Consider the following 120,411-nt stretch of genomic DNA (forward strand, 5'->3'; position numbering starts at 1 on the left):
TTTTGTTTTGTTTTAAATCCTGGCTTCCAAAGCCCCTGCAGCGAGGTGCGTGGTAAGCCCCGGCCTTCGGTGCGCTCCTTAGGGCAGGGGGAATTTCTAGGTGTCGATTTGGGAGGTAAAAAGGGAGAGTTTAAAAAAAAAAAAAGAAAAATTTGATAAAATTTCAGTCTAGGACTGAAGCTCTTAATTGATTACGAGCTGTAAACGAACCAAACCGGGGGAATTTCGCAGGCAGCAGGGGCGAGTGAAACCCTGGTTGGATTTACAGCTCTTGATCGGAGTTTTAAACCGGAGCAGCTGCCTGTGTGACTGCTGGGGTCTGCCCTGTGGCTTTCGGCTGTAAAATTCAGCAGAGCGGCTCAGGAAAGGGAATTTTGGCTGAGCCGAAGGCCGGGAGCCTGGCTAGTATCTAGAATCCCGATTAACAAACTTTCCAGCCCTGTTTTCCAGCCGTTACCATTTTGGGACTGCCTCCGGGCTCCGTTTACATTCCTGGCCGTCCTTCCCAGCGCCGGTGAACGTGTTAACACCGTTTTTCTCTTTTTTTTGCCTCCAGCTTGTTGGCGTCCTGTAAACATTGATTTGGCGGTGCCTCCCGGAGCAGCGCGGCGGCCGTGGCTGGTGCTGGGCGCGAGCAAGGCTGTAGCGCCGGGGCGTTGGGGGTCTCTGAGGGAGGTGGGGCTGGGGTCTTCTTAGAGGCTCAGAGGTCAACCCAAATGAAATGGGGGAAGGCAGCTGGGAACCGGAGGAATTGGGTTTTTATGGGTTAGTTAAAATGGCATCTTTCCGCAGCAGCAGAATGAGCGCGATGCCTGTTGGCAGCGAGGGAAGCCTGAAGTCATCCCATGGCTTTATTCTGTGCTGTGATGGAAACCAGCAGAAGATGAGCAGAGCCGTCGCAGGAACCCACCACGGGGCCCGTATGCACTAGGGAGCAGCCGGGTGGGCAAGCAGCTTTATTTCCCCAGACATTTGAGTGGCCCAAGCAAAGGAGGGATTGCTCCAAGACTTGGGGGCCTGGAGCTACCCTGATGTTTCAGAAGACGCCTCCAGGTCTACACCTTCTCCACCATGCCCTGAAAGCCTTCCGCAAGGTGGGAAGACCAAGAGCGGAGGCTCTGCAGGCGGCTTGCTCTTCAGCCAGGCTGCTGTAATCATAGAGTCGTAGAATAGTATCACAGAGCCATTAAGGTTGGAAAAGACCTCTGAGATCATCAAGTCCAACCACCAACCCAACACCACCATGCCCACTAAACCATGTCCCCAAGTGCCACGTCCACACATTTTTTGAACACCTCCAGTGATGGTGACTGCACCACCTCCCTGGGCAGCCTGTTCCAATGCCTGACCACCCTCTCGGTGAAGACATTTTTCCTAATCTCCAATCTAAACCTCCCCTGGTGCAACTTCAGGCCATTTCCTCTCGTCCTGTCACTGGTTACTTGGGAGAAGACACCAACCCCCACCTCACCACAACCCCCTTTCAGGTAGCTGTAGAGAGCGATGAGGGCTCCCCTCAGCTTCCTCTTCTCCAGACTGAACAACCCCAGTTCCCTCAGCCGCTCCTCATCAGACTTGTGCTCCAGACCCCTCACCAGCCTCGTTGCCCTTCTCTGGACACGCTCCAGCATCTCAACATCCTTCTTGGAGTGAGGGGCCCAAAACTGAACACAGGATCGTCCAGCGCCGGCTCCAGGGGCGCAACCTGCTGTGTTCGGGTCTGTGAAAGGGATGCTACGTACCCAGCTGGCTGTAGGACGGCTGCTTCACACCCCACCTGCGGGTAAGAGCCCTGGGACCTGCCTGTCCAACGACGTGGGGGAGAGGAGGGGTGCAGGGCTGGACAGGGAGGAGGTCCATCTCCAGCAGGCTTAAGAGGAGGCTTAAAATTAGCAGAAAGCGCAGGCTCCTCCGTAAGCTTCAGCGCTCAGGCTGCTTTCAACGGTTGCGCCGGGCGCCTGCAGGAGCGAGTTGCTGGACCTTTGCTTTCCCTGGGTGAGTTTTGGGGAGCACCCCCCCCCAGCATGATAAAACAGGGGGGCAGGGGGTCCCTGCAGGCTGTTTCACCCCGGTCTGAGCCTGGATCCAGCACCCATCCCTCCCTTCTCTCCCATTTTTGGGGAGAAAGAGGGCATTTTGGCTTTGAGAGGGGCAGGCAGTGCCTTGATGCTCCCCAGATGGCTGTTGTCCTTCTGAACCTGCCCTGGGGTGGTGGCATCTGCCGGTCCCCAGTCTGGGATTGACGCCAGAAGGGGATGTGAAGGATCAGGGTGGCTGGGGGGTGCTGTGTCCTGGGTGTCCCTGAGGGGACAGGTGCTGTGGGTGGGGGTGCTGCATGGCATGGGGTCCCCGAGGGGATGGGTGCTGTGGGTGGGGGCTGCTGTGTGCTGAGGGTCCCTGAGGGGATGGGTGCTGTGGGTGGGGGCTGCTGTGTGCTGAGGGTCCCTGAGGGGATGGGTGCTGTGAGTGGGGGTGTAATATGCCATGGGGCCCCTGAGAGTATATGGGTGCTGCATGCTAGTGGGTCCCCAAGGGGATGGGTGCTGTGTGGGGGGGTACTGCATGGGAGGAGGTCCCCGAGGGGATGGGTGCTGTGGGTGCTGCGTGGCAGGGCGTCCCCAAGGGGATGGGTGCTGCATGCCAGGGGGTCCCCCAGGGGCCGGCGGTGCGGCCGGGGGGTCCCCGCGGGGCCGGGGGGCGCAGCGCGCTGGGGCAGCCGGCGGGGCGGGCCCGGGAGGTGTCCCGGGGCGGGGGGCGGTGCCGGGCGGAGCGCGGCGGGCGCGGCGTGGGGCCGAGCGGCGGCGCTGCCCCTCCTCCGCCTCCGCCTCTTCCCCCCGCCGAGGCTCCGGCGGTCGGGGCGGCCGCGGGGCTCCGCTCCCGCCACCCCGCTCCCGCCGCCCCCATGGGGCGCCCGACGGCGCGGCCAGCCCGGCGCGGGAGCTGAGCCCGGAGCCGCCGCCAGGTACCGCATCCCCCCCCCCCCCCCCCCCCCCCCCCTCCCCGGGACCGGGCACTCCCCCGGGGACCGTGCGTCCCCCTCTCAGGGACAAGGCACCCCTCCGGCCCCGGGCCGCGCACCCCCGCAGGGACAGTGCATCCCCCCCCCGCCCCGGGACCAGGCACCCCCCAGGGACTGGGCACCCCCCCCCCCGCAAAGACCAGGCACCCCACCGGGAGAGGGGGCCCGGTGCCGCTGCTGGGAGCAGCCGTTGTTGGGCAGGGGTCCCCTCGCCCCAGAGCCGAGGTGGGGGGGTGCGTGGGGGGCAACGGGAGGGAGCTTTATTTTGCCCCAGGAACACGAGCCCCGCAGCCTGGGCATGAGGTGGCCAAGCCCCGGCGCGGAGGGTTTATCCGCAGCCAGCGCCGCGCTTCGAGCCTCTCGAAAATAGCTGGGTGACTCGTTTCGAGGCCCAGCATCTGCCCCGCGGCGCCTTCCCAGTTCTTGCGCCCTTGGCAGTCCCTTTTCCTCTTGAGAAAGGGGATTTTCTCTCCGTCTTGCTGCCTGGAAGCCAGCCCCGCCGGAGGCTGACCCGGGCGGGGAGCCCAACGCGGCCGGTGCCGGCCGTGCCCGCTGCATCCGGAGTGCCCCAAAGCGAGTTTTGGGGTTTGCATCTCTTGTCTGCTTCCCTTATACCCCCAAAAGCCGTCCAGGGAGCGGGCTCTGAAACGGGGAGCTGCGGGATGGCTCCCTGCTGGAGGATGAAGATGGAGGAGGAAGAGGGGTGGATGTAACCTCGCTCTCGGGGGGCATCCCCTCCCGTTCGGGGAGCGTGGGAGGTGCAGGGATCCTGGGACCGCTCAGGTTTGCCGCTGGCACGTGCGCACAGGGTACGTCGCAGGGCCCGGTGGGCTACGGCGGGGGACGGGGTCGCCCTCCCTGCCGCGTCGCCCGGGAGGGGCCGGGGCGCGGGGGGTGTCCTAGGAGGACAAGGCTGGGTGCTCTCGCCGAGCTCCTGCTCGGCATCCCTAGCTGTTGGGGCCAAAAACTTCCCAGAAGCCATGTCCGGGCTGCGTTTCCTATGACTGCCGGACTTTTCTGGACACTTTCCTCTACCCTTTCCCCGGCGCATCACTCCTCGTAGCGCCGGCGGGGTGAGCACCCCCTCTTCTCCCCGCAACGCTCGCGACCGCGGCGCTGGTGACGTCCCAAGCGGCGTCCTGGCTGTTAACCCCACCGGGATGGGGTGGGGTGGGGGGGCGGCAGGTTTTGGGGTGGCCGTGCCGGGAGCGTTGCAGGCATTGCCTGGGGAGGGAGCAGGCAGGCAGGCAGGCGTGCAGGCAGCGGTGGTGGGACATTTCCTTCCTGGAAGGCAGGAAGTGATTATGTCTTTGCACGAATGACACGGAGCCTAAAAATAACCGTCAGGTCTCCGTTGTGAGCAAACACCCTCTGGGATTTGCTTGATTTCACTGTATTTAAGAGAGCGGGGTGGGGGAGAAGAGAGCCCGGGCTCTCGAGCTCCGCGCGCCTCCCCGTGCAAAACCACCGGGCGCGCGACGGCGGGCGCGCATAAGGTGCTGCTTGTCTTGCCAAAGGTGTGGTCTGCAGCAAAAAAAGGCTTTGAAAAGCAGCTCCGTTGTAAACGGAGCCGTCCCGTTGCTCTGCCGGCCTCCGCCGTCGGGAGGGGAGCCGGCGGTGAGCTATGAATAGCCCAAAATCATAGCCCTCGCCTTCCCGAAACGCCCCGGCCGGGCTTCTCGTGGCGCTGAGCCTCCCGGCTTTGGGAGCGGGGTGCCGTGCCCGTGGGTGCCACCCACGGGGACGCCCACCCACGGGGACGCCCACCCGCTTGCCGGCCCGGCCCGGGGGGTCACGCCGCAAAACCTCCTGCGTGGAGGAGGTGGAAGTAACACGGGGTGGAAAATTTGGTGGAGCGGGTTGGGGCGTGGGGCCGTGGTGAGTCGGGGAGTATTTGGCGTGGGAGGAAAGCTCCTCCCCAGGACGGTCGTCTCTTTGGAGGTGCCCCCGGCCTTTATCTCCGTCCTTCATGGCTTTTTTTTTTTTTTTCTTTTCTTTTTTCTTTGCGCCGTGGAAAGGAAACTCTTCAGCAAGCACGCTCGCCAACCTCGAAGCCGCTGGCGGCGCAACCGGCAGCGCCGGCGAATTAGGGCTTTGTTCCTCTTGCCATCGACGCTCGTCGATCACAGCCCTCGCCTAAACCTCGGGCAGCCTGCACGTCTCCCGCGTGTCCGTGGAGCCGCCTCTCGGCCCCGTGGAGCCCGCCGGGGGTCTGTAAAAAGGGTAGCAGAAGGAGGTTTTTTTGGAGGGGAGAAGGCGCGCGTGGTAGCTCGCTCCTCCGAAGGGCATCCTGCGCCCGGGCTGCCGTTACAAGGTGGGCTCTGTGCGACCTGGAGGCGGCGCGAGCCAAAAAAGCCGTCTCCTGCCGCCGAGACGCGTTTACGTCGGCGCTCCTCCGGCGCGGGCCTTGCTCAGCGAGGAAGGTTTGAGACAACATTGAGATCAATAATTCGCCCTGAACCAGGGTTGGGAGCAAGGGCTGCAGCCCGGGTACCACTCCCAGTACCTCCCAGCGGGTACCAGCATCCCCGCTGGCGGCTGCCGCCTCGGTGGTGGGGTGCAGAGTCGCACCCGTATTTCTGGGGTGACGTGTCTGGGTGCCCTTCTTTTTTTTCCTTTTTGTTTTTTCCTCCCCTCTCCCTTTCCCTGCCTCAAAACAGCTTTCCCTGACTTTTAAATCAAGTCGCTGAAGGCGGGTTGGTCACGAGGAGGACGGGGATGTGGCGCTCGGTTTCCTGCCAAAAGGCAGGAGCGTGTCGGGGAAGGGGTGTGAAACGCCAGATCCTCGTTATCCCGGTGCTCCCGCTTGGATTTAGGGGGAAGGCATCCCGCTGATGCTTTCCCCTCCTCCCTGGCAGATGCCGGTGGTGGAGCACGGGGCGCGCAGGGAATCGGCAGCACCGGTCTTGGCCTGATTGAGAAATACCTCTGGACTTTCTAGGAAATGCTGCTTATTTAGTTATATTTTTGGCCGTCGGCGCTGGCTCTCCGAGGAGCCTGGAGCCTATGAGAATGGAGGGCAGTTGCTTTTACTTGTTTAAAAAAAAAAAACCAAAAAAACAATCAAGGCTTGTAAAATCAGAGCTGTCTGCTGCAAAGTTGGCTTTCCAGAGCTTTTTCCAGAGCCTTTTCCCCTCCCCGTTGCAAAGCGTGTTTGGGTTGGTTTAAGACGTTTTGGGTCGCGTTGCTTCCTTGCCTTATTTCACCCTTGCAGCTCGGTGGGTGGAGAAGGCGTTTCAAATAAGCCGTGGCTTAATAGGTTATTTCTCACCTTTTCCTTTTTTGCTTTATTATGGTTTTTTTAATAAGCCGAGCTGCTTCCTTCCGGCATCACCTGGAACAACGGGAGCCTGGTTCCCACGCAGCCTCTGCTCCGGGATATCTCCCGGAGATACTGAATTTCGGATAGCACCTGGGCTCTGCCGGCAAAGGACTTGCTGTTTGCGTGTTATTTTATTTTCACTGTGTTTTTTTTTTTCAAAAAAGAGGGTTAAAGAGCACGGTCGGGGCAGGGAGCTCGGCTCCGGCACTTCCTCCGGGATTCGGTGATGCCCCTCCGGCAGCGCCGGGGTTTCCTGCCGGCTGCTGCGGCGTTTCCTGCCTCCCTGCTTGGGTCGCCGGTGCCGGGTGCCCCCCGGTCCCTCGCGGATGCATCCGTGCCGGCTCGGTGCCGAAAAGCTGCTAGGGCTGCCCCGCACCCAGGGGAGAGATGGGCGCCTTGGGAAGATGCTGCAATTCCTGCTGCTTCCCAAAGGGCTTTGCATTTTATTAAAAAAAAACAAACAAACCCCCAAAACCCAAAAAACCCTATAAAATCACCTGGGGTTGTATGGAGGGAGATTTATTTGATTTATTTCCTGCTGACAATGAGGCGGCCGGGCAAGTGCACGCTTCCTCCTCATCGCGGCGGCCGGGGCAGATGCATCCTGCAGCTGCAGCCCGGCCGCCCCCCTCTATATTTAGTCCATTGTTTGCTCCGGCTTTGAGTCTTCGCCAGATTCCCGGCCACGGGAATGACCCCCCGTGCTGGGCGGCGGGGGAGAGGAGAGCCGGAAGGTCGGGGGGGGGGGGGCTGAGCACCGCACAACATCGTGACTTATGTGGGAGAGGCCGCGAGAAGCCCACGCGTCACGTCTCGGGATGCTCAAGCAGCGTCGCGGCGCAGTCCGGTGTTCCCCGGGCTGGGCGAGGGTCTGCGGGGGACGGGAAGCATCTATACGTTGGGCACCCATGGGTCCTGCTTTCTCGTTAGGCAGCAGGAGTAATTAACCGGTGGCCGCCGGAGCTTTGAATTTCGGGAAAACGCCTGGAGAAGCACCGAGCCGGTTTGTTGGGGTGGGATGCCCTCTCGCAGGGTGTCGGTCCTTCTCACGGCTGGGGAGAAAACAGGCTCTTGGGTAACGGGCGACGGTTTGTCTCGGGTTTGGCTTTTGGGTCCCTGGGATCAGGGCTGGGAGCGCCGGCGAGGGGATGGGATGGCTGGGCCCGTGATCCCGGGGCTTGATTCCGGGAGGAGACGCAGGCGGGAGGCAAGGATGCCGTCCTTGGCTGGCCTGCGACGGCGGCTCCGTCGCGCCGCGGCTCCGTCGCAGCGACGCTTGGGAGAGTTTTCAGGCGAGATCGGTTTATCTGGTTTCCCGGGAGAGGGTTTTGCCTCCCCGGCCATCCCGTTTCGTGTCCCAGCTTGCAGGTCGGGCACTGGGAAGGGTGTCTGCCCTCCGGCTCCCATCGGATGCAGCGGTACCAGTAAATAGCCGCTTCCGTACGGATAATACCAGCGCCTCCCTCTTCCCGTGGCTTTTTAGAGCAGTTCCCGTGGTTGCCCAGAGCACCCATTTTGGGTAATTTCGGTGCTTTTCTAGAAGATGCTTTTGCTCGCCCAGCCGAGGTGGGGGAAGAAGCTGAAATGTGATTTCCTCTCTCCGTTCATTATGTGGTTTGAAAGACCATTTCCAAATCTGCCCGGCATCTTTTATGTCTGTTGTTGTTGGGGGCGGGGGAAATAAAATAAAAAATTAAAAAAAAAAAAATCCCTGGGGGATTCACGGCGAAGGTGGGTGGCCGCGGCGGGGGGAGAGGGACGCGGGAAATACAGAAGCTGCCTGCGTCTGCCTGTAAGTTGGGGGGTGATGAGCCTCCAGCCCCCCGGCGTAGGGATGCTGGAGCGAAGCCAGGGGGATGGGTACAGCTCATCGGGCTGTGCCGGCTGCTTTTGGAAAGATGCAGCGATTCTGAGCGAAATAAAGGAAAAAAAAAAAAAAAAACACAACAAAAAACACAAACCCCAAACCCAAAGCATCCTGGCCAAACTTCCCCCTCCTGCGTGCTGGCTGAGCTCTCCAAAGCCACGAGCGCCTGCCCTGAAACACTTGAAACCCCCCCCCCCCCTCTTTTTTTCTTTATTTTTGCCCCTATTTTTTTTTTTCTTTATTTTTGCCCCAACAGCGTTTATGCGAAAGAAAAGCATAAAGGGACTTGGAGAAATGGCACCGGCCTGAAACAGCTGAGCTTTTTTTGTTCCCCCCCCCCCGCCGCTACCCTTCTCTGGCGTGTAAAAGAAACCAGGCTGCCTAACGGGGCAGAAAATTCATGGTGGAGCAACAAGTTTTCTGTGGAGAAGGAAGATGGGGAGGAGGAGGGGAAAAAAAAAAAAATCTGCGCCGGGGCACGGCCGTCTGGAAATAGCACATTTTCCGGAGGCTTTTTCCCCTTCCCCTGAAGCATTTGCAGCTGCCGGGGGCATCGTGTTGCCTGGGGTTGCCTCAAGGGCCCGATCCTGCGCCGCTGTGCGAGGCAGCAGGAGCAGCTGTCGAAGCATTTGTGGGGCCGGGTTAAAGCCGCCCCGCGTTTCCCGGCGCCGAGCAGGTACCGTCCCCGCTTCGGATGCTGCCAGGGTCGTTCCCCGCACGGCGTCGGTAGGATGGAGATTTTATTGGGGAGCGGCTCGGTAGGGCTGGGCAGAGGTTTTGTGGGTTTTTTCTTTTTCTTTTTTTTTCTTTTCTTTTTTTTGGGGGGGTGTGGGTTTTTTGTTTTTGTTTTGGTTTGGGGTTCTTTTTGGTTGGTTTTTGTTTTTTTTTTTTTGTTTGTTTGTTTTTTTTTTTTTTTTTTTTTTTTCCCCAGGCTACCCCCTTGCCATCCCTGGCTTCATTCGGTTACCGGGATCCGGCCCTGGCTGGCGCAGACAGTCGGCGCATTGTCCTGGACCGGTGGAGTGTGGCAGGATGCTCCCGGCCGCCGCCACCCACTCCCCAGCCCGGCCCGACCCTTGTCCTTTCATCCCTCCTTAGGGATGAGCTCCCTGGGGACGGGGGGGACGGCGCGTGGGTCTGCTTTCGGGGTCCCCCCCCGAAAAGCATCCCGCATGCCGCTGCCTCGAGGCTCCGGCTGCCTCCGCCGCGATCGAGGGGGTTTCTCGGCGCTGCGGGATTATTCCAAGGGGGGTGGGGTGGGTGGGGGCACCCCTCCTCCTTGCTGCCTCCCACAATTTCTGGGGCTGCAAAATCACGTACGACTCGCCCCGGAGGACGGGGTTAAGGGCTGTGCTGAGGCGAAGAGCCACCGGGTCCCTCCGCAGTGCCATCTGCTGACTCAGCAGATCTGAGGGGGGCGGATTCTGGGTCCGGACCCTCCCGGAGGGAGGGAGCCGCATGGCAGGCGGGAGCGGGAGGGAAAGGGCTGGCTTAGCGTTTCTTCCCAAATTGGCCTCTCCTCGCCGGCTGTCGGTGAATGGGGGGGGGGCTGCCCTGCGCCCGCCCGGGATTTTCCCTTCTTAACACGGGAGCAGCCGGGGAAAGAAAAAAAAAAAAAAAAAAAAAAAAAATTCCTCCTCCCTCTCCCTCCTTCCATGTTTTCCCCGTGGTCACTGCCGCCTCCCCGTCCCGGCGCAGCCGCCCGCGGATTATGGGTACGACCGCCAGCGCGGCGCAGCAGGCAGTCTCGGCATCCCCCCCGGAGAGCGGGGCGCCGGGCGACGGCAGCATGGAGGACCAGCGCTCCCTCAGCATCCACTCCTTCCAGACCCTGGGGCTCCACAACAGCAAGGCCAAGTCCATCATCACCAACAAAGTGGCGCCCGTGGTCATCACGTAAGTCCTTTGGCAGCCTCGTGCATCCCCGTGCTGCCGTCTCCAGACCTCTCGTTTTGCTGCACGATCTTCCCTAAATTGCGAAATTACCTAAAAATTGCCTTTTTTGGGGGGTTCGTTTTTGATCTTTACCTATGCCGTTATTTTTTTTTTTTTTTTTTTCCCCCTCCCTTTGCCCACCCGCACGCGGCTTTTGCAGGTACAACTGCAGGGAGGAGTTTCAGATCCACGACGACCTCTTGAAGGCCAACTACACGGTGGGACGCATTTCCGAGGCCACGCTGGAACACTACCTCGTGCAGGTGAGCGTCACCGCCGCCCCGGGCCAAACCCGTCTCAGCCTGGGGTTTGGGGACCCTGGGTTTTTTTTTTTTTTGGGGCGGGGGAGCTGATTTTGAAGGTCGCCAAGAAAAAGCCACTTTTCCTCCCAGCCGCCTTCAAGCCTCCTCGCTCCCATCCACTTATCCTCCACCGTCTCTCCGCCCGTCTTGTTTTGCAGGGGAAATATTTCATGGTCAGGGATGTATACGGCAAATTAGACGTCTTGAACACTACGGGCAGCTGCGGCGCTCCCAATTTCCGACAAGCCAGAGGAGGTTACGCCGTGTTCGGCATGGGGCAACCCAGCCTCAACGGCTTCAAGCTCGTGCTGCAGAAGCTGCAGAGAGAGGGCCACAAGGTTGGCGGGAGGGCGGACATCGGGGCGGAAAAAGGCAGGAGAGCTTTTGGGCAGCCTTTCCTCCCTCTCCGCAGGAGTGCGTCTTCTTCTGCGTCCGTGAGGAGCCCGTGGTCTTCCTGCGGTTGGAGGGGGACTTCGTGTCCTACACCCCACGGGGCAAGGAGAACCTGCACGAGAACCTCCAGCGCCCGCGGCGGGGGCTGCGGGCGGAGAGCCTGGAGCTGGCCATCCGCAAGGAGGTGAGGTGGGACGGGGCGGCGGCGGGTCGTCCCCTCGGCGGCGGCGGGGTGCCCGCGTCCCCCCGGCTCGGAGATGAGCAGGAAGGGGCCGTCGGAGGCGGCGGGCGCCCCGCGGGTTCCGACGGCGATCCCCCGTCTCCGCTAGATCCACGACTTCGCGCAGCTGAGCGAGAGCCGCTACTACGTCTACGATGACATCGAGCGCTTGCGGGACGAGCCCCACGCCGTGCGGGTGCGGCGCGAGGAGGACATCCAAGTGACGGAGGAGGTCTACCGCAGGCCCGTCTTCCTCCTGCCCTCCTACAGGTGCTGCCCTTCCTCCTCCTCCTCCTCCTCCTCCTCCTCACGCGTGGTCGGTGGCTTCGCTTTTGCAAGCTGGGCCGCCTTTCCTCTTGATACCCGCGTGCCCTCCGCCGAGGCGGGGACGAAGCCCCCCTCCCACGGCCCCGTCCTCCTAACGAGGGCCGTCCCCGTGCCCGGCAGGTACCACCGGCTGCCCCTGCCCGCCGAGGGAGCCCCTTTGGAGGAGCAGTTCGACGCTTTCATCCGCTTCCTCAGGGTGAGCCCAGCAAAAGCGCCCTGGTCCGCAGGGCCACGCCGGGTTGGGACGCGCTCCCGCGCCCGAGCGAAGGTGCCACGTCGGGAAGCGTCACTCCCTCGGGGCGCCTTCTCCCGCTTTTGGCTTGAGGATGCCCGCGCCTGCGGTTGCATCCCATTCCCATTGCTCTGGACCCCGCCGGAGGAGTCCGTGTTGTCCGGCTGCTCGTCCCTACCCCTGGCTGGAGGTGACGGTCCCTCGCCGCCTCCAGCATCCCTGCTGTGCAGGTGGCTCTTCCTGACACGGGTTTGGGAGAAATATCTGGATTTTTCCGTGACAGGGCTTCTCTTTATTTTTTTTTAATTTTTTTTTTTTAAGCCTGGGAGTTTTCATCTCGGCGGCTTGGGGACTGGTGGTGGGAACATCTCAAGGGGTGGACCGGCCAGGGTGTCACAGCAGCTGGGGAGGGCACAGGGACGCAGTGGACGGACCTCCGGCCGTGCTGCCCCGGTCCATCCGCACCGTCCCCTGAGCAAAGGGGAGATGCCACCCAGCCCTCCGTGCCTGGGCAGGGCCGTCGCCTCCACCCCGGCCATCGCGGTGGCAGATGCCCCTGTGGTCCCCACCTCCCTGTCCCCCCTCCTAGGAGAGCCCCAGCCTGCTGCTGCGGGACCCCGGCAGACCCCCGCCGGCGCTGCTCTTCGGCTGCCAGACCGGCGTGGGCAGGACCAACCTGGCCATGGCCATGGGCACACTCGTCCTCCACCACCACCGAGGAGCCGTCCAGAAGCCCGAGTAAGTGGGGCAGCCCCCGGGGCTGGGCCGGGGGGGTGTGCCCGTGCCCCCGGGACTGGTTTGATCTCCCTCTTCTCCCACCCCAGACTTCCCCACCCACCTAAAACATCTCCCAGGGACAGGCTTCGGGTCATCCAGACCTTCATCGAGATGGTCCCCAAAGGCCAGCAGATAGTTGAGGAGGTACGGGGGTGCCAGCAAAACCCCTGGGGAGGGGGTGGGCGAGAGGGAGCGAGGTCGGCGTCCCGTCCCCACCTCATCTGGGGCTGGCTTCTCCGTGGGCTCCTCGCCAGGTGGATGGTGCCGTCGCCTCCTGCTCGGAGATGCACGACATGAAGGAAGCCATCTACGAGTACAAGAAGAAGCTGGAAGGGATCGGGGAGGACTATCAGATCCAGGTACGTTAACGAGCGGATCGCTCCGATGCAAGCCGCCCCGCGCCGGGTAGTTTATTCGAGCTGTCTCGGCGCGGGGATGAGAAGAATGTAAATTCTGGAAATCTGAAGCTTCCTGTGAGCTGGAAAATTCCCAGGGATGTGAAACCTGGAAGGTTTCAGAGCTTCTCTCTTTTTTTTTTTTTTTCCCCCCCTCCTTTTTTTTTTTCTCCCCCCTCCCAGTTGTTTAAAGGCCATAAAATGGAGCAGGCTGGGATTTGGGGGAAAAGCTGGCTGTTTTGGGCTTCGCCACTGCTTCTGGTAGACGACCTCGGGGGCAACTAATATCCCCTGCCCTGGTTTCGTCAGCTCTAAAATTGGAAAATCCATACCAGCCTGGCTGGTAAAAGTCCTTGGGAGCTGGGAGCGATCGTTGTTTAGAGGTTTTCCTGCAAAATATAGTCACTCGAGGTCAAGCTTTCCCAGCTGTAGATTCTTTCTTTTTTTTTTTTTCCCCTCTCCCTTTGCTTTGAAAAGCCAGCGGGGAGGTATTCCACGCTGGAAAGCCGTGGTCTCCCCCGTCCGAACCGGGGGACGGATAGATGGCGAGAGAATGCTCCGGTGGAAACGCTGCCGCCATCCCGGCCTTTTCGGAGCTTAATTTTTCCCGTCTCCGTGCCGAATGCGGCGTGGAAGTGCCAGGGCTGGCTGGAAAGGGCAACCTGAAAAAAAAAAAAACCAAAAAACCAGGCGCTGTGCGGCCGAAGCGAATGGGCTGGAGCAGAAAAGCCCCACGAGAACGATTAAGTGAGGGCAAAACAAAGCGTTTGCTGGCACTTTTTTGGCGTTGGGTGGCAAACCCAATGTTTTACCTCCGTTTTGGGGTGCGTTCGGGTATGTTTGGTGCTGCTCTTTTGTATAGCGGGGGAAGCTTGGGCACGGGGCAGGGGATTGTCCTGCTGCCTCAGAGCCTTTCCCTGACTCTTTCCCCGCTGGGGAAGGCTGCTCCGTGTCATCCTCGACGCCGGGGAAACTAATGGCCGGGGGACCGCCGTAAATCGGCCACGAGGAGTGTTTATTTGAAGCCTGCGCGGAGCGAGAGCGGGTTTAAACAATGGCGAGGGGCCAGGAAAATGTGCTGGAGGGGGAGGACGAGGAGGGGAGAGGGGCTGATGCTCAGCCGTCAAAAAACCAGCCCGGGCTCGGTACGGCTGGAGGGGCTGCAGGTGGTATTGGGGGGGGCTTGGCCGGGTGAGCCGGCAGAGCCCCGCTTGCTTTTGGGGAGAGGAAGGGCTTTTCTGGGCACGGGGGAACGATCGTCACGCTGGGCTGTGTGTTTCCGCCCCGCGTTGGGGAGGGCGAAAGCGGAGATGTAAGCCCTCCGGCGCCGGTGATGCCGGCGTGGGATGCTGAGCCGCGGCCAGACCCCCGCGGTACCCAGCTCTCCGCGGCTGGCAGGCGAGCGGATCATCCCCCTTTTCGTCGAAAACTCTGTTTCTGGGGAATATTCAGAGGTTTGGGGTTTTTTTCCCCCCTGGGGGAGAGCGCAAGGCTGGTTTTTCACCGCAGGAACCCAAGCGCTCGGGGAGAAGTTGCTGCTCCGCTGGTGCCGCCGGCAAAGCCCCGGCACGGCTCCGTCCTCGCAGGCTTTGTTTTGAGTTTCCAGAGCAAAACCCTCTTGATAAATGACAGTGGGACGGATTTCTCTTGCAGAGAACAAGTAAATATTCGTGAGTCAAGCGAGTAACGTCGGGGATGCGCAAACCCTGCTCGCCAAGCCTGGCCCCGTACATACACGGCCCCATTTTCTAGGGTTTTCCATCCTATTTTGGGGGGGGGGTTGCCGAGGGGCTCTCCAGGGATGCTCGCGGACCCTGTGCTGGGTGCTCCGACGCCGGCGTCGTGGGTTGCTTTTTTCGCATGGGATGCTCAGAGGCGCAAACCCCCGCCCCGAGGCAGCGTGCGGCAGGTTTCTGAATTACGGAAAATCCGGAGGGTTCGGGCTTGTGCCTCCGGGAGGAGACGGGCAGGCGCCTGGTTCGGGTCGTGGTGAAGATGAGGAGGAGGAGAGCAGGCTTGAAGCCGCCTACGCGGGCATCGCGACGTTTCTGGGGATGAAGGGAAGGAGGAGACGCTTGGAAGCGGAGGATATTGCGGGGTGTGTGGCTTATGCCTCTAATTAACAAGCTCGTCTTGCCCTTAAGTTCGTCTAGCGTCACCCTCCGTTTTGGGGTCTGCCACCCCCCCAGGAGATACTGACCCTAGAGCGGGTCCTGGGGGTCCCGCTGGGCTCTGAAGGCAGACAGGGCGGGGGGGTGGTCCCCGAGGGGTCCCTGGCCGCTCCTCGCGTGACCCTACCTGCGGCATCGCCGGCGCGGGGGCCTCTCTCCCCAGGGATGGACCTGGCGTCAGCCAGCCCCCTCCCCTGGGGTTCCAGCCTGCCCTTGGCATCCGGACAGTCTATCTCCCCGGGACAGCCCCTTGGGTCCGGTTTGGAACCGCTCCCGGCGTGTCCTTGGGCGAAAGGGAAGTTTTTGCTTGAGCTGAACCGCGAATTTACGTCGTTGAGCATCATTTAGTATGGAAGACTTCAAACGTTTCCTTTTTAAGGAGAAAAAAAAAAAAAAAAAGGCATAAAACCCCCCCAATATTCCAGATTGGGCTTTGTACGAATCCCGACTCCCGAATCCCGCTTGCCTTTGCTTTCAGGGGAGCAGCACCAAAGAGTATTTCCTCCAGAGGACGTTGCAGAGCCTCGAACGCTATTTCTACCTGATCGCTTTCAACTACTACCTTCACGAGCAGGTAAAAAAAACAAACCCCAAACCTCACCGAGCCAAAACCCCCTCTTTGGCTCTTTTTTTGGTGGCGTTTCCCTGTGTCAGTGGGAGGGAAGGGGTCTCCGCCTCCGCGGTTCACAAGCAAGTGCAGGTTTCTTCCGTGGGGTCGTGGGTTGTGGGCGGGCAGGGGGTCTGAGCCCAGGCTGACGGCGCGTCCCCCCCCCGGCCCCCCGCCGGCAGTACCCCCTGGGCTTTGCCCTCAGCTTCAGCAGGTGGATGTGCCGGCACCCCGAGCTCTACCGGCTGCAGGCGGGGATGAACGCGTCGGAGCTCACTGTCACCGGGGATATCGTCATCAAGGGGACACGGGTGCTGGTGAGTCCCTGTCCCGGATGTGGGGATGGGGCCGGTGGCTCCTCCTTGTCCCCTGAGAACGGCACCTTGCTGGGATGCTCGCCCTCGAAGGGGTTTGGTGGGGTGGGAGAAGCGAGGGGTTTCCCTGCTATAGGGTAGGTGCTGGGTCTTGGGGTCTCTGGGTCCGTGTTGAGGTCTTGGGTCCGTGTTGAGGTCTTGGGTCTGTGTTGAGGTCTCTGGGTCCGTGTTGAGGTCTTGGGTCCGTGTTGAGGTCTTGGGTCAGTGTTGAGGTCTTGGGTCTGTGTTGAGGTCTCTGGGTCCGTGTTGAGGTCTTGGGTCCGTGTTGAGGTCTTGGGTCAGTGTTGAGGTCTTGGGTCTGTGTTGAGGTCTCTGGGTCCGTGTTGAGGTCTTGGGTCCGTGTTGAGGTCTTGGGTCAGTGTTGAGGTCTTGGGTCTGTGTTGAGGTCTCTGGGTCCGTGTTGAGGTCTTGGGTCAGTGTTGAGGTCTTGGGTCTGTGTTGAGGTCTCTGGGTCTGTGTTGAGGTCTCTGGGTCTGTGTTGAGGTCTTGGGTCCGTGTTGAGGTCTTGGGTCCGTGTTGAGGTCTCTGGGTCCGTGTTGAGGTCTCTGGGTCCATGTTGAGGTCTCTGGGTCCGTGTTGGGGTCTCCGGGTCTGCACTGGGGTCTCCGGGTCCATGTTGGGGTCTTGGGTCCATGTCCTACCTGCATCCTCAGCAAGGACGGGCGTGTGGCCAGAGAACCCCTGTGCACACGGATGTGTCCAGCCCCACAGACCCAGGGTACCGGGATGCTGGAGCTCCCCGGGACGCGAGCCTGGGTGTAGCTTCAACCTTTCTTGGTGCTCCTGGGCAGGGGTGGGGTGAAGGAGGCCAGAGCTGTTGGTGGCTTGCTGCTGCCTTGGCCCGGTCTCGCTGCAAGAGGAGCATCTCCCACCTTCGAAACGCAGCCGTGTGGCTTTGAGCCCCGGCTTGCCGGTGTTGGAAGGGTTTGGGGACTCCTCCTGAGCGGGGACCGTGGGTGAGAGGTTGTGGTGTGCTGGGACCCCGCACCCCGCAAAGCCCTGGGTGGGAGGGGGCGGCCGCAGTGCCGGGGGGTGCGCCCCTTGCCCAGGCTTTGCTCGGCTGCAGGTGGCGGATGAGCGCTTCTGCCCGGACGTGCTGAGCACCGCCAAGGAGATGAGCGTGGCCAACTTCCGACGGGTGCCCAAGATGCCCATCTACGGCACGGCGCAGCCCAGCTCCAAGGTGAGGGGCGCGCGCCCTGCGGCGGGCAGGGTGGCCCGCCACGGGCTCCCAGCCCTCCCGTCACCCGTGCCGCCCCTTCCCCCAGGCCTTGGGGAGCGTCCTGCGGTACCTGACGGACGCCAAGAGGAAGCACGCCCGCGTCGTTTGGATCAGCCTCCGGGAAGAAGCCGTCCTGGAGGGGAACGAGCAGATCTATACGCTGCGGGAGCCCGGGCACCTGGAGGAGCCCATCCCCGTGCCCGCCGCCTCCCCCCAGCAGCTGGAGGTCAGCTCCCGTGCGCCCGGCGAGGGCTGGACCGGGGGGGGACCCCCCCTCCCAGGAGCCCTCGTGTGCCGCGTCTGTGATAATCCCTCGTCCCCCCCTCCCCAGCCCCGGAGCTGCTTGTTTTGGGGTTTATTTCGCTCGGCGACGAGGTGGCAGGCGGCCGGCAGGCGGTCTGGGGTTTTGAGTTGGCTGCGGGGTGTTTGGGAGGGATGTCAGCCTGCATCTAAAAAAAGAAAAAAAAAAAAAAAAAAAAAAGATTGAAATCCTGAAAAAAAACCCGAAGAGGAGCAGGTCGAACAGTGGGGGTTTCTCCATCCCTCTGCAGAAACTGGAGGCTACCCTGAAGGGCGACCTGCTGAAGTGCCAGAAGTGGCTGGAGGTGTACCTGGAGGCGGAGAAGCAGATGAAGATGTTCAAGAGCTGCCTGACCACGCAGGAGATCTTCAGCCAGCAGAAGAACGCCTGCCAGGGGCTGACCTACCGCCGCATCCCCATCCCCGACTTCTGCGCTCCCAAGGAGCAGGTACCCGGGAGCGGGACGGCGCTGCCGCCGCCTCCTCAAGCCGTCCCGGGGTGCACGTCGCTTGGGTGCTGGGTGCCACGGCGGTGAGCTCCCAGGCTCGGCAGCCGGGGGTCCCCCGGGGAGATGCTGCGTGGAGACCCTGGGTGCCGGCCGGGGAGGGAGGGAGGCCCCCGGGCTGGACCCGGCGCGTGCGGCGGGGAGCCGGGGATTTTAGCCTGCGGGCTGCTGGAGAAGGGGGATCCCCCGGTGGGCTGCACCCATAACCCCCCGCCGCCGGCTTTGCTCCCGGTAGGACTTTGACCGGCTGCTGGAGGCGATGAAGGGCGCTCTGGCCGAGGACTCGCAGGCAGCCTTCGTGTTCAACTGTTCCAGCGGCCGGGGCAGGACCACCACGGCCATGGTCATTGCTGTCCTCACCCTCTGGCACTTCAACGTGGGTACCGGGGTCTGCGGCTCTCCCTGGGGGTCAGCCCGCAGCGGCCGTGGCGCCGCGGGAGGGCGAGAAAGGAGCCCGGGGAGGGCTGGGGCAGGTTGGCCTCTCGCCCCCAAGGAGCTCCGGGAGCAGCGCGGGTGGCTCCCCGGAGAGCCTTCACCCCGTTCCCAAAAGCTCCCACCGCCGGATGAAGGGTTAAGGGTGGGAGAGATGCAGCTCCCCCCTTGCGGAGCGCAGGGTGGGGGTGAAATTTTGGTCTTTGCTGCCCGGGCAGAGGGGAAGGTGGAGGACGCCGGGGGTCCTGGTGGGTTGAGTTTGGGGTCTGCATTTCTGCTCAGCTGTCGGGCAGCGGGGAGGGGGCCGTGCAGCCCCTCACGGCACGGTCCTCTCCGACCGCCCCAGGGCATCCCCGAGGTGAGCGAGGAGGAAATCGTGAGCGTGCCGGACGCCAAGTACACCAAAGGGGAGTTCGAGGTGAGCCCTTGGGTCTGACCCTGCTTCAGGATCCCCCGCCGACCCCGCTCCTCGCTACCTTAGCCACAGCTGCTTCCCCGGAGGGGCCGGGTCCCCTTCCAAGCGGAGACGGAGCAGCCGGGTCGAGGCGAGGAGGCAGCCGGTGAAGCCCCTGCCGCTTCTGCCCGCGCGCCAGGTGGTGATGAAGGTGGTCCAGCTCCTGCCCGACGGTCACCGGATGAAGAAGGAGGTGGACATGGCCCTGGACACCGTCAGCGAGACCATGACACCCATGCACTACCACCTCCGCGAAATCATCATCTGCACCTACCGGCAGGTGAGCGGCACCCGCGCGCCCGCTTCCCCGTCGGCTCGGGGCCGCCCGGCTCCGTCGCACCCCATCCCAGAGGGATCAGCCCGCTCTCCGGGACCAGCCCCGCTGAAGCTGGGTGGTTTCTTGGGCTGAAGCTTCCCGGCGTGGTGCCGGAGGGGTGCCAGGGCTCTTTTGGTGCCGCCCCACCTCCCACCGGTCTGGTGCGGTTCCGCATCCCACCCGGCATCCCGCATCCCACCCGACATCCCGCATCCCACCCGGCATCCCGCATCCCACCCGGTGCCATCCCACACCCTGCCTGTCCAGTGCCATCCCGCATCCCACCCGGCATCCCGCATCCCACTCGGCACCCCGCCGTCCCGCGTTCCAGCCGGCGTCCCTCCCGTCTGGCACCGTCCCGCATCCCGGCATCCGGTGCCGCGCAGCCGGCAGAGGGCAGGGCCGGTCCATCCCACTCCGCTCCCAAGCCCTGAAGGCTCCTCCAGCTCCTCCAAGCTCGGCTGGGGACCCGTCCTGGGTGGGGGGACCCGTCCTGGGTGGGGGGACATGTCCGTGCCCGTGCAGAAGCCATCCCGCAAACCAGCCGAGCTTGTGTGCCGCAGCCTGATTTTATGTGGGAGCTTCCGTGGAGCAGAAGAAGGGGAGAAAGGATAATTTTTATTAGGTTTTTTTGGGTGTTTTTTTTTTCTTTTTCCCTTTTTTTTTTTTCTTTATTAAGGTGTGCAACTATTTCGTGGGGCCTCGGAAGGGCTGAGCTCGGGGCTCGGCACCGTCCCTGCCCGGGCTGGTTCGAGCCGCGTCCCCGGCAGCGATGCTCTTGCCCGCAGCTGCCGCCGACCCACGTTTTCAATTAACGGCTGCGAACCCTTGACCGGGAGAGGAAAATCCGGAGCATTTAATCACCCAGTAACATCCACAGCTCCCTGGGTGTTTGCCTCCTGGGTTATGGGGTCCTCTGTGACTTTTTTTTTTTTTTTTTTAGTGCATTTTTTTTTGTTTGTTTGTTTTGGGGTTTTTTTTGTTGTTTTTGGTTTTTTTTTTGGAAGACCGTTCCCGTGACCTCCTTGCCCCGCTTCCCGGCGCTTGGCGGTCAGGACCGGGATCCTGTTTCCGGGCCGGCCGTATCCAACTCGCCCTGGTGGGAAGGTGAGATAAGGATGGAGTCATCCGCTTCCCCCCACACCCTCTGCCCCAGGAAGAGCCTTTTGTCGCCGCAAGCGACACCCGTCCCATTGGATTCGGCTGGGCTGGGGGGAGGCGTGTGCAGATGCTTTAAATCTTATTTATTTTAATTTTTTTTCCCTTGATGACGGGCAGCTTGAAGAAGAGAATTACGGGGATTGCATAGTCTAGGCACTGCCCTAATGGACTTTTAACGAAGCCGTGGTTTGTTATTGGAGAAACGTGGGGTTTGGGTGGACCGGCAGCGTCACGGGACGGACGCTGCGCGCCCGGGGCTGACGCTGCTTTGTAGTTTTTGGAGCTTGCCAGGAGACGGTTTGCAGGGTTAGGGCAAGCAGGAGGGAAGGAAAAGGTGCCCTGTACTTGCGTTGGTTTGGTCCTACCCCCTCCTACCCCTAACTGGGAGGAAAAAATGGGATAATATCAGAAAATAATAAATAAGAGGATAAAAGATAAATAATAGGATAATAAAGTGATCACTGACAGGACAACAACATAAAAAATAAACAGGATGAGATCATAAAATGATAAACAATAGGCCAATATAATAAAAAATTCACAAGATAATATAATAACATGATAAATAATAGGATAAGAGCATCTGCTCCCTGCAGGTACTGGCACATAGGTGCAGAGGAGATGCCTTTTCCGAGGACAGAACCGCTTGCCTGGTGCCAATGGCTTGAACAAACCCCGATTTATTTTTTTTTTTATTTTTTTTTTTTTTCAAAGCCCACGGGTGGAAACGTTTGCGTGCCAGGGCAGCGAGCAGCAGGGGAAGGAGCTAAGAGAAAGCGGAGCGGGCTTGTCCCGGAGGGCGGGTTGGTGCTGCCACCGGAGCGAGGAATTGCTGCTCTTCGGGATGGTTCGCAGCGGGGCTGAATGTGGGATCAGGGCTTTTATGCCAGCTGGCTGTTTATTCCTTGTTTATTATTTATTAATTCCTGGAAGGGGCATCACTGCAGGGCTCATCTATTGTTAAAATAACAGCTATAATAATAATAGTAATAATAATAATAATAATAATAACAACAACAACAAAACCAACAATATATTTTTATTGTATAGCTTATATTATATAAAATATATGAAAATACATATATAAGTATATAAAAATAATAACAAGAGGTGCGATGGCCGCCAATCTCAGAGTGGGGAGCTGGGTGGCTGCCGTGGCCTCTCCTCCTCCGGCAGCGGAGGCTGGATCCGACCGGGGGATGCTGGCAAGAGCCGTGTTTTGCCCCGAGGAAACGCTTCGCCCTCCAGGAGCTCATGGTTTTGGGTACGGTTCGCACCCGGGCATCCGTTCCTGGCTCCCGGGCACCCCCCCGGCGCGTCTCGCCTGGGGACGGAGAGCAGGACCGCGGGCGAGGAGCGGGCGCGGGAGCCGCCTCGCGGACGCTCTCCCGCGGCGGCTGCCGCCTCAGCCGCTTCCTTCGCTCCTGCCAGGGGAGGTCGGGCAAAGACGAGAAGGAGACGCGGGCGCTGCAGCTGAGGAGCCTGCAGTACCTGGAGCGCTACGTCTACCTGATCCTCTTCAACGCCTACCTGCATCTGGAGAAGAAGGGCTCCTGGCAGCGACCCTTCAGCCTCTGGATGTGCGAGGTGAGGCTTCCCCCGCCGAAGCCGCCAGCAGGACCTCGCCCCGCCTCGTATTTATAGGGCGCCGTGAAGCGGGACCCCGTCCCTTCGCTTTTCCTGTGGTGGTTGGGGGCATCGTATCCGGTCCCTTCGCTCCGGGCGAGCTCCCATCCCGCCGGACCAGCCTCTCAGGGAAAGCCGGGCGGGTCACCGGCGATGGGTGGCATCCCACCATGTGGACGGGGCGCTCGCCCCCGCCCCAAACCTGCCTTTTTCTCCTCTTTTTGAGTTGCCCGCGGTTTTATTTTCATCTGCCGGTTGCGCTTGCAGCGTCTGGGGCTGGGAGGCCGCCAGCCAAGCTCGCCGGGGCCCGGCTTGATTCGCTTGGCTGGCTCTCCTCGCACCCAAACCCGCGTCTGGTCTCTCTGCAGCGTGTTAAAAATACAATATCCCGGCCAAACGGGGCGGGAGAGTGCAAGGAAGGAATAATTAACAGCGGCCCCGCTTCGCCGTGCCCAGGGCGGGCGGCGCAGGGGACGGAGAGCCCGGGAGGACGGGGATGCTGGCGCTGGGCGTCCGAGAAAATCGGGAGCCAGCTGAACAAAACAGAATGGGGGTGGGTGAGAGACCCCAGATTTCCCGTATTCCCTACTTTTTAAAATATTCTTTAAATTTTTATTAGGCGGAGATTAGGTTTTTCTCTCCTCGAGTTTGCGCGGCGCGAAGCGGGCGGCGCCGGCCTTCGTGGGAAAAAAGCTCATCCCTTCGCTCGCCTCCGCCGGCGCCGCTAATTCGTATTGGCATGTTTGATCCGCCGGGCGGGAGATGAAAGCGGCGGCTGCCAGCTCCGCTCACCGTCCGCTTCCCTCCCCATCTCGCTGGAAGGGGCCGTGGCGAGGCCGGGGCTGTGGCGGTGCGGAGTCGCGGTTACGCCAGTGTTTGCGTTGCCCGGCGGTGCGGCAGAGGCAGCGGCTGGGGCTGGACCATTTTTTTAGTGGAGATGCGTGATGCTCGTTGTTGGCTGGATGCCGAGTGCCTGGCTTTAAATGCAGCGTCTTTAGTGCAGCGTCTTCAAATGCAGCGTCTTTTGAAGCAGCACCTTTAAATGCAGCATCTTAAATGTAGCATCTTTTGAAGCAGCATCTTTTGAAGCACCGTCTTTAAATGCAGCATCTCTTAAAGCAGCATCTCTTAAAGCAGCATCTCTTAAATGCAGCATCTCTTAAATGCAGCATCTTTTAAAGCAGCATCTCTTAAAGCAGCATCTCTTAAATGCAGCATCTCTTAAATGCAGCATCTTTAAATGCAGCATCTTTAAATGCAGCATCTCTTAAATGCAGCATCTCTAAATGCAGCATCTCTTAAATGCAGCATCTTTAAATGCAGCATCTCTTAAATGCAGCATCTCTTAAATGCAGCATCTCTTAAATGCAGCATCTCTAAATGCAGCATCTTTTAATGCAGCATCTTTTAATGCAGCATCTCTTAAATGCAGCATCTCTTAAATGCAGCATCTTTTAATGCAGCATCTTTTAATGCAGCATCTCTTAAATGCAGCATCTCTTAAATGCAGCATCTTTTAATGCAGCATCTCTTAAATGCAGCATCTCTTAAATGCAGCATCTTTAAACGCAGCATCTCTTAAACGCAGCATCTCTTAAATGCAGCATCTCTTAAATGCAGCATCTCTTAAATGCAGCATCTCTTAAATGCAGCATCTTTTAATGCAGCATCTCTTAAATGCAGCATCTCTTAAATGCAGCATCTTTTAATGCAGCATCTCTTAAATGCAGCATCTCTTAAATGCAGCATCTTTAAACGCAGCATCTCTTAAACGCAGCATCTCTTAAATGCAGCATCTCTTAAATGCAGCATCTTTAAATGCAGCATCTCTTAAACGCAGCATCTCTTAAATGCAGCATCTCTTAAATGCAGCATCTCTTAATGCAGCATCTCTTAAATGCAGCATCTCTTAAATGCAGCATCTTTTAATGAAGCATCTCTTAAACGCAGCATCTCTTAAATGCAGCACCTTTAATTCATGGGTTTACGTCTGCCCCCCGTTTGCTGGAGGGGTGGGAAATACCCCCACCCTGTGGCTAAAAGCAGCCTCTGACCCCAAAAGGCCCCTTCCCCCTGCACGATCTCGGCGTTTTTAGCAAAGAGAAGGCACCGTTCTAGCTTTGGTGGCCGGCGGCTGCCGAAGCCAGCCCAGCCCGCGAGGCTGCCCCCGCCAGCGGGGCAGCGGCTCCCAGGCGTATAAATCGCGGCCGGGCGGGGGCTGCGGGGGGCGGCTGGGTACCTGGGTGGGGGGAGATGCTGGGGCGGGGGGGTTCAATCTCTCTCCTCCCTCTGTTTGCAGGTGGCGGCGGTGGCCGGGGTCTACGAGGTCCTGAACCGGCTGGGTTTCCCCGAGCTGGAGAGCCGGGAGGGCGAGCCCCTCGGCACGCTGCGGGGCCGCTGGCCGGCGCAGGGGAGCACCTCCCGCCCGTTTCGGGGGGACTTCGTGTAGGGCCGGGGGGTGGGGGGGGTCACCCCCCCCCCCGCTACTTTCTCCCGGGGGGGTTGTAGAGGAAAAAGACTGTTTTCCCAAAAATTAGGGGGTTGGGGGGAGGGAGGGGCGAGCCCCGCGGCTGCCTTAAAACGGGAGAATTTCTTGGGGTTCTTTTGGACGCAATAAAAATAGTGTAAATTAAAAATCGAGCCTTTTTAGGTAGGCGCCGAATTGCGGGGGGGGGCGTGGGTGGGGGGGCGGTGGTTTGAAAAGCGGCTCCGAAATGCCGGGATGCCGTCGCCTGAATTGGCGTGTATTTATTGGCACAGATTTGTGTATATATATGCATAAATACACAGATGTATGTACACACTTATATATATGCATATATATATTAAAAAAACCCTATATATATGTGTGTATATACACACACGCAGAGAAATATGTATTTACGGCTCCGTGGGTGCATATATATGTATATATAGAGCCATAAACAGTTGTAGCCTGCATTAGGACTGCAGAGATCCCAGTCACTGCAGACCCGGGTATTTTTAAGTTTTGGGCATCTTCTTCCCAGCTTTTTCAGTCGCGGATGCGACTGGGGGAAAGGCAGCCACAGCAGCAGGCTCGGGGGTCCCTGCTGTCCCCCCCAGACCTGCCTTTGCACTGCCAGGGTGATGCTGGGGTCGGGGTTAAGCTGCTCAGCAAAGAGTAGACTTAAAAGCATAATTAATATAGGGATTTTTTTTTTTTTTTGCTGCTGATGTGGTAGGGCAGCCGACAGCTATTTGCAAAAAGCTGTTGATGCTATTTTTTTCCCTCCTGTTTTTAACAGGGCACGTGCTCTCCATCTTCCTGGCACAAGTACCACCCCGTTAATTTGCCTTACTGAAGAATTTACCTTACTGAAGGAAAAAGCTGCAGCCCCTTCTCCTGCCCCCAGCAGCAACCCTTGAAACTCCTGCCTAATAGCCCCGACTTAATTAGGCAGGGGTTTTAATTGCTTAGGAAATCCCAGCCCCTTGAATCTTGGTAACGAAGGCTGGAGCTTTGCATCACCTGGACCGGGGAGCTGAAAGGCTTCTTTCTTGCCTTCCCACCTTCCTGACAGGCGATTCCCAACGTGGGGCAAAAGCAATTGCCCCGGGGAAAAAAAAAAGAAAAAAAAAAAAAAGCCTTGGAGGTGGGAATGTGTTTGAACGTGAAAAATTAACTGTGCTGCATTTATTTCTTCCTTTTCCCCAGGGAGTGAAGGCAGCAGCCGAGCTCCCGCTCTCAGATAATAAGTTAAACCTGGCTCTGAAGGGGTTTTGGAGGGGTTTGCTCCAGCTGAAGGTCTCGGTGCGAGGCGGGGGGGAGCCCGGGGGGTCCCAAGGCGGCGGGGAACGGCTGGGAGATGGGGCGCAGCATCCGCCGGGGTGCTGGGCGAGCCGGTCCCCACCAATCCTGCCGTCCCGCCACGCCGCCGTGACTTGATTTTCTGCAAACTTGGGTGGTTTCGCTTCTCCCCGGCGTCGCACCCGGCCACGGGGCGTAACGCGGTGCCTTCGTGCTCTCCGCTGAGATATTCGGACCTCCTCGCCCGCCGCCTCCTCCGTGGGTTCGGCACGTCCCCTCCGAGCTACGGTTTCGCTGCCCGCCGCTGGCAAAAGGTTCGGGGGGTCTCCGGGGGATGCCGGGGGCCGCGCTTGCCCCGGCTCGGCCGCTCAGCCCTGCCGAAACCGCCGCTCCGAGGAAAAGGTCGGCGTTTTTGCAAACGTTCAGCCCGAGACAGAGCAAACAGGGGGTACAGCTATATCATATAGTACCTATATAAAATATAGAACAATTATAGGATGTATATTATATATTATCCTCTAATTATTATATATTGTACAATTGTGCTACATATTCATGTACAAAATAGAGTGTATGTATAATTATGCTACATATTCATGTATAAAATAGAGTGTATGTATAATTATGCTACATATTCATGTATAAAATATAGTATATGCTGCCGTATGTAGTATATGCTGCCGTATGTAGTATATGCTGCCATATGTAGTATATCCACAATGCATGATATATAGCATATATGATATGTAGTATATATGATACACAGTATATACTATAATTCTATACATAGTGTATAATATATATTCTAGATAACAAATATATAATATAAATCCTATATAAAAGATAAAGACGTATTGGAAAAAGCAGCTGGTATTAAGACGGGGTTAACGAGCTGACCGGGAGCAGCATTTCACCCCAGGGAGGCATCAGTGAGGGGGTCTGCGGGCAAAAATACTTACCAAAAAAGAAACTCAAAGGGTGTTTTTGTCTTAAAAAAAAGGGGCTATTTTCCATCGGCTGGATCTGCTAGCTGACCTTTTCCCTGGCAATCGCTTAACGTGAGGTTCAGGGAGTGAAACAAGCCTTTATTTGTTTCACTTCTGTATTTATTTCACCTCTTTATTACTCCTGACTCCCATTTACTCGTTTTTTTTTTCCGAGCCGGCTTTGCTCGGCCGAGGAAAGCCCTCGGCCGGAGCGCTCGTTGACTGATTTCATTGACTTTTCATGAAAACTGCTTTTCTACAGGTCTCTGACCCTCGGTTAACCACCTTATGCTCCTATTTCTCTGCTCTCCCCATCTTCTTGTTCTACCCCTATTTCTCCGCCTCTCCCCACCTTCAGGGCGTCGGGCGCGGGAATGCAGCCGAGGGGACCCGAGGGTGGTTGGGGGGCAGGTAAGTCGATATTTAAAATAAGTGATATTTTAATAAAACCCTCAAGGGTTGATTTCGGAGCAGGGAACGTGGCTCCCTGCCTGGTTTTCTGCTATACGGGCTCGATGGTATAGGATCCGTCCATATAGCAGATCAGGGTCGGCACCTCGTCTCCATGGGGGGACACGGGGCGTCCCCACAGCTCTTTGCCCATTTTTTTGGGGGGGGCGGGTGGGCTCTGTTTTATTTACCCTTTTCCCCAAACTCGCAGGCTCTCGGGGAAAGACAACAAAAAACCCCCCCCCAAACCCCCCAAACCAACCAAAAAAGCCAAACCAACACATTAAAAAAAACCAAAAAACCCCCAAAAACCAAAAAAAACCCAACCCACCCCCAAAATACCCACCCCTTATCATCCTATGGAGGAGGTTTTCGCGGAGTCGAAATTTTGTGGCAACAACCCTGACGGAGCCCGAAAGAGATGAGATGTGGGGCTGGAGCATTTTGAAAAGGCTTAGCAAATAGCGCTGCCTTTCTGCCTCCGCCAGGGAAAATAGGGCTGGTTTACATATATTTTTATATATGTATAGAGAGGGAGGGGATGCTGCAGGAGCGGATTTCGAGGCGGCCGCGCCACGCGCGCCAGGCTGGACCGTACCCTTTCCCCAGGGAAATCGGGGTGCTGCGTCCCCCGTGGGTGCCTCCCTCCCCGCTGGGCTGGGACCTGCCTCGCACCCCTCCCCGGCGGCTGGGACCCAAAGCTGGGGGCACGGGCACCCCCCCACCCCGCCCCGATTTCTGCCTGCAGAGCGTTTTCTCCCCACGCTGCTCGGGAAGCCTCGAGCACGGAGCAAAGGAGAGACGCTTGCTCCTGCCCGCCAAAATACCCTGGATGATCATCAAAGAGGATTTTTTTGGCCAGTTTGGGAGTCCAGCTCCATTGCCGTAAAAATAGTAATTTTATTTTATTTTAATTTTTTATTTTATTTTTATTTTACTTTTATTTTATTTTTTATTTTATTTTTATTTTACTTTTATTTTTTATTTTATTTTTAGTTTACTTTTATTTTTATTTTATTTTTACTTTTTATTTTATTTTTATTTTACTTTTATTTTTATTTTACTTTTACTTTTACTTTTTATTTTTATTTTATTTTTATTTTTATTTTTATTTTACTTTTATTTTTATTTTACTTTTACTTTTTATTTTTATTTTTTATTTTTATTTTTATTTTACTTTTATTTTACTTTTACTTTTTTATTATTTTTATTTTTTAATTTTAATTTATTTTTATTTTTATTTGATATTTTATTTTATTTTCTATTTTATTTTTATTTGATATTTTATTTTATTTTCTATTTTATTTTCTATATTATTTTATACTTTATCTTAATTTTCCCCCCTCCCTTCTGCCTGCAGCGTGGGGGTAAAATGGCAACGGCACCTTTTGTACCTGCGCTCTGCCACCGGCTAACGAGTTTATTTATTTATTTTTTTTAAAACGGATACGCTCGTAGTTATTAATGCTCCTATTTGCCTTCCCACCCCTGGGGGTTTGCTGCAGGCTGATACACCCTTTCCAGGTTTTTCTCTGCAGTAGGCGTGCCGCACGCGTGCTCTCGCCTCGTCTCAAAGGTATGGGTCCGATTAAAAAAACCCCCAAAACCCCAAAATCTCATGAGAGGTGATGAAGCTGTGGCCGTCGCCGGTGCCGAAGGGGATTCGCTATCCGTACAGGGATAAAAGGTGTCTCTTAAATCCCTCTTAAAACATATTTTCATACCAAACGCTCAGCCTTCGCCTTCGGACCGAGCTGCTTTGCTGGGGGGGAGGATTTTTAGCGGCGGGAGCCCAGTTTTCTGCCGGAGACCGTTTCCCGGCGGAATAATAATACCTATAATTAATATATGCAACAAATAAATGCATAAATTCACTGCGTGGCGGGGGGGACACCACCACATCCCCCCTCCCTCACCCCCCCTGTGAAAATCCCCCTGAATAAGCCAGCCTGGGAGCCCCCTCCCTCTTTTGTTAAGGTTATGGATAGGCTTGGGGTTTTTTTTGACTCAAAAATGTGCGAAAATATGCAAAAATGTGCAATAATGTGCGAAAATATGCAAAAATGTGCAAAAATGCAACAGTTCCTGGCCAGGTTCTCCCTTTCCGCATCTTTCCATCTTTCAGTGGGGGGCCCTGGCAAAGGGACCCCTCTTTGGGCTTAACAGAGGTAAAGGGGACGGTGCTGCTGTCCCTCGGCCAGGGTTTGCTGGCGAGTGGAAATCCTTGGGAGCTTAAATTCACGTGTCTCTGCTTTTTCATCCACCGAAAGGGGGAAAATCCGCCGAGGAGCCAATATTCCACTGGCACGTGGGACTGGAAGGGGAAACCCGCCGCAGCTATCGGGGACTTCAGGGCTGCGCTGTTGGATTGGGTTTTTTTGTGTTTTTTTTTTTAAAAAAACACTTTTTTTTTTTGTTTTTGTTCTTATTTTCCCTACCCAGCCGGGGCAGCTCCACTTTATATAAAATGTCGGATGTACCTGAGTCCCACGGCGTTTTTTTCAGGTACCGACTTGGGCGTATTCCCTAACCCAAGCCAAGCAAAAACAAAGCGTGTTTTGGGGCTGGGGGATGATATAATTTCTATTTATTGACGCAGGGGAGGGTGCACGGGGAGGGGCTGAGCTCAGGGGAGCTGTCAGCGGGCGAAAGCCGTGCCGGGGAGGCACGTGCTGGCGCCGGCCCACCCTGAATAGTTCTGACATAACAGCTCTTAAAATAGTAATAACAGCAATAATAATAATAATAATAATAATTATTATTATTATTTCCCTGTTTTCCTTTTGACACTGTACCGCTCCAGCGGAACCCCCCGACGACACTGTCAGACCTCGGCACAGGGAGCGCATCTGTCTTTCATTTCACAGTTTTCTTTTTCTTCCACGTTTTATTTTCATTTTGCCTTTTTTTCCCAAGCTCCAAAAATCGGGGGCATCACGCAAAGCGTCAAGGCCGGCTCTTTTTTTGCAGCCAAGCGTGTACAACCTGCGCTCCCCCAGGCTTGGAATGACTTTCCTCTTCTCTTTCTCACGTTTGACTTGTGAATATTGCAAGGGGGGGGGGGGAAAGAGATTTTTTTTTTCCCCCTCGGCCCCACGCAAATGAAAAATTAATTTTCCCCAGCTCAAGCTGAAAGCGCTGGAAGAGGAGACAGGACTCAATGAGATTCGATCGAAAGCCATGCCGGAATGACAACCGTTGGCCGCGGGGATGAGCGAGGCCCCGGGGAACTGGGAGATGCTCGGTGGCTAGCTGGAAGGGGGTGGGGGGGGGAAAATCCCAATAGATTTGGGTTTTACACTCCAGTAAGCTTAATTTTAGCAGGAGGATGATTAAAAATGAATAAGGTGGTCAATGGGTCGGGAGGGGAAGGCACGGCTGGAGGGAGGCTGGGCACGGCTAACCTGGCTTGTGTTGCGCCTCGACAGGGAAAATCGTGCTGTGAATAAAGGGGTGGATGTCTCCCACCACCCAGGGCTCCGGCGGGGGTGCGCGTTTTGGCAGGGACGGCGGTGCTGGTGGCATGCGGGCGTTGCCGGGGGTCAGCGTCCCGCCCGCCGGGTGGTCCGAGCCGCGGCCGCTCGCCGGCGCGCAGAGGCTTTAGCAGCCGTCTGGGGCCCGGGGATACGGTGTACGTGTTTCTCTCGGATGCCGCAGCGATCAGGCCCCTCGGCAGGCGCTCTGTTTTGGGGAAGGAGCGGTTGAACGGGTTTCCTCTCGTCGCGGTGGGGCGCCCCTCACCCAGGCGTCTGGGCTGGCCGGGCGGCTGGCTGATTTAAAGCGAGGGGGTGCCGACGCGCCTGCACTCCTCTGCGGTCCCGTTGACCCGGAGTTCGACCCCTCGCTGCAGCCGGGCTCCGCGTTGCATTAGGCTCGGAAAACAAGTTTTTTGGGGGATTTCTTTTTTTGCTTTCCGCGCTCGGCGGAGCACTCTCCGCAAACCCTGCGCTTCCTAGAAGGAGAGCAACTTTTTCCCTCCTCTTTTCCAAGCCCTCGCCGCTGACGGGAGGGGCTGGGAGCCATCCAAGGCTGTCGGTATAAATCTCGCTGACCTCGTCTCGCCATCCCCTAAATTGCAGTTCGGCATCTCCCGGCGGCCGGGGCTGGCCTCGACTTCCGCTTTCTGGCTCATTTATTCCCTTTTCAGCTTTACGGTTTCGTTTCCCAAGCTCGCCTCTTCATCCCTGGGTGGGCAGGGGGCTGAGGGGGGACTCTTGGCCCCTAAAAACCTCCCGGCTTTGTCTCCGCCACGGTGCCAAGGCAAATATCTTGCAGGAATTTGGAGACCGTAATCAAGATGCGCTTTTGGGCTGAGCCCGAGCCCGGCTCGCGAGAGAAGCGATGCCCGGAGGCACGGAGCGACGTAGTTAGGTGGGAATAGTGGGAGACGCTTCCCCCCCCTGGATCGAGCTGGCTGCAGGGCTCTGATCCCAGCGAACGCTGCCCGGCTGCGTCAGGAGGATGCGCACCCCGGTCGGGTCTGCGCTCCATCCCCGTCTTGGCGCGGGGCGGGTGTCCGTATGGGAATTTGTCGCTCTCCAGAGGATTCTTGCTGTTGTCCTTCATGGACCGTCCTCATCTTCCCGCGACAGCTTGCCGTCGCGTTGGCTGCAGGGGGAATGGCCTCACGCCACGCGCATGAGGGATGCTGGCCTCGCCGAGGACGCCAAGAGCCCGGCAGCCTCCGGAGACGTGGGCTGCAGGGGTGGCCGGCGATGGGAAGAGGGTAGGACCTAGGGAAGACGTAGGTAGAGCCCCACAGGAGTTCGCTGCAGTTTCCCATCCCGCTCGGTCTTGGAAAAGGACACGGCCCCTCTCAAAACCCCACAGCATCACGTGCCACTTGCTTCCTAGGTGCTAAATCCGTACGAAGAACTTGGTTTTCCACCTGCTGCCGAGTCTCGCCTGCAAAAGGTGGGATCATGCCAGCGTCTTCGGGGCCTCGTGGAAGAGCAGTGCCCGTCGCTGCCATTGCCACTTGGCTTGGTAATAGCATCCGTCGTCTTTGGTGCGGTGGCAGGGTGTATATATATATATACATCAGACGCGTATATCTGCATCGATATTCTTTCTCCCTGAGCGAAGCTCGCGGCTCCGAGTTTGTGCGCGAGTGTTGCGGGTGCTGGTGTGTGAGGGACCCAAGGGGTGCGCGAGGGACCCAAGGGGTGCGCGAGGCGGCTGGGCATGGCTTTGCTTTTGCAATTCTGGAGGAAAAGCCCAGCAGCCTTTAAGTCGTGTCCCCGGTCCTTTGCGGGGGAGCAGGATGGCTAATCGGATTTTATTCGGGGTGCCCCGCGAGCTCAGCGCCACAGCCAGGGAAAGCGCCGGCCTGAAGAAGGGAGAGGTCGGAGGAGATCGGGGAGGCTGCGGAGGGGCACGGCAGCTACCTTCGTGCGGGGAAAGGGCTGTAGGAACGGCAAGAAAATCCAAGCAAATGACACAAAAACTCCTGGGCGTAAGTAGCTGCAAGAAACAAACAGGAGGAAAAACTTCCCAGGATAACAAAAACAAGGCAGAGCAGAAAAAAAAAATTTAAAAAAGAGTTCTGGGGGCTCTTGGAGGCTCCCTCCAGCTTCAGAGGTCTCAAAGCAGGGAACAGGGAGAGGTCTGCCAGGAACCATCCCGCCTCGGGGCAGCGGGAGACCAGATGCGGTGCCTCCAAAAGCAGGGCTCGTGCTTCTCCCCCTCTGCTCCCGGATGAGCACGGCACCTCCGTGACCCTCCTCGGCGGTCTTCCGGCCGCGCGCCGAAAAATCCGCCTGGGAAAGGCCGAGGTGTTGGAAAAGGGATGCCTTGGGGAGTGAAGGGAAGATGCTCGGGGCGGGGGGTTTCTCCCCCGAGAGCCGGGCTCCCCTCCTGCCACCGGCGCCGCGGCGGTGACTGCGTTCCGGTTTTTAATCTCATGGCGGCTCCGCGTGTCTGAGGGATGAGGTCATGCTCGCTCACCCGCAGCCTTGCCCGCGCTTTTGCCCTCTCGTTTGGGGAATGGGGGGGCGTGGGGGGCTGGCACGCCCTGCAGAGGCGCTGGGGTCCCTGCGGCGAGGGGGTTTGGGCGGCTCCCGAAGCGCCAGGCGCTGCCGCAGACCTTCGCCCGTCTCTGTGCCTGGGTGTGCGTTGCACCGGGACGGGCACAGGCATCGGGTCAAAACCACGGCCGTCCCCCGCCGCCCGTCTTACCTGTGCCCGGGATGCTCCTCCGTCCCCCCCGGGATGCTCCTCCGTCCCCCCCGGGATGCTAAAACACCTCCCCTGGGATGCCAGCCCACCTCCCCCAGGGTGCTAATCCAGCTCTCCCAGGGCTCCTGCTCGCTGCTTTAAAAACACAAACCAATCGGCTGGAGAAATGCTTCCTTCCTCCTCCTCCTCCTCCTCTTTTTTTTTTTTTTAATTTTTTTTTTTTTTCCTCCTGCTTTTACCATTTCTCACCAGAAATCAGCCCATTGCCAGGCTTTAAATCTCTGGGAAGAAGAAATGTGGTGACTGATGGCTGGAAATACAGCGCTCGCTTCTCGCTCCGGTTGATCCCCAGCTCCTGGCTCCTAAACTCATGACATTATGGGTAGAAAAGCCGCTTTAGGTAATTGGTGGAGATTGCTATCATTTCATGGGACCTAATGCTCTCCCCTCCAGGAGGCTTGCACGGCTGAGCAAAACGACGAGTACCCATAAGACACAAAAAATAGACCCAATTAAGTAATTTTTAATTTTTTTTTTTTAAAGAAATCCTTCCAGCCTGGTGTGATGGTTTCCCTAGCCCCCAAATTCAGGATTAATTGCACTTAGGGACCGATGGCCGCATCTGCTGCCGGTGGGGAAGGGATCACCCCAGGCGGAGATTTGGGGCACGTCACCTGGGCTCGGGCTCCGGCTCCGGGTTGTACCTGGCCGGGGCGGGCAGAGCTTGGTCACACCATATCTCTCCAGGATGGGCAGAGCTTGGGTACCGCCAGGTAAACATCAGGCTTTGGGAATACACGCTGGAGTCTTCCGGAAGGAAAATAATCTGATTTGGGTTTTTAAAAGCAGGAAAGAGGAGGCTGGAAAGAAAAAAACACTGCTCCTCCCTGGACCTAGTAAAGGGGAATGTCCCCGAAAAGACGACACTGGCAAATCTCAGGGCTGTGAGGGAGGAGCACCTGTTGAAGCAGAAAGCAGAACTGCAAAGTGTATTATCGACGGAGGAAGTGGGGCCTCGAGACAAAATCGCATTCGAGGAGGGGAAAAAAAAAGGAAAAGGCTCCATTTGAACTCAAAAATGGAAAGGAAAAGGTTAAGCCTAAAGTCAAGGAGACGCGGCGTGGCGAATTAACATCTCAGCGTCTTGGAGCTCATGAGATCCGCTTAAGGGTCTTCTTGTCACCGCGCGTTGCGGGTCACAGGATCGGTGCCCTGCGCCGTTTCTTTATTGCCTTCGGCAGGGCCGTGCATGGGAGGAATTGCGTGCCAGCCCGTGGCCGCCGTCCTTCAGCCAGATTTAGGCTGCCGAAGCCGACGGTTTGGTAACGTCGGGGAAGTGTTAACGGTCTAGAGGGACCGAATGAGTTCCGGGATCTTGCGGATGAAGGAATAGCTTCTGCCTCTGCAAAAAAGTAATTAAATGATGTTTTGTGGAGCTGTTCTTCGCAACTAAAGTATGGTCTTTATTACGCGTTTTGTCATAAACCTGTTTAGTCATAATAAGGGCTTGTTCCAGCTTTAATGCTGTATCTGCCTAAATCACCTAAAATGCTTGGAGCACAAATTCTTTTTCTATCTTTCGTGGGAAGAATCTCTTACATATCACTTCTTGTGTTTAATTACACATGGCGCCGTGCAACAGAAGCACGCAGAGTTTTATTTCGGGAAGTGAAGTCTGGTCTTCCACCTTGACACTCCCTTCCTCTGGTTGAAGTAAGCTTATTCAGCTCTTTTCTGGAGGTATCTTAGAGCTTTACCTACTGGGTGGTTTTTTTGGTTGGCTTTTGATCCACGAGACCGCAGCCTCCCCTCCTCTCCCCAAACCCCAACCCAACCACCTAGTTGGAAAGCAAGGTTCTTCACCCCCGTCTGCAGCTCCAGAGTGCTGCTTCGGCAGCGTCCATCCTTGTAACACGACCGGGAGAGCGCCGGAGAACCGCTTCACCAGCAGCGGCCGCAGCAGGACCATCTCCAAGGGGTTCTCCATCCCCACATGTGGATACTTCCTCCGGCGCCCAGCAGTCCCACCATCCACTCCTGTCCAAAACCGTGGTAAGCAGGGCTTGCCAAAGCTGGCTCTTCTCAAACGGCGGTCTTCTCCTGCCGCTCCTGGCATCCTTGCGCTCGTGGGCTGGGAGCAAAGCTCCAACTGAGGGCCTACCAAGGAGATCCAAAATAACGATTCTACCTTTAGAGCTAATGTGAAGTTTGCAGCCTGGCACGTTGTTTTCTCGGCTCACCTTTCGCATCGCGCTCTGGCTGCCGCGGCGGCTTAGACGACACGGTCTTCAAGGCAGGGAGGTCTTGAAGAGGCAGGGAGGTCTTCAAACCTCTTAGGACAGGCTTTGCGTCGTCGCTGAGCGTAACCCAAACTGCCCCCGAGGCCCCAGGTAAATATAACCCAGGCACAACCAGCACAACTGGTATTACCAGTGCCGCAGCACAGCCCCCTCCCGGAGCTGGCCTTAGACTCCTCTCCAGAATGAGATTTGGAAGGGAAAAAAAAAAAAAAAAAAAAGAGCTGGTCCCAGCAAATGCAAACGGCAGCAGGAGACATGTTCCTGTGCGCTGACAGAGATCGGGGCTGGGCAAGAGGTGCTGAGAGGCCCCGGTCTAGAGGGTTCCGGGGGCTACCCGTCCTCTGCCCCGGTGCTTTAAACATTCAGGTGGTGGGTGTCTTCGGCAATGAAAATAAGCGATGAGAGAAACCCCTTTATTGTGGGGATTTGTCGAAATTCTGTTTATTTTTTAGGGGACTGCCTCATTTATTTGCGCCTGGTAAGGGTGGTGGACGAGGAGCCTGATGAAGCACGACCGTGTGGCGGCTCCCGGCCGCCAAGCTTTGGCCGTGCCCTTTGGAAAAGCCGAGCGGTGATCATCCTCGGCGAGCCGGCAACGCCGCATCCACAAACGAGACGCTGCTCTGGCACAAGCGCTTTCTCCCATCGTTATCTCTTCCTAAAACCAGAGGGGAGGAGTAAAAAAAAAAAAAATATATATAACTCATCCCAGATGGTTCTAAACAAGATGTTTACCTAACACCTCATGAGGCGGCAGCGGTTTAAGCGCTTGGGAGACCATTTGGCTTTCCCTATGGAAGTCCCCCGTGCGGGGTCTGGCTCCAGCGTGGGGCCTGGGGTGGGTTTTTTGGGGAGAACCCCCGGGGCAGGGGCGGGGGGGCTCCGGCGGCTGCCGGCGCGCCTCGCCTTTGTTCGGGCAGGGCTGGGGCCGAGCGGGAGGGAGGGAGAGAGGGGACGGCTGGCAGGCCGGAGCCGGCCGCCCGAAAAAGCTGCTTTTTTTAAAAAAAAAAAAAAAAAATCTCCAAGAAAAGAACCATCCAAACGCGACCCCAGAACTTTTTTTTTTTCACATACGAAAAACGTGAGAAAAAATTTAAAAATTTAAAAAATATAAAATATCAAGAAAAGTAATAATAAAAAAAAATAAAACAAACCCAAACCCAAACAACCCTAACTCCCACCCCTTCGCGCAGACCCTGCCCCCCGGCCCGCCCCACGCCGCTCACGGGGGCCGCGGGCGCGCAGCGCGGCGCCGCCCCCCCCCCCCCCCCCCTCCCCGGAGGCAGCGGCGGCGGCGGCGGGAGCGGCGGCGGCCCCGGCGGCGGCGGCGGCGGGGGGAGGCGGGCACCGGGCGCCGCCCGCCCCGCATCCCGCCCCGCAGCCCGCAGCCCGCCGCGCCGCCGGCCCCAAATGGATTATCTGCGGCTGGTGCTCTCCTGCCTCGTCCCGCTGCAGGGCTGCCTGGCCGCCGGCAGCGCCCCAGGTACGGCCCCGGGGGTCCCGGGGGGGGGGCGGGGGGCGTTTTGACAGCTGGCTTGCACCCCGGAGGACGGGGAGAAAGGAGAGGGCTGCGGGGAGAGCCGGGGGGGGGTGTGTGTGTGTGTTGGTTTCAATGGGAAATTGTTGGGGGGGGGGGTTGGAGCCTGGGTGAGAAATAGCTGGCGTGCTTGGCGTGCGAGGGGCACGTCAGCCCGAGTTTATTCTGCTACGTTTGACGCGCCCGGTTAAAACTACAAAGCGGAGTTACACGTTGGGAGGGGAAAAACCAGCTGTTGGGTTTATCGAGCTGCGGCGGGGCTCGCCAAAGCGGCTCCCCGAAGTTGGGGTGGCCACCGGCGCCCCGACGCGCGAGCGGGATGCTGCGCGCCCGTCGCCGAGCCCGTTCCCGCCGTCTTGTCTCCGCAGAGCTCCTCCTGTCCGGCAGACTCGGCGAGTATGGCGTGATCGTCCCCTTCAGCGCCGATTGCCGGGGTCGCTTCCTCTCGCACGTGGTGTCCGGCGAGGCGTCGGCGGGCGTCGGCGAAGCCGCCCGGCCGCCGGCCCCGCGCCCGGCCCGCCGCCGCGTCCCCCGCAGCCCCCTGGATGAGTCCCCCCAGCGCCGTGGGGCCGGCGGCCGCGTCCTCTACTTCAACGTCACGGTTTTTGGGAAGGAGCTGCACCTCCGGCTGAGGCCCAACCGGCGGCTGGTGCCGCCGGGCGCCGTGGCCGAATGGCAGGAGGATTTTGAGGTGCTATTCCGGGAACCCCTCCAGCAGCGGTGCCTTTTCACCGGCGACATCTCCGGCATGCCCGGAGCCACCGTGGCCATCAGCAACTGCGACGGACTGGTAAGCTCGAGGCCGGCGGGGCGCTTCGTGCGCGCTGCCCGTGTTTCGGTGTGGTTTTCTCTTAAGAGGTGGATCACGGCGTCCCGAAACCTGATTTTTTGGTGATGCCTTCGGTGTCTGCGCCTTTACCCGCTGCCGCGCGTTCCCTCGCCCCCACGTGGCTCGTGCCGTAAGCGGGGCAGGGTACGGCACGTGCGAGCGCGCCGTCCCGCCGCTATACGTGCAGCTGTATTTATTCAAAGGGGATGAAAAAATTGCCTGTCCCGTAGCTGGGCTGCCTCCCGCCCGGAGGTGGACCCTTGCCAGATGCCGTTGCGCCCGCGGGGCTCAGCCCTGCCGCCGCGGCGGGTACCCGCGCTGCCGGCGGTGCTGCTTCATCCTCGCTCACCCGTGTTTTACCTCGGGATCGCTTCAGGAACTTTTTCTCCGCGTTTCTCACCCCTCGAATGAGGCTGAGCGAGCTCCAGCATCTCCTGGAATCACTGCTAGCGTGCGGTTTTGCTCCCACTGAGCATCTTTTTTTTTTTTTTTTTTTTTAAAAATAATAGCTGACGTGCTCAGAGCCTTTTGGCTTCCCGAGAGCAGGGTGAGCGCCGTTCAGCATCGGTAACTTACTGCCGCAGCGCTTTAATTACTTAAATGGCTCCGTTACCTCCTTAGCCCCGGCGTCTGCTCTGCCCGTGGGTTTCCTACCTTTGATACATTTTGAGGAATTTCTTCGGGTTTTTTCATACCTTTGGCCCATTGCCCTTCAAATTTCCTTTCAGCCAATTTAATTCTTGTTTTAGGTGCCAGCTTTTGCTGTTTTCTCCTGGTGCCACTTACGTCCCTCCTGGGTTGGAATAAATGCCTTATTTTTGTGGCCCCCTCCCCCCCTCTTTTTTTATATTTCTTTTTTGGTTGTTTTATTCTGGGAGTTCCTTAGCCAATTTTGGCTGCTAGCACAAACAATTTGGCATTCCTTTCTTTTTATATGGCGCCTGGTGTTACTATACAAGCAGAAATGACAGAGCAGCGCAGCTAGAAATACACGTTGCGCCTCCGTATAGTAGTTTATTTTCTTTGCTGACAATTTTAGCACATAATCCACAACTTCTGAAGCATCCGATGAAGCTGTCAACTTGCAGATATTTCTCCGTGACACGGATCGCGCTGGGGCCGGCCGATTTGGGCGGGCGTGAAAACTTTGAAGATATTTCCCGTAACTCCAGCAAGCAACTAGAAGGGCTGCGTCTGGAGGGAAAACCTGTTTTTTAAGGGTGCAGCTTGCATTGCAGATAGAATTGCCGCTGGCGTCACGAGCGAAGGGATGCTGGAAGCTGCCGGCAGCCGAGTCCGTGTCCTGGGAAGCAGCGAGGACGATGTTAGCGGGTTTTCTCTTTCCCGGAGCCCGCTCTGCTGTTAGGGTCCAGCTCAAGCAGGCTTTAGTTTAACTTTTCCAGGCTTTAACCCCAAGCTCTCTCGTCTCAGCCCCTTGCACACCTCCTCAGGAGGGGGTTGTTAGTATTTTTGCCCTTGTTCCAGCCTTCCCTTGGCCGTAGGTAGGAGCAGCGACGCCGGTTTGGGATGCAGCTTGTCCCGCAGGATGCTTCTGCATCTGGATTTCTACAGCTGTGCCTCTCGCCGCGCGGTGCTACCCCGCTCTCAAGCTCACGTGGAGGAAGAAGCGGCTCTTTCCCCAGGAGCGGCACCTTCCTCCATCCCTTTTGCTGATGTGTTGTCTCGCCGATGTTTTATTTCTTCGTGTGGGACTCCAGCGGCACCGGGGAAGGGGAGGCAGGGGAGAAGAAAATCAAACACCTTTTTTTTTTTTTATTCTTCTTCTTCCTGCAATGTATTTATTGCTCCGTGGCCAACAAATAAGTGCCCTGGCCTCAAGCAGCAATTTCCCATCATCCGGCGAAGCACATGTGGCAATGGCAGGCTGGGGGAAGAGGTCAGGAGGACGGAGCCCGCGCGGGAGCTCTGCTCCTCCCCTGGTAAAGAGGATTTTGTGATACGGCCAACGTAGTGGATGGTTTCTCTCTTTCACGGGGGTTTCTGGCTGGCGTAGATTGCTGTATGGTCCTCTGGCTTAAGGAAATCTGGCAGCGTACATGTCCCCTCCGGTGGGGCTGTGAGAGCGAGAGGACACCCCCCCTCAAAAAAAAAAAACAACCCAAAAAACCCAAAAAAGCAGTAAAAAGAGCTGGATGTAGCAAACGGACCAAGAAACGGAAGCGTGGCGATGGGCGTGGATGAGAGGGGGAGATGATGTTTATGACCACGCCGCACCTCCAGCGTGACCCAACGGAGAAGCGTCGGAGCGTCGGGGAGGGACGTACCCGCTGGGGACTGTCGTGCCAGGTAGGGACTAACCCGAGGCGGGGACGCCGGCTGTAGGCAGCTTTGTTGCTCTCTCGGACGTGCACGTACCCTGGAATCGCCGCCGACTTTTTCCGGGAGCTTACCCAGGAGCCTTAAAAGGGGGTCGTGGCTTTTGCGTCTCAGCGGAGCATGCGTGGGAGGCGCGGGACCGCGCTTGGCCGCTCGTCTCGGGTCCAATGAAGCGTTCCGGGATGCTGCGGATGAAGGCTGTGTACACAAAGAGACGACGCTGTGTATAAACGGAGACTGAGATTATAAATAATGGGGGGGGAGGAAAAACCAGCCCAGTTCTTGAAAAAAAGAGTACACATTAAGTCCTTCCTAAATCCGTATTTAGCCATGGAAGTGAGCTGATTTTTTTTTTCCCCCAGATGCCAAACCCATGGCACCTTCCACGGCTGTTATTTGCTGCAGGCATCCACGCGTGAAAATCTGGCTTTTTTTAAATTTTTTTTTTTGGCAAGGGTGTCTCGTACCAGGGTGGGAAGATGCTGTCGGCCATAAAATAATTTCAAAGCTAATCCAAGCCACCAAATTCCTAACTGGTAAAGTAGCGTTAGTCAGAAATCTCCCCCGGCGGACGCATCTCGCGGCGGCAAAGGCATCCCGTCTTCTCCGCGCCGGCTTTAGCAGCGTGCGGTTGACCTCGCTGCCTTCGTGCTTTGCTGGTTGCAGGGACGGGCAAGGAATTATCGCCCGTGGGCACCGTATTTGCTTTCCGCGGCTGACTCGTCCCCTTCTGCTCTCCGGGGTTATTTGCACCGAACGCCGACGTGCCGCAAAGTGTAGAGCCAGCGTTTTCCGTCCCCGTTGCCCTGGCCTGCTTCGGCTGGGTGCCAGCTGATGAGCAGAGCAGAAAAGCCCTCAGGAGCGGTAATTAACGGGGAGCGAAGGGAGAAGCAGTGCCCGTAACGACACTCCGGTGCGGAAAGCCCGGCTTTGTCCGCCGGGATTTTCCCCGCGGCTCCCGAACCGTGGGGTTTATTTCGGGGAAGAAAAAAGGAGCCGGTTTAAATGCCCGGAGGGTGAGATGTCTGGAGATGTTGCTCTCAACGGGGATGGAGCAGAGGTGATGTTTTACCTCGCACCGTCGCCGGCGGAAAGCGCTCTCCGCGTCCTGCTTAGCGTCTTGCCCTTGCTAGACCGCGTGCCCGGTGAAGAGCGCGGGCTGAAACTCTCGGCGATTAATTATCCCGCTTAATTCCCTCTTCCCCCGTGATGCCAACGAGCTCGCAGATGGAGAGGTACCAACACGGCGAGCCGGCGCCTCCGGGCCGTCCCCGGCTGCCGCGCGCGCCGCTCCGGCTCCGGCTCTGGCTCCGCGCGGGTCCGACGCGTCCCTCCGGATGCCGCCGACGCCCTCGCCGGGCAGGCTCTGGGTGAGAGCAGAGCGGTGGGTAGCGGCGGTGCCCGCGCTCACGCAGCCCGGCTTTTTGGGACTTTTTGTCCGAATTAAGCGTGAATCGCGTAGGAAAAACACATACTGGGCACGCAGCTGGATTTCCCCCTCCTCGGCCCTGTTCGCCTCTCTGGCTCGAGCGGAGCGGCTTTATTCATTTTTCCACGTTTCAGCTGCGTTGAAGTGTCAGAATTTCCTAAATTCCTGTGGGAGTTGGAGCTTTTTTCCCCAGCGGTTGGCGGAGGAGCCGCTTACCTGGGGTCCCCCTTCGCGAGGCTGGTGCCGGGCCAGTTCGTCTCTCCCGTAGCCTGGGGAGACACAGGCGAGCCAGAAAGACTTCACCCTCCGCGAGCTGGCAGAAGGGAGTTCGGTGTTTTCCTTCAAAGAAAAAAAAAAAAAAGAAGTGTATTTTCCCTCTTTCCAGCGGAATTGTCCTCAAAGGGCTGGGAATTGCCTTCACCGAGAGCTGCAGGCGGCATCTCCTGTTAGAAATATCAGTAACGATAGCCCCGCCTTGCCAGATTCCATTCGATTTGGTATCGTTAAACCGAATAAAATTGGGGATTGGGAAGCATGTGGCAAAGGGATCGTTGAGGATGGGATCGATCTCCCGGCACGAGCCCAGGGAAAGCCTGTTGGGGCTCTCTTGCTGCCTCCCTACAGTTACAACCTCCCCAAAAGGCTGAAATACAACCCGAGCTGCGCCTTTTTGAGACCGAGCAGGTTCTTGCACGCCTCTTGCAACTTTTTGGGTTGGTTTGGGTTTTCTTGGTTGCTTCGGGAGAAAGCGCGGGCGAGAAAGCCTGGGCTGCTTTATTTCGTGAGCCGTATATAACGAATCACGAGCTGTAGAGCAGCGCGAACCCAAGTGGGCTGCGGCTCGGACCAGGCTCTTTCGTATTTTAATCCAGCCTTGCCCCGGCGCGGCGGCACGGCTTTCCTCCGGCCGCCTGACTCAGCAAGTCCCGGCTTTCGCCGTAAAACCATCAGCCGGCTTTGGGGTCCCTCGTCCCGGGTGAAACGCCCCGTGGCAGGGCTGCGAGGGGGTAGCGGTGTCCCAGGAGACACCTTCTTGCTTCTTCTGCCGCCAGCCTAAAGTAGGATGCTGGCAGGGGTGTCACGCTGGGGGATTTCGGGTAGCGGGAGTGCCACCCCAGCCCAAATTTGTAGCCATGTGCAAGGCGTAAATCACGTGGGCAAAATCCAAATGCGTTTGCCGTGCCTGCCCGGCGCTCTGCCCTCCTAGGTAACTCGTTTTTGCGTTGAGCAATGGGTGCCCACCTTCTCTTACCGTATAATAAAGAGCCGCGGCTTGGACCTGCCCCATCATCATGGACTCGCCCAACCGTCACTGGACCTGACCTGTGGGTTGACCCCCTGGCTTGATCTCTGCGTCATCACCAACCACCTTGCCTGGTGCTCCAGACCCTTGGTTGAACCCGGTTGTCATCCTCATCTCCTTGGTGGGACGAGCCCTGGCTGGAGAGGTCCTGCCCTGGTGACCTGAATGTCTCCTACCGGGAGGACCTGAGATACGTGTGTCAGGCCAGTTGATCCTAGCGCAACTGCCCGTACTTAGATTCCTCAGGAAGGAGGTGAAACAGAACCAGCCAAAAACCTGCTTTCCAGAGGAGCTAAGCAGCTAATAAAGCCCAAGTGGAGCAGGAAATTTGATGAAGTCTAACAGAGCCAGGTTGGCTGGTGCCACGATGAGCGCAACGGTACGTGAATGCGACGGGCATCCAATGACCCAGGCGGGCTCGGAAGAGCCCCAGCTTTGCCTGGCTGTTCACTGAGCCCAGCTCACGTCTTCTGGGCAAAATACATATATAAATATATAAATTTAATTTTATTTTATTTGATGAGAACGGTTCCGATACCCCAGCCCTGGGGACGACTCCAGTAGGTACATGCCGTCAAAGGCTTTGCTATAAGAAGAAGACCCATCTGTTCTGCCTGCGCAAACCATGTTTGCCCTCTCATTCGTCTTCCCCTTCTTTGAGAGGTGGAGTCACAACGCTCCCCAGCTTCTCCTCCGAAGGGATTCCCCTGCGTTAGTTCCCCAAGTGCTTCGTGGGGCAAAGGCGATGGTTTCTTGTTTCTTCCTCCTTGCCGCGATCGCCGGTCGTAGGCATGGGGATGGGGGAAGGCGGGGTGGCATGGGAGCAGCCTGTATCCCCCCCGACGCGCAGCGTTAGGCAGAAGAACCCGTCGCTGATCAGGAGGGACGGAGTTTCGTAGCCGTGTAAAGACGTAATTGGAATCGTGGCCAGTTTGTTTTTTTGTTTGGTTTTTTTGGTTTTTTTTTTTAACTTGGTGTGTCCCCTCCTTTTTTTATTTATTTATTTTTTCCACCTACAGAAGAAATCAAGGCTCATCGTGCATGAACGTGGTAACGGATCCATCCCAGTGCCATGCAGTAGCAACAGGACACCCGGTTTATTTGGGTGTATTATTACTTATCTTATTTTCCCCTTGCGTTTGTGCCTGCTCTGCGTCAACCTTCAATGACTCTGTTGAGTGTGTATGTACCTGTATGCCTACATAAAAACACACCTTTTTGTTTGTTTGTTTGTTTGTTTTCCCCTTTTCTGTATTTCTTCATGGAGTCCAGGCTGGCCTCATTCGGACAGACAGCAGCGAGTTCTTCATCGAGCCCCTGGAGAGGGGGCAGCAGGAGACGGAGGAGCACGGGAGGGCCCACGTGGTGTACCGTCGGTCGGCCATCCGGCAAGACGGCGCCGAGCCCCGCCAGGACCTCCACCCCAAAGGTAGGGGCTCCTCGAATCTAGGGTTTCCCAGCAATTTATAATAACTCTTTCTTGTGGGGGAACGATTCCTCCTTCTGCTTGCCCTCTGGGTCATAAGTCTAGCCCTATGGCTTTAGGCTGGCTTTAACTGCCCCTTGGGTCATCGGTGAGAAGAAAGGAAAGAGAACGTCGGGGTTTTGCTGGGAACTTTGAAATTCTTCCGAATTTGGTTAAAGTTGGATGAGTTCTGTACGAGTTATCCTTCCTCTTGAGGAGGAAGAATCTCCTAGACGGGTGTGATCAGGCGCATGGATGATCACGTCAGCCTTGGGATGGGAAGCAGGGTCAGGACTCGCGAGCGAAGGGGTCAGGAGGAGCCGGACTTGGTCTGCCTTGACCTCCAGCTGCAGCTCGGAGGCAGAGATGTAGGTGCTGCAGTCTTGTTTTAATCGCCTATACCTTGACTTCTATCACCTGTTAAAAAGGCAAATCGATGCCACATTTTACAAGGTCAATTAACCAGTTTTATACCATTCATAATTCCTTTCACTTTTCCGGTGCCTTGTCCTTTTTTTTTTTTTTTTTTCCCTCCTTCTTTGCGTCGAAGCAGAAAACGTGGCTTTTTTTACTAGCATCACGTAGCCGTGCGCTCGCCGCGCTCTACGCCCGTAAATCGCCTGCTGGCTCCCCCTCTCATCCGCCCAAAGCCGAGCGCGCCCCGAGGTCTTTACAAGCGTGGGGTCGACGTTGCGCAAAATCACTCTATAAACCTATTTCTATTTACTCGGAGGCGTTTGTTCACCTCTCGTGGCACCGTAATGGGCTCCCTGATTTTTAAAAGAATTTCAAAGTTTTCCAGGGCGTGCTCGTTGCTTTTGTAGCGTCGCTGATGGAATTGTGATTGAGAGCTTCATAGGGACCGCTGGGCGATGGGTGAAGGGTGGGACGAAGGGTGGGACGAAGGATGCTCTGGCTACGGCTCTCTACTCTCAAAGAGCAGCCCCCAGCTTTGCACGTGTCCTCCCCACCTCCCCAGGTGTCCCACCACCACCCACCGGACAGTGTAGGACCATCATCGCTGGTCGCTCCCAATTCAGAGCCCTTTCCCCACCGTACAGCAAGCTGGATCAGCAACCTGGTTGAAGTTAAATGTCCTATTTATTTTTCCTGCTTAATTTATGTTTTTTTTGGAGTGTCACCATGGCGTTGGGTCTCCTCACCAGCTGTTTCTCTTTCTGCCCTTCCATGCTTTGCTCAGCGCCCGGCGTGCGGGTGGGCGACCTCCCCAACTCCCTGGAGCTGATGACGGAGCGGCTGGGGGACGCGGAGCGCAAGAGGCGCCATGCCAGGAAGGACGACTACAACATCGAGGTCTTGCTGGCGGTGGACGACTCGGTCGTACGCTTCCACGGGAAGGAGCACGTCCAGAACTACGTCCTCACCCTCATGAACATAGTAAGGCTTGGCTTTGGCGGGGTGGCTGGGGCTCCCACCCCTCCCTTGGTTTACCGCTCGTCGGATGCTGCAAATCCGTTTTCCTGGAAAAAAAAATGGGCTCGGAGGGGGGAGAAGTGCTGCAGGAAGGGTTGCTCCTTCGCACAGCCAGCTCTGGTGTTTAATAGCTGCGGCAGCTGGAGCGAGGGAAGGTTCTGCTCATCTCCTACGTTCATCTCCTACGTTCATCTCCTACGTTCATCTCCTACGTTCATCTCCATCACGTTCCCCTGGCCAACGGCAGGGTCCGGCATGTTGGTTGCCATCACTTGTCTGTCACGCGAGTCCGAGAGCGTCTTCTGTTTCTCCTGGCCAAGACCGTGGCCGACATCTCAGCAAATGCTAGGGAGGAGAATGGCTGTTGATTATTGAGTTTGAAAGTATGATGCTTATTATTTCTCTGGTCATTAGGATGTTTGTTATTTATTTTGAATAATATTTGTTGATAGAGGGAAAGTTTATTTGTTGATAAACTTCGGTTTTCAGAAGTTTTTTCGCGTTCCTGGGAAAACCCGTGCACCTTGAGTATTAGTCAGATGTCTTTGAAGGAATTCATAGCGGCTTTACATCAGCCCTGCTTCTGCATCTCCCCTCGCCCGGGGCCGTGGGGCAGCCTGTGCTGATTCCCTACGCCGCTTTTCTTTCCTTTTTCAGTTAAAAATGTAAGTGTTCCCCAAGTCCAGCGAGCTGTGGAAGGATCAGTGTTTATTCAGCTGTTCATCTTGCAGGAGGTTTGCTCTGCCGGCACCTGAACGTCTGCAAATAGGGTCAGCCTTCAAAGATCTCTTCCGTGCGTTGTCCCAGTTTTTGTTCCCTTTTCCAGGCTTTACCCTCGCCTCTCTTTATTTATTTTTATCTAAGTACTCTTGCAAGGTGACGGGAAGCGTTCGAAAGGTGCGACCAGCTCAGGAAGAACCGAGCTAGAAAGATGCTTCTGCTTTTTTCTTGCGTGTTTTGTCGGTTCGGGCGTTATTTCTGCCCGATGCCGAGAGCGTCCTACCCCGGGCAGCGGGATAACGCGCCGGAGGATAAAATGTTGCCGTGAAGGCATTGGCTTTTTAGAATTTTAAATCCACTCTCTGAAAGCTTCTCCCCTCAGCTTATGAAACCCTTCTGCGAGGGGGAAGCCGCAGGGTTCCCCGTTCTGACCCGGGGCTCTTCCCACGTTGCGGGCGTCGGAGGTGATGTCATTTTTCCCTTTCCGATTTGGGGGGACGGGTGGTTTTTGAGCGCCTGGGGATTGCCAGCTCTGACCGAAAGGTTGGTTTTCACGGTTTATACCCCGCGGGCGGGACTTTTCAGGGAGCCAACGTGCGGGATGCTGTGCTGGGAGAAGGAGGGACCGCCGGCTTATTCAAGGAAAGGCAGCGCCGGAGACTAACGAATTAAATAACGAGGGGGGGGAAAAAAAGCAGCATCAATACAAGGGGGGAAAACCCCAGGATAATGCACACAACCACTACCTCCCCAAGTATTATTTCCTTCTATACAGCCTTCCCCCACCCTCTTCCCCTTCTTTCTTTCTGGTTTTTAGCGCGTTTTCTTTCCAGCTTTGCCGTGACCTCCGTCCACCTCCTCTTCCCTTGGCGCCGCCTCGTTTCCTTACCGGCTCGGATTGCCTTAAAATACCCGATTCAGCAGGAAAAAAAAAAAGAAGGAAAAAAAAAAAAAAGCTTTCTGGCCTGGATGGCAGAGGGAAAGAGAGAGGAGGGTGCCGGGGGTTGGCGGGGAGGAGCGTGCTGGGACCACACAGCCGAACACTAATCCCATTACTTGGAGGCGAGGGGAAGGAGGAGAGCCTTGGCCGGCGCTCTAACGAGGAAAAGGCTTAACGAGCTGGGCTGGAGTACGCCGGGGAGATGCTGCGTGGGAGCCAGCTGGGAAAGCCTCCAGGAGTTTTCTTATCAAGATCTATCCCAAGGGAAGGGGGCGACGAGCTTGGAAGTTGATAAGAAACTTTCCTGGCCCTTTTTGGGGTCTCCATTGGGTGGTGGGACACGTGGCCCTTCCCGGCGCTGCTGTAGGTAGGGTCTTGGGGCTCTCCCCGAGGCACAAACCCTTTTATTAGGAGCACTGTGTCGGCTGAAGCTCGACGATAAATGATTTGTCAGGGAGAACTCTTTTTTTTTTTTTAAAAAAAACCCAAAAAACCCAAACCCGACGCCTTATTTCGTTGCCAGAAACGTGGATGCCAGGCTTTTTGTTAAGCTGCGTCCGCGGCGGGAAGCTGACGACGGGATAACTGCTCCTTTTGTGCACCTAAGAGCTTCCCCGCAGGCTGCCGTCCCCGCTGGCGCCCGGCTCCCAGCCCGCCGATCCCTTCTGGGCTTGGAGCCGCGCACGAGGGTGTTGGGGCGAGGTGGGTCACAGGCTTGGGAAACGCATCCTGACCCCAATAAATTCTCACTTTCTCCTTTTTCCCCGGCGGTCTTTGGATAGCAGGCTTGACACGAGCTTGACCTTCTTTGCTCGGAGTCGTTTGCCGGCCTCCGCGCCAAAAATCAGAGGCTTGCCGTCGCCGCCGCGTGCTGCGCACGCTGGAGGAGGCAGCCGACCTCATGGCTCGGCGCCGAGGTGAGACCCCCCTCCCTGTTGCCGGGCTCTTGGGGTGAATGTCTGGCGGCGTGGCGGCCGGGGGGAAGCCGTTCCCCCGTCTCGCTTCCAGCCCGCCGCAGGGATCGCGACGCTACCCGGGCCAAATCGGCATCCCCCAGCCGCGGCGACCGCTGCGCGCGAGGGCTGGAGGGCGGGAGGTGGGTTGGGGACCCCGGGGTGGGGGGAAGAGGAGAGGAAAGGTTTTGTGTCCCGCTTTGCTTTGCAGCCTCTCGCCGCTCCGGTGGGGCTCCTCGGGAGGGGGTTGCCCAGTTCAGCTGGGGGCTGTGTTGGCTGTCCGAAAGCCCGGGGATGGTCTTCTCCCGCGGACTTGCCACCGGCCGCTCTCGGGGCAGGGTTTGCTGGGATTTCGTAGGAATTTGCCCGTGATTTGGTTAAGGATGCAAAGGTACTTGGTGTTTTCCCATTGTTTCGGGTTACTAGGGAAACCCCCGTGAGTCAGAACCCTCTCCAGGCTGGGACTTGCCGGATTATTATTCCCAGGGGCTGAGCGAGCGAGTGCCGCTGAGGCTCCGCGGAGGAGAGGGTTAGGGGGGGAAGAAAAATAATAAAGATCAGATCTCCGGCTTTATTCTTAACCTGGGATTCTCTGAAAAGCCAAGCTGGAGTGTGGATTGCTCGAGGCACTGATTTGCTGAGCGTGGTGCCGTTTTGGGATAATGGGCAAATTATAGTCCTTCTGGCATATATGTGGGGTTTTTTTTTGGGGGGGTAGGTTCATGAGCCATCTCCGTGCTGACTGATAATAACAAAAAATACCCCCGATGTCTCTCTCGCGCATGCACGCCCTTCTTCCTGCCCCCTCTAGAGACCCCCGTGTTTGCTGCGGCGTTTTTGGGGCGACGCGTGGTAAAATCGTGAGTGAACGCGGCTCAGCCCTCGCCGAGGCGCTGGCGGCGGCGTGCGTCCCTGCGGGGGGGATCCCCGGGATGCGGCCGGGGGGGGCTTCCGCCTCCGTCCCTACCCCCCTTCAGCCCCAGCAGGCGAGGGTCTTGAGGGGAGCGTTTCCCCGGGGAGGGGGGGGATGCAGGGGGTTTTCACGTTCCTTTTCGTTCGCCGTAAAGCTTCGCGTCGTCCCCTTGGCGTTGCGGGACCGGGGGCTTTGGAGTCGCTTGCGGGGGTCCTGCGGGCTGGTTGTTCTTGCTGGTTTGCCCTTGCCACGCAGCCGGCTTTAAGGGCTGGTCTTTTTTAGGAGGGGGGAAAAAAAGCTTCTTTTAAGTGAAATAGGAGAGCGTTTCTTGCCCGGTGACAGTGTTATACAGGCTGGGCAGCCGAGCGCGGGGGCGGGAGGGATAAGAAGATCTTTATCCCACCTACCTTCGGGGAGGTGGGGCCTTTTACCGGAGCCCTTTGCTGAGCAGGTATTTTTCCAGAGGGATTTTCTTCGAAGACGTTGACTCGCTTAGCGGCATCCGCAGAGGGCAGGGGCGTCGTGCCAAGCCTGCAAACTGCTCTCCGGGCCCGTTTCCATCCCCTCCGCCGACTCCAAACAGCTCCAGGGCGGGCTGACGGGCAGCAAGCGCCCAGCCCTTTTGAATTTTTATTTTTTCCTGTCAATTATTTGTCTCTGGCTATTAAGGGAAGTGGCCTTGGACAGTCTGGTTCCACATCTGCTTTCTAAATTAACCGTAAGGGTCGCTGCCGAGCTGGTATCTGTTAGGTACAGATCCCCGCCTAAATGCTGCCCGCCCCTAGATGAAAGAGGGGCTGGGGTTTAGGGTTGACCGTTCGGTTGAGAGGCTGGAGGGGTACCTAGTCCCTGCTAGCTGGGGGAGTGTGGGATTTAGCACTGCTTTAAAAGGAAGATTTGGGGGATTAAATCCCATCTTGGAATAATAGGGGGTTGTGGTGAGGTGGGGGTTGGTCTCTTCTCCCAAGTAACCAAGTGACAGGACAAGAGGAAATGGCCTCAAGTTGCACCCAGGGGAGGTTCAGGCTGGAGATTAGGAAAAATGTCTTCACCGAGAGGGTGGTCAGGCATTGGCACAGGCTGCCCAGGGAGGTGGTGGAGTCACCATCACTGGAGGTGTTCAAACAACGTGTGGACGTGGCACTTGGGGACACGGTTTAGTGGGCATGGTGGTGTTGCGTTGGTGGTTGGACTTGATGATCTCAGAGGTCTTTTCCAACCTGAACAATTCTGTGATACAACTTCTTGCATCTTAGTCCCTTAATGAGCCGTTTCCAAGCTGAGGAAGGGTGCGCGGTGCTGGGAGGGTGTTGATGAGTTTACTTGTCAGAGCCTGTGAAAAATATCGCTGTTCCCAAATTTTCTTTCTCCCAGGGTAGCTAATGTTGCCTGGGCGTGCGCGGCTCGGGGCAGGGCGCTGGTCTCGGACGTGGGGAACGTTTGCAGGCACTGCTGGTGGGAAGAGACAGGGCTGAGGGGTCGGTCAGCCGGCACGGAGCAAAGCTCTTGCCCCGACAGCTCCTCTGCTCGTGCTCCTTCCTCCCCTGGATGCGACCCTCCTCTTCCCCCGCTGGCCGGGGCCGCTGCGCGGCAGGTAGTCACGGAGCATCCTTTCCCGGTGCCCAGGGGCTCTGCTGAGCGCCTTGCCAAAACACCCGGTGCAGCCGGCTGGGGAGAGGTCCGCGCTTCTCCCTCGGGCGCTCCGAGTCACGGCGAGCTCAAGGCAGCGGCTCGGCCGGGAGCTCCGGCTGGCGGAGAGGTCGCTCAGGCGGGAGCCCGGAGCATCACCGCAGCGGATCGGGGGGTCCCCGGGCGCGGGGGGCACGCAGCTGAGGTGCCGACTGAAGCGCAGGCTTAACGGTGCTCCAGCTCCCGACGAGCGCCGGCGGTGAAGGAAAAGGCGCAAGGATTTCGGAAAGTGAAGGCAATGGGCGCGTTTTCCCCCGTGTTCCCCTGAACCGTCCCCCAGGTCCGGCTCTCCAGGGCCACGGCACATTTTTCGTTTCTCCCTCTCTCCCCCCTCAATTCTTGCCTTTTTGTATTACCTTTCGCATGACACGCATTAAGGCTGGAATATTTTTTTGTAAAGGCTCAAACTCCCGGGTGTGGGACTTCTCAGCTCCGCTAGCCTTTTCTCCGGGGTGCCAAAGCCTCCCACGTCCCAAAACGCGGGGCTGAGCGTCACCCCCCTGGGCTGTTGCAGCTCCTTGCTGGGACGGATGCTCCGTGCTTTGGTGGGACCGTGGGTACGAGGAACGTTTGCAAGCGGGACCTTCCTCCCATCTGTGCACAATCCCCCCCCGCCGCCAAAAAAGCGCTCGCGTCGGAAGAAAGCCATCACGTGCTCGTTTTTCGTACGAAATGCCTTCAAAAGGTACGGGCGCAGCCCGAAGGAGCATCCCGACCCCCATAAGCGGGGGTGAGCCGAGGATGGGTTATCTTTCCGCGCTGGTGAAGCGACGACCCCGCGGGGCGTACAGCCTGTGCATCCGAAGGGATGCAGCAGTGCACGAATGGGGATGGGCTGGTGATTTACTGATTGATGGATTGATTTTTATTTTTTTTTAAATTTATTTTTTTATTTTTAAATTGATTTTGCTGCATGCGGGACGTGGTAGGCTCGGGATGCGCATCACCTCCCTGCAAAGCCGGGAGCCGCTCCACGGGAGTATGAGTTGTCGTGGGGAGACGTTAATGCTGGGTCTTTGGGTTTCAAAATGGTCCGAATAGGTATTTCAAACAGAAGCACAGCCTATAAATCGGGGGGCTCGTGAAGCACTTGTGCAGTCTGGGAAATGGCAGGCTTGGATGCGGGCAGCAGTAAAGGGGCAGTCGTCACCCAACCCTTGAGTTCAAATGTTAGCTTAAAAAAAAGAGAAACAGGGAAGGGGAAGAGAAAAGCTCCATAAATCCGCCTTTATAATATTCGTCTAGGCTGGAAAAGCTATGATAGAGCTGAGACGAATTGTTTCTCCCTTGGGCAAAGTTGAAAAAGTACATTTTTATTTAAACATTAATTCTAGTCAATATTAAAAATGGTTTTAATTTGACTTCCTCAGCTTTTGCAGTGAACCCCCATTTATGGCGGTGTTGATTTTGGAGACTTTTGGGGAATAAGAAAGTCCCGCTCTCTAAAAGTCCCGGTTTTGTTTTCTTTCTGAACTGTATTTTCACACGGGCTGTGCAGAGGCTGGGGCAGGATCTCCTGCGCTTGCCGGGGTTTGTGGCTGCCCGCTGGGTGCCGGCTGTCACCCCGCTCAGCTCGCAGGGACCTTTCTCGTCTGGATGTCGTCTTCTCTTGGTAGCACTTAGGAGTAGAATTTGTTTATTCATCCTAGAAACGCAGGAGGAAAAGGTTATAGCTCATGATTTCCTCTGCAAAGTCATTTTTAAGAGCTGAGAGCTCCTATTGACTCACAAGCCCTCCCTCTTCTTCGCATTGTGTTGTCTTCTCCTGGGGTTTCTCAAGCGGTAGGTCAACCTTGACTCACCGGTATGACTGAGTAATGCCCTCGCTTCGATACGCTCGCTCGCCTCTCCCCGAAAAGCGTTTCCTTCCGTCGGATGAATTCATACTGCGAAGGGGGGCAATGGCTGGTTGCGAGAGGCTCGGCGGTGGAGGCAGCCCCCCTGGGAAGCGCAGCTCTCCTCCGCTCTCGTGACGGGATGGGTGACGTCATTGACCATCCAAGCCACCCGTCTTGGGGAAATTTGGCTTGCTCCAGCCTGGCTGTTTTGTTTTGTGGTTTTTACACTGGAGAAAAATTAAAAAAAAAAAAAAAAAAAAAAAAAGCTGGGGCGGGAGGAGGGAGATGAGGTCTTGGCATCTGGTCTTGCGTGGTCTCGGAAAGCGGGGTAGGATGCTGAACGTGGGAGCTCGGAGGATGTCAGAGCTGGGATGGTCTTAACTTCTTCTCCGTTTTATTTCCCTCCCTTCTTTAGGTGGATGAAATTTATCACGACGAGTCCCTGGGCGTTCACATCAACATCGTGCTGGTCAGGATGATCATGGTGGGATACCGCCAGGTAAATACAGCGCTCGGGCGTGGCCAAGAGGAGACACTGGCCCCTGTTTTTCAGCCACTTTCCCAGCTCCAGCCCTGAGGAGGAGGGTACAGGTGCGGCGGGCAGCTGCCGCTTCTCCCGGGGCCGGCAAGCGTGCAGCCACGCTGTGGTGTCGTGTCTCATCACCGCAATATTTAGCGCTTAGGTAAGCGTGGAAATACGTGGCCGTTGGGGTCAGCCGTTGAAGCCCAAGTGGCAGCTGTGCCGAGCGGGGATGAATTTGAAGTCTCATCCAGCTGGTTTCTGGAGCTTGAAGGTCTGGAGAGCCCCGTAGACCTCCAGCCCCAGGGCAAAGAGGGGTCCCTGGGGCGATGGCGGCGGTCAGCCTTCATCTGCTTGCTTTGGGGTGGGGAAAAAACCCCCAAGAGGCTTCCTCAGAAGCTGTAGGGTGCCAGTAGATGACGGGGTGCCTTCCCAAACTGGCAGGAGCTGGGTTATTAGTGAGGAGAAGCCAAGGCCAGGGTCTCCTGTCGCCCAACCTTGACTCAGCAGCCCTGGAAGGCTTCGCTGGCTGTCCTGCAGCTCTTGGATTGCTTGGGTGCAGGCAGAAGAAGTACGGGAAGGTTTGCTGTGGTTTCTCAGGTCGCATTTATTTTCGAAGGCTCGTTTGAGCACGGCAGCCAAACGATTTTCTTTAAAACGATGCGATTTGCTGTACTTCTTGTGACAAGCCCCTCTCCGGCGTGAAGCATTCTAGCAAGGGCGTTAACGACTCAGCGTGGTGACGTCTCTGTGTGGCCCACAAATAACCCCCGTTAGGTCTTGGCGGGGGGAAAAACCCTGCGTGTTAGAGAAATCTGCCTGGCCGGCAGAAACTTCAGTGCATGCTGGAGACCCCGGGCTGGTTCTCGGGAGCAGGGGCGAGGACGGAGGCTGGCTCGTTTTTGGAGGCTTCTAAGGAGAGCAGGAACGTCACCTCCACCCGAGAAAGCCAGCAGCGTGCCTGGCTCCCTCCCAGCTACGGCCGGTAGCTGAAGGGATGAGGACGGAAGGGCTCTGTTCGGGACGACCCATCCTCCCGAAAGCCGGCGCTGGAGGCAGCTGGTCTGGCCGCGTCGCTGCTCGGGTTCGGGGGGTGATGCGGGAAGCGACGAGCAGATGCTTGAATCCAGGCGAGATCTCAGCTCACCGTGCTTCGGGTCTGATGCTTCCCGAGCGAGTCCACCTCCGGCTCCTTGTCTCCCACTTTGCGCTTTGTAGGATAAAACCTCCTCGGCTTCCTCTTAAGGGCGGGGGCAAGGGCGATATTTCTTACCTTTCTCCCCACCGTTGCGGCTCAGCGGGTACCTGCCCGAAAGCATCATTTATTTTACAGAGCTCGAAAGCATCATTTATTTTATAGAGCGTAATTTTGCAAAAAAGCTAATCTTGAACAAAAAAAACCCCCAAACAACACAACCCAGAAATATGAAGGACAAGGTCACTGCATAAAACAGTCCTGGACACCTCCACCTATTTCCTAACTGGGGTCTCGGTCTCTGTGGGTCGAGTTTTAGAGGGGAACGTTGCTCTGCTCATGGCTGAGCATCAGCGTCCCGCGACGTCTTGCTGAGGAGCCCGCGCGGGAGCTGGGAATCCAAATCCTCTTTGCTTCCCAGCCGCTCTCCTCTTTTATATGCTGCTGCCCCGAGCACTGGCGTGAGCAAAGAGGGTCATATACCCTCCCGTACCAGGCAACGTCAATTTGTGGGAGTGATTTCCTTGCTGGTTTTAAATAAAAAAAGGCGCAAGATGCTTTGCAGATGCAGAGTGGGATGTTGTTGCTTCCAGTGATGGAGGAGCACTGCTTAGGAGTTTTTCCAACCCCGAAGCCCTCGGCAGGTTCCTTCTCCCCCACTAACTTACCCATCTTTTTATTTATTTTTTCTTTTTTATATACGCGCGCACACACACACACACATATATCTTAATTCTTTACCCAGTCAGTCAGCCTGATAGAGCGAGGGAACCCGTCTCGGAGCTTGGAGCAGGTCTGCCGCTGGGCTCACTCGCAGCAGCGCTCCGACCCGGAGCACGCCGAGTACCACGACCACGCTGTGTTTCTCACCAGGCAAGATTTTGGTCCCGCAGGTATGCAAGGTACTGTATTTATCTCGATCAGGTATGTGCAGTTTGCTGGGGGAAGGCCAGCGAGGGGAGAGGATTTCTTGCAAACACAGTCTGTTTATTGGCCAGCGAGGTCCAGGAAAAGGTTATAAAAATTGGTATTTTTTTATGTCAAGTAGCAGAAAGACAGAATTAATCCAGGGCATCAACCTGAACAGATAAAAGATCATCTTCATTCATTCTGCCCTTACTTTGGTTTCGTGCACCAGTCTTCCCCGTGTCCCAAAGTGCCCTAAACAGTTTAAAAATACCATAAAAAAGATGGAATACCACAGGGAGCTTCATAGGGCCAGTCAATCCTCTTGGTCCTCTGGAAGACCTGTAGACCCGGTTTTACACGGGTTGGTTCCTTGGCCCTCCTAGGACTTGGACACGGGAGCGTTGAGTAAACCCTGGGCCAAAGAGGAGCTCTTACTACAGTCTGTAGGAGCGATGCCAAAAGTCCTCTCGCCCTCTTGGTGCAGAGGCTGTGCTGGTGTGGTCTGAGAAGTCAGAGACCTAGGCAAAAAATTAAAAAAATTTCCAGGAAAAGCTTCTGGCGTTTCACAGCTCCGTTAGAAACGTGGATGCTTTGGTGGCATCATGAGAAATGACTTCTGCCAGTTCTCCTGAGCCCGCTGCCTCCAGATTGCCACCTCCACCTTCGCAGGCAAGGTCTGAACTTCCCATCAGCAGGCTCCCTTTGATGCCATGAACGTGCTGGTAGCGTCACACTGATTTGTAGCACGAGTCCTTCTGGTGCACACGGGAGGAATGAGAGGTGGAGAAGGAGTCCTGTCCTCGCCTTAATTACCTCGCTGAAAAGAGTCTCCCCACAGCAAGGGGTGAACCACGGGAGATATCCAGCTGGAAGCCCTCTTGAACGTGCTGTTGGCCATCGAAGAGCAGAGCTTGGGTTGTGCCAACAGCCTGCCCGCTGAGCTGTTGACTTGCCTTGGGCGCCTCTTCCGGAGTCGCACAGTAGCACGGGTGAAATACCAGTTTTTGTTTCGTTTTTCTAGACCCTGGCAAAGCGACTGTGTCCAAACGCATTGGTGAGAGGACCTTTTTTGGCATGTGGGCAGAAGGGGGAGACTGGCTGAAGTTCCTCTGGGCGGGAAGCGGTCGTGAGATCGATGGAGTAGCCCTTCTCTAGGGATGCCCTTTCCAGCTCCTCCTCCTTTTCCCTGCGGATCTGGCTCCCTGCCTTTCTCTGGGACAGACGTTTGCTTTCTGCAGAAGTCCCCATGGCTGCCGTACCCTTGCCTGGCTGCGTTGCATGGCACGAGGCGCAGGCACTCCTCACCCACCCGCAACTGCCCTCTTGTTGGGCTGCTGGAATAGCAACCCTTTGCTTACTCTTGCCTCCTTTCCTCAAAATAATGTCCTTTTAGCTCCGTATCACGCCTTTTCAGCTCAGGGCTACGTGCAGTGAAGGACCAGACTGTGGCACCGCCAATGCTTGTTCGTGGCCTATGGCATCTATGCCATATGCCATCTATGGTTCACTGATGGCATCTCAGCGGCTTGCTGAGGTGATGGCAAATACCTGCTGGCTTCTTTAGCCGCTGCTGTAGAGTGTACGTGCCAGCTGGGGAGCATCCGCCCTGCTCATACGTGCCCTGAAGCTGAGCTGAAGGCAGAGGTGGTCCTGCCCCAAAGACCCTGCAGCCTAAATCAACAAGCCAGGAGAGAAGGAAGCCTTTGAGGATGAAGTCCTGCAAGTCACAAGGACCTGGGAGTAGAACCTAAACGTCAAGCCCGTGCTTAGCTTGACGCCTCATCGCTCCTCACGGTTGTGTGCCCAAAGAGCAATGGAGGTGGGGCTGGAATCTGACTCACGAACGCGTGTGGCCCTCTTGGCCCAGGCTATTTCCACGCCGGCAAGCCAACTGTCCTCCATCACCACATCACCACCAGACACGGCTCATGCCTCCCCCGGTGTCATCTCACCTCACCTTGGCCAGCAAAGCAGACCAGCTGGTTGCAAGTCCTTGCAAAGCATTGCGGTCTTGTGGTGTAGCTCTCCTCCCTTGCAGGTCCAAGCTGAGCCCCAAGAGGTTTATTTTTTAATTTTTTATTTATTTTGTTGCACTGCAATCGCCCACAGTTGGCCTTTGAGCAGGCTGGTGGTCCATGTAGAAGGTCAGAGAGGCTGAAAGCAAGTAGGAAATGTCCGTAAAGAAGAATAAAGTGCCTTTGGAGGAAGCGAGAGGCCGGCTGGTGTCTCGCTGGTGCGGTGAGGACATGCTGCTTCTCCTCTGTGCGTGTCTGGTAAGCAATTGCAGGCTAATCTAGTCTTTTTACCGATTAAGTATTTTCCAAGTAGTTACTTCTTGCCGCAGCTCTCCATGGACAACCCTTTACTTCTTCCGCTTCTTGCTGGCATCTTAATTATGAGAGACCAGTGTCTGCCTTCCTGAGCATCCACCTTCTCATGTTCCTTTGTCCCATCTCCCGTCCAGAGCCTCTTTAGTTGGGAATGTGTCCCATTTTCATCCCAGACAAAATACATTTGCTCTCCCTTTGTGCAGAAAACGTTCCACATCTTTGCTGTTTCTTGTGGAAAGTTTCATGACGGGGAGGGGGAAAAAAAAAAAAAATCTTTTAAAGTGATTTATCCAGGATTTGACTTATCACTGTGAGGTTAAATCCAATTATCTGATTCTCTCTCTCAAGCTCTGAGCTTGGCCTGTTACCGTTTGCTTCTCTTTAGGTCGCAGCGCCCATTGAGCGCGTCATTTCTCCGCTCTCCTTCTTCAGGTGTTTTAGCTTATTTGTTCATCGGAGTGAGTCTCGGCGACGAAAAACGAACGCCTCCCCAATAAATAAAACCCCGGGTGTATTCCCTGAAGCTGCTTTGAGGAGACCCTTGGCCGTTGATGAGACCCTTGGCCGTTGATGAGACCCTTGGCCGTTGAGGAGACCCTTGGCTGTTGAGGAGGTTTCTCTGAGGTCTCTCAGCGCGGCCACGACGTCGATTGTTGTTGACTTGAGGGCAAAGCTGTGGGAAACCTTTTATTTTTTTTTGCCTCAATCTCTCGTCCTCGGCCGGCTGCGTGGTGCCCACCCGCTCCTTCAGCCGGGGAATTCGGCTGAGCCCCTTCCCCAAAACCCAGGCGCTGGCTTGGTGTGGAGTAAATGACCCGTGAGGGTGGCGACAGGCGGGCGCCGTGGACCCCCGTATTTTGGCTGGGGCGTGCGCCCACCCTCGGCTCACCAGCACCCCGCTGCTGCCTCCCCCTTGGCTCACCGAGCTTTCCTCTTCCAGCATCCCTGTCCCCAGGGCAGAGTTACCCAGCATGGTCCTGCCCTGCTTTTGTCTCTCGTAAGCCCTTCCTTCACTAACTTCCTTCCCCTTGATGCCAAAAAGGGTCAGTCTTAAAAAAAAAAAAAAAAAAAAAAAAATTGGAAAGTAAATTCCGGAAGCTGCCACGGAATTAATTGAATTGGGCAGAAATAACTTGAGGAAAAAAGGAAAGTAAACCAAAATGGAGATGATGCGTTGCTGAATGGGTGCGGGGAAGGCTTCCCTGCCCACAGCTGCCCCACTGCACTGCACTTGATCGAGGGCCGGGGGCCAGGGGGGTGCATGGTCCTCCCCGGCTCTGTCCGGCGGGGGGTGCCCCCGTGCCGGGGCGCTGGTGCGGGTGCATGCGCGGGTGCATCGCAGGGGTCCCCCGCAGCCTGCGGTGAGCGAGGCTGTATTTTTGGCAGGGCTCTGGGGGGACACCTCATGCCTTTCCTTCTCTCTCTTCCTTTTATTTTATTTTATTTTATCTTTATTTTATTTTATCTTTATTTTATCTTTATTTTATTTTATCTTTATTTTATTTTATCTTTATTTTATTTTATCTTTATTTTATTTTATCTTTATTTTATTTTATCTTTATTTTATTTTATCTTTATTTTATTTTATCTTTATTTTATTTTTATTTTATCTTTTTTTTTTTTTTAATAACGAAGAGTGCAGGGGAATGCCGCTTCTGGGCTGGGAGGCGGTGGTCACCCCCACCAGCAAAGCACCCAGGGGTCCCTCGGCCGCTCTCACGAGGGCAGAGAGATACCGGCAAGCCTCGGCGTAACCTCAACCTGCTTTCGGCGCTGGCCGCCGGGACGGGCGTACCGGCGAGCGAGTCCTTGGGCCGCCGTCCGAGTGCCTCGGGCAGCTCCTCTTCCTCAGCGCCTTCCTCTTCCTTCTCGCCTCGCGCGGAGCCGGCCCCCTCTTAATTCTGCCCGCTCCTGCTTTGTGCCAGCCCTCCGCCGGGAGAAGGGCCCCGGAGAAGGACGGGAGGCTTCACAGCTCCTCCTCTGCCCCGCGGCCGGGGGAGACGCGTGGGCGCTGCTGGCATCACCGGCGAGACGGGCGATTTTGGGGGCGACCGGCTCTGCGTCCACCCGCCCAGGCTACGGGTTTGGGTTTATTTTTGTTTTAATTTTTAATTTCCCCCCCTCCAAAGGTTTTCTCTGTCCTCTCTTCTCTCCTGCCCTCCTCTCTTGCCCCAGGCTACGCGCCGGTGACGGGGATGTGCCACCCGCTGCGCAGCTGCACCCTCAACCATGAAGATGGCTTCTCCTCGGCGTTCGTCGTCGCCCACGAGACCGGCCACGTGTAAGTCAGAGGGATGGAGCTGGCCGTCCCCGCCGGGGGCTTTCTCCCCTTCCTCCGGTGGCGCGGTGGAGTCGGCGTCGCCGCGGCGGCGGCAGGACGAGCGTGGTGGGGGGACTTTCGGCTGGCGCAGCGCCGGCCGCACGGCGTAAGTCCCCCGGGAACCCGACTCCACGCTGGCTTTTCCCACCAGGTTAGGCATGGAGCACGACGGCCAGGGCAACCGCTGTGCCGATGAGACCAGCATGGGGAGCATCATGGCACCGCTGGTCCAGGCCGCCTTCCACCGCTACCACTGGTCCCGCTGCAGCAAGCAGGAGCTCAACCGCTACCTTCAGTAAGTTCCTTTCATCCAGGAGGGGATGTTCTCCCTTTGGACGCTGTGACTGTGTGTGCGTTTTGTACCCAGCAGCTCCCGCGGGAAGCGCGCGGTGGACAGGTTCCCATCGGGGTGCAACCCAACTTCATTTTGGCCGGAAGAACAAAAAAAAAACGGGTCCTGGGAGGTTATTTTCCCTTTTTCTTCCGCTAACAGCTTTGGTTCCTCGCACGAGTCTGAGTTGATTTTGGGCTGTGGAGGCCGGAGACAAGTAGGAGCCTGGTAGAAGCTGGAGATCTCAACGGGGCGATAGTTTGTAGAAGATCTTTGCTGATGGAGCCCAGATCTCAAACATTTTTGCCGTTTGCTTTGGGCAGCCTGCGTGGCTTATCCGTTAGGCTATAAAATGTTGTGTGCTGCGTAAAAACCAACAAAAAACCAGCACCCAAACCAGGTGGAGAAACAGGCCAGCAGCTTTCTCTGCCTCGGGGCCAAGAGGAGCAGCAGGGATGCGGGTGGCCGTGGTGGCAGCCACCAGTGCCACGGTGCCCTAGGGAGCTGCCGGCAGCGGGGGGCTGCTGGTCTCTGGGGGACTCCGTGGAAGTGCTCTGGGCTGCAAACGTGTTTTTCGGCGGTGGGTGGTCAGCGTCGGCGCCAAGATGACGCAGGTTTCTCAATACCTGAATGTGGAGAGAGGGCTGGAGGTGAGGGAAGGGGTGACGGAGGAGGACTCCCGGGTCTGACTCCGCATCCCTGCAGCTCCTACGACTGCCTCCTGGATGACCCCTTCGAGCACCAGTGGCCCACCTTACCCGAGCTGCCGGGCATTAACTACTCCATGGACGAGCAGTGCCGCTTCGACTTCGGCGTGGGCTACAAAACGTGCACGGCGGTGAGTACGGCGCCCGTACGGGTTCCGCGCCCGCCTCGCCACCGCCCCGGCACCCCCAGCCCTGAGCCTGCCGGGGCTCCCCGCTGCCGTCCCAGCCCAGCTCCTCTGTGCTCCCCAGTTCCGCACCTTCGACCCGTGCAAGCAGCTGTGGTGCAGCCACCCGGACAACCCTTACTTCTGCAAGACCAAGAAGGGGCCACCCTTGGACGGGACGGAGTGCTCTGCGGGCAAGGTAAGGGACGGGGACGCCCTCGAGGCAGCGGGCGCCTGGTTTTTGTCTGGCGTTACTCCCTTTTCCCCCCCGGTTCGTGCTCAGGTGAGGGCTTCGTTTTCTCTTCGGCGGCGAAGCGGGGCTCGGTTAGCACGGTGTGAAAGCCCCGGATATGTTGGAAAAAGCTGCCGGCCCGTGCCGTTTTTGGGTGGTTCTTTGCCAGAGGAGGGCTGGGCATAAAGCATCCGACAGCTTTTGAGGAGCTTCTGTCTAAATCCCGGCCGCCTCCTCGAGCGCTCGCGCGACAGCTCACCAAAAGCTGCCGAATTGAGGCTTTTCTCCTCCCTTCCAGTGGTGCTTCAAGGGTCACTGCATCTGGAAGACGTCGGAGCAGCCCTACAGCCAGGACGGCAGCTGGAGCTCCTGGTCCCAGTTCGGCTCGTGCTCCAGGACCTGCGGGGGAGGCGTGCGCGCCCGCAGCCGGAGCTGCGACGACCCGCCGTACGTTCGGCCTCCGCCTCCCTCCTTTTGGCGGGGGTAAAACTGGCAGCGGCCGAGAGCGACGGGTTCCGCGCTCTTCCCCTCGTCCGCTCGGTCGGCCGGGGATGGGGACGTCTGCTCCTGCCCGGGCCGTGCCGCGCATCCGGGCGCTGCGCTGCGTTGCATTTGAACCGCGTCTCCACCCCGCCCACCGCCGCCGTCTTGTGGAGCATCTCCACAACGCTGCTTCTAACCCGCCCGCTTTATTTTCCAGCCCGGCGTACGGCGGGCGCCAGTGCCCGGGAGCAACCTACGAGTACCAAGTGTGCAACGCCGAGGAGTGCCCGGGGCCCTACCAGGACTTCCGTGCCCAGCAGTGCTCCAAGCGCAACTCCTACTACACCCACCAGAACAGCAAGCACGTCTGGCTGCCCTACGAGCATCACGACGGTGAGTGGCGGCGGGTCCCAGCAACGGAGCCGTAGCCGGATCGCCTCCTCTCCCAGAGGAAGCCGCGCTTGGGAGCCGTCGCCGCGGGATGGAGACTGTGCCAGCGGCACAGATGTTGGGTTGTTGAAGGCTCCTGAGGTGGAGACGAGAGCGCAATAAGCCAGCGTCGAGCAGCCAGGTCTTTAAAATCAATCTCTCGTACTCGCCCTCAGGCGTCACTTAGCGAAACCCGGGCGCTGCTCTGGTTCCTGCTTCTCCCAGCGCAGCAGAGGTGGGCTGAGAAGGTCAGCCCATGTTGAAACCTCTCCCCGCTCCTCCTGCGCCGGGCGGAGGAGACCCCCTTGTAACGGCGGCCAGAGATAGATCCCTTGGCGCTACTTTAAAAATTTTGTCTCCGCTTTCCGTTGGCGGGCGGAGGACTTGTGTTCCTTGGGGACGGCGGGGTGACGCCGCTGCCTCGCTCGCTCCCGGAGCCGCGGCGGGGAGCGCGCCGCTGCGGGCTGGGCTGCCAGCCGGGTCCGCCCGCCCCGCGCACGCGGCCGCGCGTCTCGTGTCGCAGCGTCACGTAGCGTGTCCTGGCCGCTTGCCGCCTTCTCTTGATTTTCCGAGCGTGCTGGGCAAAAGCGCGGGCTCTTCAGCAAGCAAACGGACGCGGCAAAATAGGGCGGAGGAATGGCCGGAGCTTTGGAAATCTGGCTGTGCTGAGGGGTACAGGCTGAGATGGGTTTCTGTCTTCCATCACCCTAATGTGTTTCCACAACCCCCTTTTTTGGTTCCCGCCCCCCCCTTCTCCCCCTTTGCTTTTGATTTTGCCACAGACGCTCAGAAATGTGAGCTGATCTGCCTGTCCGAGGGAACGGGGGACGTGGTGTTCATGAATCAGGTTGTCCACGATGGCACCCGGTGCAGCTACCGAGACCCCTACAGCGTCTGCGTCCGGGGCGAGTGCGTGGTGAGGAGCTGACGTCCCCGTCCTTTGCCTGTCCAGGAGAGAGCTTGTGCATCCCCTTGACTCACTACCCCTTGGGGACGTATATTTTTAGCCCGGGGACCGACCCTGTGTGCAGCAAAGGGCTACGGGGATGGCGGAGCCGTGGGCTGGGCTGCGGGGATGTAACCCCGTGCTTGTCTTCTCTTCTCCGCGGGTGCCAGCACGTCGGCTGTGACAAGGAGGTCGGCTCCCTGAAGCAAGACGACAAGTGCGGGGTCTGTGGGGGGGACAACTCCCACTGCCGGACGGTGAAGGGCACGCTGGCCAAGACCCCCAAGCAGCCGGGTGAGCGGGCTGGATGGGATCGGGCGCGGGTCAGGGTCAGCCGGATTCACACGTGGGTGCGTGTCCGGTTGGAGCAAACCTGCTCTTTCTCTTCCCTCCATCCATCCTCCTTCCTTTTCAGCGGGTGTTTTGAAGATGTTTGAGATTCCGGCTGGGGCGAGGCACCTTCAAATAGAAGAGATGGAGCCAGCGTCCCACAGCATCGGTACGCCGTAGTTCACCTCTCCCTTCAGCCGCTACCTCTTTCTCGGCCCTATTCGGACAATTCCCACCCCAAGGGTCTTATTTGGGTCATTCCAGTCCTTCAAAGGCAGTGACCAGAGGAAATGACCTTGAAATACCTCTTTTCTCCTCCAGCTGTTAAGAATCAAGCCACGGGTAACTTCATCCTCAACGCCAAGGGCAAGGAAGCCAAAAGCCAAGTGTTCATTGAGATGGGCTTGGAGTGGGAATACGCTATTGAACATGGCAAGGAGAGCTTGAAAACCAGCGGTCCTCTGCACGAGGCCATCAGCGTTTTGGTAAGCCTGGCTGACACATCCTCCGGGGGGTGCTGGTGATGACCATCGCAGAGAGAAGGTGGTCTGAGATGGGATGTAGGAGGTGATGGAAGGACTTTGGTAGGGAAAGGATGTAGGGCGTGTCATTAAAACTAGGGAAAGGAGCTAGCCAAAAGCAAGGGGCAATGAGCTGCGTGCCAGAACGGCGTAAGGACACGTTCCTCAGGTGCTTGCCTTTTGAGTCCAACTCCGTTTTGCTCTGTGCAGCAGTTGGTCATGACTCCATGTCTCATTTTAGTTATGCTGGTATTTGGGGGGCTTAGGGGTTGGGTTCCCTGGGCACCCGGGGAAGGGTAGGTCTGCAACTCCTGTCCATCCCCGTGGCCGGCACTGGCTTTGGGCATAGACTGTGGTCCTGCAGGTCAGAGGAGAGGCCAGGCGCACGTGACCCAAGGCTGGAGTTGGGGTGTGCGGGCAGCGTTTTTCTCCGCAACCGGAGAGGTACGTTCCCAAAGGGTAGAACCTATCTTCAGAGCCCCCCTAATCGTGTTGGAGGTAGTAACGGGGTTTGTTTCTCCTACTCTTGTTCGTACCATACCATGTAGTCGTTGTTCACTACTTTTTTTTTTTTTTTCCCTTTGATTCCCTCCTCTTCCCTTCCCTCTCCCATGGCATCACTCCTTCCTCTCCTTCCCACTCTCTGATTGTCCTCTCTCTGCCTGCAGGTCATCCCTCAGAAGGAGGAGGTGAGGAGCAGCCTGATGTACCGGTACATCATCCACGAAGACCTGCTGCCCATGATTGGAAACAACAACGTCCTGCTCGAGGAGATGGATTCCTACGAGTGGGCCCTCAAGAGCTGGTCTCAGTGCTCCAAGGCGTGCGGAGGAGGTAGCTTTCCTTTGTAGCAGCCTACGGCGCGTGCTTGGGAGGATGCTTGGGTATGTATGGTTGGACGGGGCTCTGAGCAACCTGCTGTAGTTGAAGATGTCCCTGCTCATGGCCGAGGGGTTGGACTAGATGGTCTTGAAAGGTTCCTTCCAACCCAAACTGTTCTATGATTCTGTGACAGGCAGTTGTGTGAGCCCTTTGGGGCATCTCTGCCTTAGAAACACGGAGATGCTGTTTGAAATCGTATCTCCCCAAGATCACACATTGCAAGGCTCTAGACCTAGACCTGGTAGTGCTTGGAGGCCTGGCTTTCTTCTCCATACCCATGTTCTTTGCATGTCTGTAATTGGGAGATCTACCGCCTGGGAACACGAGTGTTAAAAACCTTTACCGCAAAGCAGTTTAGGTGAGCATTTTAGCCAGATTTCTTACGAAAACAGGCTTATGCGGCCGTGTGTGCGTACCTTTTGTCTAGCCATGTGTCTGCTATGAGTTTTGAATTCGTTGGCTGTTTTTAGCCCAGTTTGAGCCAAGGAATAGTGATCTTGCAGATGACAGCTCCTAAAGCTTGCATGGAAATAGGTGTGGACGCACCGGGAGGTTCTGTGATGGAGGGCAGGTAGCACGCGTGAGCTCCTGGCCAAGTTATGGCGGGGTTTTTTACCTCTGGGAGGAAGCACGTGTGCCCGCGTGCCGGCATCGGGTGGGATTTGCTGATGGAAGCCTTGCCCTCGCTATGGCTGGTGGGATCTGACTTCGAAGGTGGCCCTGCTCTGAGCAGGTGCTGGACCAGAGACCTCCAGAGGTCACGTTCAACCTACCTGACCTGTCTTAATGATGGAGAAGACCTCATGTTTCCACCTCGTGCTCTTCAGCTCGTGGCTGGGAGTTTCACCATCCCTGGGAGCGTTCAAAAAAACGTGTAGACATGGCACTTCAGGACATGGTTTAAGCGGGCACGGTGGCGTTGGGTTGGTGGTTGGACTCGATGACCTTAAAGGTCTTTTCCAACCTTAACGATTCTGTGATTCTGTGATCTTAGGACTTGCAGAGCTGGAACGCGAGCTCTCGCTGGCTCGCAGGACCTTGCTGCAGCAGGGCTCCCGGCTGGGCGGCGGGCAGCTCGTAGTTAAGGCTGGCTTAGCCCCAGCCTGGTCCGCTCCCAAGCAAACGCAGTTTATTTGGGAAATCAGAGCAGTGCTTTGGCCGGGCTTGCGATGTGCTGCTTTCCACCCCCCCCAACTCTGGAGAAATAAAGCCAAATCTGTAGCTCGCTAAGTGCTGGTGGCTGCCTCTCCACCAGGACGCTCTGATGTCTTGACCTGGGTCTCCAAGAGAGCAGCTTTGGGGGTGGAGGGAGGGAAGGCTGAGCCTGCTTCGCCCCGCTGCGTGTGCCCCCCACGGCAGCCCGGGTGACCCCAGGAGCCTGGGGGGGGTGGGTCCGGCACCCACGCCAGCATCCTCCGCAAGCCTGGGTGAAGCACTGCTTGGGTCCCACCTGAGCGGCGATAGCCGGCAGCCCGCGTCCCGGCAGGGATGCAGGAGGGGAGCGGGCGGGCGGCCGGTGGGACCCCCGCACCCCTTGCCTCACCCGCCCGTGCTCTGTGCACGCCCTCCCAGGCATCCAGTACACCAAGTACGGCTGCCGGCGGAAAAGCGACAACCGGATGGTGCATAGGAACTTCTGCGACAACGGCAAGAAGCCGAAGCCGATCCGGCGCCGCTGTAACCTCCAGGAGTGCTCCCAGCCAACGTAAGTCCCCCACCGGCCGGCCCGAGGTGCTCTCATCCCCTCTCTGGGGGTATCTGGGGCTGCGCTCGGAGCGCGCCGGCCGCGGGCGTCGCCTCTAACGCCTTCGCCGTGTCCGTCTTCCCCCTCCCCGGCAGCTGGGTGGCCGAGGAATGGGGCGCCTGCAGCAAGACCTGCGGCAAGCTGGGGGTGCAGGCGCGGGCGGTGCAGTGCCTGCAGCGCCTGCAGGACGGCACCAATCGCACCCTGCACACCAAATCCTGCCCCGGGCAGCGGCCGGAGACGCGCCGGCCCTGCGGCCGCCTGCCCTGCCCTGCACAGTGGAGGACGGGCGCCTGGTCGGAGGTGAGCTGGGGCTGGGGGCGGTGGGGGGGAGGAAGGCGTCGCCGTCTGCAAACGCTCCTCCGGGGTGTGCCGGCTCCCCCCCCCCCGCCCCCATCACCGACGTCCGTCTGTCTGTCTGTCTGTCTGGGCGCAGTGCTCGGCGAGCTGCGGGGAAGGCGTCCAGCAGCGGCAGGTGGTTTGCAAAGGCAGCGAGAGCGGCGGGCGCTGCGAGGGCGACAAGCCGGAGGCCGTCCGGGGCTGCCACGGGGCCCTCTGCCCGGGTGAGAGGAGGAGGAGGAGGAGGAGGAGGAGGAGGAAGAGGCGCTTGGAGGGGGCACGCTGGTGGGGACTGACCCTCTTGCATGCCTTCATCCCATTTTGGCTTCAGGGGGATGCCAGCAAAGCAGGTCGCGTCGAACGTCCCTGATGCTGGCGGAGAAAGGGTTAAACGCCAGCCAAAATTTTGCGCTTTTCTGGTCTTGGCCCTGGCTATTCCCTGTAGATGGTTTTGCGTTTCCTGGCAGCTTGGGGATGTGATGACCTGAGGGCATGATGGAGATGGACATCCTGGAGTTCACCTCGGGCGTTTTTTGGGTGGCTTAAGTGCTGGGCCACCCCGGTGCTCCCCGAGGGACCTTGTTTTTAAGGAGTTCCCCTTAAAACAAAACCATCCCCAGCCAAAACACCCTCCTAAGGTATTTCGGGTGCCCCCAACCTCCCGTGGAGGCTGGGCATCGTGGCGTTCTCTCCGCAGGGAAGCTCTCCGGCATCACCGCCAGCACCGACGCCGGCGACCGCGTCAGTCCCAAAGGGCAGCGGGTGCCCCAGGACGGGGCCAAAAACCCCGTTAGCAAGATCTCCTCCAGTAAGTGTCCCAGCTCCGGTAAGGGTGGCGCTTCCCGGGATAACCCTTCCCAGGGCTTCCGCAGCTCCTGGCGGGGACCGCAGGCGGCTGGGAGGGGGGATGGACGTCTAGCAGGGATTTTGGGGTGTCTTACCCACCGCTGCTGCATCCCTGCTCGCCTCCGCCTGCAAAGCCTGCGGCTCGGTTGCCGTCTCCTGGAGTCTGGGATCTTGCAGTTGCCACCGCCTTTGGCCGGGCGCCGTCGTTTCCCTTCGCCTCCCGGATTTGACGCCGCTTCCTTTTTACCTCAAGCTTTTTTCCAGCCTCCTGTGTTTACCCGACGGCTTCTCCTGGCTTTTGCCCCTTGCTCCGAGCAAGGGGTTGCTTTGGAGCGCCGGGCGAGATGCGTCGCGGTCGGATCGGAGGTGCTGCTTTGGGGCGTCCCTTGCTCTCCGGTCTTCCTCTCGTGCGCAGGAACCTCGAGCGCTTTGGCTTCGTTTTCCGACTCCCTCACACCCCCCGGGTTTTTTGGCCGGGGTCGGGGGGGGGGGGGGGCACCCTTTGGGCCCATCGTAAAGGCGCAGGGGTGGGCGCCTAATGCCACCCTCCTCCTTCGGGCGCTCTGATGCTGCTCCCTGCTCTGTCCCTCTCCAGGGGAGCCTTGCCTCGGGGACAAGTCCATCTTCTGCCAGATGGAGGTCCTGGCCCGCTACTGCTCCATCCCCGGCTACAACAAGCTCTGCTGCGAATCCTGCAGCAAGAAAGCCTCCTCCGCCACCGGCTCCCCCCCCGCCACCGGCCCCAGCGCCGCCCCGGGAACCGCCACCGCCAGCCCCGCTCCGCCGCTCGTCCCTGCCCGGGGGGGACCCGCGGGGACCCCCGCCCCGGCTCCTCGGGCCGGGCCGGCTGCCGGTGGAGGGATGCCCGGCAGCGGTGCTTTCCCTGGGGGGCTGCCGGCCCCGAGCGAGCCGGGCAGGGGCCGGGCAGCCAGGTAACCCACTCAGGACCACCTCGCCGTGGGGCAGGGGAAGCCTTTCGCCTCCCTCCCTCTCCTCCTCCTCGTCTTTTTTTCCTCTCTCCCTCACTTCCAGCGACGGTTTTCACGGGTGGCACGCGGCTCACCCTGAAATTCCCAGGAAAACCCACTTTTTTCTCACCATCCCCCCTGCCCTCCCAGCCGTGGCTTGGTTTTGGCTTGACAGCGCCACGGAAAATAGGTGAAAAGGAGCAAAAAAAAAAAAAGCAGCAGCGGCTTGGTTGCGGGTGACCATGGGCTGCTCCCTTCCAAGGTGCTAAAAAGATTTGGGGGGAGCTTGAGCGCTGCTTTTTTCTTCTCCCTGCCCCGAGCAGCATCACAAGATGTGCTGGGGAGGGGGGTCCTGGCTCGGCGGTTCGGCCCCGATGCTGGGAGCTTGGGGGTGGCCGTGGGAGGCCGGGGGGGCAAGCAACCGGAGGGAGGTAGCAAAGAATGGGGGGGAAAATATCGGGGAAATACCCAAACTGCTGTCCCGGGCTGTCCTTCTTGGGGTAGAGAGTTTGGGAAATGTGTCTGGAGGGGGAGATGGAGCCTGAAAACCACGGACCAGCTCCTGTCCTGGGTTACAGGAGAGGCAGGAGGGGGTCCAGGTCCAACACGAGCAATAACAACAAGGTCAAAGACCAAAAACACTTTGGAAGAAAAACGCCTGTCACCCCGCGGTGACTTTTTAGCCAATGCTGCCCTTGGCCAGCCTTGAGCCTGATCCCTGGCACCCCTGTGGCCGGTGCCCGCGGGGCATCGGCACCTTTCGGAGGGAAATGGGGACGACTGGGGGGCCGGGAGTGGATTTTAGGGGCGGTTACAAAGAGAGGAGAGAGGAAGATTCATCTGCGTCGTTTTTATCGCACGGGGGGGTTAAAGGGAGGTGGCTAACCGCCGTTAAAAAAAATCTCGTGCCAAGGAGTAAAGGTGTGCGCAGCGCTTTCGGAGCCGAGGGACGGGGTCTTCTTGGAGGGGTTACAGGTCCTCAAAACCTCCCCAAAGCGGGGTCGAGGCGGCCTGCCGTGTCCCCGAGGGGTGTCCCCGGGGGGGCCGCCGCCCTTTGGGTGCTTGAGGATGTGCAGCCTCCCGGCCGAGGGCAGCCGGCACCTCCGGCTGCGGCGGCGGGGGGACGGTGGGCTCCTGCGGGGGATGAGCGCCGGTAGGGAGGTTTTTGGGGCCGGAGAGGTGGTGGCTGAGGAAGGCTCGGCTCGGCGGATAGACCGGCGTGGCGTTGCGAAGCGGGGTCTCTCGGCAGCACGCGCGTGGCGTGGGTGCGTCCGCTGGCCCCGCCGGTGCCGCTTCCCGGGTCACCCGAGGAGCGGGACGGGGCATCTCTAGGAGCAGGGTTTGGGGAGCTCTTCGGGTGTCCGGGGCTTGCTGGTGAGGCGGCCGGGGGTGCTCGGCACGCGCCTGGGGCACGCTGCTGTTCCAGCCCGGCGCTTTCGCTGCCGCGGGAGCACTCGTGTGGCTGGAAGAAACTTGGGGTCGGGGCGTCTCGGAGGAGCTCAGGTCAGGGCGCAAGCTGCCCGCTGCCGGGCCGGGGCCGCGGGCAGCAGGGAAGAGGCTGAGGATGGTACGTGCTGTAACGGAAACAAATTCCTGATCTTCTGCGTGTTGGACTGACGTGGTCCTCCCTCTGCTACCTTCCCCTGGAGTCACCCGATGGTACGGAAAGGGTGGAGGGGATTTTAAGAAGGCGGCGGCTCGTGCCCCCTCCCGCCCCTGGATCTCCTCCGTGTCCAGGCTGGACGAGCCTTTAGCTAATTACTCTTAAGAGCAGCTGAGGCTGGAGGTCCCCCGCCTTCCGTGGGCTTCATGGGAGACGGGAGAAAGCCAGGCGCCTGGCTGAGCCGGGCAAGCAGCACGCCCCGTGGGCGCGGGCGGGCGGAGGGATGCCCACCAGACGCCGCGGCGGGCTGCCCGGCTCCCAGGCGTTGCAGGTACCGGTACCCACAGGATCGACGTGATCCTGAGCGGGGGTAACCGGAGCGGGATTCTTCACTCGGACGGCCACTTATCCGCCAGCACTGGCCTCGGCGGGAGCGCCGGCGTTTATTTATTGTGCCAAAGAGAACGCGTCGTTTGCTCCTCGAGGAGCACCCCTCCCCGGCGGGGCAGGGTGGGGCGGGCAGGGGTGCGGGCTGTGCCACAGCCCCCTCCTGCTGCTGGGACAGCCCTGGACGAGCACCGGGCTTGCTTCGCCTTTCCCTTCCCCAAGCAAGGCTTTCTCCGGCGTTCAGCCCCTACCCCATAGCTTTGGAGGTATTGAATAAAAAGAAAACCTTCCCCCCTCCCTCGCCCCCGCTCCAAAATGGGCTGTAATGTTCCCCGGGCACGGTGTGTGCCCCCGGGCTCGCTCCTTCCTCCCAAATTCTCAGTGGCACCCCCTCCTTCAGTGCTGTCCCGGGCATCGGCGCTTTATTGCGTTGGGAATATTGTCAGTGGGTCCTTGTGACAGTGGGGAGGGGAGAGCTGTGGCTCGGGACTGGCCCGACCCCCTTTGCACCCTGCGGCCGGGGTCCCCGGAGGGGCCGTGGGGCAAGGGGGGCTGCGCTGCGGCTGCGGACCCCAGCCGGGAGCGGCGGGCGAGATCACTTAAAGCAGGGCGTACTTAAGCCCCCCACCCCAGCTGCATGTGGGTGCTCCGGGGTGGCGATGCCGAGGGGCCGGGACCCCCCGCTGGGTATTTATCCCAAGCTCGGGCATGCTGGGGTTGGGTGGTTTCTTGCCGTGCAGCCGCCGCGGCGCGGGGAAAGCTGCGGTGCGGGGATGTAGCCCCGCGACGTCCCGGCTCCTGGCGGGGATTTGGCCCTGTCCCCAGGAGGAGAGGGGAAATCTGGTTCCCCGTCTCCTCCTGGGCCGGGTGGGCGCACCAAGTCGCTCCTGTCATGTAACCTTGTCCGGTGTTACGGTGATGTATAAAGTTTTGTACATATGAGATTCAGAGCTTTTTAACTTTTAATATTTATTAATTTTGTTGGGTTCTCTCTCTTTTTTTTTTTTTTGAACTCTAACATAATGTAAAAAAAAAAAAAAATCCACATCAAAAAAATCTCTTTCTGTTGATTTATTTGGGGGAGGGGGTGCGTGAAGGAGGGGAAGAGGGGTGTGACCTGTGGGTGGTTGTTGAATCGGTTTTCACACAGCGAGCCGCCACCTCTTTATTTTATTTCAACCCAGCCGCTCCTCTTCATCAGCCAGTGTCACATACCTGTTTTGAGTTGTTCCCCCCCCCCCGCCCCTTCCCTTAGATGAGACAAGCAGAATCCAGGGCTGTACAAATTACAAGCTCCCTGTGATAACATTTCGTGGACCCCCCTCGGCTGCTCGACTTCACTCATGCAGGGCTCCTCCGTAGCTGCAGCAGCTTTCGGGCACGACGCGCCGGTTCCCAGGCTGCGGGATCACGTCGGGATCTCCGGGCCGGGTCCGAGCCCACCGCTGCCCGTCTCCATTAGCTGCTTCCTCGCCAGCCGTGCCCGCTCCTCGCGTGTCGCCGTACCCCAAGTCCAATGCACTGGTGGTGAAAAGCACGTTTCTGCCCGCCCGGGACGTGGCCTTAGCGCCGAACGCCCGCTCTGCCGGCAGGGCAGGAGGAAAACCTGTACCTATATACCTACATACGCACGTATAAATATATAGCTTGGCCATTCCCATAGGAAATAAAGCCGGTTCAAGCCAAAAAGAGCCCCTGAGCCTGCTCTGACAGCCTGATGCCACGGTCGGGTGATAAACCAAGGGCACGGCGGGCAGCGCTGCCAACGTCGGGGCGCGTTTCGGCAGCCACCCCTCTCCCGCCCGGCGCGGGCGAGGTTTGGGCGAGGGTCTCTCAGGCCGCCCCTCGATGCGACCCCAGCTTGCGGAGGCCGGGCTCCGTCCCCCGGAGCGGAGGCAGGGCGCTGGGCGAAGGGCCTCCGCCGCACGCGGGGCGGCTCGGCGGGCGCGGCGGCTCGCCCGGGGCCGGGCCTCGGGCTGGCCTCCTGCCGCAGCTCAGGGGCGCGCGGAGAGGTGCCGGCGGAGGTGCTCGACGAAGTCCGCTTGGGACCGTGGCAGGACGCGGTCGGCGACGGACGCGGGGATCCAGCCCTTGGGGAAGGGAAGACACCCTGGATTGGGCTCTGCCGGGCGGCGGAGCGTCGCGGCGCCCGTGCCGGGGCAGGAGGCCGCGGCGGCGCGTGCCCCCCTCGCCGGGCCCGTGCCCCCCGAGTAGCGCGGCGGCACTTGCCTTCAGGTCCACGCTGAGGAGCCAGGTGAGGCGGGTGCGGCCGGGGTCCCCCGCCAGCGGCTGCAGGACGATGCAGCTCAGCCGGGACTCGGCCCTGCGGTGGGTGAGGCCAAAAGACGTGGCCGAGGAGACCCCAGAGCAAAGGCAACTCTGGGGGGGGGCTCTTGGCGTCCCTCCCGTGCCGAGCCCGGCGGCGGTCTCCCCCGCGCCCCGCAGGGATACCATACCTGGTGGCGGTTGCTTTATTTTTTTGGGGGGTGTGGGGGGGGGTTTACCTGATGCACCCTTCCCGCGAGGGCAGCGGCTCGGCGCGGGCGGCGGCGCCCACCAGGTAAACGGCCGCCTCCCTCCTCCGGCGGTGCCGCACGCTGACGAAGTCCCGCTGGCCCACCAGCTTGCCCGGGCCGGCAGCGGTGACTTCGTGCGTCACCAGCGTGTCCGTCCCGACGCGCTGCAGCACCTGCGGGCGCGAGGGGCGTCCCGGGGGTTAGGGTCCTGGCGGCCGCCCCCCCCGGGGGGGGGGCATCCCCCACCACCCCCTCACTCCCGTCCCCGGGGGGGGCGGCAGCGTGAGTGGAAGCAGCGAGGCGAGGGCTTGGGGCCGGCCCCCGCAATTAACTCACGACAATTAACTCCCAACCCCCCCGCGGGCTCTTAGGGGGAAAAGCGGGTGATTTTTTTTTTTTTTCCTCCCCCTCATCATTTCATTTTTTCAGCCTTTTTTTTCCATCTGGGGCGGGACTCTCTCTGCGCCCTTTTTTTTTTTTTCCAAAGGGACGGGGAAGCGGTGGCAATAAATAAGCAGAGGCTGGGGGGGATCTGAGCCAGCCCGGGGGAGGCTTTCTGAGGCTGGCAGCTTGCTCGGGGACATGCTGTGATTTGGGAGCTGAGAAACAAGGCAAATACTCAAAAGAAGCCCGAAAGACAAGACATAAGCTTCCTGGGGGCGTCCCCGCAGCGTGATCTATTTGGTTCTGCCTGTTTTTTTGGTGGGGTTTTTTTTTTGAGCTATCTGATTCCCCTGAACAGCTTCTCCCCTGACGTTAAAGCCTGAGCAACGCCAGAGTCCCCCAGCGCGGCAAAAGCCTCCGTGAGCGGGCACCGTGCGGAGAAGAGCCCGGAAACGGCACGTTTCTCAATGCCACGCCAGCAAAGCACGTCTTCTCTCCTTGGGGTGATATCCTGCTCTTGCAGCAGCACAGAATCAGCTTTAATCCTTCAGCGATCTTAAAAACCTCGATAAATACAATTTTTTTGGATGCTAGCGGCCCTGGCGATGCAAAAACTCGGGCCGCCTGCCTGCGGTGTGTCCCTCCCCGCCTTACCTTCACCCGGCTGAGGGCTGGGTTCCACTGGGGCATTTGCTCCATCCTCTCGAACAGCTCCCGGTGCAGCCGTGCCACCGGCACAGCCAGGACCGCCTCTGCCCGAAACACCTTGCCCAGCCCGGGGAGGGCAGCGCTGGACACGGTGGCCCCGGCGTCCTGGGGGAGCGGAGAGCCTGCGTCAACCCCAAACACCCCGCGAGGCACCAGCTAACCCGCCGAAATGCCTTGCTAATAAATCGTCCCGGCCCTCTTTTTAATCACCGTTTGGTTTACAGTCGAAAGCTATTGTATCTAAATCATGCCACTACAATTTTCTGTTACTTTAAGCTCCTCTCTAGCTAAATTAAACAATCCAGCAAACAGCTCAATGAACAAACACCGTAAATAATGACAAAGTCGCAATCTGTTGGGTTTTTCTGCAGAAATGCTCCTGGCTTTCCCCAGGAACATGATTATCTGAGTTTCCCTTTCCAAGCTTTTTCCTGCTGTCTGTTTACTTTACAGATTTGCTTGCGAATCACAGAATCAGAGAATCGTTAAGGTTAGAAAAGACCTTTAAGATCAACAAGTCCAAGCATCAACCCAACACCACCGTGCCCGCTAAACCATGTCCCGAAGGGCCATGTCCACATGTTTTTTGAACGCTTCCAGTGATGGTGACTCCACCACCTCCCTGGGCAGCCTGTGCCAATGCCTGACCACTCTCTCCATAAAGACATTTTTTCCTAATCTCCAGTCTAAACCTCCTCTGCAATGGGAATGGCTCACTTGGAAACCCTGTTTGCTGTGCACACCTCCTGTACCCACGGTTTCCCTTCAAGCAGGAGGAGTAAGAGGAGCAAATCTCCCCTCCCTAGACTCAACTCTCTTCCCGAAAGCTTTTCTGCCATGAAGCAGCCAAAGGCAAGAGGCGACCGGGCTTTACCGGCATCGTTTCTGCCTGCCAGCTGGCGTGCTGCTGGAGGATGCTCAGCGCTCGCTGCAGGGCCGTTTCTCCCTGGGCGATGTAGGAGAGGTCCACGCTGGAGGACAGGCTGGGGCTGACGTCTCCGTCAGGCTCCGGGCAAGCGGCTGCAGGAGCAAAAGGCAGGGAAATGCAGACACCCCCCCCTACCCCCCCCGGCCCCGCCACCGGCTTTGCCTGCGCACGTGGCTGCGGGCACGGAAGCACGAAGGGAGCTGGAGCGGAGCGGGTTTTGGTGACCCAAAGTCTCGGCTCTTACGCCGCCGTTGCCACCATCCAGCCGGTCCCCTCTTGGGCTGGGGGACGGCGTGGTGCAGAAAACGTTTCTCTCCAGAGCGTCCCTGACATTCATCCCCTGTGCCCTGCTGGCTGCTCAGGAAGCTTTTTGAAACCGCTTTCCAAATCGATGCCCTCTGACAGCGCGGTACAAACGGCGCATCGCTTGGGCGTTATTAACATCACCCAGGCAGCCTTTAGACCAAGCCGCGCTTCGAAAACACCTGATGAATTTGCCGATTTTCAAGTCTTTGGGTAAGCGGCGGAACTAGAGGCACAGCAGACGTGCAACAAAGCACTGACAAGTGCCTGTAACCTCTGCTAAAAATTTTGGCTGCCTGTATGGAGAGCCAGCGCAATTTGCCTTCCCAGGGTCCCAGCGTCTCTCCCCACTAACCCAGTTTGCCTCAGGGCGGGGAATGCTTTTAAGCTACTGGAGAGCTGGAGACCAGCCCAGCAGCAGGAAGAGAATTACCTCTATCCCCCCAAAGCACGGGTCAAATCATGCGGAGAGGGCTGGCATTTTGATGTGCATCCCTCCATCCCTTGTGGGAAGGGGGGTGTGAGCAGGGCTAGGAAACGGGGTACCCAAGCGCCTGGGCTGAGCTTACCTGTCTCCTTCCCCAGCAGCCTCTGAATATAATGAGGAATTTTGGAGGACAGGCGACGGGATCCTCTTACCACCAGCCCTCTCGCATCCTTCCGTACCGCCGCAAGGGCTGTTATCTTCAAGCCTAGGGGAGAGACGTGCGGACCTCCGTGAAGTTATTTGCAGCTAAGACCAAGACTACCCTACGCGTGATACAAGGCGGGAGGAAAATAGACGCAGGGACGTGACATTTCCAAGGGAGCACCTCCCAAAGGGATGCCCGTCAGGTGCGGACTTAAGCATCTCCTTTAGGACCCTCTTTTCTGCCTGGTTTTCCCCCTGAGGTCGGGGCGGGGAGGCGAGCGGTGCTTACCGGGCCGGCGACGGAGGTGGTCGTGGGCGATGCCGCAGCACAGCTTGACGGTGGCCCGCAGCATGGTGCAGGAGTGGGGTTGCCTCCGGGAGCGCGCCGCATCCCGGCGCGCCTTTATAGCCGGCCTGAAGGACAGCACCTGATGGTCGGACCGTGCTGCCAGATAGCAGCTGGGAATAAGGAGCACTCAAGGACGAGGCAAGCGAGAGGAGGGGCTGGAGGCAAAGGCCACGCTTCCCTCTGAACAAGCAGTCCCTGCCTTTTGCCGTGCCCTTGGCGGGCGGCTGTGAACGGACGCGTCCCCAGGACGCGGCTGAGACGCGGGACGCCTGAGTGGTGCCCGGTGCCACTTGGTCGAGGACTGCGGTGGCAAACCCAAGCTGGCAAAGGCAACCGGCGGCACTCGCGCGAGGGAAGGATGGGGTGGGAGATGAAGGCAACACGGCTTTGTTCTCAGGGAGCGCGGGAGCTGCTCTTAAACCCGCGCTCGCGGGAAAGGGTGCTGCTTCCTATGGAAACTGTGTGGAAGTGACGGCGGTGATCGCCGCTGCTGTTAACTCCGCAAGTAACTCGTTGTTTTCCTCTACGCCCTCCCCATCGTCCCCTGCAGACCTCTGCTGCTCACGGTGCTGGTGGGACCACTACACCTTTCGGCATGAAGTTATGTGATGTTTTTACTTGCCTTTTAAAAGGTTAAATGCAAAACCTACCAGGTCACTCCTTAAAATACAGCCGCGCTGTATTCCTCTGGCCCTCTGCAATACCCGTGTGATTTTTACCAAGGCTCTTCCACCTGCATGTACCCAAGGGGTCATGTCTCACACGGCGTCACTACGGCTCACCTCACCTTCAGTCTCTGAGGCTGCCAAAATAGTTGGACAAGGAAGCCAGGAGGGGTTTGGTTGGTTTTTTTTTTTTTGCTTTAAAAGGGATAGGAGAGACTTCAAGCCTTGCAGTCTGGTCTGGTTGTGGCCGGTGGATTTCTTGCTGGGGTGGGAACAGCCCTTCCGTGGCTGCCGTGCAAGCACCGCAGGCAGCTGCCTGCGGCCCCCCGTTCCCTGACAGCTCTGGGTCTGTCACGGCGGTGATGGGGACGGTCTGGTGAATCTATACAGCACCGCATATTGCTTTAATAAGCGTATTATTAGGAGCGGGGTAGCAAGAGAGATGCCTGTGGATGGCTTTTGGGCACGGCAGAGTAACTGTGGCGGACGGTAACTGAGCGAGTAGGAAAAGGGGTGGTAGGAAATGACTGTTTTCACCCAAAGCTGGTGGAGTTAAACATGGTTGTTTGCTCTTTCTGTCTGACGGTGCCGGGTCCCTTCGGATGAGTGCTCGCTGCCACGAGCAGCCGCTCCCCGATGCGGGGACCCTCGCAGCCCGCCGTCTCTCCAGACACCTTCTGCGCTGCTAGTGCCCTTTTCCTATAGCGAGCACCGGTGCTCCCGCGACGGGCAGGGGTGGAGCGGGGGGAACCGTTTCCTAGGAAAACCTCAGCTTTTTTTTCCCAAGGGTTTTGGCCCTGCTATGACCAGAGGGTTTTATCCCAGCCCTGGGGACGTCTTGGCTCAGCTCAGACTCCCCGCCTGACCCACCAGCCCCAGCCCTGAGCTTTTCCTCCCCTCCCTGAGCTTTTCCTGCAGGGATAACCTCACGGCACAGCCACTCTGGCTTGCACAGCTGTGTCCTGTTGCGGCTTCACAGCTTTCTCTCTCCGTTCCTGATTGCTGGGCAGGTTATAGCAGCAACCCCCAGCTCCTTGGGCACTGTGCTTTTGCAGTCTGCTCCAGGGTGACTCCGCATGCGGTGGCACCCAAGATGTGTGCCCGTGGGCGCAGGAACACCTTGGGGACGCGTCTGTGTGAGGTGTGTGGCCCAAAGCAGCTACAAGAGTTGCAGCAGGGGCTTGGGACGTGTGCCGTTGCCTTCGCTATTGCCAGAGCTCTCTGTTCGGCGCTGGGATTTACACTGGTGGGTTACAAACCACTTTTTTTTTTCTGTTTTTTTTTTTTGGGGGGGTCTGGGGAGTCGCTGGGGCCCAGCAGTTAGAAAACACGGTACTTTCCTTCGCAAGCCGCTTAGGAAGGAGTGAGCCCTCGCTGGTAAGAGATCTGCCCCGGTGCTTTAAACATGCACCTCCGCTCGCTCCCGGGGGAAGCCGGTCCCCGCCGATGGTCTATCCTCTCACACACATTCCCCCCGCTTTTGCGCACACTTTCTGGTGTTAGTTTTGTCTCTGCGGAAAGCTGTAAGAGTCGGGCAGATAACGTTTTATCGCCCCATGTGGTGAGCGGTCTCCGTACGCTCCCCCGAGGGCTGTACGAGCCGCCCTGGGAATAAAGTGACTTACAAGGAGGGGGAAAGAAAATATCAAAAAAACTGCATGTGATGGCAAAGCTGGAGGCTAGGGAGGGCATGGCATTGCCACGCGAGACCCCAGCTCAGAGCGGTGAGGGGCTGCCATGGGTCAGCCCTGGTCCATCGCCTGCTGATGCAAAGGTCTCATGACCTTGGGTGCCAGTCGTGGGACGCCCTTGGGTGCAGGGTGCTGTGCACCCAGCCCCAGGGTGGCCACAGAGGAGCCATTTTGGCCTGGACCTCTTCACCAGGTTTGGGTGCAGCCACTGGAGGACACTGCTGATCTGCAGCTCCACGTGCAAAGCCACTTCTGGGGGGGCAGGTAGGAGCCCTGCTCCCGGGTGCTGGCTCTGGGCTGCTCTGCCTCCAGCCCCCGGCAAAATCCCTGGGAGCTAGGTGGTTGCTGGCACGTAGAACCTCGGCTAGAAATAAGACCTGGCACCCCCAACCCTCCCCAATTATCCCCCTCCCCTGCTGCTGGATGCAAGGACCCCTTGGGGACCCCTCGTTCCCGATTGCACAGCTTGGCGTAGGACCTCCCTGGGGGGGACGCTGGCCCGGGGAACATCCCGCGGCTCCCGAGTGTGAAATGCAAAGACTGTAGCCAGCGCTTTGGGAGGCAGAATTTTAGCAGCGTGCGGGGCTGCACTCCAGCTCCGTGGGCACAATACAGTCAGAGCTGGGGGTTTGGGGCCCAAAGGTCCCTTCTAGGAGGGCTTGGGGCCATTGCCAAAGGAATGGGTGATTTTACGGAAATGCCCACGTCCCTTTCGCTGTCTTTTGCTCTTTGAGCATCCAGCCAGAACCGGGAAAAAATGCCCAGAAGGGACTTGGGAAACTTTAAGGTTCACTGGCTCAGCAGTGAGAGGTCAATACTTCCAGCAGGAACGCAAACTGGTAAAATCTCCACTGAAACATCCTCACCGTTTCCAAGGGGGCTGGACCCACATCAGCCCCAGCTATAGCACCTGGCTCCTTTGGAAGGATCACCCTCCAGGGCTAGAAGGTCAACCGATTTACAGTAACGCTGTTGCTCAGCGTTGAAGTAAAACCTGGACTAAAAGCTTTTGGGGTTTCCGCACCCCCTGAACGCTGACGTCTTGCAGGTTGCCGCAGGTAGCGAGCAAACCTCGCTCACTGGCTTAGGGCAAAACTGATCTGCTATAAGAGCTCACCCATCGGCAATATTACCCTCTCCCCACCCCAAGGGCTACGGGTGGCATTTTCTGATTTAGGCTGTGCAGTGCAAACCTCCGCTGAATGACAAACCTGCCTCTCTGAATCTCCTTTAGGGAAGGAGAAGGGGGAAAGAGAGCGATGGAAAAAAAGACCTAAATGGCAGGTGGGTGCCTTCTGGTTTTGGTTGAGGAGCGAACCCTGAGGCTGAGAAAGCTTTTTGGGTGCGAATAGTCTTCCTCAAACATCTGGCAGACCAGCGTGGTTTTGGATGGGGATTAAAGCTCGTGCAGGCCCATAGGAAAGGGGGTCATAGGGGTGGTGGATGGCAGCAGAGGTTATGGCAACTCATCAGCACATAAAACAGTCCGAGTCAGCCCAAATCCTGACTGTGAGACAAGAGGGCTGGGAAATAACGGGATGCTCCTGGGGGAAGGGTGAAGATGGGGAGCTAGCGGGACCCGGAGCTGCTATCAGTAGCCCGGCAGCAAGATGAGCAATGCAACAAGGGTGATCCGGGCTCCGTCCTCCCATGGTCACACAGGGATCCTCCTGTTCAGATCCGAGGGCGAGTCCCAGGGCAATCACCCTCCGTGTCCTTGAATCCTGCTCTGAGCGAGACTGCTCTGTAATCAGCAGAGCCTTGATGCGCGGGGGGAAGCCCCGATTTTGAGCAAATCTTGGATGGCCTCCAATACCTTTGCAGAGGTTGGCAGGAGAGGGTAAGGCAGCATCTTCAGCCCCATGGGAACCCTTTTGCGGGGCTGCCAACGTCCCTAACGGTGCTCTGGGGGTTTCTAGGAGAGGTAACCCCCACGTCCCCATCTTCCTGCCCTGATGGGGCATTTAGCTACGCACCTGCGGGGCACCCTAAATATGGACCTAGGTCCCTTGGGATCCTGGCTTTGTTCAAAGGTGGCTTTGGCCGTGGTGTTCTTGCTGGACGTGCCTGTGCTATGGGAGCTGCTCTCTGCCTCTCTTCCCTTCCTGGCTGTGTGTCCAGAAAAGTTACAAGTCAAACAGAAAATATAAAAATACACGGCATTTATTTCTGTATGTAACCAAAGCGCTCATAATTAGTGTCTCCAGATGGAAAACCAGACAAATTTCCTTTCCCCAAACCAGGAGACTTGGTGCTACGTTGTCAGGCTCATAATTTTAAACAATGCTCAATGTCCCTCTTTTTTTCCCTAAAGCACATTTTATAATACAAAAAAAAGGGGCTAAAAAATTTCAAAGGTTCATTTTTATCAGGAAGGAATGAAGAAATGCTGCTTTTTCCTTGCGAGCCTCCCTCCAGCGCTGGAGAGGTGTTCAGTGGTTGTGGCTGATAACAATCCAACTTGAGAGGAGAATGCAAAACAGAAGAACAATATTTACTTGAAGCTAATTGTAATTTTCACAAATGGTCACCAAGAGAGCCCAAATATCAGCAGAAAAGGGAAGCTGCTGTCTCTCTTTGTTGCTGGAACGCTGCCTTCCCGCATGTAGGGTTGAGGCAACTTTATCTCCATCTGCTGCCTCGATTAAAAGAGAAGGGGAACTGCTGTTCAGGCGATAAGAGAGGGCAGAGGCTTCTCCATTAATATGTAAACTTTGGATCAAAAAGAAAGATGAGAGGCTCTAGGCAGAAGCCACCTCTCAACAGATGGGTTTTCAATCTGTGTGCACCAGCAAAAGGCGCATCTAGTATGTGCCGGCTTCTGTAAAGAAGAGGAAGGGGACGGGATGGAGGTGTGACACCTCAACTTCTCCAGATTGGGTTGAATAAAGTCCACCCTGAAGGATGACTGCCTGAAGGAACAGCTTTGTAATGTTTGTCCAAGCTCTCTGTGATAGATTCAGATCCAGAAAGGACCATGGCAGTCAAACGTGAGCTCTTGCCCTCCTGCGCTTGCCCCATAAGATAGACTGAACCACCAATAGCTCATTGAAAAAAAAAAAAAAAAAAAAAAGATACCCAAAGGATGGAGAATCTTTCAAACACCTTGTCAGGCTGTGTCTGTGGTTCGAAGTCATCTGGTTCCCCAGCTGAGCATTGCTGACTTCGGATCCAGCTCCGCGTGCCGCCCCGTTAGAGTAGTAATTTCTCTACTTCCAGCGTCTTCGCCTCACGCTGGGAGTCCTGATAATCTCAAACCGCCATTTTAATCCACTCTTTGTAAACACTAACAGGCTTGTGCTCTTGGGGTTTTTAATTACAAGGTGTTTTTTAAGCCCTCGGGTGATTCTTGCAGCCCTGCCTGTCTTAGAGGGGGAAAAACACGCGGAAAAATTCAAGAGCAGGAAGCAGTCGCCGAGGATCAGCGTCACGAGGGGGATAGGCAGAGCTGCGATGGGATGCTTTAACGCCTTGGGGACACCAACGCCTCTTCCCTTTTTCCTTCAGGCAGTCCCCGCTCCAGAGTCCCCCCCTTCTCCTTCCAACCTCCCCTGGCATCCAGTGGGTCTCCAGCATTTTTTTTTTCTGCTTTTTTAAGCTCCGTCCTCAATACAGTTCTCCCTGTTTCGAGATGAGGATCGAGGCTGCTGGTCCGTGCTCTTCAGGAGGGTCTCTTGCAATCTGCTGCACTTTCCCTTGCCCTGTTTTAACTTTCCCTTCATTTCCCCAATTTTGGGAAAGCTCTGAGAGCTGCATCCCTCTGCCTTGCTCCATTTTTTTTTTTAAATTTTTTTTTCCTCTGAGTGTGAATCTGACCCCAGTGAAATACAAGCTGTTCCCCCACCTCAGCCTTGCTGCCTGATGTGGCACCAGCCACATCCCTGGCCAGAGAGAGCAAATTCCCCCCAGCAGTAAGAGGATGACACCAAGCAGGGAGGGAGCTGAGTTGCCTTCTTATGCAAATAAATGCAAACACCTTCAATTAATCCGGAAAGAACGTACAATAATTGGCAACAGGTTATGCAGCATTTTGGTCTTGCTTCTCTGCCCTTCTCCCTGAGGATTTTTCTGGGGTAAATGTCTCTGTGGTTGCATTTAAAAAATAATTAGAAAACCCCATACCTCCTCCAGAAATATATATATTTTTTTTTTTTTTACCACGTTCCCGGCCTCTTTGGCAGCCACAAAACCATGTGTTAAAGGAGGGTCATTCAATCCCTCCGTGGGGAACCTCCTCCCCGCTGGCTGCAGACATGCTCCCGCCTGACTGCTTTGATAAATGGGGAGAAAAAATGGCATTTTGGGGTATAGGCTCGCAGAAGGGTTTCTTGGGCTATGAGAAACTCATTCATTTGCGAAAGAAGGCAAGCTCTTTTCCATGGAGGGGACGAGTTCGGGCAGAGGAGGTCTCAGCCTTTGGGGTGGGGAGGGCAGGCTTGGCTCCTCCAGCCCCAAGCAAGGGCTGCCTCTGGCTGTCCCGCAGCAGTTCCTCTTGTGGTCTCTTCTGATGCCTTTATTGCAGCTTTTGTTCTTATTAGAAGACGGTTGTGGAGGAGTTGGGCAGGACCCTTGGCAGTTCATATCGGGTTCACAGAGAACTGGGCGCTGTAGCAGGTGGTTGTCCGGTACCGAAGTGCTCAGACTCCTTTATTCTTCTTCCGCTGTCAGCAGGAGGTTGCAGACCTTGGAGTTGGCCCGGTGCAAGGCGACGTCCTGCCCGGGCACGGTGCCCTGCCTGCCTTTTCGAGCAGTGCTGCTCTGGCTCCCAGCAGACTTGGAAACTGTGAAGATTTCCCTGCAGGACAAGGTGACAGCAAGCTGGTCAGGAGGCGGTGGTGGTGGCGGACCTCCTCCCAGACCTGCAGGGCTTTGTATTTCCTGATGGTCTAGGCATGGCACTTCCACCCATGTCATCATGAACTTGCGGTGTCCTTCCCCACCTCCTGGTTTTGACCCATCCCTCTCAATAAGTGTACAACCATAAATTCTCCTCTTCTTGAGGAGAGGAGGGAATTAATCCTTTATCTCAAGCATGTCATGATGTTTCTGCAACACCTGACCATATCCAGAGCTTACCTGTATGGGACCTGCTCCTTTCTCAGCTGCAGGCACATGAGCACTGGGCTGCCAGAAAACCTCAGGATGGTGTCAAAGTGGATTGAGGTCTCCACCTCTGTCTGGCTTCTCACGGTGGCTTGGAGGAAAGGGCCATCTAGTTCTGCCTGGAAATCGATGGTGAGGCTTCCCCTGTGAGATGGAAGCACGCGGGTCTGGTCGTCGAGCAATGGCCCTGTGCTGGGCACCATGCACCATATAACCCCACAAGAACCTCAATTTTAGGTCTGGCCATGGAAAAGGAGCGTGTGACCAATGCCCACCAGACCGCTACCCAACGTGCCCACCACCTCCCAGACGCAGGCAGCGCTGGACCCAGCGGGAGAAGAGCAGGGGGCTGTGGAAAGCCAAGGGTGGAGCATCCCTCATGCTGGGTGCTGAGACCCCCGGGTACCTCACATCCCCAGAGCTGAGCAGTTTCCCACCCGCTGACCTCGCGCTGATGCTGGTTTTCAGTTCCTGCTCCCAAATGCTCACGTCCATGTCGGCTGAAATGTCAAGCCCCAGCCCGCCCTGGAGTTTGATGGCCACTTGGAGGCCAGATTGCAGAGGAATGACCTGGGAAATGGAGAAGGCAGAACTTGCTGCGACAGACACCGCTCTTGGCTGCGCGGCTGATACCGGCAGCGATGCATGGCTGCTGGGACTGCCTGTCCCAAGCCCGCAGCTCGGCTTGGGTGGGAGGAACTCGAGCCATGGGTGTCCCATGGCAGAGCCATCCATCCAGCTCTTTTACCAACCCCAAGAGACCTCTGGCAGTGCCACCTTGCTCTTAGATGTGTATCTGCAGTGAGTAATGTACCTAAAATCCCCTGGCTCATGCTGTGGGATTCGCTAGGATTTGGCATGGTGGTAGGTCACCCTCCCCCATCCAGTACCTGGTGATGGTCCATCAGCAGGAAATTCCCTTTGACCACGCTTGTGGGTTCTCCGCTGCTTAACAGGACCTTGGCCATTAAGTCTGTATATCCCTGGAAGAAGATGATCGGACGCAACTGCACACCGAAGAAGACGGCAGACATCCCAGCCATGAGCTCCGGCTCCTCTTCCCCTTCCAAGACGTTTTCTCCCAGCATCGACTCCATCCCTTGTGCTTCGATAGTGACCTAAAACACAGAAGCGGAGGCGTGCAAGCTGCACGGAGAGTCCGTTTTGTGCCTTGCAATGCTATTTGAGTTGCTATACTTGTCCAACCCTTGGACAGGCACCCTTTGAGGCTGGAGGACAAGTGATGGGGTGGGTTGGGTGGGGCGTCCAAGCTATCCCTGAGCACTGTGCAGCAGTGGTGTTGCATCCCCTCTTTTTCGGGGGAGCGGGGGGCCCCCTTCTTCAGAGCAGGTCTGTCTGGCTCCACTTCGGTGATGGGGGGTATGCATTTATGTATTTCTGGTACGGGGCACACCGAGTGCAGCGGTGAGGTCAAGCCCCATAAGGAGGTTGAGGGGACGCGGATGGGGCAGTGGCACCGCTGGGTTGGTGCTGTCAGCCCCGCCACTGTATGTGCCCCTCAGCCGCTCTCCCGGCAGCACACCTGAGCGGCGCGAAGCTGCCGGCCGTGGCTGAGCAGCGAGAAGTCAGAGACGCTCTTCCTCAGGAATCCACCCTCCAAAAAGAGCAGGTCCAGCCCAAAGGTGGAAAGCAGGTCCTGGGTGACTGAAAGGCAGAGAGACGCCTGTAAGCATCCCCGGGCAGCGCCTGGCACGTCTCTTTTCGTGAATGAGTCAATGGTTGTGACCTGTGAACGCTCTGAGAGCGGCAGCAAGGGGATGAAGGCTGACAAGAAAATACATAGCCCGTAGGTGGGACGTGCAAGGCTGGGATCCCGGCAAGCACGTCCCCCCACCAAACCAGTGCCCAGTGGGACGGGGTGGTTTCTTAAAAGAGCTTGTCCAGATTGATTGCAGGAATCGGGGGGTCACTGGGTACATCTAAAAGCCAGCATCCTGAGAGCTCCTTGGTAATTTGTAAGCTGCCTCAACAGATTGTATGGCTAGTCCTGTAGAGCTGCCCCATCTGTGGTCAGGGTGGCTGACCTGCCCAGACCTCATACATTAGCCAGTGAAATACCTGATAAAGCCAAACGATTCAGGGGGGAAAGCTTCTCTGCACCATCTCCTTCAGCTCTTGCAATAATCAAAGGATTTAGCATGGCAATGTTTTTCTTCCAGGTGTTGGCTGTTTTGCTTCCCACCTACCCCCTACAAGGCTAGACTGAGCTAATTTGAAGAGGGAGAAAAATGGGAGCCGAGGGGTGAAGATTTAAACAGATATTTAGCAAGCGTCAATTGATGCAGTCTCTCTGGAGTTTGATTTTTCTCTCAGTACAAGGACTCTGCTCTTTGAAGAGCTTATTAAAAATACCTAAGGAACTGAGGAATGGAGCTAAATATCTTGACTTATCAGGAGAAGCACAGAAACTCCCACCTACAATCTACCATTGGTTTCAACTTCAGCTGAAGTTCCTCTTTCAAACTAGCAAGATTTGGGAAAAGCATGTGGCATAGCCCAGCCCTCCTGCTATAGGGGTGTCAGAGAAATCTATCTATCTATCTATCTATCTATCTATCTATCTATCTATCTATCTATCTATCTATCTCTATATCTCAGGTGATGGCAACCAGCCAGCCTCTGCTGGTGCTGGGGACATGCTCAGAAACCTCATACCAAGATTTTGGGGCATTTCTATAAAGCTGAGGCCTCTTCTGAAAGCTGCCTTTCCCTACCAGCCCCTCCTTTAGCCATTCAAGGGGACCACAGGATCAGTGTCCTCCATGGTGTCACCTGTCAGAGGTCCTGAGAAAGAAGAGGAGATGCCAGCTTTCGAGAAGAAGTTGTAATTATTTATCCGTGGGTCTCTCATGAGGTCTTTCATTATCTTCCTGGAAGCAAGAGGGAAAGGGTACGTCAGCACTGGGAAGGGAAAAAGTCATTAAAGGTGGCTGTACAAAGAAAAGGAGGAAATAAATTTTTCCAAAGCACTTCTCTTGGTTGTGGACTGCCCAGAGACGTGTGAGCAAAAAAGGGAAATGAGCAGACATGGGCTACCCTGGAATTTCCCTGCCCTCTGGCTTATTAGGATAAACCAGTCAGCTATTTTTGTGCAGCTTTTGCTTAGCTCTGAAAAACATTAGTGCTCGGTTCGTTTTGTGCAGATGGGAAGATTAACGCAGGTACAAATTGTGCGCTGCCCCGCGAGCCAGAGCTTTCACCTCCAAGGACTCTGCCGAAGCCACGAGCCTGGGTCTGGCTGCCACGGGGCAGGACGAGGAGGGATGCTGGGTTTCGGCTGGCTTGGGGTCACCTGTATCAGCAGCCCTGCTGTTTTCTTCTTCCTTCAGCTGGAAATTCCCAGGCAGCCCCAACGTCAGCTCCAAGAAGCGATGCTAGCACGCTCTAAAGGCACGCTGGGTCAAAAGCGGAGGAAAAAGTGACGTAGAGGTAGAAGGAAAAATGCAACCTCCTCCTCCAGACCCACCTTGCCGGGTGGTGGTGGTCAGCACGCAGGCTGTTCTGGACCTTCAGCAGCAGAAATGTCGCCATCTCTGTCTCCAGCTCATTGGTGGCCAGCAGGAGGTTGATGACATCCATGGGTGAGGGCTCGTTATCTAGGAGGATTTCTCCAGCGGCCAGGCGACATGTTTTTTCGTAGCTCTTCCTCTTCTCGTGGAAAATCCTCCTCATTGCTCGTTTCACCTGATGCGGAGCAGCAATTAAAATGGTGCTGTTAGGGTGGAAATGTGCAAACGGTGGCCCTGTTTGCACCCCGATGGCTTGGGTTTGAACGGGAAGAGAAGCACCAAGCCTTGGCAGCTTTGTTTCGTACCTTGCTGGAGATGTGCCGAGTGGGGAATCGCCGCAGGGCTGAGATGGCCGCAGCGGTGACGGCCGTGGGACCCTCCTCGGCATGGTCCAGGAGGGTAGGGATGGTTTCGGGGAGCACCGCGTTCCCCAGGGCCAGCAGGTAAATGACAACCTCAGACTCCTCCTTGGCACCTCTTAGCCCTGCGAGGATGGCTTCCACCCCACGCTCCACCTCCTGCTCAGGGTTTGCAGGAGGGCAGAAGAGAGAGAGAACAAGAACGAGATGCTTTGGGTGCTCCTGGGAGAGGGGAGGGTCCGACAAAGCCAAGTGTGGAGGTTTGCAGAGGACCCACCTGCAGCCCACACAGCTTCTGCCGGCACAGCTTGCCAACCAGAGAGCCCACGGCAACTATGCCCGTCTCCCAGACCTCAGGGGCCAGCTGCTTCCCATCCAACGTGTCCTGGGCACCGGGAGAGGGGTATTAGGAAATAGTAAAAAGAAAAAAAAAAAAGGAGGGGGGAAAAGACAGAGAAGGAGTATGTTTTACCTATTATTTCAAAGCATTTACCAAAAAAGTAGGGAAAAAACCTAGTTCTTGCCTGCCTTGAAGGAGGCAATGCATGGCTCAATTGGATAAAACGCGGATTTTTCACAGTGGCTTTTAATTAAGCTTTTATTATCTGTGATGCACTGACATAAAGCACTTTATGCTGAATGCTTTTCCACTGAGGAGCACCCGCTCCCATCAACACTGTCCCATTAAAAGCACATAAAATAATCCCATAAGCAGGAAGATATATTTCTACAGAAACGTATTTTGCTTTTTCAGGAAAATATCCTTGCTGTTCCCTCCTGGCTGAAATGGGGTGAGGATCTATCCCGGACTCAGGGAGGGGGAGAAATGTCCGTACTCACCAACACCAAGCGGAGAAGCTCTCCTGAAGGCCGGGGAGAGAAAGCTGCCGCGTAGAGAAACTTCTCCAGTAGGGGCTTGGGCTCCTTGCCGGAATCCAGGAAGTCCGAGAGAGCCGCCAAGGATGCCACTGACTGTGCGGCCACCGCTGCCTCCATGACAAAGGGGCTGGAGCAAGGAGAGGGAGGTCATCAGTGGCATGACCCACCGATAGAGCTGGAGAAGAAACAAGACACCCCGTGCAGCTCCTCATCCCCTCTTCTCTTCTCCATGCTTTCCTCTTGCTTTAACTCTCGGGAGCTTCAGTTCATGGGTGGAAAAAAAACCCCTAGAAGGTTGGCTCTTGCTCTAAACTCACCCACATTGAGGTACTCCACCGCAGAAAGGAGCTTGGCCCCAGCGCCCACACTGACAAGGGATGGACGCTATGGCCGGGGGCGGATGGTCTGTAAGTAACAGACCTCCATCGATATTTGCAGAAAGCTTTGCTGGAGCATTTGCACCAGTCAGGATGGCTGCCTGGACCGGGTGTGTGGACCAGCACCAAACGACCCGACGTGCTGGGGCTCTAAATGCACGGCAAGCCAATTTTGGCAAGGTAGCTCCCGGGAGTCTCACAGCATCTCCTCGGGAGCTCTCCTCAGCAGCTGCAGAACATCGCTCCTCTTGGCGCTGCGCAGCATCTGGATGAACTTCTGGAACCGCCGGGTCGTCGCCGCCTTTGAGGTGTCCGTTTTGACTCTCTGGCTGTCAAAAGCCTTCAGGTAGGCTCTCAGCTGCAAAGATGAGGTTTGTTAGGTGGGATTTAGCCTCTTTAACCCCCATTATCGTGGAATAATATTTATACTCATGCGATTGCCTGCAGGTATCTACTGCAGCCTCCCATGCCCACCGCTGAGGACTTCTGCTGAAGCCCAAACGCCCCGATTTGTGGTACGTGCCAGGAAAAGAGCAGGAGAAACTGAGAGCATCACCTGAAAGTTGTCATTATTCCAGATTTCCTAAGTGAAAAGCCTGGAGGACTCGAGGACGCAGAAGTAACCCCTCGATTGTCCTTGCCAGCCTGACCCACAGCAGAAATACTCCCTGACCTCAGACCTGTGATGAGTTTAACCCAGCTGTACGTGCCGGCTGTGCACCAGGTTACTTCCCCCATCACAGAAACGCAGCTGTGGCTGGGGGGACGGGGGGGTCCTTCCGTCATGGGCAGCAACATTAGACACTATTTAGCAGAGGTAACAGGTCAGGTTGCTGCTCTACGGCGCTCCCGGGGCCGCATCCTGCCTCGACAGGGGTAACCAGACCCTCCAAATGCACCACCGTGGGTTAACCCCAAATCCTACAGCCTTCTCCTGTCCACCCAGGTGCCCAGCTTGGGGGAGAGCATGCAGCGAGTTTCAGGGGTGGGTAGCACCACTAACCGATGGGCAGCGGGCGCAGACCCTCCTGAAGGGCAGGCTGGCCATGACCAGGGGCTGGTGCTGTCCCTCCGTGCTAGCCAGCGCACCCTCGAGGCTTCGTCCGGCCACCTCTGCCGGGCCGGGCATCGGAGGAGACACTAGCTGGAGCTGCTGCCTGTGGAGGGAGAAGAAGCAATCGGGAAGCACTTTGTCCTTTACCCTCCCCACGGCTCGGAGGCTGGTTGGGTTTGGAGGAGATGCAGAGGGAAAGCCGTCGAAAGGTGCCATGCCCGGCGGCTGCACCCTGTGCCTGCCCTGCACCTTCTTGCTGCCGGTGCCAGGCTGTGCCAGGAGCAGCCAGCGCCAACTCCAACAGACGCACCTTCATCCCGTCCCGACTCGGGCGGTGGGGTGGGGGCATCGCTCACCTTGAACCGATTTTGACGCCGGTGGCAGACCTCAGGGCTGGAGACAGCACGTGGCTTTCCTCTGCCAGCACCGACTGGAGAAGGTTGTCTTTCACCACGTACTGGCTTCTGCTGGTGGGCTGCCACTCGACTCCAAAAATCTTGAAAAAGGAAAAGCAAGGAGAGAAAAAAAAAAAGCAACCTTTTCTCTCTCGCCAGGAGATTTCTCTCCCCTCTGTTAGCAGCAAAATTGCTTTCCAGCCCACAAAGTCACCTGCTCGGCTTGCAAAATGTAGGAAAGGAAAATGCAGAAGAGCCCAACCTCTTCCCAGGTGTGGGAGAAGGCAGCGGCGGGTGAGGACCACGGCGTGGGGATGCTCTTGCCCGTGGCTGACGTGAGCAGACGGACTGGTGACACCATGTGGACTTTCCCTTTCACTACAAGGCTAGCGTCACCCTGGCTCAGCAGGGAAGGGAAGGGCAGCAGAAGGGAGCAGGGGATGCTCCCGCCGGGCATGGGGGATGCCTGGCGACGGCAAACTGGGAACAGACGCCTCCCGAAGCGTTGCCCTTCCTTCAGGCCAGTCTGACAGCGCCGGCTCCGTAGCTGCCCCGATGCAGCTGCACGGTGTGGGAAGAAGTACGGCCCTCGGTGCCAAAACCTGACGAGCATCAGCAAGGACGTTCTCCAAGTGAAAGAGTAACACTAAGCGACGGTAATTTCCACAGAGCTCGTGCCAAAAAATGCTCGGCTTCCTCACTGTGCTGCGCGGCGACCTTGGGGAAGCTCTCTGGCTTTTTTTCCCTTCCGAAAGAAATGACGGGCTTGCTGGACTTCACCTCGGCCTCGTCTCCCAGCCCCGGTGAGGGGAGTGCCGGTCACGCCGGGAGATGTTATTGGAGCAGCTTGGGCTTGCATGTCTTGGGGAAGAGCTGATGCAAGCGGCGGTTTTTGACCGCAAACGGCATTAGCAATAATAATACGACTATCTTGAGAGAGAGGGTTTTTTATCCATAGGCTTTGCCTTTGACACAGCTGGGCAGCGTCGTTATTTTGCCGTCACAGCTACGGATACAGGCAAGGTCCAGACGGCAGGCTTGTGGGACAACCCTACTGCCAAAAACGTTGAGCTGTGCAGGTTTTATTACTTTCTTGGGTAAGCTTGCCGTGATTCATACCCCAGAAATCTTTTATTATACGAACAGAGTTTGACTGCCAGGTGTCGAGACCCCTGCCATAGCCCCTGGGGTCTCTGCGCAGTGATGTCCATTTTTAGATTGAATTCAGTAGAATTTATATATTTTTAAAAAATGATCAATTTTAATCACGGCAGGTATAACTGCATTACAACCCACAGAGTTTTGTCTGTTTGTTTCAGGGCTGAACACGGGCTACTACTTTAAATGAAACAAGCAGCAGCCTTTGGTCTTGTCCCCCATCAATTTAATCCCCAATCCAATGAATCTGACGTCCAGAAAACACTTCTGTATCTCCACCTTCCCGAGAGGGATTAGATGACAGGTTAGAAGTGATAAGGGCGGGGATGGGATGACCCAGGATGTCTTTTCTGCTCCTACCCACCTGGAAACCACATGCTCCTCCTGAGGCATGTTGGTGCAGCCCTCCCATTATTTTGGTATATATATTACTTACATATACCCATTATTTTGGGTATGGGTCTAAGAGCGAGAGTCCCATCGCAGGCTGGTGCAGAAGGTTGAATCCAGCTGGGAGTGGGACTCAAAGCCCACCTGCAGGAAGATTTTGGGGACAGCCCTAATGTACTTGACATAAATTGAGCCCATCACCGTGAGAGCAATAGACTTGCTTTGTTTACGGAGGTGAATCCTGAGTTTGGCTTTGTGCAGCTGAGGAGATCTTTCATCTTCGTGATGGAATGGTTGGACACGGAGTACGTGACTTGGCAGCTCCCGGAGACATCCTCCTGAAATACAAATGTAAGTGACCATGGTTAAGGGTGAACGGCTTTGATCGAGCCTGAATAAAATGATTTGTGTAGAGGACAGACACGAAGGACAAACTAATAAATAGAAAAATCATCAAAAAGCTAGAAACTGGGCTGTATTTGGGGGCGTTGGGTAGCTCCAAGTCCACCTGGGCAGGAAATTTGCTTTTGCAAATTCAGGCTAACACCGGCAGCAGCAGCACCTTTGTGCCTGCATTTTGGGTTTTGAAGTGATTTTGTTTTGTTCACAGGTCACTCCAGCACCAGTTTGGCTCTGGAGGGAAGGATTTGCCGGCTGTTTGCTGGCTGGGCTAGGTGAAGCGAGTCCCACTTGGCAGAAATCCTTGTCGAGGTTTTTTTTTTTTCCTCCACTTTTCCTACTGTTCAAGGAAAGATGACGATTTTGTAAGTGTGCCCATTCCTGAAAATCATCTACAGATTATATTATTTTAAATCTCCTGTCTTTCCGAGTCATCCTTGCTCACAGCCCAGGGGCAGTCAGCCGGAGCAGCAAAGCCAGGGATGTTTATCCTGAATTTTGCCTCCTCTGCTGAAGCGCCTGGGCTGGCTGGTGCTTCGGGGCCGGCTCTCCTCCCGCGGCACCGTCCCTTTCGGGCAGGATCTGGCCCCAGCTCCCCACCTACCTCCAGTGCGGTGCCGGCGTGGGGCTGGAGCTGGAGCAGGCTGACGACGCCTCGCTTCAGGTTGGAGATCAGGATGCTTTCTGCTTCGTCCCCGTAGAAGGCTTTGACCTGGGAGGGGAAGAGGTGGTGTCTGGCTGCGGGGATGGCTCTGGGGGTCCTGTGGGCTCCCTGCCGCCTTCCCGGCGGAAAGGCATCACCCCTGCAGCCTAAGCAACACCCTGGAGATTTTTCACGAGGAGGACTGTCTCCCTCAATGATTTTTCACCGGGAGGACCGTCTCCCTCAATAGCAAGAGCTTTGTGGATGCGTGCCCACAAAATTTCCCTTTTTTCCCCCCTCCGCCCCTGGTTTTCCAAAGCCTTAGAGGAGAAGGTCGGAACGGAGCTTATATCCCATGGTTAGGACTGAAACCCTTCTAACACGGGATGCTGCAGCCCCAGCCGAGCCTGCAGCCCCTTTGGAGGATGGGGCTCCATCTGGGGCCCTACTGGACCCCGTGGGAGACCGTATATTTCTACATTTGCCACTCTGGTTCCTTGTGCTCCGATATGAAATCGGAGGTGGAACAGGAGTTCGTACGGGCTGTGTAGCCGGTAAAATTTGGGATGCAGGCAGGAGTGCTCTGCAGAGGGCATGAGCAAGCCCGGGAGGTGTCCGGCTGACCTTCCCGCTGCTCCAGGAGATGAACACCGGCTGCTGGAGCTCTGCCCGTGCCTCCTGGCTCAGCGCAATCTCCGCGGGGGGACTTCCAGCGTTGTCCTGGCTCCTCTCCTCTTCTGGCTCATGTTGGGCTTTCAGGTCACGGATCTACAACAGCGGAAGATGGCAGAAAGCCATGACCAAGCACATCTGCTCTAAGGTTGCTGTGCATGTTATGTGCAAGCGACGGTCTCTTGGTCACAGAGGTCATCTTTCAGGTAGCTTGGACTAGGAAGGGAAGAGGCTAAGGACAGACAGCATCACTACTAGCGGGAGGAGTACCCGGCTGCCACGGCTTTACCACCTCGCGTACCTGCACCTGGAGCAGCTCTTCCCCACCTTGGTCCCTCCAGAGCTGGTGCAGTCGGACCAACGCCTCGGCCCGCAGCCGGGCTCCCCGCAGGGACAGTGTGGACGTGTGGTCCAGCTGGACATCCAGGGAGTAGCGGTACTGATACAGGGTGGCGGGCTGGAAAGAAAGCGGCTGCAAATCCCCTAAGGAAAGATGCAAATGTTGAAGTTACGTGGTCACAGACCGCTTGCTGCAGCCAGCATCCTCCACCCTGGACTTGCAGGGATGCTTGTGACCCTGCATCACTTTGCCTCCTGGAAGTGTCGTGTTTACACCAAGCAGTAGGTGTAGCTGACGTGTTTGGGGGACAACATGGGAAGGTTTTAATGGGGAATCATTTGTGCCTGTGGCTTGGATATTTGGGTGTTCTCAGGGTGACAGCTGATTCACAGAATCATCAAGGTTGGAAAAGACCTTTAAGACCATCAAGCCCAACCATCAACCCAACACCACCATGCCCACTAAACCATGTCCTGAAGCGCCACATCCACACGTTTTTTGAACACCTCCAGTGATGGTGACTCCACCACCTCCCTGGGCAGCCTGTGCCAATGCTTGACCACTCTCTCCGTAAAGAAAATTTTCCTAATATCCAATCTAAACCTCCCCCGGCGCAACTTGAGGCCATTCCCTCTCGTCCTATCGCTGGTTACTTGGGAGAAGAGACCAACACCCACCTCGCTTGCGTTTCCAGTCCTGCCTTAGAAATGATGGCCAGAGTGAGGGCTCTGCTTTGGGACTTCAGGACTTTTTGAAAGTGCCAGAGAAACACCCTGTTAATCCTAAAGTAAAGTTTCCTGAGTGTGCCCACGAACAGGAGGGATATCTCAAAGTGTCTTCTCAGCACTGTGCATTAACTGGGGCAACGTTAGAATTTTATTTAGGGAAGAGAGGCCATATTCTTTGTATTGTCTGTTTCCCATCAGAACTGCTAACTCTTAATTAAATCACTGACCTTGTGATAGAGCAAAATGAAGTTGGCGGGGCAGCTTTAGATCAAAACCCCTCTTTGATTTAATCTTATTTATCTAGAATTATAGATTCTAGAGAACAAGAGTCTCTTCTCTTGTTCATATACACATATGACTGGGGGAGAGGGTTGCCTTTGCCCTGACATAACCAGTCTAACCTATTTTCTAAAGCCACTTGAAATTCTCCTGCAAATCTGATGCACTTCTTGGGTTTCTGAAACGTTTTATAGTTTTGCTACTTTTGTTATAACGATAAATGAATCCACGCAAATCCAGCTCGCTCCCTGGGGCTTTCCTCCATGAGTCAGAATGAAGAGTTTCTATATTTCTGCACCGTGTGCTGGTTTAAAAGCCCCAGCTATCCAGTCTTCCTCACCCCCCCCCCCCCCAGGGAGGAATTCCACAGTCCCAAAACATTCCCCTGCCTCGGGAGATGCTCAGACCATTTGCAGTTGTTGTGGCCGTGACTATTCCCTCCCCGGCCGGAGACCAGGGAAGACGTTGCGTTGCGGCGAGCCCCGGGGCGGCTCTTTGTGCACCGGGACGAGCATCCCGCCTCTCGGGGCACCCAGACCCCGTCGTGTCCCCGGATCCGAAGCAGCCCAAAGTCTCTTACCTTTTGCCGTGCTCACGAAGGAAAAGCAAAGCAGGCAAATGTATCCTGAAACCCTCTGCGGATTCATGGTGGGCTCTGGGAGCCGGGGAAGGAAGGAAGGGGGGTGGGAGAGGGACTATACAACAAAAGTGGGCAAGATTTGCAGCGTCAGGCGATGGGGCCCGACCTTCTCCCTATCCCCGCCTTACACACCCAAGGAAAAGCAAATAATTAAACCTTTGCACCAACCCCCAGCAGCCACGGAGAGTTTGGAAATCAGCTGAGGTTTGCCAAAGACCGGCGGGAGGTGCGGGGCGGGGGGAAGCCGCTAAAAAAAAGAGGTGCCAGAAGTATTGCGGGGTGGAGATAATTCCCAATTTGCCTGGGTATGGGAGGGGGGTGCTCAGAAAGCTGCTCCCTCCCTTGGTGAAGCATCTCTTCCCACCAGAAGGGAAAGGGGAAGAAAAGGTTGGATTTAAAAGAAAAGACCCAGAAGGGGGAAAACTGCTTTTCTCTCCTTTTAGTTAGAGACTGAGATTTGCCGCCTGGAGGCTCAAGTTACTTAAAGGGCCAGGCTGGAGGGGGACCATGAACACAGTTACCCTCCCGAAATGGCGTGGGAAAGGGTGTAGGAGACGGGTCCTTTGCTGGTGTTGCTCCACGCAGCCTGCTAACCCCTTGGCCCACCGACCGTGTATTTTTTTTTTTTTTCCATGCATGAACTTTCTGATGGCTGAGTTTAGTTGGTCCCTAAAGCCACTATAGGCTACCAAAGGGCCAAAGTCCCTACGAGGTGGTGGCCTGGCTTAGGGTCCTGCGAAGCCTTTGTGCCAAAAAGAATGGGCGAGTGGGGGAGAGCGGGGCACATCACACCCTTCTTGTACGGGGATCTGAGAGGCAGTAATGTCGTTACGGAAGTGATCGGCATATTGCAGTGGGGCCGAAACCCAACGGGTTTGGTGTTACGGCGTTTTCAAGGGCACGGCTTCCAGCTCTGCATCACCACAGGGCTTTCGGGCCACTAGCGTGACCTGAAAAGCAGGGCAGATCCAGCTGTGAGCTACCTGGGGAAAGTCCAGCTATAGGTTTCCTGTACGTGGTTGTCTCCGCTTGGTCCTTGGATGGTCTTTATGGACAAATATCCCACATTTAGATTGAAGCCTTTTCTTCTCTTTATTATTGCCTGTCTTGCTGGTCTGTCAGCTTTTCATTCAACAGTTTCCTTTTGAGTGATGACCATTAAGGGCTACCCTTGAGTCGGAATGCTCAAGGTGTACCCCACAGGCTGTGACAGCACGAGTTAGGAGGTTCTGCCTGCATCAGCTTCCCCTCCTGGGATGCATGGACCTGGGGGACTTCTGCTCTGCCGGTGTGCGCTGGGAGAGCGAAGCACACTGGGGACGGCTGGAAGTCCTGCTGAACACAGGCAGCTTTAGCCAGGCTGGAGAAAAAATGAAATATTTCAAAGGGTTTCAATACGTTGAGGGTCTGAGTTCTGAAAATAAGGTCCCAGAATGTTTGCTGGTTGCAGCTAAACACACTACCTGGAGAAGAAAGGCAAACAGAAATTGCTTGTGAAAAAGACCCTGCTGATAAGGCAGCCTCAGACTGGGACTGAACTTTGGCAGGTTCGCTTATTTAGGCTTGACTGCTGAGTCCTTCCAGGACCGGTGTGTGGGAAGCCGACAAGCCACAACCCGTTTTCCTGTAGGCAGCTCTGGACTGTCGATTTCTACCCGCCGGGAAGCGGAAAAACCACGTGGTAGTCACTCGGCAGAGTTTTCCCAGCGGTCCCAGGAAAGGGGTTTATCCAGTGCCTGAGCTACCGGGGACGAGCTGCTGAGCTCCCACTCGAAATCTGCACGGGAGGTGCCTTGCTGGCATTTCTTGATCTCCTCTGTTATAATCCCATCCTCACGACGAGATAGCAACGGGCAGGGAAAGTCGTCGTGTAGCTGGGAAGTCAGCAGGGATGGGATTTATCTCTCGGTTCCTAAATCAGGTCTCTAGACTAAACCAACCATCCCAGATCCTTCTGAAGGAGAGAGAGAGGTGTCTCTGGAGGACGCTACGTGCCGCTTACCTTGGGCACTGCCTCACTGTGACACTAATCCCCCTCTGATGGTATTTATGTAGCTCCATCCATTATGTAGGGAATTTAATACCTCGCTCAGGCTTTGATGTGCAACTTTGAAACGCATCCTGCCCTCTGACGCGCGGCTTTGCCAGTTCACTGCCACAGCTTCTCTGCCCGGAGAGAAAACTCCCGCGGGTTTGTTGGCACGGGGGGGAGGCCGGGATGCACAGTGAGTTTCAGTGCCTGTTTTCACCTGGTTTCTCTTCCTCCGGACCCTGCTTCTGCCTCTGGGAGAATCTGTGAAAGAGTAAAGCAGAAGAAATCATGCGGTTTATATACTTGGGGCTGGTCACGAAAATGAAGGGCGGATGGCTTCTCCTGTTGCTCAGTGCTGCTGTGCGTGTCCACCCCGTAGTGACTATCGGAGCCCGGGGCTGTGGGTCTTGGCAAAGGCACCACCGCACAGCTACGCGTCCCCGCGCTCGCATCCCCGCGCTGCTCGAGTGACGGGGTAAACGCCGGCGAGCTTTGAATCCACCCCGCAGCTGAGCCAAAAGAAGGGGGAAAGAAAGTATTTGTGCGAGATTAAGTTCACCAGCCGCCCCTGATGCATGTCTTCTCATCTGCTGGTCCCTCCTCCGTACACGGGGCAGCCCCGGAGCGTGGGGTCCCCTGCTCGGCTCGCCGGATCTGCTCTGCAGGTACCTGCCGGGCTGGTCAGTGCTCCTGTGCCGATCCCTGGAGGCCAGGGCCCCGTGCCCCCCGGTCTCTGCCCCCGCCGCCTGCAGCTCAGGCTGGAGGTTGGTCGCTGCGGTCCCCGGCAACCCCAGAACGATGCCCTTTTCAGAAAGAAGAGGGCAAAGAGGAAGCAGAAGGAAGCAAGTTTCCACCATTGCATTAAGAGCGTTGGTAGAAGTGTCAAAAGCTGATCCTCTTTTCTGGACCTTCACTTTGAATTTCCACTCACTTCAAATGTAACCAACTTTAATAAGGCCTCCAATTTGCTAAGCGTCCTTCTTGAACCCATCTGGGGCTGTCGTGCTCTTGCAAAGATGCCTTACGAGACTTTGCAAACCTAGGGACAGATGGAAAAAAACCCGTGCTGCTGAAATCTTGGGTGCTCCTCCAGCCCCTCACGTATCACCCAAGGGAAACGTGATCTCTTGTTTCCATCCGACCACAACCTGCCGGTGCAAATCCTCTTCTAATAAATTAAATTAATGTAGTGTGGTCGAGGACATCTCCTCCTCGTTCCACTTTCTTATTTGCACGCTGTGCTGCTAATTCCCTTGGACGCCACAAGCTTTAGGGACAGAATTGGGATGCTGAGCCCCCAGCCCACACGCTCCAGGTGGTCCTCATCCCTCTGGCCAGCTGCCAGAAGCCGCTGCCGAATTGCCGTCGGGGAATCCGGCGGCAGGACCGAACGCGGGCAGTTCCGAAACCCCTTGGCAGGAGAGCAGAGCAGAGAGGGTCAGTGTCACCGGGTCACCGTGCCCCAGGGTCAGAGAGGCACGCAGGGACCTTTGCCACCCAGGTGTGACATCAGGGTGGACTTTGGCAAAGGGTGGTCAACCTGCCCAGAGGCTGAACTTGCCTAGATGAAAGCAGGATGGAGGCAACGGCGACTGTTGCATCAAAGCCCATCGACTGCGAGCCTCAACCCGTGGGTGTGTTTGGGGGATATTCAGGTGCAGATTCTCTTCAAAAAAGTCTAGTGGAAACAATGAGACCGAAACACTCCTAACCCAGGGGAATACCACTACCAGCGGCCAGTCTCTAGGCTCGGAGGCTACTGTACTGGGCGCTGAACTGGGGAGGTCGCTGCACCATCTCAGGGATTTCCCAGCACAGCTCGTGGCTGGCTGGGGAGTTCCCAGCTCTGCTTCCAGTATCTGATCACCCTGCGGCAGATGGGAGGGTGGTAGGAAAGACTCCTTCAGGGCCCCGTTCCTTTCCCATTTTTAGTTATGCGCCCACTCCAGCCTCTTATTATTCAGGAGATTATAGGAAAGACCTGGAAGCAACTAGAAAAAAAACCCAAACTGATAAAATATGCAGAGAGCAGGAGATAATGAAGAGTACATAACGGGCCCTGGAGGTAAATCTTTAGAGGGTGACTCAGTGGAAAAGGGCAAAAAGCAAAGGATGCAGGCTGCACTTCCAGAGCAGGGAAGCGAGGGACACGGTGGCTGCTGCTGGCCAGGACACCCCACGGCAGGTCCCCTTAGCAGCGAGGATGATTCCCCACGGAGCAAATTGCTGAGGGAATCAGTGGCGACTCCATCCCTCCATTACCTCAAAGCCAGAAAGGATGGCTTTGCTGGAAGACGTTCAGCAACACAAGGATAACCAGGAAAAATTCTTCAGCTCCGCTAAACAGGGCAGATGACATGATACAATAACCCATAGCGGCGTTTTCTGTGCCTTTGGTCTGCAGCCCCTGATAAATCCTGGTCCATCTTCGCCGCCGTGCCTCTCGGGGGTGTCGGAGTCGGGACCGTGTCAGCTCAGCTGTGTGCTGAGGCAGGATTGGGCTCGGGATTCAAGAAGTGGGAAAATGGCCGTGTCAAACCAGTTCTCAGTTTGGCTCAAGCTCCTTCGTTTTTGTTGCCGGAGGCATTGGCTTGGAGCGGTGAAGCCAGGTTGCCAGTGCCACAGGGCAGGGGCTTGCAGGGCTCCAGAGGCTCCGAGTTTGTACATGACAAAGGGCTCAAGGTTTTGGATGGGAAAGCGCAAAGCTTGGGTTGGGAGCAGGATTTCCTCTGGCTGCATCTTTCACCTTGAGTGAAGTGCTTTTTTAAACTTCCGTTTTTCTGAGGAGATTCCCAACAACCCTTGAAGTCCTGAAACCACCCCAAAGCCCAGAACTTCTAAAAGTGATGGGGCAGCCTCTGACTGAATTTAATTCAGTTTTTTCTTCTTGTTGCATCCTCTATTTCTTTCTTCCCTTCTCAACGACCTTCAGCCACAAAGGTCCCCCATCATGCCTCCCAGAGCACCTTTTCCTGCCTTGCCACCTCCCTTTTTGTCATTGCAGTGGTCGAGAAAGCACTGACTCCACCAACAAGGTCCCTCAAGTTCTTCCCTCTAAGAGAACAGAGAAAGACTGAAGATGGGCGAGCAGTTCCCATGCAATTGCACCGGTGGCACTCAAACATCTCCAAAGCCCCTGAGCAGAGAGATCTCTCGTTTTTCACCCTCCTGTCTTTGCACGCTGACACACCCCCAAGCTGATGCCACACCAGAGTCGGGGATGGGGGAGAAGCTCTGTCTGATGCTCTCCTATGGGAATGGGTGAAACCAAACCCTCGTCTTGCTAGAGAAAGAGCTGGCTTGCGTGCCAGGCTTGCAACAAAATGGTCTGGTGTGGGGAGCAAGGCAGCGGGTTAGGCAGGACAGGACCTTCTCTGACTGATGGCCCATCTTGCTTCACTTAATTGAGGTGCTTCTAATCAGGTTGCTTGCAGCAAACCAAGCTAAAGACGTGATGAAATTTAACGGTGGTGTACTTACTTACATTGGTCATTGCACTTGACTGGGAAATGTGCAGGTAACACAGCGGGTCTTGATGTGGCCTCGGCTGCTGGCAGAAGGTGATGGACCTTCGCCTGTCACCAGAAGAGCCCTGCCCAAGATGCTCTCCCCTCAGCACAGCAGGAGATAAGCAGCACCTATGAACCCTGACTACATCTTTCTGCAGCTCAGAGCCGTTTCAGCTCAAATAGGCAGGACATGTTACCAGGTGGAGGAAGGGACCTGATAGCCCCTGATTTCTCCTTTAAGCCATGTCTCAAATGTAAAGTTGATGTTTCCTCGTAAGGTGACCACGAATGGGTTGTTTTCTTAGGCAGCAGCTAAGCTGCCATCCTGCAAAGGTCACCAACAACTCTTTAAGCTGGTGCTTGAAGCTGGTGAGGGGTCTGGAGCACAAGTCTTACGAGGAGCAGTTGAGGGAACTGGGGGTGTTCAGTCTGGAGAAGAGGAGGCTGAGGGGAGCCCTCATCGCTCTCTACAGCTACCTGAAAAGGGGTTGTGGTGAGGTGGGTGTTCGTCTCTTCTCCCAGGTAACCAGCGACAGGACGAGAGGAAATGGCCTCAAGTTGCGCCAGGGGAGGTTTAGATTGGAGATTAGGAAAAATGTCTTTACTGAGTGGTCAAGCATTGGAACAGGCTGCCCAGGGAGGTGGTGGAGTCACCATCATTGGAGGTGTTCAAAAAACCTGTGAACGTGGCACTTCAGGACATGGTTTAGTAGGCACGCTGGTGTTGGGTTGATGTTTGGACTTGATGATCCTAAAGATCTTTTCCAACCTTAATGATTCTGTGATTCTGTGAAGAGCTGAACTGTCCACTCCATGTCTAAGCTATTGTCCCTCTACGCTGAACCATGCGTTGCCTCTCCTTCAGGCTGGAGGAGAATCCTCCATGGGCATCACGGAGATAATGGAGAAGCCTTGAAGGAGTGTCTTCCGCAGCCTCTTGGAGCTCCTTGGGAGGAGATGATGATGCTCTCCTCCAAAAGTGCACAGCGCTTTATTAGAGTGATCAGAGGCAAATACAGCCATGCAACAGTTTCTAAACACCCATGCAGGTGTGGCTGACGGGTGCTTCCTTAGTGCTTTTCCAGTTCTTGTGCTTATAAACCTGGACAGACACTCTTCCTGCTAAAAGCTGTGCCTTAACACAGAGGGAGCTTTCCCTGCGGTGTCTGTTAGGTGAGAGGAGCAGGTATGGTCCAGGTGCCCTGAGGTTGTATGGGACATACTGGCCAGGAGGATGCTTGGGGCCAAGTGTCTCCAGTGTAAAGCCGAGGACACTAATGAGCCTAAATGGCCCTAAGGAGCCTCACCTGGGGCCTTCATCAACACCCATGGGCCTGGGAGCACATTTAAACTCAGCTTCTGGCTTGGATAAGCTTTTCAGCCTATGCTGTGGTCTTGGTACCTGCTCTGCTGTCTAGTATCTGCTGGTCCTGGATGGACCTAAAGCTGCTTCATGCCATTGCTGTGTTGGGGAGTGCTGATGGAGCCTTTTGTGAGGATCCGGACTCAGATGCTTCCAGACAGACCTTGCCGGTGAGGGCACTGCTTGTGCTGGGTCACCCTGGTTCATCCCCTTGCATTGTATGGGGCCCTGGGTCCTCCAAGGAGCTGTTCTCATTCCCCAAACATCTACCTCTTCCTCCCGCTTCCCCTCGTGCAGGTCTCTGAGGTAGGTGGGATGTACCCCCTGACTCTATGCTGCGCAATAATTTTTTGTTGGGCCAGGTCTATAAAGCACCTGGGGTCTGACTCTGCCTCTAGAGCTCATCATATAAATGCAGTGAGGTACCAGGAGCAACACTGTGTGGATTTATTTTGTTTTCTACAAGACAAACTGCTTAGGAGATGATCTATATTCCTGCAAAGCAGCCCACTGCCTGCCCTGTGAGCGAGGGCAGGGAGGTCTCTGGTGCTGACGTTACCTGTTTAAAGAGCAAACAATAGTCAGAGAGGTGAAAAAACTCAAGCGCCCTCAGGCAGCAACAGGAAATATTTGGTTTTGAAAGATTTGGAGTTATTTTACCTGTGAATCTCTCTTATTTCTTCATACAGCTCTGGTCTCGGACCAGCCCTTTTTAAGATCATGTTAAGTTGGGTCTGGCAGCCCCAAGTGCTTTTTTTCCCAGCCTGGTTTTTTTTTTAGGTAACTTCTTCCTGGGGAAAAAAAACTTAGATTGTGCTACCTGGGTGGAGGAAAGCAGTCAACACCAGTGACGAGTTTGTTATGGGACATATAAAAAAGAGCTGCTCACTGCCAAGCCTGTAGAGAGGCTTGCAAGCCCCCCTTTTGGGTGGCACTGTCTGTGCGCTTTGTGCGTTATTGTGTGGAGGTTGCTAGGCTGTATTTCTCAGGGCAGCAGCAAAGCCTGCCTCCTTTTTGTCTTGTTTTTTCATCCCCGTTGCCTGAAACCAGCTGGGAACTAACCCCTGGGCTTGGCTCCTTATGAGTCGTTGGTTGCTCACCATAGCTACGTCTTGAGGGGGGCTCAATAGATGGGGTCAGGAGGGGAGCCTGGGCACAGCGAAGTGGTAGGAGTTGGGTTTACATCTCAATCTGAGGTCTGATAAGCTGAAGAAAAGACTTTGCTGTGTTAATACACAATGATATTTTGTGCAATTGTGGGAAAATGGGGCTGGGATTGACTTCAAGAGGTCGCCTGGCCCACCTCCCTGTGGCCGGCTTTACCATGACAAATGAATGTCTGACCTCGTTGTAAAGAGCCTCTGCTGGTTGAGATTTCTCAGTTTCTACAGTGAATTTATCCCAGCACTTTACTGCTATAAAGGTATCTCATCTTGCTGCAATTTTACTTTATTACTTCTAACCCTAGCCCCAGCTGACACGGGAAGTTGTTTCTTTGAGAGGAATTTGACCATGTCTTGGCTGCAACCCTATTTCTTTCCTCCCTCACCTCGCAGGTTTTGTTTTCCAGACCCCTCCTCTTTCCCTATAAACCCTTGGTAACAGGCTAAACTAGAGGAACTTGTTCCCCAGTTAAGGCTCTGGTGCATGCTTGCTTTTTGACTTTCTGGGAGCTGTGGAATGACGGTCTGGGTTCAGGGGAGGGTCCTGCTCCCTTTGCTCAAGCCACAAACCTTGCAATTATTTTGATCTCCCTCCGCTGCTCTTGTTTTGGACTTTGGCACTGATGGGGGGGCTTCCTGAGGCTAGTGCAAAGCACTTGCTGAAATGAAAAATATCCAGGAAACTTTTTCTTTTTTTTGAGGTTATAATGCATTCTCCCAAGTCCTTGAGCCGTGAGCATATTTGTCAAAAAAACAACAGTGTAAATGTACCCCTACCCCCATGCCCCCTCCCCATGCTCCATCTTCTCTCTGCATGGTTCATTAGTTTGTAATCTCAACAATTGCCCGGGAAACCTTTCTAATCTTGTCAATTGGCAATGCAACTGTTTTTTAATTTAGTTTTATAATAGGTTTTTAAGTCAGGCTATGCCTCTGCTATTGATTTGAATTCTTGATTGAGTAAGCTGCTGCTTAACAAGATCTCTGCTACACTGCTTTAATGCCTTTCTCCAAGGGCCAACGAATAACATTTATAGGGATGGAAGAAGTGTTGCCCAGTAGTTGTTTATAGATGTAGTGTATTAAGCGGCGTTTCTTTAAAAGCTGTTTTGCGTAACTTGCACTCAGTGAAATTAAGGCACTTGAATTACTGTGGAAAACGGTCCATTTAGTACAGATCTGCAGGGTGAAGTGTGGACATCCACCTGATGTGGCTGGCCAATGTGTCCTTTGATCAACATGGGGCCAGTCCCCTTATGAAACGTTTCTGGTCTGAGCTCAGCCCAGCAACACAGAGGAAAAAGCATGGGTTGAGCTTTGTGTTAATCCCACCGATGGGCCTGAAGCGTGGTCCTCTCCAGCAGCTTTTCTTGTAGATAAATGAAAAAAAAGCTGATAGCTGATGCTGAGCACTCTGGGAACTAGCTGCGTAACTGCGGAGGGGGTGAGCTCCCTTATCGCAGGTCAGCTGGTGGAGTATTGCCAGTCTGCAGCCAGATCACTTCTGGTTCTGGTTAAATTCAACGTGAACAAAAGGATTTTGAGAGATGCTCCATGTGGAAAGAATTTAAGAGAATATAAATAGATTGGAGCATCACTGGCACAGGAACTGATATTTTACTGTTCCTCTCTCTTTACTCTCTCTATATATATGTACACAACATTAACTTTTTACCATACTGTTCTGGGAGGAATGCTGTAGGAAAAAACCCTCATAATCCTGCTGCTGCTTCCTCTGTTTAATTTTAGTGTTTAGTTTTCTTCATTCACATGCTTTATTCTGGTAATCAATGGTTTTCTGAGCTAAGGTCCCTTTAAAGTGATCAAGTTTTTAGGAAGTCAAGAGCCTTGTTCTGTCTGAAATTGTGTGGTTTTTTTACGACACAGCAATATGTTTTAGAAAATCTTTAGAACGTTGTGAACGTTTCCAGCTCTGGTGGCCACTCCTTACTCTAATGCCAGGCAAGCAGATCGCTTTTGGGTGCGAGCTGCCAGCAGCTCCTCTGCTCGATGCCGTTCCGCAAGTGCTGGGAGTCGTTTCACAGCATCTAGTCCCCGAGACCTAACGAGGAGACATTGGGCTTGCAGAAGTAGGAGGTAACCAGGGGACACGAAAAGCCTCATGTCAGTGTGCATTCAAGTCCTACGAGGCAGTTAATTTTTCGATGTAGGCAGTACCACCAGCAATGTCTTTGTTTACGTCTTGGGATATACCTACTAGACTTCGTGCCGGGTATCAGATTATTTTGAGCATTCCGATGTCAAAAGCTGGGGTTAAACTACGACACCAGTGTAACCGAAGCTGGCTGGATATGAGAGCAAGCTCACAAATGCCAAAGTGGCTGGAGAAGCCGATGCTGGGGTCATCTTTCAGTTGCTCCTAATATCTGCTGCCACCGAAAGCATCACCGTCTCGCATGGTGAGGGTAGAGGACGAAGTCATGAGCGGTCCCAGGGGGTCTTGTTCTTTAACTGGTATTTAAACTGGTATTTCTTGGATGTTAAGGAAATCATGGAGGCTTTCCTGGCTCTGACACAGGTATCTTGTTACTCATCAATCTGCTGCCATGCTCTGATGTTGGATGTGGCTCTGAGAAGGCCAGAACTTGCTTAGAATTACAAATGATGCTTGAGAAGCCTCAAGTGCAGCTGAAGAATCTCTTGTTTTTCTCTTTGGAAGGGATATGTGAGTTGTGAGGCATTAGGCCAATGCTCACTGCATTTTATTTACATTTCTACAGTTAAACAAGGGGTTGATAAGATTGACAAGGAAGATATGACTTAGAGGTTGCTGTCTAACAAGCTCCTAAATTCTCTGGGTGATTTAAAGAACAGTAGGGTATGAAGATGGTTTTTCCAGTGTGAGATTAGAGTAATCAATAATAACATGCTTACTGACATAAAAGTCACTCAAAAGCCATTTATCATGCATTGAAATGCAGGAGCTAGAGCGTTTGACAAAGCCCTGGCAGAACAATAGAGAATATTCCTGTCTGATTTCTCTTTCTCTTGTTGTGCCAGCAAGAGAAATCAATCATACTTAAGCGTTTTTTCCTCTGTGAGCCCATGTAGTTTGGGGGGAAACAGTATCCAGGGGGATTAATTTTTTAATCCCCATTGCCGCCTTCCTCTACGTGTGAGGCCTGGGTATCGTGCTGGAGAGTGGGGCCAATATGATTTCTGGGCTGTATATTGAGACTTGGAGCTTGAGTGCTTGATTGTTTTTTTAAAGGAGGATAACACTGGAGACTCAGCTCCCTCTACGGTAAAAAGAGGGAGAGACACCTTCGGGGGGGTCTTTCAGTCCAGATTATGCTCTTCCAGAGTTGGGTAGTCACGGTTAAGTAGCTGAAGTCTTGCCTCTTCCTAAAATTGTGGTCTAAATTCTACTCAGGGTGGTGAATCTCTCAAGTGTATGAGCTGCGAATTGAATCATGCCCTTGGGCCAATACACCTGTGGTGTGACAAGAGGTGTAAGAGCATTCGCAAATGAATAATCACGACTGGTATGGAAACACTGCTCTGCGTTAAAAGACGATAGACATGAAATGCTGTTGTATTGCACCGGAAAGCTGGCCAAAAAAAACCCCAAATGGAGATGCTTATTGTGTTGGGCACCTAGAGGCTGCTGGAGGTGGGATGAAGCTAATGCCGAGGAACTGCGGCACGTGGGTTTTCAGCCAGGAGCCTGTGCAGATTTGCTGCAATTATGAGGTGGTGGTTTATCAGGCTAGAGGAACTCCTTAAAGGATTGCAGAGGGATGCGGAGATGGCATTTTAGATTTGCATCCCCAGCTGTTGAGCATGCATGGGTTTGGAGTCTCCAGATGCCTCTTAGCAGAACTGTAAGGTGTAATGTGGGCAGCAGTTCCTCCTCTGTTGCTTTGGGGGCTTAAATTAAAACGTTCAGCTTAAGAGCTTGGTCACCTCTGAGCTCTGCTCCACTGTGAGCAGGAGGGCAAGGGACACCTCTGAAGGCAACACAGCCCATGCTCGGTTGGGAAGGTCCTACTGATGAATCTTCTCTACCAGCTGCAGATAGTGCTGCTGCTATCCCGGGTGCTCCAGTGAAGTGGGATAAATCCAGGCTGTGGTTTCTGTGCCACAGAGGAACAATTATACAGTCTTCTCGGGCTAATTCCCCCCACCAGGCTGTTGTGAGTAGTCTGCTGTCATTAGGCTTTGGGAGGGGACTGTAAGGGCTATTACATGCCTGCGCACCAAATCCAGCGGTCGCAGCTGTGGCTGTGTTGCAGGAACAGGTCCCTCGTGATGCGTGGAGATGATAAATTGATACGCATGAGGACATGCAGATGATGATCGAATACAGTTTTCCAAGATGGGTGTAAATATGGGGCTGTTAGCTGATTTCCAGGTACCCATCTTGCAACCAGCTTTCTCGGGGGTTTCACCGTGCTGAGGCTCAACTTGCTGTGTGATACGGGATAGTCAATATTTTATTTCCCCGTTACCGAATGTGTTTTGGTGTCAGCATATGAGATCAAAGAAACAAATAGGGAAATTCTTTGGCATATAACTGACATTTGAGGGAGTTTTGTCCCTGTTTGGTAAAAAGGGGGTTTTGTTTGGTAAAAAAAAACCAAAACACTTAATTTCTGCTTGTTTGCCTTGCAAGATGCTGGGGTGTTCGTGTTGAAGGGCAAGGTTATTGCTTTCTTTTCCCCTATCTCTAAAGTGAAGCTAGAAAGCCTTTCAGTGACAAGAAACTCTTAAGAAATCAGTGGGAACCAATTGCAACACTGACAGAGCGAGTTGAAATTGCAAATATTACTACAGCCACTCTGAAGCCGGGACCATGAGGGACTTGTTGCACTAATCCAAATCCAGTTGGAAAGGTGCCTCTGGCAGGGAGCAGTGCCTCTACCTAGTCCTTGGTAAGGGTTTTCTCTTACCTCAAAGATCCGGGAAGATGTTAGAAGCTGCCTCAGTTGTGGTCTAATTGTCTGATAACAGCTTGTGCTCTAGCCTGGACTGGGCTTATTCCACCAACAGAGTGGTAAGAAGCTTGTATCCAAGTATTTTAATATTTATTGGGCTAATTCAGTCCCATGGCAGAACCATTGCCATTACACTGGCAACTGTCATCATCTTGATTTGTCTGGTTTATTTTTAAGGTTTCTTTTGCAACTCCCAAGAACATCACCTGATGCCATTTTTAAAAAACCCAAACAAATCAAACTTTGTGGGGCGATGCCAGTATGCTGTTTGGGTGGCTCACCAAAGCCAGCATGCAGCAGGATGTGGTAATTCATGGAATTGTTCCAAACTGGGCTGGATCCTGGCGCTCAAGGAGGTGAAACGCTGTCAAAGTGCTTGTGCAACTTATGACAGCTGAAAGTGCAGGATCTTACCCAAACCTTGTCTGACGGACCTTTGCATGTAGCCTGTGCTATGCAGTTAACCCAGAACGTGATACAGTGATTCCCAAAGCTGTTTTGGGCTGGTAACACTGGAGAGGATCTCACAGATGACCTAATCCAGACCTCTGAACTCCTGTGCCTGTGGAAGAAAGTTCAGGGTGAAAAACCCGAGCTCTGCCAGCTCCTGGGTGCCTGTAACCGGCTCCACACCAAGAGCTGAGGACCAGCAGTAAGCTGTGGGAGGAGAAGAGGAGGTTTGTTACGTGAGGTTCCCAGATGACTTTTTTGTTCTGTGGATCTTTCATGCCCCGTTGCAGCCTTGAAAGGGTGACACTAATAAAGTAGGTGTGCAAACAACCAACCCCCTGCTTTGGGTGAGGACTCTTTCAGCCTCCCGCAGCCAGAGCATCCTCGAGGGAGAGGGCAGTGGTGTGGTACCAAAGCGCATCTGAGGATGCCAGGGCCCGCTTCCTAGCAGTGATATGGCCTTTAATTTTTTTTGGTACCTCTCAGTGCATGTCTAGAGGCTTTCTTGGGGTAGTAGAGGTGGGTCTTGATGGTAAAATCACTTGCACGCAAATGCAGTAGGAAGACAGTGCTGATGCCCTTTGGTCCATCTTGTCCTTTTATACCACTGGTCTTTAATAAATCCAGTGCCTTCAGAAAATGTGTGTCTTGAGCAGGGAATGGTCAGCCATTGGGATGTGAAAGCAGACATGAAACCAGGACGGGAAGGAGGACAGAGGGACAGGCTGGGGAGGACCCGAGGACCAGGCACTAGGACATGTCTGGAGTGCTGCTGCCTGGGGTGGGGTTCAGTGTCCTTCTAGTAGGACTGTCCCCTGGAAAGGAAAGCCTAAAGTGTTCTCACCATAAACATGGTCAGAAACGTCTGGTCTGGGAGTGTTGGGGTCAGCGCTTGCAAGAAACCCTCAGGCTGGCTGGAAAACCTAGATGTTGCAATCCGCTACTCAGCGCCTTGGATTATCCAAGGGTAGATGGTGTCTAATGCTAAGGGCTTTGTACTTGATAGGGTTTTTCTCCTTTTTTTGGCAAGGCAACCAAAATCTCTTTTGGGGAGTTACATGTAGGGCTATAAAATGGGAGAGTAAAGGGTAAAAAAAAAAAAAAAATCCCCTGTATCTGTATTTCTTCCAGAGAACTGCTCTTTGACTGACTTGCCATTTCCTGATCTTGTGCTGCAGTCATTAAGCTAAGCAATTGCCTAAGTTTCTAGGGGCAAAATGTTGAAAATGTGTTATGCTGTGTTCTTTAACTTCTGTAGAGTTTATATACACACAGAGCTTTGTTTTTCTTTCTTAATATATACACAAAATGCATAACATAAATATTTATTTCCAAGTGCTGATATTTCAGCACTTTGAGTAGCTTCTGTCCTGAACAACTTGGAAACAAGAAAAGAAATGGAATTCCTTTTAATTTCACCAATTCCAGTGTAATTTTCTGTAAGACAAGAACCTATCCTACCTGCCAGATAGGAGTAGTGTACGGTTGTTCCAGCAACTGAACCCATATGTGCACAATATAAAGTTCCATCGATGAAGACTACAGGAAAACTTTGCTTGTGTAGAAAATAGCTACTGTTCTTGATCTGTTTGGTTATAAATCAAACAAATCAACTGGAAAAGTCTAGGTTAACCAGTCATAGTGGTTTTTTAATGTAAACCCATGTTAGGCTTTCATTGCGAGGGCCCTTTGAGCCAAGTCATTTTTATATTGCCCTTAAAAAATCTGTTCCTCTCCCTGGCATGAGTTTTCTTCTAGTCCTCATCCTTCAAAGGTGTACTCACGTGGTTAACTTTATGCGCTGTAAATTTTGATTGAATTGGTGTTGTACTTTGAGTTGAGGCTTAGAGCATCTGCTCGAGACCAGACTTGCCTCTGTAGGTCTTCAGGGTAAGCTCACAAGTGCATTGATGCAGTTTTCCCTGAGGCTATCTAAGGTTGCAAACAGCCTAAATTTGGGCTGTCCTTATAACAGCATCTCGCAGCTGAGTTACATGTGTCCTGTGTGATACGGACGCGAGCACGCTGTGCTGAAATACATCACGCTCGCTCTTTGCACAATCAGGATTATGTTTGCAGAAGCTGATGAAGTGGGGTGTGAGTTGAGATCGGCTGATCTCTGTGGGCTTGCACATGCTGTGGCCGTCTGGCTCATGTGAGCCACGGAGCGGTGGAAGGGAAAGGGGGAGGAAAATGTTCCTCTTTACCATTAATCTCTCTTATCCTCTGCTCCCCCAAGACTTGTACAGAACCACACTAATAAAACAGACTAAAAGACAGGAGCCGTGTGATTTGGGCTGTGTTAATAGAACGGAAGTTTGGATGGAAGGATGAATCTTGATCCACACAAACCGCTTGCGGAGAACACTCAATTTACTTAACTTTGCTACTTCTATTTTCTGTTCCTAAATAGGGGCCAGATTATTTTCTTAAAATGTTTCAGCCAACTCTACCAGCAGGTTTTTGTGAGTTTACCGACTTAGCTGATGAATTGCTCACAGACTGCATCTGCTCTGTACTAGTTATGGACACTTCTGCGGGTGTTGAGCGTGGTGTTTCTCCTGTTCTTTGATTAGGCAGAGGAAAGGACGGGGAAGCCTGGACGGCATCTCTTCCTCGGGCCACTCGCATCCTCCAAACTGCAAGTCGGTAGACTATTTCTAGCCCAACTGAAGCCTTAGCTAAAACATTAGCAGGCAACGCATGTGACTTCAATTTTATTGACACTGCTTTTAGACTTCAAAAGCATGTCACCTTGAAACCAAACAAAACGGCAGCTCCGCACTCCTGCTGTGCAGCTGTGAACTTCAGCTCCTCGTGTGAACTTGCTTATGCCCCTTTCTGGCAAGGTTGGGTCCCGGGGCTGTGTGGGCTCCTCGGTCGCATGCTCTGGATTGCTGGCTGTGCAGCGCAGAGGGCTTAGCCAGTGCAGCGGCGTGGAGGAACCCTTGGAGGTCCAGATCTGCTGACTCGGCAGCTACTCGGTGCTTTTGGCACGGCTGGCAGCTGCTAGCAGCTTCCCAGCACTGTGCGCTGCGGTCTTTAATCAGCGGGGAATGCATGGAGAGGAAATGAGTCTGGGGTGAGACACGACGTGTACATCGTGATCTAGTCTAAGAAGCCAATGTGTTTCTCATTTCCATCTCCTACAAGCCATGGCTGGCTGGAGCAGAGATTGTAATTCCTGCCTGTTGCTGAAGTGGGGAGCAATGTTTCTTGGGAGGAGCACAGGCTTATTGCACCTTCCTTATGCCTGAGAATTATGGCTGGAGGTTTGCTAATGGCTTAGCTATTGATTCAGTTTCTTAATGTGGTGTTGGTGGTATGCTTAGGTAGGCAACATTAAATTGCTTGCAAACGGCCAATATGAATGATTGCAAGTCCTATGGAATCGGAGAGAGTAATTCAGTCTCTAAAGGAAGCCCTCTGATCGGATGCAGATCAAGAACCTTAAATCCATGATAAATCATGTTACTTCTCCCTGTCTCTTGAAGGTTAGCCCATACTTTCTCTCCAGGATTGCCAGATCTAAGCAAAATGGCGTTGAATAGGTGGAGCGGTTACTACCTTAAACTACATCAAGAATGCAATATCCCTTTAAAACCCTCACCAAAAATATTGAAATCTACTCTTTCCTCTCTGCCTTGTGAGGTTGTCTCACCAACGTGTGTGCTGCTGACACCTGAACCGAGAGGCGTTCACTTGCACTGCTTGATTGCAGCTTCTTTTGTTCCCTTTGGCCAACTGGTTGCCGCTCGCTTGTGGGAATGAGCAGGCAGAGCTGGGGCTGAGGGAAGAAAGAGGGGTTTGTTCCATTCAGAAAGCTATTATAATCCTCTCTTTTCATCACTTTGTGGAAAGAGGAAAAAGCACTCCTTTTTTCACACTTGACTACTTTCAGACTTGACTTTTTGCACCAGCTCTTCAACTGATTAGTCCTGCTGGTTCGGTCTCAATGGCATTTTTTCCTCTCATAAAATGTAACTTGTAATACCCACACGCAGCCCTGCTGGCAGGAAGGGTCTTGGAGCATTGTAAGAACAGTTGTGTGTTTTCTCTCTGTCCCCTTTTCCAAGACAGCCTTTAAAAAGGAGGGTGTGCGAGCTCTGTTTTAGCACGGGCAATGCTGGCAGGCATCTTGGTTGCCAGAGCAGAGGTGTCTGGACTGCAGCTCTGCAGGAGGGGTCCTCTTGGCATTGCTGGGAGGCTGCAAGTGCTAAGAGTGATGATCCTCCAGCAAACCTACCTTGACCTTATTCTGCACCGGGCTTTAGGTCAGCTCAAGCCATGCAAGCAGCCTGGCTGTCCTGCTCCTCAGCTCCCAGCCCTTCTTGCTGCCAGCAGCAGCAGAGATGGATGGAGAGCAGGGCCAGGAGCTTGGGTGATGGCTGGCAGCTTCCTTCTCTGTGTGAGAGCAGCTGCTTGGGCACAGCTACAACATTAATCCTGCCACCTGCAAGGAGAAGCCAAGGTGCTTTCATTTTCTCTTCAGTCTGAATGGTGACAAAAGTAACTTCTGCCTGGGCTGCAGAGGAGTGCTGTGATGGACAGCAAAAATGGCAGAAAAATGGCAACCCTGGTTTAAATGAATACGGAAAAACCTCATCTCCATGGAGTAAGTCTTTCCGTTTCAAGACAGGTTCTTAAACTTGGACATAAAGCTGTGAAGAAGCTGTGGTCCTCTGTTGCAACATCATCTGAAGAAGTGGCTCTGGCTTTTGAGGCTTGTAAGTTGTTATTACTCCAACAGAGAGGCTGTTGCAGAACCTCAGCGCTCTCATGGTGGCAAAACCTCTTGCACTTCTTGGCCTAAATGGGTTCAGGGCCAACCTGCATCCATTTGTCCTCATGCCACCATTGTCCTCTCGCTCAAATGGCTCCTCTTCCTCTCCCACCCAGGTATAGTGAGATATAGTATTCCTTTCTACCTGCGCTTTTAGCCAGATTATACAAACCAAGCTCTCGGTTTCCTGGCATTATGTGAAAGTGTGTGTGTAAAGATTAGCAAGGGTTGGAATGAGGTGTTTTAAGAGGCTTTTTTCAGGCTTGAAGGAACAAGTAAGATTTCCTCTCACCTCCTTGAGAGAAAAATGTTACTTAGACATAAATTTTTTTTTTAAAGGATATTTTCCAAATAGCAACACTTTTCTAGAAGTTTGGGGGCCTCTGTGCTTGTTGTAGAGATTATTTTTTTTTTCAATCGGAAAACACAGCACTTTCTGGGTCATCTCAAATAGATGCTTTCTTGCTTGGCAAGCACATAGGAAGATGACCTACTTTGGGAGACTGATAGTGGTTTAGTAACAGATATGTATGTTCCCTTTTCTGCCAAAAAGAACATCGGATATCTAGGAGTACTTCTGAAAACAATCCCACGAGGGCAGTTTTCTTGAAGTCACCGGACAGTACTTTTATCTAAGATGCCATCTTCTGTGAGGGGACAGCTTGGATGGCATGGTGACAGCTAACAAAAACAGTTACCACTTGTAAATATGGTACAGAGTTAAATACGTGTGCTAACTACAAATGCCAAGAGCTGATACTTGTAGACCCATTTCAAAACACTGTAAAAACAAGCACAGGAGGTTAAACGCAAACATTTTAAAAGCTGCACGTGAACCTGTGCAAGCAAATATACAGACGTACATGTTTTAAAACCAAGATGTGTTTTGAAGTGACTAACCAGAATTCTTCAGTTTTAGAATCATAGAATATCTCTAGTTGGAAGGAACCCATCAGGATCATTGAGTCCAACTCCCTGCTCCTCACAGGACTACCTAAAACTAAACCATATGACTAAGAGCATCATTCAGATGCTCCTTGACCTCTGAAAATAAGAAATAAGAAAACCCCTAGGTATCTTCTTGCCTCTTCCTTGGGGTGATTGCCTTCGCTTGTCAGAGACAAGGGTGTCTCTGGGGGTTTTTCATTTTTTTGACTGTATCACAATATAAATTTCTTCTTCTGTGCTGATGCTTTTTACAGACAAAGCATTCAAATAATTAGGAAAAGCTTGTATGTAACTTTTATGTTTAAAGCATTGCTGCTATTGGACACCTGCTTTACCCATTGAAGACAACAGATTTACCAAACTGCCTGCTTTTGCTCTTCAGGAACTGTGCTTATACAATGTAAAATTCTTGGAGTCAAGAAATGTTAAACTGCTTAGCTAGAACTTGAAGAGCTATCTTTAAGGTATGTTTCTTTTTAGTTTTAATGAATCTGGATGTCTTAATAGGTTTGGAAGCTTGCACCAAAAGGTGCATCTCAAACACATTTTTTTGTGGATACAATGGGTATCAAGCAATTGCAGGTCTCTAACTCTGGCAAAGACTCCAGTGACCACTTAATAACTGATTTGAGTGTGGGCGTCAGACTCTGCTCTCCAAGAGCTCCAACATAAGCCCGGGTGAAGATGGGCACCTTGCTGCTGCTGCCATCTGAGGAGAGCAGTTGCAGGGGAGGGAGGAGAGTTGCTCAAGGGAACGCCTGTGGCAGAGGCAGCAGACATGCTGAACCCCAACTGATCCAGGTGTTAATTTTTGGCCAAATGCTACTGTGGGATTTGTCTGAGGAGAAGTGGAGAAGGAGGTGCTGAGCTCTTCTCCCTGGGATCCAGTGATAGGACGTGTGGGAATGGCTCGAAGTTGTTCCAGGGGAGGTTTGGACTTGCTATGAGGAAAGATTTCTTTACAGAGAGGGTGGTCAAACCCTGCAACAGGCTTCCTAGAGAGGTGATTGATGGCCCAGGCCTGTCAGTGTTGGACAATGCCATTAATACCATGCTTTAACCTTTGGTCAGGCAGTTGGACTAGGTGATTGTTGTAGCTCCAGTAGACTGGAACTACGCTATAATGGGATTTGTTCTGAACATTGCTTCCCACAACTTAAAGGAGGAAAAAAAAAGAACAACATACCACCCTTTGGATATTTGCCACGTGATGGTTGCTCTGCTTACGGGAGGCTGGTCCCAAACTGTATTCTGCTTCTTGGGTGCTGGGTTTCAGACAGAACCTTTGTCTCACGGGGTCACAGCTGATCTACCCTAAAAAAAAAGTTTAGTGCTGTATTGACCGGTAGCTCCTGCCTTACATTTTGCACAGAACAAAAACCACCTTCTGAAAACAGCAGGAACACACCAGGCAGGGATTAGAACGGGTTTATTAAAAAACAAAAAATACCCCCCCCCTTTTTTTTTGGGGGGGGAGGCTTTTTCAGGCTTTTAACCAAAAGACAGCATCTTCCCGTGCCGCAGCCGCGGTTTTGGAAGCTTTAAATTGAGGGACAGGCCTCGAACGAGGCCTCCCCCGCTCGCGCCGCTGCCCCGCTGCTCGCCGGGAGCGCGCGCGGCGCTGCGGCGCGCCCAGCAGGGGGCGCCGTCGTGAGGGCGCGGCGGGGAGGCGCCGGGTAATCTCGGTGCCGGGGCGGGGAGGAGCGGGGCCGAGTCGGGGCCCCTGCGAAGCCGAAGAAGAGGAGGAGGAGGAGGAGGAAGGCGGCAGCAGCAGCGATGGTGAGCGGGGAGTGCGGTGTGGTGGGTCCCTGACTCGGCTGGTGAAACGGAGGGATGAGCGATAATGGTGTCCCGGTGCGGCCTGCCTTGTCCCGGCCCTGAGGCAGCGAGGCCGGGGCCTTGTTCGGCGGGGGAAGCGGGTGTGGGCCGGGGGCTCTCGGTCGCCTCTCTGGGGCTGTATGGCAGAGCTCGGCCGCCGGCGGGGTCCGGGGCAGGGGGCTACGGTGAGAGGAGGCCGTTGGCCCCTCCCGCCGTAGCCCCCCGCCCCGGACCCCGCCGGCGGCCAGGCGAGGCCCATGCTGTACCCCTAAAAAGAGGAGTCCCTCTTGCAGTGTTTTTCTTGCCTCCCACAGGTGTCTAGTTTCAGGGCAGGGAGGGTTAGAAATGGTATTTTCTGCTGGCTCTGGGTGTTTGTCAGCGGGCTGGGGCAGAAATTGTATTTTCTGCTTGCTCTGGATTTTGGTGAAGGTGCCTGAGCTCTGATAAAAGTTATTTGGCTAATAGACCCTGTTTACTTTTTTTTCCCCGTTGGAAGTAGTAGAGAAGCAAACTTTTCAGGTTTTCTTGAAATATAGTTGGGTCTGGCATGCAGTGATATGGCATGCATCTTCTGAGACCTCAAACCTGGAAGAGGTGCTATCTTCTGCCCCTGCCCCGGGAAGGTACCTTGAAATCATGGCTGCTACTGGGTGGTGGATGAAAGAGCATCATCTCTGGCCGACTGCCTTTTCCCAGTTGGTCACGGGGAGCAGCTGTCGGTGCCCAAACACTTAAGTGCTGCTTCCTCTTCCCACTCTGGTGTGGAGCTGTGCCCAGCTAGTGTGTCACCACCTCCATGTCGGGGACAAAGACAGGGCCCACAGCATGCCTTGCATCTGTCAGCATGCGTAGCCTGGGACAGCATTGAGGGAGCTTACACTTCTCATGTTTCAGTTACTTTTGGTTGCCAAAAGTTAGCTCTTTGGCAACTGAGTAAATACTGCGCACCTTGTGCACGGTGTGGTCTAGACTGGCCTGGGGTTGCTGGCAGCGTGCTGTGTGGTCAGGCTGTTCTCGCCTTAGTATCTCTGTGCCAAGGCTTTGTGGAGAAAATGGCTGCTTATGGTGTCTGGAAGACCTGTGCAGGTTTGCTGTTTTATTTGTTAGACTAGACAGCAGCTATTGTACAGGGTTCCTGGCTTCTGGAAAGCAAATGGAGTCAGCTGCATACTCGGGGGCTGAAGCTTTCTGTGGAGAAACACTAATATATGGTGTTTTTCCTAAACTGTGGTTCTGTCAGTCTTCCCATGCCCTTAGCAAAAGGGATTGTGAGGCACTGGAAATTTTCTTACCTAGATGAAGAAGAATCTTGCTCCTCCCATGCACTGTGCACTTCTAGCCTACTAAGTTTTCCACTCACTTGCTACCCTTGCAAGTTATAGATGAATTGCGAACCTGAGCAGGGGAGGATCTGCTGAGATGACACCTTGCTCCTGCTCCTTGCTGTTGATTTCTCTAGCACATGTTTCCACTGTTTGGTGGTGGTGGTAAGATAAACCAAATTACAGTGTTTATAGTGTGTGTGGTTTGATTGGTGTGGCAGTGATCAAAACCTTGCTGTGACTCTCTTGGCAAAAGGGATTCAGTATAGCCCATTGCCATGCATTACAGATTTTTGAGGTGCTGCTTACCTTTTCTGCCAAACACACAATTCTGGTAATAAAAAGGTGTAGTTTCAATCTGATCTTCTCTAGCACCAGCTGTTTCTCACCACAGACCCCGGTGTGCAGTGGAGGGTTGTTTCAAAAGGCCTCATCTGTTCGTACTCCTTGGTCTTTTGGAAACTAAGTGATGTATTTTTGACCTAGAACTATTGCTCTTGTTCCCTGTGACCCAGCTGGTCAAAGACATTCCCTTTCAAGTATTAGCAGGCTTTCCTTCTGGAGTATTTAGTCCTGAAATCTTTGTGCACTGGCTAAATGGCTATGCCCCTTTCTGGTTAGTGTAGTGATAAGGGCTTTGAAGTGAGCTTTAGCACTGTCCTTAGAGCGTGATGTGTAACTGAGATTTGGATTCTGTCAGTTGATGTTGTAGTAGCAGTTGTGTTGGTCTCTTTGCCATGGGCTGTTGTCCTGTGACGTGATTTTTTTTAAAAATTATCTTTTAGGAAAGATTTGTGTTTCTCTAAAATTTGTAGGTAAAAGTCGCTTGGAAGCCCTTGTATTCTGAGCGTTTCCATTTCTTTTGCCCCTCTTAGCCCATTGAGATCCATCCATGCCATGTATTGGGAAGGGCATGTGCCTGGGTATCACAGGGGCGGAAGGATTTTGCGCGTTAGTGTTGATAAGATAGTCTTTGAGGATCTTGCGCTGTGGTCAAAGTTGGCCAAGAACAGGGCCCTTAACGTATAATAGCAGCATTCAGTTTGTGCTGATACTAGGGGTTTTGTCAGAGGCTTGCATAACCCTGCTAGGAAGCTGTGCCAGGCCTTGGTGCTGCCTTTGTTTGCGGATGCCCATTCCCAGAACAATTGCCACGCTATCGTCTGCTTTCAGACAGCTCCCGCCGAGACTTTATCTTTTAATGCTGCGTGTACCTCTGCATGGCACTGAGCTACTCGCAAAATGTTTCAAATAAATACCCATTTTGTTCTCCAGAAGGCATGCAGAAAGGACTGCATGATCCGCATCCGAGAAGATGCCGAGTGGACGAAGGAACAAATGTGTCCAGATGAGTCCCAGCACACAGGGAACTGAGCGCTTCTTTTTTCCTAATTATTGCAGGTGCAGGGAGAGGACTCTCCCTTGCAGGAATTGCGTCTTCTTGGAGCCAGTGACCCACAAGGAGATCCGTAATGGGTTCACGTAGGGCATTTATTGAGTGAATTCTGTCTCTTAGGAGACTTGAGATCTGTGCTATCTGGAGCATGCCTGGACATTTGCAGAAACATTGCTTTTATAAATTGATTTGTTTGTAGTGAGCAAAGTGAACAATAAGTAGCAAGATCTTGTGCGTGTTTTGGGTTAAATGAAATTTGAAATTGCACCTCATTTTGGAGTCCTTTGGGCTATTGTAAACCTGCACATTTTCTGAGCCTTTAATATACCTTTTTC

The 120,411-nt window shown here is 55.4% G+C and overlaps 4 protein-coding genes across 4 annotated transcripts; 2 read left to right on the top strand and 2 right to left on the bottom strand.

Annotated features, from left to right (window-relative positions):
* Nucleotides 1-7,654: 7,654 nt before the first annotated feature.
* On the top strand, nucleotides 7,655-24,407 carry PALD1 (phosphatase domain containing paladin 1; the record flags this gene model as incomplete). Its single annotated transcript, XM_082002093.1, has 19 exons — nucleotides 7,655-10,104; nucleotides 10,304-10,406; nucleotides 10,604-10,783; nucleotides 10,858-11,022; nucleotides 11,168-11,328; nucleotides 11,506-11,581; nucleotides 12,207-12,355; nucleotides 12,442-12,538; nucleotides 12,649-12,753; nucleotides 15,439-15,534; nucleotides 15,750-15,884; nucleotides 17,008-17,124; nucleotides 17,210-17,389; nucleotides 17,715-17,912; nucleotides 18,205-18,345; nucleotides 18,748-18,819; nucleotides 18,995-19,135; nucleotides 21,764-21,919; nucleotides 24,258-24,407. Exons 1-19 carry the CDS (start codon nucleotides 9,746-9,748, stop codon nucleotides 24,405-24,407), a joined length of 2,781 nt encoding a protein of 926 aa, XP_081858219.1. The 5' UTR covers nucleotides 7,655-9,745.
* Nucleotides 24,408-37,050: 12,643 nt separating this feature from the next.
* Nucleotides 37,051-69,191, top strand: ADAMTS14 (ADAM metallopeptidase with thrombospondin type 1 motif 14; the record flags this gene model as incomplete). Its single annotated transcript, XM_082001943.1, is given in 23 exon segments — nucleotides 37,051-37,123; nucleotides 37,546-37,967; nucleotides 44,348-44,504; nucleotides 45,742-45,938; nucleotides 53,443-53,526; nucleotides 55,488-55,644; nucleotides 60,157-60,262; nucleotides 60,453-60,596; nucleotides 61,338-61,470; nucleotides 61,589-61,702; nucleotides 62,034-62,182; nucleotides 62,436-62,611; nucleotides 63,430-63,563; nucleotides 63,764-63,887; nucleotides 64,009-64,092; nucleotides 64,245-64,408; nucleotides 65,113-65,287; nucleotides 65,290-65,328; nucleotides 66,899-67,031; nucleotides 67,166-67,373; nucleotides 67,507-67,633; nucleotides 68,107-68,217; nucleotides 68,851-69,191. Coding segments are annotated over 23 exon segments (3,552 nt in total).
* Nucleotides 69,192-73,046: 3,855 nt separating this feature from the next.
* LOC309406665 (steroidogenic acute regulatory protein, mitochondrial-like) lies at nucleotides 73,047-77,212 on the bottom strand (the record flags this gene model as incomplete). The annotated part of the gene is made up of 6 exons (XM_082001944.1): nucleotides 76,973-77,212; nucleotides 76,622-76,744; nucleotides 75,696-75,841; nucleotides 74,768-74,926; nucleotides 73,716-73,902; nucleotides 73,047-73,669 (listed from the first exon to the last, which is right to left on the bottom strand). Exons 1-6 carry the CDS (start codon nucleotides 77,034-77,036, stop codon nucleotides 73,047-73,049), a joined length of 1,302 nt encoding a protein of 433 aa, XP_081858070.1. The 5' UTR covers nucleotides 77,037-77,212.
* Nucleotides 77,213-84,035: 6,823 nt separating this feature from the next.
* Nucleotides 84,036-96,341, bottom strand: LOC309406666 (microsomal triglyceride transfer protein-like; the record flags this gene model as incomplete). Its single annotated transcript, XM_082001945.1, has 18 exons — nucleotides 84,036-84,183; nucleotides 84,465-84,635; nucleotides 84,937-85,061; nucleotides 85,382-85,609; nucleotides 86,035-86,156; nucleotides 87,285-87,382; nucleotides 87,979-88,196; nucleotides 88,327-88,539; nucleotides 88,658-88,765; nucleotides 89,221-89,386; nucleotides 89,837-89,994; nucleotides 90,640-90,793; nucleotides 91,047-91,471; nucleotides 92,864-92,971; nucleotides 93,637-93,744; nucleotides 94,300-94,443; nucleotides 94,649-94,830; nucleotides 96,275-96,341. 18 exons carry the CDS (start codon nucleotides 96,339-96,341, stop codon nucleotides 84,036-84,038), a joined length of 2,943 nt encoding a protein of 980 aa, XP_081858071.1.
* Between the last annotated feature and the right edge of the window lie 24,070 nt (nucleotides 96,342-120,411).

The sequence above is a fragment of the Phaethon aethereus genome (genome assembly GCF_964289735.1).
Source record: "Phaethon aethereus genome assembly, chromosome: 7".
NCBI classification, from domain to species: domain Eukaryota; kingdom Metazoa; phylum Chordata; class Aves; order Phaethontiformes; family Phaethontidae; genus Phaethon; species Phaethon aethereus.